The sequence below is a fragment of the Oncorhynchus clarkii genome, chromosome 17 (genome assembly GCF_045791955.1).
Source record: "Oncorhynchus clarkii lewisi isolate Uvic-CL-2024 chromosome 17, UVic_Ocla_1.0, whole genome shotgun sequence".
Classification (NCBI taxonomy): Eukaryota; Metazoa; Chordata; class Actinopteri; order Salmoniformes; family Salmonidae; genus Oncorhynchus; species Oncorhynchus clarkii.
This window is the reverse complement of record NC_092163.1, coordinates 9,692,720-9,830,219: the sequence shown is the minus strand read 5'-3', so window position 1 is coordinate 9,830,219 and position 137,500 is coordinate 9,692,720. Positions and strand designations below refer to the sequence as shown.

General features: G+C 46.2%; 6 protein-coding genes across 7 annotated transcripts; 1 reads left to right on the top strand and 5 right to left on the bottom strand.

The window, feature by feature from the left end:
- Window positions 1-31,535: 31,535 nt before the first annotated feature.
- LOC139370232 (dnaJ homolog subfamily B member 1-like) lies at window positions 31,536-36,148 on the bottom strand. The gene is made up of 4 exons (XM_071109585.1): window positions 35,929-36,148; window positions 33,972-34,306; window positions 33,568-33,837; window positions 31,536-33,347 (listed from the first exon to the last, which is right to left on the bottom strand). Exons 1-4 carry the CDS (start codon window positions 36,146-36,148, stop codon window positions 33,117-33,119), a joined length of 1,056 nt encoding a protein of 351 aa, XP_070965686.1. The 3' UTR covers window positions 31,536-33,116.
- Window positions 36,149-37,265: 1,117 nt separating this feature from the next.
- Window positions 37,266-64,659, top strand: LOC139370233 (very-long-chain enoyl-CoA reductase-like). 2 transcript variants are annotated; one of them, XM_071109588.1, is made up of 12 exons: window positions 37,266-37,319; window positions 54,666-54,716; window positions 56,484-56,535; window positions 57,897-57,941; window positions 59,061-59,164; window positions 60,719-60,834; window positions 61,096-61,201; window positions 61,895-61,967; window positions 62,993-63,039; window positions 63,162-63,219; window positions 63,345-63,433; window positions 64,025-64,658. In XM_071109588.1, the coding sequence occupies exons 1-12, from the start codon at window positions 37,305-37,307 to the stop codon at window positions 64,196-64,198; spliced, it is 930 nt and encodes a 309-aa protein (XP_070965689.1). In that variant the 5' UTR covers window positions 37,266-37,304; the 3' UTR covers window positions 64,199-64,658. The 2 variants fall into 2 exon arrangements, with proteins under 2 accessions (XP_070965689.1, XP_070965687.1); XM_071109586.1 differs by lacking the exon at window positions 37,266-37,319 and having other exon boundaries at window positions 54,125-54,716; window positions 64,025-64,659.
- Window positions 64,660-65,875: 1,216 nt separating this feature from the next.
- Window positions 65,876-69,688, bottom strand: LOC139369553 (NADH dehydrogenase [ubiquinone] 1 beta subcomplex subunit 7-like). The gene is made up of 3 exons (XM_071108798.1): window positions 69,417-69,688; window positions 68,393-68,561; window positions 65,876-66,041 (listed from the first exon to the last, which is right to left on the bottom strand). Exons 1-3 carry the CDS (start codon window positions 69,526-69,528, stop codon window positions 65,957-65,959), a joined length of 366 nt encoding a protein of 121 aa, XP_070964899.1. The 5' UTR covers window positions 69,529-69,688; the 3' UTR covers window positions 65,876-65,956.
- Window positions 69,689-72,597: 2,909 nt separating this feature from the next.
- On the bottom strand, window positions 72,598-95,007 carry LOC139370231 (transitional endoplasmic reticulum ATPase-like). The gene is made up of 19 exons (XM_071109584.1): window positions 94,482-95,007; window positions 93,256-93,367; window positions 90,872-91,044; window positions 90,359-90,501; window positions 89,703-89,833; window positions 88,945-89,076; window positions 87,572-87,674; window positions 87,099-87,232; window positions 83,639-83,774; window positions 83,400-83,512; window positions 82,254-82,418; window positions 81,798-81,920; window positions 80,094-80,172; window positions 79,850-79,983; window positions 79,193-79,371; window positions 76,916-77,045; window positions 74,243-74,401; window positions 73,474-73,625; window positions 72,598-73,328 (listed from the first exon to the last, which is right to left on the bottom strand). Exons 1-19 carry the CDS (start codon window positions 94,502-94,504, stop codon window positions 73,241-73,243), a joined length of 2,409 nt encoding a protein of 802 aa, XP_070965685.1. The 5' UTR covers window positions 94,505-95,007; the 3' UTR covers window positions 72,598-73,240.
- A 16,973-nt stretch (window positions 95,008-111,980) lies between these two features.
- On the bottom strand, window positions 111,981-125,984 carry LOC139370523 (sterile alpha motif domain-containing protein 1-like). Its single transcript, XM_071110055.1, has 6 exons — window positions 124,585-125,984; window positions 122,877-123,176; window positions 120,977-121,037; window positions 116,924-117,029; window positions 114,296-114,410; window positions 111,981-112,803 (listed from the first exon to the last, which is right to left on the bottom strand). Exons 1-6 carry the CDS (start codon window positions 125,863-125,865, stop codon window positions 112,663-112,665), a joined length of 2,004 nt encoding a protein of 667 aa, XP_070966156.1. The 5' UTR covers window positions 125,866-125,984; the 3' UTR covers window positions 111,981-112,662.
- A 721-nt stretch (window positions 125,985-126,705) lies between these two features.
- On the bottom strand, window positions 126,706-132,558 carry LOC139370228 (cAMP-dependent protein kinase catalytic subunit alpha-like; the record flags this gene model as incomplete). Its single annotated transcript, XM_071109582.1, is given in 2 exon segments — window positions 126,706-130,354; window positions 132,394-132,558. Coding segments are annotated over 2 exon segments (291 nt in total), but the record flags the coding sequence as incomplete, so codon positions are not given.
- Window positions 132,559-137,500: the final 4,942 nt, after the last annotated feature.

The window sequence follows — 137,500 nt, the reverse complement described above, 5'->3', positions numbered from 1 at the left end:
ATAGTACCTTCACTACTCCTTTCACAGTACCTTCACTACTCCTGTTACAGTACCTTCACTACACCCTACACTACTCCTTTCACAGTACCTTCACTACACCCTACATTACTCCTGTTACATTACCTTCACTACACCCTACACTATTCCTGTTACAGTACCTTCACTACACCCTACACTACTCCTGTCACAGTACCTTCACTACTCCTGTTACAGTATCTTCACTACACCCTTCGCTAGTCCTGTTACAGTACCTTCACTACACCATACACTACTCCTGTCACAGTACCTTCACTACACTACTCCTGTTACAGTACCTTCACTACACCATACACTACTCCTGTTACAGTACCTTCACTACACCCTATACTACTCCTGTTACAGTACCTTCACTACACTACTCCTGTCACAGTACCTTCACTACACTACTCCTGTTACAGTACCTTCACTACTCCATACACTACTCCTGTTACAGTACCTTCACTACACCCTACTCTACTCCCGTTACAGTACCTTCACTACACCCTACTCTACTCCTGTTACAGTACCTTCACTACACCCTACACTACTCCTGTTACAGTACCTTCACTACACCATACACTACTCCTGTTACAGTACCTTCACTACACCCTATACTACTCCCGTCACAGTACCTTCACTACACTACTCCTGTTACAGTACCTTCACTACACCCTACACTACTCCTGTTACAGTACCTTCACTACACCCTATACTACTCCTGTCACAGTACCTTCACTACACCCTACACTACTCCTGTTACAGTACCTTCACTCCACCCTACCATACTTCTGTTACAGTATCTTCACTACACCCTACACTACTCCTGTTACAGTACCTTCACTCCACCCTACTCTACTCCTGTCACAGTACCTTCACTACACCCTACACTACTCCTGTTACAGTACCTTCACTACACCATACACTACTCCTGTTACAGTACCTTCACTACACCCTATACCACTCCTGTCACAGTACCTTCACTACACTACTCCTGTTACAGTACCTTCACTACACCCTACACTACTCCTGTTACAGTACCTTCACTACACCCTATACTACTCCTGTTACAGTACCTTCACTACACCCTACACTACTCCTGTTACAGTACCTTCACTACACCCTACTCTACTCCTGTTACAGTACCTTCACTACACCCTACTACTCCTGTTACAGTACCTTCACTACACCCTACACTACTCCTGTTACAGTATCTTCACTACACCCTACACTACTCCTGTTACAGTACCTTCACTACACCCTACACTACTCCTGTCATAGTACCTTCACTACTCCTTTCACAGTACCTTCACTACTCCTGTTACAGTACCTTCACTACACCCTACACTACTCCTTTCACAGTACCTTCACTACACCCTACATTACTCCTGTTACATTACCTTCACTACACCCTACACTATTCCTGTTACAGTACCTTCACTACACCCTACACTACTCCTGTCACAGTACCTTCACTACTCCTGTTACAGTATCTTCACTACACCCTTCGCTAGTCCTGTTACAGTACCTTCACTACACCATACACTACTCCTGTCACAGTACCTTCACTACACTACTCCTGTTACAGTACCTTCACTACACCATACACTACTCCTGTTACAGTACCTTCACTACACCCTATACTACTCCTGTTACAGTACCTTCACTACACTACTCCTGTCACAGTACCTTCACTACACTACTCCTGTTACAGTACCTTCACTACTCCATACACTACTCCTGTTACAGTACCTTCACTACACCCTACTCTACTCCCGTTACAGTACCTTCACTACACCCTACTCTACTCCTGTTACAGTACCTTCACTACACCCTACACTACTCCTGTTACAGTATCTTCACTACACCCTACACTACTCCTGTTACAGTACCTTCACTACACCCTACACTACTCCTGTCACAGTACCTTCACTACTCCTTTCATAGTACCTTCACTACTCCTGTTACAGTACCTTCACTACACCCTACACTACTCCTTTCACAGTACCTTCACTACACCCTACATAACTCCTGTTACAGTACCTTCACTACACCCTACACTACTCCTGTTACAGTACCTTCACTACACCCTATACTACTCCTGTTACAGTACCTTCACTACACCCTACACTACTCCTGTTACAGTACCTTCACTACACCCTACTCTACTCCTGTTACAGTACCTTCACTACACCCTACACTACTCCTGTTACAGTACCTTCACTACACCCTACACTACTCCTGTTACAGTATCTTCACTCCACCCTACACTACTCCTGTTACAGTACCTTCACTACACCCTACACTACTCCTGTTACAGTACCTTCACTACACCCTACACTACTCCTGTCACAGTACCTTCACTACTCCTGTTACAGTACCTTCACTACACCCTACACTACTCCTTTCACAGTACCTTCACTACACCCTACATTACTCCTGTTACAGTACCTTCACTACACCCTACACTACTCCTGTCATAGTACCTTCACTACTCCTTTCACAGTACCTTCACTACTCCTGTTACAGTACCTTCACTACACCCTACACTACTCCTTTCACAGTACCTTCACTACACCCTACATTACTCCTGTTACAGTACCTTCACTACACCCTACACTACTCCTGTTACAGTACCTTCACTACACCCTACACTACTCCTGTCACAGTACCTTCACTACTCCTGTTACAGTACCTTCACTACACCCTTCGCTAGTCCTGTTACAGTACATTCACTACACCCTACACTACTCCTGTCACAGTACATTCACTACTCCTGTTACAGTACCTTCACTACACCCTTCGCTACTCCTGTTACAGTACCTTCACTACACCATACACTACTCCTGTTACAGTACCTTCACTACACCCTACACTACTCCTGTCACAGTACCTTCGCTACACTACTCCTGTTACAGTACCTTCACTACACCATACACTACTCCTGTTACAGTACCTTCACTACACCCTACTCTACTCCCGTTACAGTACCTTCACTACACCCTACACTACTCCTGTTACAGTACCTTCACTACACCCTACACTACTCCTGTTACAGTATCTTCACTACAGCCTACACTACTCCTGTTACAGTACCTTCACTACACCCTACACTACTCCTGTCACAGTACCTTCACTACTCCTTTCACAGTACCTTCACTACTCCTGTTACAGTACCTTCACTACACCCTACACTACTCCTTTCACAGTACCTTCACTACACCCTACATTACTCCTGTTACAGTACCTTCACTACACCCTACACTACTCCTGTTACAGTACCTTCACTACACCCTATACTACTCCTGTTACAGTAACTTCACTACACCCTACACTACTCCTGTTACAGTACCTTCACTACACCCTACTCTACTCCTGTTACAGTACCTTCACTACACCCTACACTACTCCTGTTACAGTACCTTCACTACACCCTACACTACTCCTGTTACAGTATCTTCACTCCAACCTACACTACTCCTGTTACAGTACCTTCACTACACCCTACACTACTCCTGTTACAGTACCTTCACTACACCCTACACTACTCCTGTCACAGTACCTTCACTACTCCTGTTACAGTACCTTCACTACACCCTACACTACTCCTTTCACAGTACCTTCACTACACCCTACATTACTCCTGTTACAGTACTTCACTACACCCTACACTACTCCTGTTACAGTACATTCACTACACCCTACACTACTCCTGTTACAGTACCTTCACTACACCCTATACTACTCCTGTTACAGTAACTTCACTACACCCTACACTACTCCTGTTACAGTACCTTCACTACACCCTACTCTACTCCTGTTACAGTACCTTCACTACACCCTACACTACTCCTGTTACAGTACCTTCACTACACCCTACACTACTCCTGTTACAGTATCTTCACTCCAACCTACACTACTCCTGTTACAGTACCTTCACTACACCCTACACTACTCCTGTTACAGTACCTTCACTACACCCTACACTACTCCTGTCATAGTACCTTCACTACTCCTTTCACAGTACCTTCACTACTCCTGTTACAGTACCTTCACTACACCCTACACTACTCCTTTCACAGTACCTTCACTACACCCTACATTACTCCTGTTACAGTACCTTCACTACACCCTACACTACTCCTGTTACAGTACCTTCACTACACCCTACACTACTCCTGTCACAGTACCTTCACTACTCCTGTTACAGTACCTTCACTACACCCTTCGCTAGTCCTGTTACAGTACATTCACTACACCCTACACTACTCCTGTCACAGTACATTCACTACTCCTGTTACAGTACCTTCACTACACCCTTCGCTACTCCTGTTACAGTACCTTCACTACACCATACACTACTCCTGTTACAGTACCTTCACTACACCCTACACTACTCCTGTCACAGTACCTTCGCTACACTACTCCTGTTACAGTACCTTCACTACACCATACACTACTCCTGTTACAGTACCTTCACTACACCCTACTCTACTCCCGTTACAGTACCTTCACTACACCCTACACTACTCCTGTTACAGTACCTTCACTACACCCTACACTACTCCTGTTACAGTATCTTCACTACAGCCTACACTACTCCTGTTACAGTACCTTCACTACACCCTACACTACTCCTGTCACAGTACCTTCACTACTCCTTTCACAGTACCTTCACTACTCCTGTTACAGTACCTTCACTACACCCTACACTACTCCTTTCACAGTACCTTCACTACACCCTACATTACTCCTGTTACAGTACCTTCACTACACCCTACACTACTCCTGTTACAGTACCTTCACTACACCCTATACTACTCCTGTTACAGTAACTTCACTACACCCTACACTACTCCTGTTACAGTACCTTCACTACACCCTACTCTACTCCTGTTACAGTACCTTCACTACACCCTACACTACTCCTGTTACAGTACCTTCACTACACCCTACACTACTCCTGTTACAGTATCTTCACTCCAACCTACACTACTCCTGTTACAGTACCTTCACTACACCCTACACTACTCCTGTTACAGTACCTTCACTACACCCTACACTACTCCTGTCACAGTACCTTCACTACTCCTGTTACAGTACCTTCACTACACCCTACACTACTCCTTTCACAGTACCTTCACTACACCCTACATTACTCCTGTTACAGTACTTCACTACACCCTACACTACTCCTGTTACAGTACATTCACTACACCCTACACTACTCCTGTTACAGTACCTTCACTACACCCTATACTACTCCTGTTACAGTAACTTCACTACACCCTACACTACTCCTGTTACAGTACCTTCACTACACCCTACTCTACTCCTGTTACAGTACCTTCACTACACCCTACACTACTCCTGTTACAGTACCTTCACTACACCCTACACTACTCCTGTTACAGTATCTTCACTCCAACCTACACTACTCCTGTTACAGTACCTTCACTACACCCTACACTACTCCTGTTACAGTACCTTCACTACACCCTACACTACTCCTGTCACAGTACCTTCACTACTCCTGTTACAGTACCTTCACTACACCCTACACTACTCCTTTCACAGTACCTTCACTACACCCTACATTACTCCTGTTACAGTACTTCACTACACCCTACACTACTCCTGTTACAGTACCTTCACTACACCCTACACTACTCCTGTCACTGTACCTTCACTACTCCTGTTACAGTACCTTCACTACACCCTTCGCTACTCCTGTTACAGTACATTCACTACACCCTACATTACTCCTGTTACAGTACCTTCACTACACCCTACACTACTCCTGTTACAGTACCTTCACTACACCCTACACTACTCCTGTCACAGTACCTTCACTACTCCTGTTGCAGTACCTTCACTACACCCTACACTACTCCTGTCACAGTACCTTCACTACACTACTCCTGTTACAGTACCTTCACTACACCCTACACTACTCCTGTTACAGTACCTTCACTACACCCTACTCTACTCCCATTACAGTACCTTCACTACACCCTACACTACTCCTGTTACAGTACCTTCACCACAGACTACACTACTCCTGTCACAGTACCTTCACTACTCCTGTTACAGTACCTTCACTACACCCTATACTACTCCTCTCACAGTACCTTCATTTCACCCTACACTACTCCTGTCACAGTACCTTCACTACTCCTGTTACAGTACCTTCACTACACCCTACACTACTCCTTTCACAGTACCTTCACTACACCCTACATTACTCCTGTTACAGTACCTTCACTACACCCTACACTACTCCTGTCATAGTACCTTCACTACTCCTTTCACAGTACCTTCACTACTCCTGTTACAGTACCTTCACTACACCCTACACTACTCCTTTCACAGTACCTTCACTACACCCTACATTACTCCTGTTACAGTACCTTCACTACACCCTACACTACTCCTGTTACAGTACCTTCACTACACCCTACACTACTCCTGTCACAGTACCTTCACTACTCCTGTTACAGTACCTTCACTACACCCTTCGCTAGTCCTGTTACAGTACATTCACTACACCCTACACTACTCCTGTCACAGTACCTTCACTACTCCTGTTACAGTACCTTCACTACACCCTTCGCTACTCCTGTTACAGTACCTTCACTACACCATACACTACTCCTGTTACAGTACCTTCACTACACCCTACACTACTCCTGTCACAGTACCTTCGCTACACTACTCCTGTTACAGTACCTTCACTACACCATACACTACTCCTGTTACAGTACCTTCACTACACCCTACTCTACTCCCGTTACAGTACCTTCACTACACCCTACACTACTCCTGTTACAGTACCTTCACTACACCCTACACTACTCCTGTTACAGTATCTTCACTACACCCTACACTACTCCTGTTACAGTACCTTCACTACACCCTACACTACTCCTGTCACAGTACCTTCACTACTCCTTTCACAGTACCTTCACTACTCCTGTTACAGTACCTTCACTACACCCTACACTACTCCTTTCACAGTACCTTCACTACACCCTACATTACTCCTGTTACAGTACCTTCACTACACCCTACACTACTCCTGTTACAGTACCTTCACTACACCCTATACTACTCCTGTTACAGTAACTTCACTACACCCTACACTACTCCTGTTACAGTACCTTCACTACACCCTACTCTACTCCTGTTACAGTACCTTCACTACACCCTACACTACTCCTGTTACAGTACCTTCACTACACCCTACACTACTCCTGTTACAGTATCTTCACTCCAACCTACACTACTCCTGTTACAGTACCTTCACTACACCCTACACTACTCCTGTTACAGTACCTTCACTACACCCTACACTACTCCTGTCACAGTACCTTCACTACTCCTGTTACAGTACCTTCACTACACCCTACACTACTCCTTTCACAGTACCTTCACTACACCCTACATTACTCCTGTTACAGTACTTCACTACACCCTACACTACTCCTGTTACAGTACATTCACTACACCCTACACTTCTCCTGTCACAATACCTTCACTACTCCTGTTACAGTACCTTCACTACACCCTACACTACTCCTGTCACTGTACCTTCACTACTCCTGTTACAGTACCTTCATTACACCCTTCGCTACTCCTGTTACAGTACATTCACTACACCCTACATTACTCCTGTTACAGTACCTTCACTACACCCTACACTACTCCTGTTACAGTACCTTCACTACACCCTACACTACTCCTGTCACAGTACCTTCACTACTCCTGTTGCAGTACCTTCACTACACCCTACACTACTCCTGTCACAGTACCTTCACTACACTACTCCTGTTACAGTACCTTCACTACACCCTACACTACTCCTGTTACAGTACCTTCACTACACCCTACTCCACTCCCATTACAGTACCTTCACTACACCCTACACTACTCCTGTTACAGTACCTTCACCACAGACTACACTACTCCTGTCACAGTACCTTCACTACTCCTGTTACAGTACCTTCACTACACCCTATACTACTCCTCTCACAGTACCTTCATTTCACCCTACACTACTCCTGTTACAGTACCTTCACTACACCCTAACCTTCTCCTGTTACAGTACCTTCCCTACACCCTACACTACTCCTGTTACAGTACCTTCACTACACCCTACACTACTCCTGTCACAGTACCTTCACTACACCCTACACTACTCCTGTTACAGTACCTTCACTCCACCCTACCATACTCCTGTTACAGTATCTTCACTACACCCTACACTACTTCTGTTACAGTACCTTCACTCCACCCTACTCTACTCCTGTCACAGTACCTTCACTACACCCTACACTACTTCTGTTACAGTACCTTCACTACACCATACACTACTCCTGTTACAGTACCTTCACTACACCCTATACTACTCCTGTCACAGTACCTTCACTACACTACTCCTGTTACAGTACCTTCACTACACCCTACACTACTCCTGTTACAGTACCTTCACTACACCCTATACTACTCCTGTCACAGTACCTTCACTACACCCTACACTACTCCTGTTACAGTACCTTCACTCCACCCTACCATACTTCTGTTACAGTATCTTCACTACACCCTACACTACTCCTGTTACAGTACCTTCACTCCACCCTACTCTACTCCTGTCACAGTACCTTCACTACACCCTACACTACTCCTGTTACAGTACCTTCACTACACCATACACTACTCCTGTTACAGTACCTTCACTACACCCTATACTACTCCTGTCACAGTACCTTCACTACACTACTCCTGTTACAGTACCTTCACTACACCCTACACTACTCCTGTTACAGTACCTTCACTACACCCTATACTACTCCTGTTACAGTACCTTCACTACACCCTACACTACTCCTGTTACAGTACCTTCACTACACCCTACTCTACTCCTGTTACAGTACCTTCACTACACCCTACTACTCCTGTTACAGTACCTTCACTACACCCTACACTACTCCTGTTACAGTATCTTCACTACACCCTACACTACTCCTGTTACAGTACCTTCACTACACCCTACACTACTCCTGTCATAGTACCTTCACTACTCCTTTCACAGTACCTTCACTACTCCTGTTACATTACCTTCACTACACCCTACACTACTCCTTTCACAGTACCTTCACTACACCCTACATTACTCCTGTTACATTACCTTCACTACACCCTACACTATTCCTGTTACAGTACCTTCACTACACCCTACACTACTCCTGTCACAGTACCTTCACTACTCCTGTTACAGTATCTTCACTACACCCTTCGCTAGTCCTGTTACAGTACCTTCACTACACCATACACTACTCCTGTCACAGTACCTTCACTACACTACTCCTGTTACAGTACCTTCACTACACCATACACTACTCCTGTTACAGTACCTTCACTACACCCTATACTACTCCTGTTACAGTACCTTCACTACACTACTCCTGTCACAGTACCTTCACTACACTACTCCTGTTACAGTACCTTCACTACTCCATACACTACTCCTGTTACAGTACCTTCACTACACCCTACTCTACTCCCGTTACAGTACCTTCACTACACCCTACACTACTCCTGTTACAGTACCTTCACTACACCCTACACTACTCCTGTTACAGTATCTTCACTACACCCTACACTACTCCTGTTACAGTACCTTCACTACACCCTACACTACTCCTGTCACAGTACCTTCACTACTCCTTTCACAGTACCTTCACTACTCCTGTTACAGTACCTTCACTACACCCTACACTACTCCTTTCACAGTACCTTCACTACACCCTACATAACTCCTGTTACAGTACCTTCACTACACCCTACACTACTCCTGTTACAGTACCTTCACTACACCCTACTCTACTCCTGTTACAGTACCTTCACTACACCCTACACTACTCCTGTTACAGTACCTTCACTACACCCTACACTACTCCTGTTACAGTACCTTCACTACACCCTACACTACTCCTGTTACAGTATCTTCACTCCACCCTACACTACTCCTGTTACAGTACCTTCACTCCACCCTACTCTACTCCTGTCACAGTACCTTCACTACACCCTACACTACTTCTGTTACAGTACCTTCACTACACCATACACTACTCCTGTTACAGTACCTTCACTACACCCTATACTACTCCTGTCACAGTACCTTCACTACACTACTCCTGTTACAGTACCTTCACTACACCCTACACTACTCCTGTTACAGTACCTTCACTACACCCTATACTACTCCTGTCACAGTACCTTCACTACACCCTACACTACTCCTGTTACAGTACCTTCACTCCACCCTACCATACTTCTGTTACAGTATCTTCACTACACCCTACACTACTCCTGTTACAGTACCTTCACTCCACCCTACTCTACTCCTGTCACAGTACCTTCACTACACCCTACACTACTCCTGTTACAGTACCTTCACTACACCATACACTACTCCTGTTACAGTACCTTCACTACACCCTATACTACTCCTGTCACAGTACCTTCACTACACTACTCCTGTTACAGTACCTTCACTACACCCTACACTACTCCTGTTACAGTACCTTCACTACACCCTATACTACTCCTGTTACAGTACCTTCACTACACCCTACACTACTCCTGTTACAGTACCTTCACTACACCCTACTCTACTCCTGTTACAGTACCTTCACTACACCCTACTACTCCTGTTACAGTACCTTCACTACACCCTACACTACTCCTGTTACAGTATCTTCACTACACCCTACACTACTCCTGTTACAGTACCTTCACTACACCCTACACTACTCCTGTCATAGTACCTTCACTACTCCTTTCACAGTACCTTCACTACTCCTGTTACATTACCTTCACTACACCCTACACTACTCCTTTCACAGTACCTTCACTACACCCTACATTACTCCTGTTACATTACCTTCACTACACCCTACACTATTCCTGTTACAGTACCTTCACTACACCCTACACTACTCCTGTCACAGTACCTTCACTACTCCTGTTACAGTATCTTCACTACACCCTTCGCTAGTCCTGTTACAGTACCTTCACTACACCATACACTACTCCTGTCACAGTACCTTCACTACACTACTCCTGTTACAGTACCTTCACTACACCATACACTACTCCTGTTACAGTACCTTCACTACACCCTATACTACTCCTGTTACAGTACCTTCACTACACTACTCCTGTCACAGTACCTTCACTACACTACTCCTGTTACAGTACCTTCACTACTCCATACACTAATCCTGTTACAGTACCTTCACTACACCCTACTCTACTCCCGTTACAGTACCTTCACTACACCCTACACTACTCCTGTTACAGTACCTTCACTACACCCTACACTACTCCTGTTACAGTATCTTCACTACACCCTACACTACTCCTGTTACAGTACCTTCACTACACCCTACACTACTCCTGTCACAGTACCTTCACTACTCCTTTCACAGTACCTTCACTACTCCTGTTACAGTACCTTCACTACACCCTACACTACTCCTTTCACACTACCTTCACTACACCCTACATAACTCCTGTTACAGTACCTTCACTACACCCTACACTACTCCTGTTACAGTACCTTCACTACACCCTACTCTACTCCTGTTACAGTACCTTCACTACACCCTACACTACTCCTGTTACAGTACCTTCACTACACCCTACACTACTCCTGTTACAGTATCTTCACTCCACCCTACACTACTCCTGTTACAGTACCTTCACTACACCCTACACTACTCCTGTTACAGTACCTTCACTACACCCTACACTACTCCTGTCACAGTACCTTCACTACTCCTGTTACAGTACCTTCACTACACCCTACACTACTCCTTTCACAGTACCTTCACTACACCCTACATTACTCCTGTTACAGTACCTTCACTACACCCTACACTACTCCTGTCATAGTACCTTCACTACTCCTTTCACAGTACCTTCACTACTCCTGTTACAGTACCTTCACTACACCCTACACTACTCCTTTCACAGTACCTTCACTACACCCTACATTATTCCTGTTACAGTACCTTCACTACACCCTACACTACTCCTTTCACAGTACCTTCACTACACCCTTCGCTAGTCCTGTTACAGTACATTCACTACACCCTACACTACTCCTGTCACAGTACCTTCACTACTCCTGTTACAGTACCTTCACTACACCCTTCGCTACTCCTGTTACAGTACCTTCACTACACCATACACTACTCCTGTTACAGTACCTTCACTACACCCTACACTACTCCTGTCACAGTACCTTCGCTACACTACTCCTGTTACAGTACCTTCACTACACCATACACTACTCCTGTTACAGTACCTTCACTACACCCTACTCTACTCCCGTTACAGTACCTTCACTACACCCTACACTACTCCTGTTACAGTACCTTCACTACACCCTACACTACTCCTGTTACAGTATCTTCACTACACCCTACACTACTCCTGTTACAGTACCTTCACTACACCCTACACTACTCCTGTCACAGTACCTTCACTACTCCTTTCACAGTACCTTCACTACTCCTGTTACAGTACCTTCACTACACCCTACACTACTCCTTTCACAGTACCTTCACTACACCCTACATTACTCCTGTTACAGTACCTTCACTACACCCTACACTACTCCTGTTACAGTACCTTCACTACACCCTATACTACTCCTGTTACAGTAACTTCACTACACCCTACACTACTCCTGTTACAGTACCTTCACTACACCCTACTCTACTCCTGTTACAGTACCTTCACTACACCCTACACTACTCCTGTTACAGTACCTTCACTACACCCTACACTACTCCTGTTACAGTATCTTCACTCCACCCTACACTACTCCTGTTACAGTACCTTCACTACACCCTACACTACTCCTGTTACAGTACCTTCACTACACCCTACACTACTCCTGTCACAGTACCTTCACTACTCCTGTTACAGTACCTTCACTACACCCTACACTACTCCTTTCATAGTACCTTCACTACACCCTACACTACTCCTGTTACAGTACATTCACTACACCCTACACTACTCCTGTCACAATACCTTCACTACTCCTGTTACAGTACCTTCACTACACCCTACACTACTCCTGTCACAGTACCTTCACTACTCCTGTTACAGTACCTTCACTACACCCTTCGCTACTCCTGTTACAGTACATTCACTACACCCTACATTACTCCTGTTACAGTACCTTCACTACACCCTACACTACTCCTGTTACAGTACCTTCACTACACCCTACACTACTCCTGTCACAGTACTTTCACTACTCCTGTTGCAGTACCTTCACTACACCCTACACTACTCCTGTCACAGTACCTTCACTACACTACTCCTGTTACAGTACCTTCACTACACCCTACACTACTCCTGTTACAGTACCTTCACTACACCCTACTCTACTCCCGTTACAGTACCTTCACTACACCCTACACTACTCCTGTTACAGTACCTTCACCACAGACTACACTACTCCTGTCACAGTACCTTCACTACTCCTGTTACAGTACCTTCACTACACCCTATACTACTCCTCTCACAGTACCTTCATTTCACCCTACACTACTCCTGTTACAGTACCTTCACTACACCCTAACCTTCTCCTGTTACAGTACCTTCCCTACACCCTACACTGCTCCTGTTACAGTACCTTCACTACACCCTATACTACTCCTGTCACAGTACCTTCACCTCACCCTACACTACTCCTGTTACAGTACCTTCACTACACCATACACTACTCCTGTTACAGTACCTTCACTACACCTTACACTGCTCCTGTTACAGTACCTTCACTACACCGTACAGTACTGCTGTCACACTACGAGTCTGCTCTCTCTGTGGTGTGTCAGTCAGGCGGTTCAAGTCTAGAAGACTCTTCCTCTTTCTTTACATGTGCACACACACACTGGCAGCGTAGCCTAGTGGCCTAGTGGGCGGCAGCGTAGCCTAGTGGTTAGAGCGTTGGACTAGTAACCGGAAGGTTGCGAGTTCAAACCCCCGAGCTGACAAGGTACAAATCTGTCGTTCTGCCCCTGAACAGGCAGTTAATCCACTGTTCCCAGGCCGTCATTGAAAATAAGAATTTGTTCTTAACTGACTTGCCTGGTTAAATAAAGGTTAAAAAAAAAAAAAAAAAAAAAAAAAAAAAAACACACACTACATACACACTACACACACACACACACACTGACAAACACACACTACACACACACACACACACACTTGACTATTTTGATGTTTTAATGAAATGCTTTAAAAGGCACAGTGTATATACATAGACAATAGATATGTAAATCTCAAAGGGACTATTATGGTATTACTGTCTTCATTATTATAACAGCCTAAATGAAGACAAGATTTGACAAACACATAGTTCATATTTACACAAATATTTACAATAATGTTGGTTGAATTTCACATCTGGAGATAAAAGTGATTTTAAAGCCAGATGTTCATATTTTACATACATTATATACAGTAAAACCACATGAGCTGTTTTAATACAATGTGTCAAGGAGGATTTGAAACAGGAAAGGGGTTGTTTTTTTAATGTCGTTCCAAGATGGCGGCTCTGTGGTGACAACCCTTCATCTCTCTACAGGGAGCTTCCCTTCCTCCCAGATGGCACCTTGTTCCCTATAGAGCACTGCCTTTATCCAGGGTCCATATGGGGGATAGATAATAGGGTGTCATTTGGGACACATTCCTTGTATATATTCTATAGTACTACATTATTTTGGGTAGCTGAGCTGTAGAGTAGATGGCGTCTTCTGGGGTGTCTTTAGAGAGGTGTACAGCAGGGTATCTTGTATATTCTACAGTATCTTTGGGTAGCTGGGCTGTAGAGTAGAGGGCATCTTCTGGAGTGTCTTTAGAGGTGCACAGCAGGGTATCTTGTAGATTCTACAGTATCTTTGGGTATCTGGGCTGTAGAGTAGATGGCGTCTTCTGGGGTGTCTTTAGAGAGGTGTACAGCAGGGTATCTTGCAGAATCTACAGTATCTTTGGGTAGCTGGGCTGTAGAGTAGAAGGCCTCTTCTGGAGTGTCTTTAGAGAGGTGCACAGCAGGGTATCTTGTAGAATCTACAGTATCTTTGGGTAGCTGGGCTGTAGAGTAGATGGCATCTTCTGGAGTGTCTTTAGAGAGGTGTACAGCAGGGTATCTTGTAGATTCTACAGTATCTTTGGGTAGCTGGGCTGTAGAGTAGATGGCGTCTTCTGGGGTGTCTTTAGAGAGGTGTACAGCAGGGTATCTTGTAGATTATACAGTATCGTTGGGTAGCTGGGCTGTAGAGTAGAGGGCATCTTCTGGAGTGTCTTTAGAGGTGCACAGCAGGGTATCTTGTAGATTCTACAGTATCTTTGGGTAGCTGGGCTGTAGAATAGATGGCATCTTCTGGAGTGTCTTTAGAGAGGTGTACAGCAGGGTATCTTGTAGATTATACAGTATCTTTGGGTAGCTGGGCTGTAGAGTAGAAGGCATCTTCTGGAGTGTCTTTAGAGGTGCACAGCAGGGTATCTTGTAGATTCTACAGTATCTTTGGGTAGCTGGGCTGTAGAGTAGAAGGCATCTTCTGGAGTGTCTTTAGAGGTGCACAGCAGGGTATCTTGTAGATTCTACAGTATCTTTGGGTAGCTGGGCTGTAGAATAGATGGCATCTTTTGGAGTGTCTTTAGAGAGGTGTACAGCAGGGTATCTTGTAGATTCTACAGTATCTTTGGGTAGCTGGGCTGTAGAATAGATGGAATCATCCTGGGTTCCACTGGCTGTTGGAGGACTTTTAGAGACTCTAGAATCTGTAGGTAGATCCACATTGGAGTAGATGAGAGAAGCTGGGTGATCTGCAGTAGAATAACATGGCAGGTTAGGATAATTAACGTGGGAGGTCAGTAGAAATAAAATAGCAGGTTAGGAAAATGTACATTGCCATTCAGGATAACTAACGTGGCAGGTTAGGAAAATCAGGTTAAGGTTAGGAAAAGAGGGTTAGCTAAAATGCTACAAGGAAGCAGCAAGCAGCCACTCAAACAGACATTAAGTGGCCAACAAACTGCCCAATTAGCTGTTAGGTTTCCATAGACCCATTTATGTTACTCCTCCCACTTATTTGTCAACGCCCACTTTCAAACACACTCCACCTATGCAGTTACACATGAATCTGTGGAATACCTGTGGCAGAGCTAGCAGGGTAGGTTGTAGAGGCTTGGTCAGCAGGGTAGGTTGTAGAGACTTGGCCAGCAGGGTAGGTTGTAGAGGAATGACCAGCAGGGTAGGTTGTAGAGGAATGACCAGCAGGGTAGGTTGTAGAGTTGGTAGGTGATTTGACAGTAGAGTAGACTACAGAGATGACCACAGGAAGTGTGTCTGTCTGTCTGTCTGCCTCTCTGATCTCCTCGTACACACAGACAACCTGCATAAAGAACCAATGACAATTACTACATACATACATGGTCAATATGGAAAAGAGTGGAGGGCCCTCAGCCAATGTGAGTCAAGGTTCAAACCAAAACATTTAAATGAAGAACTACATTGTTAATATGGCTGAATTTACACAGGCAGCCCTTTAATTGGCTAAATATCTCATCTGATTGGTCAAAAGACCAGTCAAAAGACCAATCATTAAGATCAGAATTGGGCTGCCTGTGTAAACGCAGCCTATGAGTCTGAGAATCCATCATGTGTTGAAACTGAGCTGTCTAATGAACAAGTGTTGTTTGTCGGAGGTTCTTCCTGTTGACAGATTGAGGAATGATAATAGACTACAGTAGAATCCCACTAGAGGCTGTAGACTCACACACTCAACCCTTAATGTTTAGTTGACCACCTCCCTGTCTATCACCTCTACACTACAAGTTATCATGGAGACACACACACACACACACACACACACACACACACACACACACACACACACACACACACACACACACACAGACCTTTGTATCTCTCACCTCTCCAGTAGGGTCAGGTTGTGTGTTGGAGGAGACTGGTGGTGGTGGTGGTGTTCTCCTGGTTCCTCTCCTCTGTCTGTAGAACAGGAGCAGGACCAGTCCTAACACTGTCAAATCAAATCAAATCAAATTTTATTTGATCATTTATTTGTCACCATGACTACCAGACCAGCACTGGCCCACACCATCATACCTGACCACAGACAGGAGGAGAGACTTTACAGAGTACTGTATATATATCATAGATACCATCAGACCTGACCACAGACAGGAGGAGAGACTTTACAGAGTACTGTATATATCATAGATACCATCAGACCTGACCACAGACAGGAGGAGAGACTTTACAGAGTACTGTATATATCATAGGACCTGACCACAGACAGGAGGAGAGACTTTACAGAGTACTGTATATATCATAGATACCATCAGACCTGACCACAGACAGGAGGAGAGACTTTACAGAGTACTGTATATATCATAGATACCATCAGACCTGACCACAGACAGACAGACAGACAGACAGACAGACAGACAGACAGACAGACAGACAGACAGACAAACAGACTGAGCAGTGAAAATAAAGGTGTGATAAAGGAAGAGACTTCACTATCTTGCTAATTATGGGATGATAAATATAAAGGAAGAGACGTCACTATCTTGCTAGTTATGGGATGACAAATATAAAGGAAGAGACTTCACTATCTTGTTAGTTATGGGATGAGAAATATAAAGGAAGAGACTTCACTATCTTGCTAGTTATGGGATGATAAATATAAAGGAAGAGACTTCACTATCTTGTTAGTTATGGGATGATAAATATAAAGCAAGAGACTTAAAACCTCTACTGACTCCCCATCCCGCATGCGGGAGCGTAATCATCGCCTGACACTAATTATCCTAACGCAACAGACATAAATATCCCTAGAAAATATTCCTATTCATGAAAATCACAAATGAAATATATTGAGACACAGCTTAGCCTTTTGTTAATTACCCTGTCATCTCAGATTTTATAAATATGCTTTACAGCCAAAGCTAGACAAGCATTTGTGTAAGTTTATCGATAGCCTAGCATAGCATTTTGTCCAGCTAGCAGCAGGTAACTTGGTCACGGAAATCAAATTAAATCGTTTACCTTTGAGCTTCGGATGTTTTCACTCACGAGACTCCCAGTTAGATAGCAAATGTTCCTTTTTTCCAAAAATATTATTTTTGTAGGCGAAATAGCTCCGTTTGTTCTTCACGTTTGGCTAAGAAATCGCCCGGAAATTGCAGTCACGAAATTAGCTCCATAATATCGACAGAAACATGGCAAACGTTATTTATTATCAATCCTCAAGGTGTTTTTCAAATATGTATTCGATAATATATCCATCGGGACAATTCGTTTCTCAGTAGGACCGATTGGAGTAATGGACGGCTATTCTTCAATATAAATGCGTAAAACTACGTCACAATGCTGTAGACACCTTGGGGAATACGTAGAAAGCATAAGCCGGCTCACAGCACATTCACAGCTCAATAGGGACTCATTGGAACGCAGGGCTTTCAAAATATGGGGCCCTTCCGGATTGGATTTCTCTCAGGCTTTCGCCTGCAACATCAGTTCTGTTATACTCACAGACAATATCTTTACAGTTTTGGAAACGTTAGAGTGTTTTCTATCCTAAGCTCTCAATTATATGCATATTCTAGCATCTTGTCCTGACAAAATATCCCGTTTAAAACGGGAACGTTTTTTTTCCAAAAATGAAAATACTCCCCCTAGAGTCGCAACTACATTGCTTTGGGATGACAAATATAAAGGAAGAGACTGAGTAAGATAGTGACCAGAGTAACCATAGCAACAGAGGTCATGGTGTCAGCAGCTGCTTTCCACAAAACCTCAAGTGTTACATCACTTCCTGCATCCCCATGACAACATTAGTCCCTGCTACCACATAATAGAACACCATTATATTTTAGGCACCACTGAAATCAGTATACATGAAACTTCACAGCACTCTGTCCTGCAAGAGAGTATTCCTATTGAGGAGAATCTAGATGAGAGAGAGAGAGAGAGAGAGAAACAGACAGAGAGAGGTGGGGTGTCAGAGAGAGAGAGAGAGAGAGGTGGGGTGTCAGAGAGAGAGAGAGAGAGAGAGAGGTGGGTGTCAGAGAGAGAGAGAGAGGTGGGGTGTCAGTGAGAGAGAGACAGAGAGAGAGAAGTAGTGACATTTGTCCAATGCTTGAACAGGAACAACTGATTTTCATCCAGCATTACAGCATTTCATATCACAACTTATTAGTTAATATCGAAGATGAGAGATTCATCATACCATCTCTTGATAGACGATCACTGACGTGGTTTGGGAGGGTTGAGGAGGTGTTTGGGGATGTTGTAGAGAGGTTTGGGATGGTTGAGGAGGTGTTTGGGGATGTTGGAGAGAGGTCTGGGAGGGTTGTGGAGAGATTAGAGGATGTTGTAGAGAGGTTTGGGAGGATTGTAGAGAGGTTTGGGAGGGTTGTGGAGACATGGCGTCGGGAGATGACAGTTGAGGTTGTAGAAGTGGGAGGAGCTGTGATTCAATAGAAAGTACAGATACACACCAATACTGAAACAACTTCATGTCAGGAAATAAGTCAGGAAGTGAATTACTAGATAACAATTCATCTGGAGTGTTATCTTACCATCTGTAACTGTGAGATAGACCTTTTGGAATGTGTCCTTTATAGATCTCTCCACTCCACACCAGTAGGTCCCAGAGTCTGACTTCATCAGGTTCTTGATGGTCACATAGAATACATCTCCCTTGTCTTCTATACTGTACCTATCTTGAGTTACAGTCTTGCTCCTCTTAGTTTCAACCAGAATGTCTCTACCAGAACATGTCCCCTTGCAGAAGTATTTGTTGTTGTTCCCTGCCAACGTGAACGAGCAGCCGAACATGACATGTCCTCCCACCACTTCCTTCACATTAATGACATCTGACTCCACACACAGAGCTGTCAAACAGAAACACACAGTACAAGCATAACTGATGACCTGTGAGATATACTTTAACCCTGCTCAAATCTAACTTTAACCCTGCTCAAATCTAACTTTAACCCTGCTCAAATCTAACTTTAACCCTGCTCAAATCTTACTTGAACCCTGCTCAAATCTAACGTTAACCCTGCTCAAATCTAACATTAACCCTAATCAAATCTAACTTAAAAAACACTCAAATCTTACTTTAACCCTGCTCTAATCATACTTGAACCCTGGATCAATCTTACTTTAACCCTGCTTAAATCCTACTTTAACCCTGCAGAAATCTAACTTTAACCGTGCAGAAATCTAACTTTAACCCTGGACAAATCTAACTTTAACCCTGGATAAATCCTACTTTAACCCTGCAGAAATCTTACTTTAACCATGCTTAAATCCTACTTTAACCTTGCAGAAATCTTACTTTAACCCTGCAGAAATCTTACTTTAACCCTGCTTAAATCCTACTTTAACCCTGCAGAAATCTTACTTTAACCCATACAGTAGGGAGGCTACATACAGTAGAGAATACATACAGTAGGGAGGCTATATACAGTAGGGAGGCTAAATACAGTAGGGAGGCTACATACAGTAGGGAAGCTACATACAGTAGGGAGGCTATATACAGTAGGGAGGCTATATACAGTAGGGAGGCTATATACAGTAGGGAGGCTACATACAGTAGGGAGGCTACATACAGTAGGGAGGCTACATACAGTAGGGAGGCTATATACAGTAGAGAGGCTACATACAGTAGAGCGGCTATATACAGTAGAGCGGCTATATACAGTAGAGAGGCTATATACGGTAGAGAGGCTATATACAGTAGGGAGGCTATATACAGTAGAGAGGCTATATACAGTAGAGGCTATATACAGTAGGGAGGCTATATACAGTAGAGGCTACATACAGTAGCGAGGCTACATACAGTAGGGAGGCTACATACAGTAGGGAGGCTACATACAGTAGAGGCTACATACAGTAGCGAGGCTACATACAGTAGGGAGGCTACATACAGTAGGGAGGCTACATACAGTAGGGAGACTACATACAGTAGGGAGGCTATATACAGTAGGGAGGCTACATACAGTAGAGGCTACATACAGTAGGGAGGCTACATACAGTAGGGAGGCTACATACAGTAGGGAGGCTACATACAGTAGGGAGGCTATATACAGTAGGGAGGCTACATACAGTAGGGAGGCTATATACAGTAGGGAGGCTACATACAGTAGGGAGGCTACATACAGTAGGGAGGCTATATACAGTAGGGAGGCTACATACAGTAGGGAGGCTACATACAGTAGGAAGGCTATATACAGTAGGGAGGCTACATACAGTAGGGAGGCTACATACAGTAGGGAGGCTACATACAGTAGGGAGGCTAAATACAGTAGGGAGGCTACATAAAGTAGGGAGGCTATATACAGTAGTGATGCTATATACAGTAGGGAGGCTACATACAATAGGGAGGCTACATACAGTAGGGAGGCTACATACAGTAGGGAGGCTACATACAGTAGAGGCTACATACAGTAGGGTGCGCTATATACAGTAGGGAGGCTATATACAGTAGGGAGGCTACATACAGTAGGGAGGCTACATACAGTAGGGAGGCTACATACAGTAGAGGCTACATACAGTAGGGTGGCTATATACAGTAGGGAGGCTATATACAGTAAGGAGGCTACATACAGTAGGAAGGCTACATACAGTAGGGAGGCTACATAAAGTAGGGAGGCTATATACAGTAGTGAGGCTACATACAGTAGGGAGGCTACATAAAGTAGGGAGGCTATATACAGTAGGGAGGCTACATACAGTAGGGAGGCTACATACAGTAGGGAGGCTACATAGAGTAGGGAGGCTATATACAGTAGGGAGGCTATATACAGTAGGGAGGCTATATACAGTAGGGAGAATATATACAGTAGGGAGGCTATATACAGTAGGGAGGCTATATACAGTAGGGAGGCTACATACAGTAGGGAGGCTATATACAGTAGGGAGGCTATATACAGTATGGAGGCTATATACAGTAGGGAGGCTATATACAGTAGGGAGGCTATATACAGTAGGGAGGCTATATACAGTAGGGAGGCTACATACAGTAGGGAGGCTATATACAGTAGGGAGGCTACATACAGTAGGGAGACTATATACAGTAGGGAGGCTATATACAGTAGGGAGGCTACATACAGTAGGAAGGCTATATACAGTAGGGATGCTATATACAGTAGGGAGGCTATATACAGTAGGGAGGCTATATACAGTAGGGAGGCTATATACAGTAGGGAGGCTACATACAGTAGGGAGGCTATGTACAGTAGGGAGGCTACATACAGTAGGGAGGCTACATACAGTAGGGAGGCTATATACAGTAGGGAGGCTATGTACAGTAGGGAGGCTACATACAGTAGGGAGGCTACATATAGTAGGGAGGCTATATACAGTAGGGAGGCTACATACAGTAGGGAGGCTATGTACAGTAGTGAGGCTATATACAGTAGGGAGGCTATATACAGTAGGGAGGCTACATACAGTAGGGAGGCTACATACAGTAGGGAGGCTATATACAGTAGGGAGGCTACATACAGACACCGGTTAGTCGGGCTGATTGAGGTAGTATGTACATGTAGATATGGTTAAAGTGACTATACATATATGATGAACAGGAAGTAGCAGTAGTGTCAAACATTCTAAGTTCAGTTCATTATCATGAGGTACATGTGGAAAACAATTTATCTGGCTCCTTATAGACAAATACATATCTTATTCCTTCTGTACTATATCATACAGACAGACAGACAGACAGACAGACAGACATCACCTGAGAGGAGACAGCAGGAGACAACATGGAGTATCTTCATTCTGGACAGTTACTCCTCAGTTACTATACTGTTAAAGTTACTTTACTACCACAGTTACTATACTGTTAAAGTTACTTTACTACCACAGTTACTATACTGTTAAAGTTACTTTACTACCACAGTTACTATACTGTTAAAGTTACTATACTGTTAAAGTTACTTTACTACCACAGTTACTATACTGTTAAAGTTACTTTACCCACAGTTACTATACTGTTACAGTTACTTTACTACCACAGTTACTATACTGTTAAAGTTACTTTACTACCACAGTTACTATACTGTTAAAGTTACTATACTGTTAAAGTTACTTTACTACCACAGTTACTATACTGTTAAAGTTACTTTACTACCAATGTTACTATACTGTTAAAGTTACTTTACCATCACAGTTACTATACTGTTAAAGTTACTTTACTACCACAGTTACTATACTGTTAAAGTTACTTTACTACCACAGTTACTATACTGTTAAAGTTACTTTACTACCACAGTTACTATACTGTTACAGTTATTTTACTATACTACCTGCTAGTCCAGTTCCACAACAGAGTCTCTGTCAGCTACACACTTGACAGCAGGGTGTTTCTGAAACGCTCCTACTTCCTTAATTGAAAGCTCCTCCCTCATCTGACACCCCAACCCCCTCCTCTGTCTCTCTCTGTCTTTAAATCAAATTAAATTCAAAGGGCTTTTAAAGTTTTTATTGGCTTGGGAAACATGCTTACATTGCCAAAGCAGAGAGTCTGTCTGTCTGTCTGTCTGTCTGTCTGTCTGTCTGTCTGTCTCTCTCTCTCTCTCTCTCTCTCTAAGGGCTTTATTGGCATGGGAAACATGCTTACATTGCCAAAGCAGAGAGTCTGTCTGTCTGTCTGTCTGTCTGTCTCTCTCTCTCTCTCTCTCTAAGGGCTTTATTGGCATGGGAAACATATGTGGTGGGCATTAGCCTACACATCCTGATGATTTCTCTGTAGTGACAGGTCTATATGTGCTGCAGAATGAAACTGGTTCAAACCGGCCGGAGTTTAGACTTCTAAACCACCAGAGAACTCAGCTATCTGTGGTGACTAAGTGTTGAAACTGTCAACTTCTCTGTTCTGAAGTTACCATGTTTGTTTCATCAGAGGAGGAACACAATGTTGAGATGATGACAATATAGTTAAAGTATACATCAATATATTTTATAACTTTTTTCTGACATTTAATTGATCCAAATACAGTCTTTGTAAGTTATAAACTCAACAGATGAGTTTCTGAACAGAAGAAACATCCCTCCTCTACAACCCAACTCCCCCTTAATGAATGACGTCATCACTTAACAGACAAGCTACTGAGATCTCAGTAAACCAACAGAACGACCTCCACATCGCCCCCTACAGAATGTTATCAGTACTGATGAATAAATCTACTATAATCTCCACCACCAGTCGTCTCTCCATTGATCCTGGGGGACGAGGTTACAGTCTAATAAACTACATGTTTCAACTCGGTCAATTCAGGAAGTGAAGTGACATTCCATTCATGGATTGAAAAGTCCACATGGAAAATGATGGTCATCAATGATAAATTGAATTGTGATTATTTTAATGAATTTAATTGAATTCTATTCAAGTGGACCCCAGCTCTGGTAATGATAACACTTCAGGTGACCTCTTCTCTTCATATCCAATAAATGTAAACCACTTCATGATTGTGTCCCACTTGTTGTTGATTCTTCACAAAAAAATACAGTTTTATATCTTTATGTTTGAAGCCTGAAATGTGGCAAAAGGTCGCAAAGTTCAAGGGGGCCGAATACTTTCGCAAGGCACTGTAATAGAACTGAATTCCTTAATAGAACTTCATTACATAAAAGAACTTCATTACATAATAGAACTGAATTCCTTAATAGAACTTCATTACATAATAGAACTGAATTCCTTAATAGAACTTCATTACATAATAGAACTGAATTCCTTAATAGAACTTCATTACATAATAGAACTGAATTCCTTAATAGAACTTCATTACATAATAGAACTGAATTCCTTAATAGAACTTCATTACATAATAGAACTGAATTCCTTAATAGAACTTCATTACATAATAGAACTGAATTCCTTAATAGAACTTCATTACATAATAGAACTGAATTCCTTAATAGAACTTCATTACATAATAGAACTGAATTCCTTAATAGAACTTCATTACATAATAGAACTGAATTCCTTAATAGAACTTCATTACATAATAGAACTGAATTCCTTAATAGAACTTCATTACATAATAGAACTGAATTCCTTAATAGAACTTCATTACATAATAGAACTGAATTCCTTAATAGAACTTCATTACATAATAGAACTGAATTCCTTAATAGAACTTCATTACATAATAGAACTGAACTGAATTCCTTAATAGAACTTCATTACATAATAGAACTGAATTCCTTAATAGAACTTCATTACATAATAGAACTGAATTCCTTAATAGAACTTCATTACATAATAGAACTGAATTCCTTAATAGAACTTCATTACATAATAGAACTGAATTCCTTAATAGAACTTCATTACATAATAGAACTGAATTCCTTAATAGAACTTCATTACATAATAGAACTGAATTCCTTAATAGAACTTCATTACATAATAGAACTGAATTCCTTAATAGAACTTCATTACATAATAGAACTGAATTCCTTAATAGAACTTCATTACATAATAGAACTGAATTCCTTAATAGAACTTCATTACATAATAGAACTGAATTCCTTAATAGAACTTCATTACATAATAGAACTGAATTCCTTAATAGAACTTCATTACATAATAGAACTGAATTCCTTAATAGAACTTCATTACATAATAGAACTGAATTCCTTAATAGAACTTCATTACATAATAGAACTGAATTCCTTAATAGAACTTCATTACATAATAGAACTGAATTCCTTAATAGAACTTCATTACATAATAGAACTGAATTCCTTAATAGAACTTCATTACATAATAGAACTGAATTCCTTAATAGAACTTCATTACATATTCAAATGTAATTCCAACGTTAGTCAGATTTTAATAGGATCTCTGTGCTACAGAGTCTATCAGGAGTCAGTAGTTGTGATATTGTTGAGGTTCTGGTCCAATGCTATAGGGTTGAGTGCTTAAAAGGCTGATTGGTCGAGGGCGGGGTCATGAGCAATGCATTCTGGGTCAGCGGTAGACACGGGCTGAGGGGCCACTGCATTGTGGGTGGAAGTTATATTTTCTTCATCCTTACCATCTAAACTCCAAGTACACCAACTGTAAACTCTAAAGTACACCAACTGTAAACTCTAGTACACATACTGTAAACTCTAGTACACATACTGTAAACTCTAAAGTACACCAACTGTAAACTCTAAAGTACACCTACTGTAAACTCTAAAGTACACCAACTGTAAACTCTAAAGTACACCTACTGTTACCACAATAGCAATCTCGTTTAACCCAGAAATAAAATGTTGTGTAATTTGTTGTGTAATTTCTCTCTCTCTTTCTCTCGTTATTTTCTGCCTCATCTGTTGTCACATACATATGCGCAGTAACAGACACACACACGCGCACACGCACACACACGCACACACACACACACACACACACACGAGCTAATTTAGAAAGGAGGTACCACTCTCACCTTCCTCACCACTCTCACCTGTTGTAGGACAGCAAGTAAAAGGGAGACCTCTTCTCCATTTCCTCCTTCAGGGTTGCCACAGCAACCACCAGCACAGAGTTGAACAACATGTATTTGTATTAGTGTTTATTATGGATCCTCATTGGGTTCCTGCCAAGGCAGCAGCTACTCTCCCTGGGGTTTATTATGGATCCTCATTGGGTTCCTGCCAAGGCAGCAGCTACTCTTCCTGGGGTTTATTATGGATCGTCATTAGTTCCTGCCTAGGCAGCAGCTACTCTTCCTGGGGTTTATTATGGATCCTCATTAGTTCCTGTCAAGGCAGCAGCTACTCTTCCTGGGGTTTATTATGGATCCTCATTAGTTCTTGCCAAGGCAGCAGCTACTCTTCCTGGGGTTTATTATGGATCCTCATTAGTTCCTGCCAAGGCAGCAGCTACTCTTCCTGGGGTTTATTATGGATCCTCATTAGTTCCTGCCAAGGCAGCAGCTACTCTTCCTGGGGTTTATTATGGATCCTCATTAGTTCCTGCCAAGGCAGCAGCTACTCTTCCTGGGGTTTATTATGGATCCTCATTAGTTCCTGCCAAGGCAGCAGCTACTCTTCCTGGGGTTTATTATGGATCCTCATTAGTTCCTGCCAAGGCAGCAGCTACTCTTCCTGGGGTTTATTATGGATCCTCATTAGTTCCTGCCAAGGCAGCAGCTACTCTTCCTGGGGTTTATTATGGATCCTCATTCGTTCCTGCCAAGGCAGCAGCTACTCTTCCTGGGGTTTATTATGGATCCTCATTCGTTCCTGCCAAGGCAGCAGCTACTCTCCCTGGGGTTTATTATGGATCCTCATTCGTTCCTGCCAAGGCAGCAGCTACTCTCCCTGGGGTTTATTATGGAACCTCATTAGTTCCTGCCAAGGCAGCAGCTACTCTCCCTGGGGTTTATTATGGATCCTCATTAGTTCCTGCCAAGGCAGCAGCTACTCTCCCTGGGGTTTATTATGGATCATCATTAGTTCCTGCCAAGGCAGCAGCTACTCTCCCTGGGGTTTATTATGGATCCTCATTAGTTCCTGCCAAGGCAGCAGCTACTCTTCCTGGGGTTTATTATGGATCCTCATTAGTTCCTGCCAAGGCAGCAGCTACACTTCCTGGGGTTTATTATGGATCCTCATTAGTTCCTGCCAAGGCAGCAGCTACTCTTCCTGGGGTTTATTATGGATCCTCATTAGTTCCTGCCAAGGCAGCAGCTACTCTTCCTGGGGTTTATTATGGATCCTCATTAGTTCCTGCTAAGGCAGCAGCTACTCTCCCTGGGGTTTATTATGGATCCTCATTAGTTCCTGCCAAGGCAGCAGCTACTCTTCCTGGGGTTTATTATGGATCCTCATTAGTTCCTGCCAAGGCAGCAGCTACTCTCCCTGGGGTTTATTATGGATCCTCATTCGTTCCTGCCAAGGCAGCAGCTACTCTTCCTGGGGTTTATTATGGATCCTCATTAGTTCCTGCCAAGGCAGCAGCTACTCTTCCTGGGGTTTATTATGGATCCTCATCAGTTCCTGCCAAGGCAGCAGCTACACTTCCTGGGGTTTATTATGGATCCTCATTAGTTCCTGCCAAGGCAGCAGCTACTCTTCCTGGGGTTTATTATGGATCCTCATTAGTTCCTGCCAAGGCAGCAGCTACTCTTCCTGGGGTTTATTATTGATCCTCATTAGTTCCTGCCAAGGCAGCAGCTACTCTTCCTGGTGTTTATTATGGATCCTCATTAGTTCCTGCCAAGGCAGCAGCTACTCTTCCTGGGGTTTATTATGGATCCTCATTAGTTCCTGCCAAGGCAGCAGCTACTCTTCCTGGGGTTTATTATGGATCCTCATTAGTTCCTGCCAAGGCAGCAGCTACTCTTCCTGGGGTTTATTATGGATCCTCATTAGTTCCTGCCAAGGCAGCAGCTACACTTCCTGGGGTTTATTATGGATCCTCATTAGTTCCTGCCAAGGCAGCAGCTACTCTTCCTGGGGTCCAGCAACATTAAGGAAGTTATATGCAATTCTAAAAACATTACATTTCACAACACAGTGTGTTCCCTTAGGCCACTACTCTACTACCACATATCTACAACACAATATCCATGTGTACTGTACGTGTGTGTATGTTATCATGTGTGTGTATGCATATGTGTGTCTCTTCACAGCCCCTGCTGTTCCATAAGGTGTAGTTTTGTCTAGGTTTTAAATCTGATTTTACTGCTTGCATCAGTTACTTAATGTGGAATAGAGTTCCATGTAGTCATGGCTCTATGTAGTACTGTGGAATAGAGTTCCATGTAGTCATGGCTCTATGTAGTACTGTGGAATAGAGTTCCATGTAGTCATGGCTCTATGTAGTACTGTGGAATAGAGTTCCATGTAGTCATGGCTCTATGTAGTACTGTGGAATAGAGTTCCATGTAGTCATGGCTCTATGTAGTACTGTGGAATAGAGTTCCATGTAGTCATGGCTCTATGTAGTACTGTGCGCCTCCCATAGTCTCTTCTGGACCTCTGGTGGCATGTCTTGTGGGGTATGTATGGGTGTCTGAGCTGTGTGCTAGTAGTTTAAACAGACAGCTTGCTGCATTCAACAATACTTTTCACAAATACAAGTATTGATGAAGTCAATCCCTCCTCCACTTTGAGCCGTGAGAGATTGACATGCATAGTATTAAGGTTGGCTCTCGGTGTACATTTAAGAGCCAGCCAGCCAGCCAGCTGTGCAACACATAGACACAGGCAGCGAAGAGGCCCCGGCGCGTCTCCAGCCAGGAGACGTCTTCATACCAGATTACACTGTCATAACACGTTCATTACATCTTTCTACAGAGACAAACAGGGATCCGTTTATCTAGAAGAAAACATACTTTATTTACCTAGGAAAGTTTAATCACGTAGAAAATACATTCTGTGTATAGCAAACTGTTCAGAAATATAACACACACATGACAAATGTATAGCAAACTAAGTCTGGTTGCAGTTGTAGAAGATTCTGTCCAGGGTTAACGTTTTTCTTAAAAGTATTCCTTGAATATAAAACGACATGATTTAAACATAAAACTAGTTCCTGTTGTGAAGGAGAAATAATGGTCCCTATATTGAGGTGAGTGATCTTCCATTTAAATGGATAAATAATTACAAAGCTAAAGTTAATATTCTTTGCTCAATAAAACAGCTTTATATCAGGTTCTGGACAGTTTTCACTTACTGCATCAACAACAGGTAGCACCGATACATGTTGTGTATAATATTGAGTAAAGAGGAGTACTATGGGTTTAACATGAAAGCCTATATCTCCCATGGTTACTGTGCTAACATCCTATCTCATGATAGTAGCCAATCCAACAGTTACACCATACATAGCCCAGATCCTACAGCAAGTCATACGTTCCAAACCATTTCTGTACAAAAAGTTCACCTAGTTAGCTAACTCATACACACTAGCTGAAACACACACCTCTCACTCACACTTCCCTCCACCCTGTCACTGTAGGCATCCTGGAAAAGTAAAAGACCATTCAAGCATAGAAATGGAATCAGCATTGACTTGAATGGGAAGGTCCGTTCTATAGATTATATTTCTATACATTCAAATAGCGTTGTTTCTCTTCTAAACCGATGACTACTGGTAGTATCACACTATGGGCATTATCACACTATGGGCATTATCACACTACGGGCATTATCACACTACGGGCATTATCACACTACGGGCATTATCACACTATGGGCATTATCACACTATGGGCATTATCACACTATGGGCATTGATCAGTGGCAATACTTTCTATTGATTTGATCAGAATCCAAAACCATGAAAACAACCCATGATACCTAAACCCCTAGAATAGATACATGAAAACAACCCATGATACCTAAACACTAGAATAGATACATGAAACCAACCCATGATACCTAAACACTAGAATAGATACATGAAAACAACCCATGATACCTAAACACTAGAATAGATACATGAAAACAACCCATGATACCTAAACACTAGAATAGATACATGAAAACAACCCATGATACCTAAACACTAGAATAGATACATGAAACCAACCCATGATACCTAAACACTAGAATAGATACATGAAAACAACCCATGATACCTAAACCCTAGAATAGATACATGAAAACAACCCATGATACCTAAACACTAGAATAGATACATGAAAACAACCCATGATACCTAAACACTAGAATAGATACATGAAACCAACCCATGATACCTAAACACTAGAATAGATACATGAAACCAACCCATGATACCTAAACACTAGAATAGATACATGAAAGCAACCCATGATACCTAAACCCCTAGAATAGATACATGAAAACAACCCATGATACCTAAACACTAGAATAGATACATGAAACCAACCCATGATACCTAAACACTAGAATAGATACATGAAACCAACCCATGATACCTAAACCCCTAGAATAGATACATGAAAACAACCCATGATCCCTAAACCCCTAGAATAGATACATGAAAAGATGCCATCTGCAAAGACATGCCACCAAGAGATACAAATCTAATCCCCCAAAACAGGAGTTTTCAGACCTCTCCTGGGGGACCCGCAGACGAATGGATTTCATCTGCTCAAGAGCTAGAACACCTGATTACATTAGTCAACCAATCATCAAGCCCTCGACAAGATGAATCTCTTACTCCAATAGTCTCTCTGGCACTAAATGTCTTGGAGAGGGAGTCAAATAGAATCCATTCATTCTCACCCTAATCTCTCTCTCTCATATCAACTAATCATCAAGCCCTTGACTAGGTGAACCAGGTGAGCCAGTTCAAGCCCTTGACTAGGTGAACCAGGTGAGCCAGTTCAAGCCCTTGACTAGGTGAACCAGGTGAGCCAGTTCAAGCCCTTGACTAGGTGAACCAGGTGAGCCAGTTCAAGCCCTTGACTAGGTGAACCGGGTGAGCCAGTTCAAGCCCTTGACTAGGTGAACCGGGTGAGCCAGTTCAAGCCCTTGACTAGGTGAACCGGGTGAGCCAGTTCAAGCCCTTGACTAGGTGAACCAGTTCAAGCCCTTGACTAGGTGAACCAGGTGAGCCAGTTCAGGGCTACAACAATGTTGTGTTAAATGTCTGAGGGTCCCAGAGGAGAGGTTTGGGAACCACTGCTAACAAGCCAATGGCTCTAGTCTGTACATGGCAACATTCCCCAGTGGGGAAGTACAGCTAAAAAGAGGCTCATACTAAAGGAAGCCAAACAACATTTATTTGATGGTCTCTGGTTCTACAGTGCAGTAGTGCTGATCTGGGATCAGGTGCCCCACTGTCCATGTAGTCACATGTATTATTATCTAAAAGGCTACACTGATCCTAGATCAGCATAACTACTCTAAGATGCTTTTTGAATAATATGGGTTGCAAGTTTTCCTCAGTTCACTAGTGGTTCTGAACTGGACTCACGAGGTCCAGAGTGACAGTTTCCTCAGTTCACTAGTGGTTCTGAAGTGGACTCACGAGGTCCAGAGTGACAGTTTCCTCAGTTCACTAGTGGTTCTGAAGTGGACTCACGAGGTCCAAAGTGACAGTTTCCTCAGTTCACTAGTGGTTCTGAAGTTGACTCACGAGGTCCAGAGTGACAGTTTCCTCAGTTCACTAGTGGTTCTGAAGTGGACTCACGAGGTCCAGAGTGACAGTTTCCTCAGTTCACTAGTGGTTCTGAAGTGGACTCACGAGGTCCAGAGTGACAGTTTCCTCAGTTCACTAGTGGTTCTGAAGTGGACTCACGAGGTCCAAAGTGACAGTTTCCTCAGTTCACTAGTGGTTCTGAAGTGGACTCACGAGGTCCAGAGTGACAGTTTCCTCAGTTCACTAGTGGTTCTGAAGTGGACTCACGAGGTCCAAAGTGACAGTTTCCTCAGTTCACTAGTGGTTCTGAAGTGGACTCACGAGGTCCAGAGTGACAGTTTCCTCAGTTCACTAGTGGTTCTGAAGTGGACTCACGAGGTCCAGAGTGACAGTTTCCTCAGTTCACTAGTGGTTCTGAAGTGGACTCACGAGGTCCAAAGTGACAGTTTCCTCAGTTCACTAGTGGTTCTGAAGGGGACTCACGAGGTCCAGAGTGACAGTTTCCTCAGTTCACTAGTGGTTCTGAAGTGGACTCACGAGGTCCAAAGTGACAGTTTCCTCAGTTCACTAGTGGTTCTGAAGTGGACTCACGAGGTCCAGAGTGACAGTTTCCTCAGTTCACTAGTGGTTCTGAAGTGGACTCACGAGGTCCAGAGTGACAGTTTCCTCAACTAAAGGACAAGAGACACCGTAACGAAAGTTGGCCGTGCGCAGTAGGTCACCTGATGGGTGTCGACGAACGATGGCGATTCAACACTCAGAATCGTCTGGAAAGGAACAGAAAATGGCGGCGATAAATGTTCTTTGGTCAGAGGCGATAGGGAGGAGAGCCACATGTTGCTTTTCACTGTTCGTCTGCTCCGTCCGTTTTGTCCTGAAGACGTTCATAGTTTATAGCCATCAGGACTAGGGTGGAAGCACCTGTGCGATGGTCTCCTTGGCACTCTGACTCAGTCTCTCCGGAAACGCAACCTCGTACTCCACCAGCAGGTCACCGCGGCGATCGGGCCGCTTGGGCAGAGGAAGCCCCTCCCCCGTGATGCGGCGTTTCATCCCCGGCCGCACCACGTCCCCTGTCGTCACGGTTACTGTCCTGCCGTCCAACGTGGGGACGATGACCGTGCATCCGCACAGCGCCTGAAGAGGAAGGAGAGAGAGAGAGAGAGAGAGAGAGAGAGAGAGCGAGAGCGAGAGAGAGATTACACTTCATCACTCTAGTCTACATACAAACAGTTGTCTGTAGGTTCAAGAATGAGTCATTCTAAGTACTATCAATTTGTTTAGCGAGCACTTGGAGAGGATCGTGTAAAAACAAAGTATATTTAGTTTAGTTAAAGTTCAGATCACTCTGCCTTACCTCTCTGAGGGAGACCTTGGCGGGGTAAATGATGTCAGAGCCGTCTCGCCGGAATACCGGGTGTGGCTTATCCTTGACCACGAACACCACGTCTGCCGGGATGTTAGTCGGCGTCTCGTCCCCCTCTTTAGGGAAGGTGACCTTCGTCCCCTCCTTCCATCCCCTCTTTATCTCCACCTCCAGGATCTTGTCCTCCATCCGGAGGGTCCGTCTGTCTGCGTTCAGCCGCTTGTGGGATATCTTCATTCTCTTAGTGCAGCCTGAGAGCACCTTTAAAAAAGACCACGATGGAAACGAGGCATCGACTTTATGGTGTTATCCTACACAACTTTTTAAAATTGTATGATGTGCTGTGTGCATATGGATACCTTGAATGGTCAAATAACATAAGTCAACCAACCAACCTCCTCTAAGGTCACCCTGAGGTCGTGGAGCACGGGTGGGTCCTGGTGCTTCTCAACCATCTGCCCCCCCATCCCCCCTCCTCCCATCCCTGTGCTGAAGGAACGGGGGAACCCCCCCATGCCACCGCCCCCCATCCCAAAACGGGCGAAGGGATCGTCAGTGTCCATGTTGTCCCCATCTGGGCCCCCACCGTTTCGGGGGAAGAACTGGTCGAAGGGGCTCCGGCCCCCGAAGAACTCGGCGAAGATGGCGTGGGGGTCGCCTTGGAAGGAGTAGCTGAAACTAGGGCCCCCGGGAACACCCCCTCCTCCTGGGGGGCCTCCTCCTTTCAACCCTGGAGAGGAGAAGGAGGAAGGAAGGGAGGGAGGGGGGGGGGTGGGAGGGGAGAGAGAGAGAGGGAGAGTTAAACATTTGTGGCTCTGGTCCAGACTTCTTTCAATATAAGTTGTGTAAACATTTCCTATCTGCAGTGGCACCCATGGTTGTGGAAACAATGAGTCTGTGTGGAGGGCTAGATGGGAGGAACGCTCTATGTGGAGGGCTAGATGGGAGGAACGCTCTGTGTGTAGGGCTAGAAGGGAGGAACGCTCTGTGTGTAGGGCTAGAAGGGAGGAACGCTCTGTGTGTAGGGCTAGAAGGGAGGAACGCTCTGTGTGTAGGGCTAGAAGGGAGGAACGCTCTGTGTGTAGGGCTAGAAGGGAGGAACGCTCTGTGTGTAGAGATAGAAGGGAGGCTGACTCATAATAATGGACAGAACAGAGCAAATGGAACACAGACACCTGGAAACAATGTGTCTGATGTATTTGATACCATTCCACCACTTCCGCTCCAGTCATAACCATGAGCCCATCCTCCCCAATTAAGGTGCCACCAACCTCCTGTGGTCTACAGTGTCTGTTGCTATACATGGAATAATGCAGCTTGACCGTTGAGTTATCTAGACTAGTCTTTAAAGACAACTGATAAGAACACAGCAGCACCGTTGTAACCTAGTGTAACAGTATAATTTTAGTCCGTCCCCTCGCCCCTACCGGGCTCGAACCAGGGACCCTCTGCACACATCAACAGTCACCACAAAGCATCGTTACCCATCACTCCACAAAAGCCGCGGCCCTTGCAGAGCAAGGAACCACTACTACAAGGTCTCAAAGCGAGTGACGTCACCAATTGAAACGCAATTAGCGCGCACCACCGCTAACTAGCTAGCCATTTCACATACTAAGGAGTACACAGCCACACTATCTGTCGTTTGAGAAACTTGCTGACAGGCTAGCGCCAAACTGTCAAAGTCTCCGCCCCGCTGTGACGTTAGCGCCCGAACCTTCCAGTAGTGGGCGCGCACCTCTCCCTCGCCGCTCCGCTCTTGGCGTGCAGTGTTATTGTATCTATCAGTTTTTTTCCCCTTCTTCATTCTTATGATTGTGCTGCAAGGGATTCTTGTTGGAACTCGCGAATCTCTTGCAGCACAATCATAAGAATGGAGAACGGGGGAAAACTGATAGATGCGATAAGCCTGCTGTGTCCTGCCCTTTCTCGTTATAAAATATAGCTCACATAGGCTAAGAAATGTAGACTAATAAACTGTTGCTCACACAGTCCAAGAAGGGAAGGCTTATGAGCTATTGCTTGGTTTGTTATAAGCATATAGCGTTTGTTTTTGGAACTTCTGTGGCCCAAAGCGTTAGAACACTAGAAATACAACGATTTCAGCAACACTGAAGAATAGTAGATTATCAGAGGAAAAGAGGCAGGTTCTTGAGACAGATCTTGAAATGCCTTTTCGACTTAATACGCATCCAAATATCCAGCGACAATAATTCAGCTTTACATCTTTATAATCGCAGCTTTGAAATCGTTTCCGATAGGCCTACCTAACTAAAGTACTTCGGAAAACAACGTGTATTTATTCATCACTTTTAATAATAACATGCTGTGTCTGGTCAATAGAACACGTACCTTCTTCGCCGAATCGGTCGTAAACGTCTTTTTTCTTTGGGTCGCTCAGAACGTCATAAGCTTCAGCTATTTCTTTAAACTTGTCCTCGGCTTTGGGAGACTTGTTTTTATCCGGGTGGTAACGCAGAGCCTGCTTGCGATAAGCCTTCTTGATCTCGTCCTCCGTCGCCCCTTTCTGTATGCCCAGAACATTATAGTAGTCTTTACCCATTTTGACCATTTAGCTCTCGGTGTGTTAATACCGAATAGCTGCGAGAATCAAATTCACACAAGGTAGACGGGTAGTTCTCTTTAAATGCGCTGGTCCGGTTGCAGGCAGTCTGTCTATGGAATGGTAAATAAACGTATTAAAGCCTAACCTGAACTGTACACTTACTGTTGAAGAACGCTACCGTTGTCAGCTCCGCTTGGGACCCATTCTAGTTTATACCCGCGCAGAAAGTTCGAGAATTTTCTAGCAGCATCAGGAAGAGTCTGAACGCAGTTCAACTCCTGTCGGACGAAAGTTCATGGGACCGATCACGCCTAACAGAGCGTCACTGAGTTTGACAGGACACGCCTCTGTAGTCGAGCCGAAACTCAACCACGCCTTCCTTGTAGAAATCTCACCCATTGTGTGTGTGTGTGTGTGTGTGTGTCAGATACAGTGTTGACTCACTGGATGTATCAAAAGTACTAAGAATCGTGTTAGTGAACAGAATGTTTCACAATGTGTCTGCAAACTGCGCAGAGGAAAACCTATATGGATCCCCTGAACAAAACGGATTCCCTCAGAATGTGGTTTGTCTGTCGCGTTTGTTGGGACTATAGGTTTAGTCCTCGCTATGCTTCAGGTTTATTGGTACTATGCGTTAGGTTGAGCCCTGTCTTTTCTCAATTTAAATAATTACGTTATTTCAACTTTTACTAGCCTCTTCTTGGTCAAATGCCCACAGAGAGGTCCAGGCCTGTCCTTGGCAAACAGCCTTGCTGCTTTTGAAAACCACCGCTGACACATTACGCCCAATATAACAGTCAGTAATCTACGAACTAAAACTGCTGATCTGTAAAGTCAGTATGTAGCTTGCCCTGGTGTTGATAACATAAGATTTACTAACATAATCACCCGCTAATACAATTTACCCCGCATCTCCATTTGTCCAAACGAATCACTCCATTTTTTAATCTACTCCCCCATTGGCTACAGTACGGGAAGTACGGCATATCTACTTAGCTTTCCGACACATTGATTGGACGTGATAGTAAAGAGGTAACCATTGGACTTCCCAATCATTGGACCAATTGGGGACCTGAAAGCCATCAATGCGTCCTCTTGCTCTGATTGGAAGGCACGACCCGTCGCTCACCTTGGATGAGCGCGAGCACAAACTGCCAAGATGAAGCATTACGAGGTAAGATAGTATCCGCTGTAACTCGAAACCTTTAATCGGGATTCTGTACATTATATTTCTAGCTGTTTCATTACCGGTGTTGTAAGATTGTCAGTCAGTTTCCCGACGGTCAGATTTAGGATGGTAGGACACGCTGGAGAACAGAGACGAGCTAACTCGGATGTCAAAGCCTCCAGCCCGGGTGGTGTGCTTGTTTGACTCTCTGGTATAAGTTGTAGTCTACTTGCCTGCAATTCACATATCATGGACATAGCCTATCACTTCTACTTTCACAATAAACAGCAATCCAACCAACCAAACAGATAGGTTACTAGTTTATGTATCTATTTACCAGTCGTTGTTTCCTCACAACGCATACACTAGGCTGCGCCACCGCTGGTGGATTGGAACGCTGAAGAGTTCTTATCTCGGCATTGTTGCTTCACTGCAGGGCAGCGAGACTATCATTGCAGGTGAACAGTCAAGTGCGCATCAAATCTAACCTTGTGGGGAGTGTCGTGTCGTACAATAATGTAGCCTCTCGGGTAGAAATGTTGACCGTTACACTACTTTACTGTATGAACATAAGAGGCCACTGCGTCTCATATCAGACTGATTTGACAGTCTGTTGATTTGTTGATCTGCATATAGGAGAGTAAAGTGATGACACAACTAGGCCTAGCTTAAATCTAAACTCCTATTGCACATAGCCTCGTCGACTTAGGTTTTTCAATCACAAATACGAGACAAAGTTATATGGTGAGCAGGAAAGGCTGCATGCAAGGATGTATATGTAATCATATCAAACCCCACTGGCTACTGTGTTAAATTCATAGCAAACAGGCAATAATGGTAGTTACTATGTCCTCTGAAACACATGACCACCTTCACTCTGATGGCTGTATAGGGAGACAGACCCATAGACATTTACCTCTACATGTGTTGTCCTTGTGGCTCTCTCAGACCCAATACACACAGATCTAGGACCAGATTAACCCCCACTAAACCTAACCTTAGCCATTTGGGGGTAATCGCATACAAACTGATCTTATATCAGTGTCTAGAGAGGAGTTAATCCTCCTACAGTCAGATTTTAAAACCGCTTTCTAGACTGCAGGCGAGCTAGCTACAGCAGGTGTTGTCATGGCTACCAGGACTGAAGCTACAGCAGGTGTTGTCATGGCTACCAGGACTGAAGCTACAGCATGTGTGCCGACCAAACCCAATCGACAGGATGTGAAGGAGCCAGTTTGGGGAGTTGTGTAGAGTTAGAAGTGCCCCGACCAGTGGGTTCCCGCCCCTCCCCAATGTCTCCTCCTCCTCCTCGTACAAGATATTTGAACTCGATCCAATACTGTGAGAGTTTGCCCTCTAGCCTATCTAGAGTTGTAGATGGGTTAACGTTTGCAGCTATTGGACTATTCCATTGGTCTGTGTTAAAGCCAGGGAAAGATCAATCAAGCAAATTATGCATTTCAAATAGTACTTCAACCCAGGTCTGTCTGATGCCTCTATGCACTGGGAGGTTTTCATTCCAAGAGCGTTTTCTCTTTCTAATGTAGTAACTGAGGGACAGAACAGCTATAGAGGAGCTGGGACCCGCTCGCCTGCTACAATGTAACCTAGTGTTCTGCCGGAAAGGTCCAGAACTCTTGGAGGCTGTAGTAAAGCTAACATACCAGCAGGCTACAGTAATATCTAGATTAGTCTGCAGGAAGTCCAATATAGACATGTTATTGCACTGGTAAGATGTGCATTTGACTATAGAATAAATGTTGGGCCCGTATCAATGCGTCATTGGCCATCAGGGAAGGATTGCTAACAATCAACCAGATTACTGTCTGCATTACTGTCTGCGTTGCTGTCTGCGTCGCTGTCTGCGTCACTGTCTGCATCGCTGTCTGCATGACTGTCTGCATTCATCTTGAATCCAAATGATCTCCAATGAATACATTCATCACAACAGAAAATCACTGCTGATGTAGTTATAACACATATCCACAAGGTGGAGCCAAAGCCCTGTACTAGTAAATATAGACCTAGGCATGACACCTGCTGCCTCGCTGCACTGACAACACACAGGTGAAGATGGACACTCAATCCACCATACTGATCTAGGATCAGATTACCATATGCACAATGCTAATATTAACCATTTGGGTGGTAGAATATACCTGACTGTAGATCAGTTGCTAGTCCACTACATCATCATCAGGTCTGTCCGTAGAGAACGTTGTGCTAAGCTCACAGTGCATTTCTGTGCTTAAACAACCAGTAAATAACATTAATAATTAACACTGACCTGTGTGTCAGTGAGAAGAATGGTGTGGAGATGCCAGAGTCCAGTAGACTAGAGATACACCGTCTGTCAACCTGTAGAGAGGGAGGGAACCTATTAGTGCACTATAATGAGCTGGAGTGTTCTACAAATCCCTCTGTGTTTCTGTCAACCTGTAGAGAGGGAGGGAACCTATTAGTGCACTATAATGAGCTGGAGTGTTCTACGAATCCCCCTGTCTTCCCCACTCAGTCATGGCAGCACTCCTCCAACCTGCACTACTACCCGAGTCTTGAATTTATCTAGTTCCAATGCTGTCCTACTCTAGAGCTCCACGTTTTACCCCATGTTTTACCCCATCCCGACCCGAACACATCCCTACCCTTAACACTACCCCATCCCTACCATAACACTACCCCATCCCTACCATAACACTACCCCATCCCTACCATAACACTACCCCATCCCTACCATAACACTACCCCATCCCTACCATAACACTACCCCATCCCTACCATAACACTACCCCATCCCTACCATAACACTACCCCATCCCTACCACAACACTACCCTACCCTTAACACTACCCCTACCCTACCATAACACTACCCAGCCCTACCATAACACTACCCCATCCCTACCATAACACTACCCCATCCCTACCATAACACTACCCCATCCCTACCATAACACTACCCCATCCCTACCATAACACTACCCCATCCCTACCATAACACTACCCCATCCCTACCATAACACTACCCCATCCCTACCATAACACTACCCCATCCCTACCATAACACTACCCCAGCCCTACCACAACACTACCCTACCCTTAACACTACCCCTACCCTACCATAACACTACCCAGCCCTACCATAACACTACCCCAGCACTACCATAACACTACCCCAGCCCTACCATAACACTACCCCAGCCCTACCATAACACTACCCCAGCCCTACCATAACACTACCCCAGCCCTACCATAACACTACCCCAGCCCTACCATAACACTACCATAACACTACCCCAGCCCTACCATAACACTACCATAACACTACCCCAGCCCTACCATAACACTACCCCAGCCCTACCATAACACTGCCCGAGCCCTACCATAACACTACCCCAGCCCTACCATAACACTACCCCAGCCCTACCATAGCACTACCCAGCCCTACCATAACACTACCCCAGCACTACCATAACACTACCCCAGCCCTACCATAACACTACCCTACCATAACACTACCCCAGCCTTACCACAACACTACCCTACCATAACACTACCCCAGCCCTACCACAACACTACCCTACCATAACACTACCCCAGCCCTACCACAACACTACCCTACCATAACACTACCCCATCCCTACCATAGCACTACCCCAGCCCTACCCATAACACTACCCCAGCCCTACCCTTAACACTACCCCAGCCCTACCATAACACTACCATACCATAACACTACCCCAGCCCTACCATAACACTACCCCAGCCCTACCATAACACTACCATACCATAACACTACCCCAGCCCTACCATAACACTACCCCAGCCCTACCATAACACTACCCCAGCCCTACCCTTAACACTACCCCAGCCCTACCATAACACTACCATACCATAGCACTACCCCAGCCCTACCATAGCACTACCCCAGCCCTACCATAACACTACCCCAGCCCTACCATAACACTACCCCAGCCCTACCATAACACTACCCCATCCCTACCATAGCACTACCCTACCATAACACTACCCTACCATAACACTACCCCAGCCTTACCACAACACTACCCTACCATAACACTACCCCAGCCCTACCATAACACTACCCCAGCCCTACCACAACACTACCCTACCATAACACTACCCTACCATAACACTACCCCAGCCCTACCATAACACTACCCTACCATAACACTACCCCAGCCTTACCACAACACTACCCTACCATAACACTACCCCAGCCCTACCATAACACTACCCCAGCCCTACCACAACACTACCCTACCATAACACTACCCCAGCCCTACCACAACACTACCCTACCATAACACTACCCTACCATAACACTACCCCAGCCCTACCACAACACTACCCTACCATAACACTACCCCAGCCCTACCACAACACTACCCTACCATAACACTACCCTACCATAACACTACCCCAGCCCTACCATAACACTACCCCATCTCTACCATAACGCTACCCTAACATTGGGGCGGCAGAGTAGCCTAGTGGTTAGAGCGTTGGACTAGTAACCGGAAGGTTGCGAGTTCAAACCCCCGAGCTGACAAGGTACAAATCTGTCGTTCTGCCCCTGAACAGGCAGTTAACCCACTGTTCCCAGGCCGTCATTGAAAATAAGAATTTGTTCTTAACTGACTTGCCTGGCTAAATAAAGGTTAAAAAAAAAAAAAAAAAAAAAAAAAAACATAACACTACCCCAGCCCTACCATAACACTACCCCATCTCTACCATAACGCTACCCTAACATAACACTACCCTACCATAACACTACCCCATCTCTACCATAACGCTACCCTAACATAACACTACCCTACCATAACACTACCCCAGCCCTACCATAACACTACCCTACCATAACGCTACCCTACCATAACACTACCCTACCATAACACTACCCCAGCTATGACAGTTGTCTATCCAGTACTGCTTTAGACCCCCAGCACAAGGAACGGCTGTTATCCCAGGGGGGTCTTTTATTAGACTGGGGTAGATGGAATGGGGGGGGGGGTTAAATAGCTAGAGAAATCCTAGCTATGCCTGGCTTGCTGTGTGTGTGGACTACAAAGCATCATTTTATGGGCAGTTCTACAGTAATGGAATTGCGTAGACTCAGATTTTTCACTTTAAAATGTATATCAAACAAAAAGCATTGATTTCACAGTTTATAAAACCATACAACTCTACAGTGCCTTGCAAAAGTATTCACCCCCTTGGCGTTTTTCCTATTTTGTTGCCTTACAACCTGTAATTTAAATATATTTTTATTTGGATTTCATGTAATGGACATAGTCCAAATTGGTGAAGTGAAATGAAAAAATTACTTGTTTAAACAATATTTTAAAAAAATGTAAAAGTGATGCGTGTGTATATATTCACCCCCTTTACTATGGAGCCCCTCAATAAGACCTGGTGTCACTGATTACCTTCAGAAGTCACATCATTAGTTTAATCAAGTCCACCTTTACTATGGAGCCCCTCAATAAGATCTGGTGTCACTGATTACCTTCAGAAGTCACATCATTAGTTTAATCAAGTCTACCTTTACTATGGAGCCCCTCAATAAGATCTGGTGTCACTGATTACCTTCAGAAGTCACATCATTAGTTTAATCAAGTCTACCTTTACTATGGAGCCCCTCAATAAGATCTGGTGTCACTGATTACCTTCAGAAGTCACATCATTAGTTTAATCAAGTCTACCTTTACTATGGAGCCCCTCAATAAGATCTGGTGTCACTGATTACCTTCAGAAGTCACATCATTAGTTTAATCAAGTCTACCTTTACTATGGAGCCCCTCAATAAGATCTGGTGTCACTGATTACCTTCAGAAGTCACATACTTAGATTAATCAAGTCTACCTTTACTATGGAGCCCCTCAATAAGATCTGGTGTCACTGATTACCTTCAGAAGTCACATACTTAGATTAATCAAGTCTACCTTTACTATGGAGCCCCTCAATAAGACCTGGTGTCACTGATCACCTTCAGAAGTCACATACTTAGATTAATCAAGTCTACCTTTACTATGGAGCCCCTCAATAAGATCTGGTGCCACTGATTACCTTCAGAAGTCACATCATTAGTTTAATCAAGTCTACCTTTACTATGGAGCCCCTCAATAAGATCTGGTGTCACTGATTACCTTCAGAAGTCACATCATTAGTTTAATCAAGTCTACCTTTACTATGGAGCCCCTCAATAAGATCTGGTGTCACTGATTACCTTCAGAAGTCACATACTTAGATTAATCAAGTCTACCTTTACTATGGAGCCCCTCAATAAGATCTGGTGTCACTGATTACCTTCAGAAGTCACATACTTAGTTTAATCAAGTCTACCTTTACTATGGAGCCCCTCAATAAGACCTGGTGTCACTGATTACCTTCAGAAGTCACATACTTAGTTTAATCAAGTCTACCTTTACTATGGAGCCCCTCAATAAGACCTGGTGTCACTGATTACCTTCAGAAGTCACATACTTAGTTTAATCAAGTCTACCTTTACTATGGAGCCCCTCAATAAGACCTGGTGTCACTGATTACCTTCAGAAGTCACATCATTAGTTTAATCAAGTCTACCTTTACTATGGAGCCCCTCAATAAGACCTGGTGTCACTGATTACCTTCAGAAGTCACATACTTAGTTTAATCAAGTCTACCTTTACTATGGAGCCCCTCAATAAGATCTGGTGTCACTGATTACCTTCAGAAGTCACATACTTAGATTAATCAAGTCTACCTTTACTATGGAGCCCCTCAATAAGATCTGGTGTCACTGATTACCTTCAGAAGTCACATACTTAGTTTAATCAAGTCTACCTTTACTATGGAGCCCCTCAATAAGACCTGGTGTCACTGATTACCTTCAGAAGTCACATACTTAGTTTAATCAAGTCTACCTTTACTATGGAGCCCCTCAATAAGACCTGGTGTCACTGATTACCTTCAGAAGTCACATACTTAGTTTAATCAAGTCTACCTTTACTATGGAGCCCCTCAATAAGACCTGGTGTCACTGATTACCTTCAGAAGTCACATCATTAGTTTAATCAAGTCTACCTTTACTATGGAGCCCCTCAATAAGACCTGGTGTCACTGATTACCTTCAGAAGTCACATACTTAGTTTAATCAAGTCTACCTTTACTATGGAGCCCCTCAATAAGACCTGGTGTCACTGATTACCTTCAGAAGTCACATACTTAGATTAATCAAGTCTACCTTTACTATGGAGCCCCTCAATAAGACCTGGTGTCACTGATTACCTTCAGAAGTCACATACTTAGATTAATCAAGTCTACCTTTACTATGGAGCCCCTCAATAAGACCTGGTGTCACTGATTACCTTCAGAAGTCACATACTTAGATTAATCAAGTCTACCTTTACTATGGAGCCCCTCAATAAGACCTGGTGTCACTGATTACCTTCAGAAGTCACATCATTAGTTTAATCAAGTCTACCTTTACTATGAAGCCCCTCAATAAGATCTGGTGTCACTGATTACCTTCAGAAGTCACATACTTAGATTAATCAAGTCTACCTTTACTATGGAGCCCCTCAATAAGATCTGGTGTCACTGATTACCTTCAGAAGTCACATACTTAGTTTAATCAAGTCTACCTTTACTATGGAGCCCCTCAATAAGACCTGGTGTCACTGATTACCTTCAGAAGTCACATACTTAGTTTAATCAAGTCTACCTTTACTATGGAGCCCCTCAATAAGACCTGGTGTCACTGATTACCTTCAGAAGTCACATACTTAGTTTAATCAAGTCTACCTTTACTATGGAGCCCCTCAATAAGACCTGGTGTCACTGATTACCTTCAGAAGTCACATCATTAGTTTAATCAAGTCTACCTTTACTATGGAGCCCCTCAATAAGACCTGGTGTCACTGATTACCTTCAGAAGTCACATACTTAGTTTAATCAAGTCTACCTTTACTATGGAGCCCCTCAATAAGACCTGGTGTCACTGATTACCTTCAGAAGTCACATACTTAGATTAATCAAGTCTACCTTTACTATGGAGCCCCTCAATAAGACCTGGTGTCACTGATTACCTTCAGAAGTCACATACTTAGATTAATCAAGTCTACCTTTACTATGGAGCCCCTCAATAAGACCTGGTGTCACTGATTACCTTCAGAAGTCACATACTTAGATTAATCAAGTCTACCTTTACTATGGAGCCCCTCAATAAGACCTGGTGTCACTGATTACCTTCAGAAGTCACATACTTAGATTAATCAAGTCTACCTTTACTATGGAGCCCCTCAATAAGACCTGGTGCCACTGATTACCTTCAGAAGTCACATACTTAGATTAATCAAGTCTACCTTTACTATGGAGCCCCTCAATAAGACCTGGTGTCACTGATTACCTTCAGAAGTCACATACTTAGATTAATCAAGTCTACCTTTACTATGGAGCCCCTCAATAAGACCTGGTGTCACTGATTACCTTCAGAAGTCACATACTTAGATTAATCAAGTCTACCTTTACTATGGAGCCCCTCAATAAGACCTGGTGTCACTGATTACCTTCAGAAGTCACATACTTAGATTAATCAAGTCTACCTTTACTATGGAGCCCCTCAATAAGACCTGGTGCCACTGATTACCTTCAGAAGTCACATACTTAGATTAATCAAGTCTACCTTTACTATGGAGCCCCTCAATAAGACCTGGTGTCACTGATTACCTTCAGAAGTCACATACTTAGATTAATCAAGTCTACCTTTACTATGGAGCCCCTCAATAAGACCTGGTGTCACTGATTACCTTCAGAAGTCACATACTTAGATTAATCAAGTCTACCTTTACTATGGAGCCCCTCAATAAGACCTGGTGTCACTGATTACCTTCAGAAGTCACATACTTAGTTTAATCAAGTCTACCTTTACTATGGAGCCCCTCAATAAGACCTGGTGTCACTGATCACCTTCAGAAGTCACATACTTAGTTTAATCAAGTCTACCTTTACTATGGAGCCCCTCAATAAGACCTGGTGTCACTGATCACCTTCAGAAGTCACATACTTAGTTTAATCAAGTCTACCTTTACTATGGAGCCCCTCAATAAGACCTGGTGTCACTGATCACCTTCAGAAGTCACATACTTAGTTTAATCAAGTCTACCTTTACTATGGAGCCCCTCAATAAGACCTGGTGTCACTGATCACCTTCAGAAGTCACATACTTAGTTTAATCAAGTCTACCTTTACTATGAAGCCCCTCAATAAGACCTGGTGTCACTGATCACCTTCAGAAGTCACATACTTAGTTTAATCAAGTCTACCTTTACTATGGAGCCCCTCAATAAGACCTGGTGTCACTGATCACCTTCAGAAGTCACATACTTAGTTTAATCAAGTCTACCTTTACTATGGAGCCCCTCAATAAGACCTGGTGTCACTGATCACCTTCAGAAGTCACATACTTAGTTTAATCAAGTCTACCTTTACTATGGAGCCCCTCAATAAGACTTGGTGTCACTGATCACCTTCAGAAGTCACATACTTAGTTTAATCAAGTCCACCTTTACTATGGAGCCCCTCAATAAGACCTGGTGTCACTGATCACCTTCAGAAGTCACATACTTAGTTTAATCAAGTCTACCTTTACTATGGAGCCCCTCAATAAGATCTGGTGTCACTGATCACCTTCAGAAGTCACATACTTAGTTTAATCAAGTCTACCTTTACTATGGAGCCCCTCAATAAGATCTGGTGTCACTGATCACCTTCAGAAGTCACATACTTAGTTTAATCAAGTCTACCTTTACTATGGAGCCCCTCAATAAGACCTGGTGCCACTGATCACCTTCAGAAGTCACATACTTAGTTTAATCAAGTCTACCTTTACTATGGAGCCCCTCAATAAGACCTGGTGCCACTGATCACCTTCAGAAGTCACATACTTAGTTTAATCAAGTCTACCTTTACTATGGAGCCCCTCAATAAGACCTGGTGCCACTGATCACCTTCAGAAGTCACATACTTAGTTTAATCAAGTCTACCTTTACTATGGAGCCCCTCAATAAGACCTGGTGTCACTGATTACCTTCAGAAGTCACATACTTAGATTAATCAAGTCTACCTTTACTATGGAGCCCCTCAATAAGACCTGGTGTCACTGATTACCTTCAGAAGTCACATACTTAGATTAATCAAGTCTACCTTTACTATGGAGCCCCTCAATAAGACCTGGTGCCACTGATTACCTTCAGAAGTCACATACTTAGATTAATCAAGTCTACCTTTACTATGGAGCCCCTCAATAAGACCTGGTGTCACTGATTACCTTCAGAAGTCACATACTTAGATTAATCAAGTCTACCTTTACTATGGAGCCCCTCAATAAGACCTGGTGTCACTGATTACCTTCAGAAGTCACATACTTAGATTAATCAAGTCTACCTTTACTATGGAGCCCCTCAATAAGACCTGGTGTCACTGATTACCTTCAGAAGTCACATACTTAGTTTAATCAAGTCTACCTTTACTATGGAGCCCCTCAATAAGACCTGGTGTCACTGATCACCTTCAGAAGTCACATACTTAGTTTAATCAAGTCTACCTTTACTATGGAGCCCCTCAATAAGACCTGGTGTCACTGATCACCTTCAGAAGTCACATACTTAGTTTAATCAAGTCTACCTTTACTATGGAGCCCCTCAATAAGACCTGGTGTCACTGATCACCTTCAGAAGTCACATACTTAGTTTAATCAAGTCTACCTTTACTATGGAGCCCCTCAATAAGACCTGGTGTCACTGATCACCTTCAGAAGTCACATACTTAGTTTAATCAAGTCTACCTTTACTATGGAGCCCCTCAATAAGACCTGGTGTCACTGATCACCTTCAGAAGTCACATACTTAGTTTAATCAAGTCTACCTTTACTATGGAGCCCCTCAATAAGACCTGGTGTCACTGATCACCTTCAGAAGTCACATACTTAGTTTAATCAAGTCTACCTTTACTATGGAGCCCCTCAATAAGACCTGGTGTCACTGATCACCTTCAGAAGTCACATACTTAGTTTAATCAAGTCTACCTTTACTATGGAGCCCCTCAATAAGACCTGGTGTCACTGATCACCTTCAGAAGTCACATACTTAGTTTAATCAAGTCCACCTTTACTATGGAGCCCCTCAATAAGACCTGGTGTCACTGATCACCTTCAGAAGTCACATACTTAGTTTAATCAAGTCTACCTTTACTATGGAGCCCCTCAATAAGATCTGGTGTCACTGATCACCTTCAGAAGTCACATACTTAGTTTAATCAAGTCTACCTTTACTATGGAGCCCCTCAATAAGATCTGGTGTCACTGATCACCTTCAGAAGTCACATACTTAGTTTAATCAAGTCTACCTTTACTATGGAGCCCCTCAATAAGACCTGGTGCCACTGATCACCTTCAGAAGTCACATACTTAGTTTAATCAAGTCTACCTTTACTATGGAGCCCCTCAATAAGACCTGGTGCCACTGATCACCTTCAGAAGTCACATACTTAGTTTAATCAAGTCTACCTTTACTATGGAGCCCCTCAATAAGACCTGGTGCCACTGATCACCTTCAGAAGTCACATACTTAGTTTAATCAAGTCTACCTTTACTATGGAGCCCCTCAATAAGACCTGGTGCCACTGATCACCTTCAGAAGTCACATACTTAGTTTAATCAAGTCTACCTTTACTATGGAGCCCCTCAATAAGACCTGGTGTCACTGATTACCTTCAGAAGTCACATCATTAGTTTAATCAAGTCTACCTTTACTATGGAGCCCCTCAATAAGACCTGGTGCCACTGATCACCTTCAGAAGTCACATACTTAGTTTAATCAAGTCTACCTTTACTATGGAGCCCCTCAATAAGACCTGGTGTCACTGATTACCTTCAGAAGTCACATCATTAGTTTAATCAAGTCTACCTTTACTATGGAGCCCCTCAATAAGACCTGGTGCCACTGATCACCTTCAGAAGTCACATACTTAGTTTAATCAAGTCTACCTTTACTATGGAGCCCCTCAATAAGACCTGGTGCCACTGATCACCTTCAGAAGTCACATCATTAGTTTAATCAAGTCTACCTTTACTATGGAGCCCCTCAATAAGACCTGGTGCCACTGATCACCTTCAGAAGTCACATCATTAGTTTAATCAAGTCTACCTTTACTATGGAGCCCCTCAATAAGACCTGGTGCCACTGATCACCTTCAGAAGTCACATACTTAGTTTAATCAAGTCTACCTTTACTATGGAGCCCCTCAATAAGACCTGGTGCCACTGATCACCTTCAGAAGTCACATACTTAGTTTAATCAAGTCTACCTTTACTATGGAGCCCCTCAATAAGACCTGGTGCCACTGATCACCTTCAGAAGTCACATCATTAGTTTAATCAAGTCCACCTTTACTATGGAGCCCCTCAATAAGACCTGGTGCCACTGATCACCTTCAGAAGTCACATACTTAGTTTAATCAAGTCCACCTTTACTATGAAGCCCCTCAATAAGACCTGGTGTCACTGATCACCTTCAGAAGTCACATACTTAGTTTAATCAAGTCTACCTTTACTATGGAGCCCCTCAATAAGACCTGGTGCCACTGATTACCTTCAGAAGTCACATACTTAGTTTAATCAAGTCTACCTTTACTATGAAGCCCCTCAATAAGACCTGGTGTCACTGATTACCTTCAGAAGTCACATCATTAGTTTAATCAAGTCTACCTTTACTATGGAGCCCCTCAATAAGACCTGGTGTCACTGATTACCTTCAGAAGTCACATACTTAGTTTAATCAAGTCTACCTTTACTATGGAGCCCCTCAATAAGACCTGGTGCCACTGATCACCTTCAGAAGTCACATCATTAGTTTAATCAAGTCTACCTTTACTATGGAGCCCCTCAATAAGACCTGGTGTCACTGATTACCTTCAGAAGTCACATACTTAGTTTAATCAAGTCCACCTTTACTATGGAGCCCCTCAATAAGACCTGGTGCCACTGATTACCTTCAGAAGTCACATACTTAGTTTAATCAAGTCTACCTTTACTATGAAGCCCCTCAATAAGACCTGGTGTCACTGATCACCTTCAGAAGTCACATACTTAGTTTAATCAAGTCTACCTTTACTATGGAGCCCCTCAATAAGACCTGGTGTCACTGATTACCTTCAGAAGTCACATACTTAGTTTAATCAAGTCTACCTTTACTATGGAGCCCCTCAATAAGACCTGGTGTCACTGATCACCTTCAGAAGTCACATCATTAGTTTAATCAAGTCTACCTTTACTATGGAGCCCCTCAATAAGACCTGGTGTCACTGATCACCTTCAGAAGTCACATCATTAGTTTAATCAAGTCTACCTTTACTATGGAGCCCCTCAATAAGACCTGGTGCCACTGATTACCTTCAGAAGTCACATACTTAGATTAATCAAGTCCACTATGAAGCCCCTAAATAAGATCTGGTGCCACTGATTACCTTCAGAAGTCACATACTTAGTTTAATCAAGTCTACCTTTACTATGGAGCCCCTCAATAAGACCTGGTGTCACTGATTACCTTCAGAAGTCACATACTTAGTTTAATCAAGTCCACCTTTACTATGGAGCCCCTCAATAAGACCTGGTGCCACTGATTACCTTCAGAAGTCACATCATTAGTTTAATCAAGTCTACCTTTACTATGGAGCCCCTCAATAAGACCTGGTGCCACTGATTACCTTCAGAAGTCACATCATTAGTTTAATCAAGTCTACCTTTACTATGGAGCCCCTCAATAAGACCTGGTGCCACTGATTACCTTCAGAAGTCACATCATTAGTTTAATCAAGTCTACCTTTACTATGGAGCCCCTCAATAAGACCTGGTGCCACTGATTACCTTCAGAAGTCACATCATTAGTTTAATCAAGTCTACCTTTACTATGGAGCCCCTCAATAAGACCTGGTGCCACTGATTACCTTCAGAAGTCACATCATTAGTTTAATCAAGTCTACCTTTACTATGGAGCCCCTCAATAAGACCTGGTGTCACTGATTACCTTCAGAAGTCACATCATTAGTTTAATCAAGTCTACCTTTACTATGGAGCCCCTCAATAAGACCTGGTGCCACTGATTACCTTCAGAAGTCACATCATTAGTTTAATCAAGTCTACCTTTACTATGAAGCCCCTCAATAAGACCTGGTGCCACTGATTACCTTCAGAAGTCACATCATTAGTTTAATCAAGTCTACCTTTACTATGGAGCCCCTCAATAAGACCTGGTGCCACTGATTACCTTCAGAAGTCACATCATTAGTTTAATCAAGTCTACCTTTACTATGGAGCCCCTCAATAAGACCTGGTGTCACTGATTACCTTCAGAAGTCACATCATTAGTTTAATCAAGTCTACCTTTACTATGGAGCCCCTCAATAAGACCTGGTGCCACTGATTACCTTCAGAAGTCACATCATTAGTTTAATCAAGTCTACCTTTACTATGGAGCCCCTCAATAAGACCTGGTGCCACTGATTACCTTCAGAAGTCACATCATTAGTTTAATCAAGTCTACCTTTACTATGGAGCCCCTCAATAAGACCTGGTGCCACTGATTACCTTCAGAAGTCACATCATTAGTTTAATCAAGTCTACCTTTACTATGGAGCCCCTCAATAAGACCTGGTGTCACTGATTACCTTCAGAAGTCACATACTTAGTTTAATCAAGTCCACCTTTACTATGAAGCCCCTCAATAAGACCTGGTGTCACTGATTACCTTCAGAAGTCACATACTTAGTTTAATCAAGTCTACCTTTACTATGGAGCCCCTCAATAAGACCTGGTGTCACTGATTACCTTCAGAAGTCACATACTTAGTTTAATCAAGTCCCCCTTTACTATGAAGCGCCTCAATAAGACCTGGTGCCACTGATTACCTTCAGAAGTCACATCATTAGTTTAATCAAGTCTACCTGTGTGCAATCTAAGTGTCACATGATCTCAGTGTGTGTATATATATCTGTTCTGAAAGGCCCCAGAGTCTGCAACACCACTAAGGAACGGCACCATGAAGACCAAGGAGCTCTCCAAACAGCTCAGGGACAAAGTGGTTTAGAAGTACAGATCAGGGTTGGGTTCTAAAAAAAAATATCCAAAACTTTGAACATCCCACGGAGCAACATTTTAAATTCGTTATGAAAGAATATGGCACCACAACAAACCTGCCAAGAGAGGGCCACCCTCCAAAACTCACGGACCAGGCAAGGAGGGCATTAACCAGAGAGGCAACAAAGAGACCAAAGATAACCCTGAAGGAGCTGCAAAGCCCCACAGCAGAGATTGTAGTATCTGTCCGTAGCACCACTTTAAACTGTACACCCCACAGAGAGGGGCTTCATGGAAGAGTGGCCAGAAGAAAATAAGCAACATGTTTGACCCTCCCCAAAAAGCATGTGGGAGACTCCCCAAAGATATGGAAGAAGGTACTCTGGTCAGATGAAACTAAATGGAGCTTTTTGGCCATCAAGGAGAACGCTATGTCTGGTGCAAACCCAGCGCCTCTCGTCACCCCGAGAACACATACTTTCACAAGGCACTGTGTGCACAAGGACTACTTTGACTAATTCACACAGTAAATAAAATAAGTATTTGCTGGAAAAACTGTACATATGCAAAACACTGTATCTGCACAGTTCTTCCTGTAAAGGGGTTCTGTAACATCTGCACAGTTCTTCCTGTAAAGGGGTTCTGTAACATCTGCACAGTTCTTCCTGTAAAGGGGTTCTGTAACATCTGCACAGTTCTTCCTGTAAAGGGGTTCTGTAACATCTGCACAGTTCTTCCTGTAAAGGGGTTCTGTAACATCTGCACAGTTCTTCCTGTAAAGGGGTTCTGTAACATCTGCACAGTTCTTCCTGTAAAGGGGTTCTGTAACATCTGCACAGTTCTTCCTGTAAAGGGGTTCTGTAACATCTGCACAGTTCTTCCTGTAAAGGGGTTCTGTAACATCTGCACAGTTCTTCCTGTAAAGGGGTTCTGTAACATCTGCACAGTTCTTCCTGTAAAGGGGTTCTGTAACATCTGCACAGTTCTTCCTGTAAAGGGGTTCTGTAACATCTGCACAGTTCTTCCTGTAAAGGGGTTCTGTAACATCTGCACAGTTCTTCCTGTAAAGGGGTTCTGTAACATCTGCACAGTTCTTCCTGTAAAGGGGTTCTGTAACATCTGCACAGTTCTTCCTGTAAAGGGGTTCTGTAACATCTGCACAGTTCTTCCTGTAAAGGGGTTCTGTAACATCTGCACAGTTCTTCCTGTAAAGGGGTTCTGTAACATCTGCACAGTTCTTCCTGTAAAGGGGTTCTGTAACATCTGCACAGTTCTTCCTGTAAAGGGGTTCTGTAACATCTGCACAGTTCTTCCTGTAAAGGGGTTCTGTAACATCTGCACAGTTCTTCCTGTAAAGGGGTTCTGTAACATCTGCACAGTTCTTCCTGTAAAGGGGTAACAGTGGTCCTTTGTGCATCGTGTTCTACAGTTTGTTATCTTTGAGATCGATGGGTTTTGTTTGGATGTGAGGGTTCAGGGTATAGGGTGATGTTTCCAGACATTATGAGAAATCCCCTAACTAAACCGGGAGGGGAGGGGGGTAGGGAAGGTGGAGGGTGTGGCCGGAGGAGAAATCCCCTAACTAAGCCGGGGGGGGGGAGTAGAGGTGTTGAGGGCAGAGAGAGGGTTGCTTACGCATAACTTTTTATTTAGCTGTGGGGGGGGGACTGATGACACATACTTCCTTCTAGACTGGGGAGGGGGGTGCTCGGGTATCTTAGTGGGGGGGGGGGGGGGGGTTCAAAATCAACTCAACACAAGAATGCATCAACTTTTCTTACTGTTCTATAAACTTTGCTCCCTGCTGTACATGACTTCACAGGGGAGCAGGGCTTTGTGGGGGTGGGGTTAAATAAAGCAGCCAGTGTGCCAGGGAAGAAGGAATGAGAGGGGGGGTGACAGAATGATAGAAAGGAAGGAGGGAGGGATGGAAAACGACAGAGCGAACGAGGGGGAGAGATTTATTTCCACAGCTGAAACCAGGCGCCCCCGTTCTCCTCTCTTTGCTCAAACTGAGGGACTTGAGAAAACAACTGTATTTTTTCAGACAAAGGGATTAAATAGAGAGGCTAGTGGTGGTGGAGTGTGCATATGGATACCGTAGTACTAGAGGGGGCTACCCACAAAAAGGCTGGTCCGGGGAGTGTCCCAGGGGTGCCAGCACCCCCCGTTAAACGGCCCAAAGCTAAGAAGGCTAAGAAAGCTGTGGTTTTCTTTGAGGTGGAGATTCTGGATGCCAAGACCAAGGACAAACTCTGCTTCCTGGACAAGGTAAGACCTCTTCACAAATACTGTGTGTGTGTGTGGGGGGGCACACGTCTATATCTGTGTGTGTACGTCTATCTGTGTGTGTCTCTGTGTTAAATGGTGCAACAGGTGCAGGCTAGATAGGACTATTAGTCTAATGTAGGACGTTCCACTGTACTCGGGTCAGAAGTGCTGTCTGTCTGAGCCCAGTCAGTCTGTATAGTGCTGTCTGTCTGTCTGTCTGAGCCCAGTCAGTCTGTATAGTGCTGTGTAGCTCCAGATACAACCTGAAGTAGTTAAGCCTTGTCTGAACAAGAACAGCCCAGAGTGATCAGTACTACCTAGGACTGGAGTGAACTATCGTTCTTATGGCTTAGAGGTTAAAACTCCTGTCTATTATCATGGTGTTATAGTCTGATGGTTAGATGACAGGTGTAACACCTAGCTAGGTTTATCATGGTGTTACAGACTGTGACAGGTGTAACACCTAGCTAGGTTTATCATGGTGTTATAGTCTGATGGGTAAATGACAGGTGTAACACCTAGCTAGGTTTATCATGGTGTTATAGTTTTAATAGCACTGTATTAGGTTCTGTATGGTGTTAGTGTGATATTAGTAGGGCATACAGGAGCTGCAAGTTGAAGAGTTGAATAGAGTTATTCTAATCTAATTCTAATCTAATGTTGTCAAGTAAATTATCTGGAATGTCTGGGGTGAAGTCATAAAGAGACTAGAATGTCTGGGAGAAACCTGTGATGTCACAAGTAGACAATAATCTCTTGAAGACCTCACCTCTGTGATGTCATAAAGATTAAATATCTGGAGAATACTTGTGATTTAAAAAGAGTAGACTCTCTGGGAAAGACCTCTGATGTCATGAAGACACTAGAATATCTTGGAGACCTGCAATGTCATAAATAGAATCTCTGTGATGTCATGAGAGTAGAATATCTGGGGAAGACCTGTGATGTCATGAGAGTAGAATATCTGGGGAAGACCTGTGATGTCATGAGAGTAGAATATCTGCGGAAGACCTGTGATGTCATAAGTAGACTAGAATGTCTGGAGAGGAACTCGGTGATGTCATAAAGAGAATAGAATGTCTGAGGGAAGACCTCTGTGATGTCACAGACCAATACAGTAGTAGTAGAATGTCTGGTGAATGTTGTCAGGATGCCAAAAAGAATGGATCAGCCTCGTGGGGAGTCCAGTGTTTAGGACCTTTCAGTTTGAATGTTGTGACCCACCTTCAATACAGTCTTTGTACAAACACCTAGACCTTATCAACGAGCCAGTAAGGACTGTCCGTTGTTCCTCTGCCCGGCGATTAGTATTGGCTATAGTGGCCCATGGCTGGGCAGAACCATCCAGTCCTTGCTGACTGGAGTTAGGGGGGTATGTCAGGGCTAAGCCCCCAGGATGAGGCAGTCTGGCTGGGGGAACAGGGTTCAGCGCAAGCCCCTCAACCTCCAGACTTGGCATCAATCTGGGAGTGGCCGCTGTTAAATGGTTGTGTGTGCGTCTTTTGTCAGTTTGTCTTTGTGGGATTGTTGTTGCCGTGTGGCTATGACTGTGTGTGTGTGTGTGTTTTGGCGCTGTATGTGTCTGTTATATTTATGCCGTGTGGTGTGTGTGTGTGGTGATAATGCCAGCTGTTTGATACTCAGTACCCAGGGGGTGTGGCCAGAGCTAGAGCTAAATTTACTGGTAAAATCACATGAAAGGGCAATGAGGAGGGGGGAGGGGGGAGGGGGGAGGGGTGTATCACACTCATCTCTCTTGATTTGCAGGTTGAGCCAAATGCCACTATTGGGGAGATCAAGTCTATGTTCCACAAAAGCCGTGAGTACAACCTTAGATTGACATTACACAGCAAGCACATTCTACTACAATTAAATTCACTTCAATATACAGTATTTCAATTAGATAAAGCTAAAGAGTTTAACCCCCCCCCCCCTGTTGTCTGTGTGTCTGTCTTCTTTCTCTGTCTGTCCCTCTACCTGTCTGTCCCTCCCTCTACCTGTCTGTCCCTCCCTCTACCTGTCTGTCCCTCCCTCTACCTGTCTGTCCCTCCCTCTACCTGTCTTGTCTCCCTCTACCTGTCTGTCCCTCCCTCTACCTGTCTGTCCCTCCCTCTACCTGTCTGTCCCTCCCTCTACCTGTCTGTCCCTCCCTCTACCTGTCTGTCCCTCTACCTGTCTGGTCTCCCTCTACCTGTCTGTCCCTCCCTCTACCTGTCTGTCCCTCCCTCTACCTGTCTGTCCCTCCCTCTACCTGTCTGTCCCTCCCTCTACCTGTCTGGTCTCCCTCTACCTGTCTGTCCCTCCCTCTACCTGTCTGTCCCTCCCTCTACCTGTCTGTCCCTCCCTCTACCTGTCTGTCCCTCCCTCTACCTGTCTGTCCCTCCCTCTACCTGTCTGTCCCTCCCTCTACCTGTCTGTCCCTCCCTCTACCTGTCTGTCCCTCCCTCTACCTGGCTGGTCTCCCTCTACCTGTCTGTCCCTCCCTCTACCTGTCTGTCCCTCCCTCTACCTGTCTGTCCCTCCCTCTACCTGTCTGTCCCTCCCTCTACCTGTCTGGTCTCCCTCTCTCTACCTGTCTGGTCTCCCTCTACCTGTCTGTCCCTCCCTCTACCTGTCTGTCCCTCCCTCTACCTGTCTGTCCCTCCCTCTACCTGTCTGTCCCTCCCTCTACCTGTCTGTCCCTCCCTCTACCTGTCTGTCCCTCCCTCTACCTGTCTGTCCCTCCCTCTACCTGTCTGTCCCTCCCTCTACCTGTCTTGTCTCCCTCTACCTGTCTGTGTCTCCCTCTACCTGTCTGTCCCTCCCTCTACCTGTCTGTCCCTCCCTCTACCTGTCTGTCCCTCCCTCTACCTGTCTGGTCTCCCTCTACCTGTCTGTCCCTCCCTCTACCTGTCTGTCCCTCCCTCTACCTGTCTGTCCCTCCCTCTACCTGTCTGTCCCTCCCTCTACCTGTCTGTCCCTCCCTCTACCTGTCTGTCCCTCCCTCTACCTGTCTGGTCTCCCTCTACCTGTCTGTCCCTCCCTCTACCTGTCTGTCCCTCCCTCTACCTGTCTGGTCTCCCTCTACCTGTCTGGTCTCCCTCTACCTGTCTGTCCCTCCCTCTACCTGTCTGTCCCTCCCTCTACCTGTCTGGTCTACCTGTCTGGTCTACCTGTCTGGCCCTTGTCCGTCTGTCTCAGATCCTCAATGGTACGCAGCCAGACAGTCCATCCGTCTAGACCCAAGTAAGTCTAACTCCAAACCAGTCTTCTGCTGTTCAGTCTGTATGAAGACAGTGTTGATATCTATAGTATAGTAGTGATGGTAGCAGGCTGGTACAGGACAGTGTTGATATCTATAGTATAGTAGTGAGGGTAGCAGGCTGGTACAGGACAGTGTTGATATCTATAGTAGTGATGTTAGCAGGCTGGTACAGGACAGTGTTGATATCTATAGTATAGTAGTGATGGTAGCAGGCTGGTACAGGACAGTGTTGATATCTATAGTATAGTAGTGATGGTAGCAGGCTGGTACAGGACAGTGTTGATATCTATAGTATAGTAGTGATGGTAGCAGGCTGGTACAGGACAGTGTTGATATCTATAGTAGTGATGTTAGCAGGCTGGTACAGGACAGTGTTGATATCTATAGTATAGTAGTGATGGTAGCAGGCTGGTACAGGACAGTGTTGATATCTATAGTATAGTAGTGATGGTAGCAGGCTGGTACAGGACAGTGTTGATATCTATAGTATAGTAGTGATGGTAGCAGGCTGGTACAGGACAGTGTTGATATCTATAGTATAGTAGTGATGGTAGCAGGCTGGTACAGGACAGTGTTGATATCTATAGTATAGTAGTGATGGTAGCAGGCTGGTACAGGACAGTGTTGATATCTATAGTAGTGATGTTAGCAGGCTGGTACAGGACAGTGTTGATATCTATAGTATAGTAGTGATGGTAGCAGGCTGGTACAGGACAGTTGATATCTATAGTATAGTAGTGATGGTAGCAGGCTGGTACAGGACAGTGTTGATATCTATAGTAGTGATGGTAGCAGGCTGGTACAGGACAGTGTTGATATCTATAGTATAGTAGTGATGGTAGCAGGCTGGTACAGGACAGTTGATATCTATAGTATAGTAGTGATGGTAGCAGGCTGGTACAGGACAGTGTTGATATCTATAGTAGTGATGGTAGCAGGCTGGTACAGGACAGTGTTGATATCTATAGTATAGTAGTGATGGTAGCAGGCTGGTACAGGACAGTTGATATCTATAGTATAGTAGTGAGGGTAAGGACTGATCATGCAACTTGTTTGTGGGGCTGTTATTAATCAGAATTATCTTCTTCTCTCTCTATCAGAGGGTAAGTCTCTAAAGGATGAGGATGTTCTGCAGCATCTTCCTGTGGGAACCACGGCAACCTTCTACTTCCGAGACCTGGGAGCTCAAATCAGCTGGGTGACCGTGAGTACACACAGGCACACACATACCACACACACAGGCACACGCATACCACACACACAGGCACACGCATACCACACACACAGGCACACGCATACCACACACACAGGCACACGCATACCACACACACAGGCTCACACATACCACACACACAGGCACACGCATACCACACACACAGGCACACGCATACCACACACACAGGCACACGCATACCACACACACAGGCACACGCATACCACACACACAGGCACACGCATACCACACACACAGGCACACACATACCACACACACAGGCACACACATACCACACACACACGTGTGTGCACACTAACTTGTGGCTATTAGTTTCCTCCTGACCTCGGTGTATATTAGTTTCCTCCTGACCTTGGTGTATATTAGTTTCCTCCTGACCTTGGTGTATGTTAGTTTCCTCCTGACCTTGGTGTATATTAGTTTCCTCCTGACCTTGGTGTATATTAGTTTCCTCCTGACCTTGGTGTATGTTAGTTTCCTCCTGACCTTGGTGTATATTAGTTTCCTCCTGACCTTGGTGTATATTAGTTTCCTCCTGACCTTGGTGTATATTTGTTTCCTCCTGACCTTGGTGTATATTAGTTTCCTCCTGACCTTGGTGTATATTAGTTTTTGTTGAGAATCACTATTAAAGTCCCTGTCACATTAACTGGGGGAGGGAGAGACGTGTGGGGAAGGGAGAGACGTGTGGGGGAGGGAGAGACGTGTGGGGGAGGGAGAGACGTGTGGGGGAGGGAGAGACGTGTGGGGGAGGGAGAGACGTGTGGGGGAGGGAGAGACGTGTGGGGGAGGGAGAGACGTGAGGGAGAGACGTGAAGGGGGAGGGAGGGACGTGAGGGGGAGGGAGAGACGTGAAGGGGGAGGGAGGGACGTGAGGGGGAGGGAGGGGTAACTGTCGGTTAGGCAGGAACAGGTGTGGAAAACAGAGCGATAAATTTATCCTGGCTGGCTGACTGGCTGACTGGCTGACTGGCTGGCTGGCTGGCTGGCTGGCTGGACATCTGTTAGTCCAACACGTAAACACCAGTGTTCCACTAGGAGGAGGAGAGCTGGGCAGACTAGAGGGAGGGAGAAAAGTTAAGTTATGTTTTGTAAGTAACACAGTAGCAACAGTTTTTAAAATGGCTTTGTCCTTTGCTGCTCAGACAAGAGTTGATGAATGATCCGGAGCTCTGACACAACAGGGTTGATGAATGATCCGGAGCTCTGACACAACAGGGTTGATGAATGATCCGGAGCTCTGACACAACAGGGTTGATGAATGATCCGGAGCTCTGACACAACAGGGTTGATGAATGATCCGGAGCTCTGACACAACAGGGTTGATGAATGATCCGGAGCTCTGACACAACAGGGTTGATGAATGATCCGGAGCTCTGACACAACAGGGTTGATGAATGATCCGGAGCTGGACTATATTATGCTGAACAAAAAATATAAATGCAACAATTTCAAAGATTTTCCTGAGTTACAGTTGACATGAGGAAGTCAGTCAATTGAAATAGGTCTCTGATTGTCTCTCAGGTGTTTCTGACAGAGTATGGTGGTCCTCTCCTCCTCTACCTAATGTTCTACTTCCGTGTTCCCTTCATCTACGCCCCCAAATATGACTTCACCACCAGCAAGCACTGGGTCGTACAGTGAGTCTCTCTCTCTCTCTCTCTCTCTCTCACACACACACACACACACACACTGGGTCATGCAGACGACTGTAGTCAGACGACTGTATATCTGAGTCGAACTGCAATGAGCCGCTTGTTAGATGTGAATCATATTTGTCTGCTAGTTGAACTCTTGTTCATCAAACTACAAATGGCAGGAATAAGGAGAACCATTGTCTTTGGTTTCTATGGTGAGTATCCTGGTGCATGTTGGGTAATGTAGTTTGTGTGTGATCCCAGTCTAGCCTGTATGTGTCACTCCTTCCATTACCTGAAGAGACTCCTGGAGACCCTGTTTGTCCATCGCTTCTCCCACGGGACCATGCCGTTACGCAACATCTTCAAGGTGACACACACACTGACGCATGCACACACACACACACTGACGCATGCACACACACACATTCATAACACACACACACACACTGACGCATGCACACACACACACGCATTCATAACACACACTGACTAATGCACACACACACGCATTCATAACACACACACACACTGACGCATGCACACACACACACACGCATTCATAACACACACACACACTGACTCATGCACACACACACACGCATTCATAACACACACACTGACACGCCCACACATACACTGACGCATGCACACACACTGATGGTACACGCATTCATAACACACACTCACTGTGTCTCTTTCTCTCTCTGACACACACCACAGCCTTAGTTGCCCTCTTACCTCATCGTGATGGTGTATCACCTTACACATACCTCATCTAGGGAACCCTAGCCTGTCTCTTCAACCCAGGGTGACCTTTGAACCTGCTGAGAGATTCTGGGGTCATCTGACACTGTGGTCCGCATCCTAATTGGCTCCCTATTTCCTATGTAATGCGCTACTTTTGACCAGGGCCCATATGACTCTGGTCAAAAGTAGTGCACTATATAGTGGATAGGGTAATGGGCCCTGGTTAAAAGGTAGTGCAGTATATAGGGAATTGGGTGCAATTCGGAATGAAGCCTGTGTGTGATAAAGTGTGTTCTGTATTCCTGTGTTCCAGAACTGCACCTACTACTGGGGCTTTGCTGCCTGGATGGCCTACTATATTAACCACCCTCTATATACACCCCCTAGTGAGTACGCTACTATATTAACCACCCACTATATACACCACCTAGTGAGTATGCTACTATATTAACCACCCTCTATATACACCACCTAGTGAGTACGCTACTATATTAACCACCCCCTAGTGAGTACACTACTATATTAACCACCCTCTATATACACCACCTAGTGAGTACGCTACTATATTAACCACCCTCTATATACACCACCTAGTGAGTACGCTACTATATTAACCACCCTCTATATACACCACTTAGTGAGTACGCTACTATATTAACCACCCTCTATATACACCACTTAGTGAGTACGCTACTATATTAACCACCCTCTATATACACCGCCTAGTGAGTACGCTACTATATTAACCACCCCCTATATACACCACCTAGTGAGTACACTACTATATTAACCTCCCTCTATATACACCACCTAGTGAGTACGCTACTATATTAACCACCCACTATATACACCACCTAGTGAGTACGCTACTATATTAACCACCCACTATATACACCACCTAGTGAGTACGCTACTATATTAACCACCCTCTATATACACCACCTAGTGAGTACGCTACTATATTAACCACCCTCTATATACACCACCCCCTAGTGAGTACGCTACTATATTAACCACCCTCTATATACACCACCTAGTGAGTACGCTACTATATTAACCACCCACTATATACACCACCTAGTGAGTACGCTACTATATTAACCACCCTCTATATACACCACCTAGTGAGTACACTACTATATTAACCACCACCTAGTGAGTACGCTACTATATTAACCACCACCTAGTGAGTACACTACTATATTAACCACCCTCTATATACACCACCCCCTAGTGAGTACGCTACTATATTAACCACCACCTAGTGAGTACGCTACTATATTAACCACCACCTAGTGAGTACACTACTATATTAACCACCCTCCATATACACCACCCCCTAGTGAGTACGCTACTATATTAACCACCCCTAGTGAGTACGGTACTATATTAACCACCCTTGTCTTTTCAGCAATCTATGGTGAGCAGCAGGTCAGGATTGCCCTCATAATCTTTCTGGTAAGACTCTACTGTTCTATACTCTACTATAATGTACTCTACTATAATGTACTCATCCTGTATACTATAGTAATAGAACAATATCATAGTAAATGGTTATTTAGTAGATGCCATCTTCTCAGTTCTGTCAGGTTGGTAACTTCTCCATCCATATCGCCCTGCGGAACCTCCGCCCACCAGGTACACACTCCTATTGAATATGCAAACATTAGAACACATCAATCAGTTCAACATGCACTGTTTTCTCTGTGTGCTACAAAACAGTAGCCCACAATAATCTCTCTCCCTCTGTCTGTCTCCATCAGGATCTAAGACCAGGAAGATCCCCTACCCCACTAAGAACCCCTTCACCTGGATCTTCCTGCTGGTCTCCTGTCCCAACTACACCTATGAGGTGAGTCTTATTTATTTATTTTACCTTTATTTAACTCGGCAAGTCAGTTAAGAACAGATTCTTATTTTCAATGACGGCCTAGGAACAGCGGGTTAACTGCCTTGTTCAGGGGCAGAACGACAGATTTTTACCTTGTCAGCTCGGGGGGTTTCAACTTGCAACCTTCCGGTTACTAGTCCAACGCTCTAACCACAGATCTAGGATCAGCTTCCCCTCCACCAATCTTAACCATTAGTGTGGAAAATGCAAAGATCAACGTCTAGGGGCGACATCACCCTGTATTTAGTCCAGGGTGACGCTGCCCTCTGCCTCTCACTGTAGTAGTTAGGCTCATGGCCACCTAGTGGTAGAAGTTTGCAGTGAAATTTTTGTGTATAGGAAACGGGTTTGGATACCTGGTCAGTTATATAACTAAATGTATTCCACATTTAACCCAGCCCCTCTGAATCAGAGGTGCGAGGGGCTGCCTTATTCAACATCCACATTATGATGTGTGTGTGTGTGTGTGACACCATTGTTCTCTTTCTCCTATGTAGTGTGTGTGTGTGTGTGTCATATAAAAGTATGTGTGTAACACCATCTCTCCTGTAGCTGGGCTCGTGGTTCGGCTTCACCCTGATGACTCAGTGTCTGCCGGTGGCGTTCTTCACGGCGGTGGGCTTCATCCAGATGACGGTGTGGGCCAAGGGGAAGCACCGCAGCTACCTGAAAGAGTTCCGGGACTACCCTCCCCTTCGCTCGCCCATCCTCCCCTTCGTTCTCTAGAGAAGACTGGAGACCCACCCAAACCTACACTGGACTGACCTGGAATGAGAACCCTGCCCCCTTGATTACCCCCCCCCTCCAATTAATAACACTTACCCCCCCCAAAAAAAAAAAAACATTGAGGAGACTGTCTTATACTATGCTTTCCCACACAGAAGTTTCTGCCTAACAACGCTCCTCAACCCACGTGATTGGCTATTGTTATTTTTCTTATCTGAGTGTTTAATAACCTGACTGACAGTCTGGTGTCTCAAATGGTACACTACTACAGGGCCCTCTGGTCAAAAGTAGTGCACTACATAGGGGCTAGGGAGCCATTTGGGATGCGACCAGTATATAACAAGGTGTAGGTCTATCTGCTCTGGGTTACTTTAGTTGTTTTTTACTCATGTGAAGAAGTATAACAATACCAAAGTCTGATCAGACATGGGGAAATAAACCATGAGCTTTTGGTCGTTCTGTTGGAACTTTCATTAGAAGACATTCAGTTTAAAAAACATCTCATCTAGACTACTGTTACTAGACTGGAGACTAATACACACCACTGTTACCACACTGGAGATAGAACACATCTAAGGCTGCGTTTACACAGGCAGACCAATTGTGATCCCACCCCACAAATTGGTCTTTTGACCAATCTCAGATCTGATTGCTCAAATCACAAATGAGTGAGAAATCAGAATTGGGCTGCCTGTCTAAACCCAGCCTGTGATAGGGACGGAATGCGAAACTAAATTAATCAGTTGATGGATCTAGATTGCAGAGGGAAAGATGTCATCCTGAATGACCAGACAAAGTTGATCTAGGATCAGCTCCCCTCTTATCATTATGAAATAAAAGGCTAACCTGATCCTAGATCAGTAGTTCTGCTCAGCCCTGGACTAGCTTTTCATCCCGTTGAACGTAGCACAGGCAGGACTAGTGATAAAGAAACAAACTAATCTTGATTCACTCAGATCAGCATTAACTGGTGACAGCTGATGTCTGGGCGGAGTCAGAGCGGTCAAATCCCCAAGCAGCTCCGTGTGATAAGACCGGTTCTCACGGACAAGGCCATTGGATAAGACAAAATCCCATTCAGCCGTGTTAAAGTTCAAACACTTGAATTAGACTTGGTAGGCAGAAAACCCCCATTCAAATGAAAACATACAATAGCCTAACATCAACATCATTTGAGATAGTCATTATCCCTGACCCTACACTCTTTTGAACTTCTAACACAGCACAGATAAGGGGTTTGTCAATAGCAGCCTATCTGATTCGTCAGCTCCTACTGCAGCTACACCTCCAACACCGTGGAAACATCAGCTATGTGGATCCGGCCAACGCTGGTTGACACGCGATCTGATTGGAATCCAGGCCTAAATGTTAGACCGCGGGTTGTTGACAATGCCGCTTTTAAAGACTATTTTCCGATAGAGCCGACATGTTCACCGTGAATGAGATCTCTACTACAAACACGGGAACATCGCCTTTTAAAAACTGCATTGTCGACAACCCCACTGTCGGATAGCTGGCTCAGACCCTGCTCTGATGCACACCCCTCCTGCTACCTGGGGTGTATTCAACAAAAACAAGCATTTCTATTGGACAAATTGGGGTCGGTCTCTCCACGTTGGTTCCTGTGTGGTTCCCAGGCTCGTAACGTACCAGGAAACAAACAAAGAGACAGATGGCTAGAGTCGTGGAGCTCTTTATTGTGGAGAGCAGCAGGTATGTACACAGAGGGGTTAGAGGTCATGATGACGATGATGATGCTCAAGCTGCCTGGGCTTCCTCCACCCTCTTCTTCCTCATCTGCAGCCGTCGCTCCCGCTCATACTCCTTCATACGCATCACGTAGCTGCACACACACACACACAGAGAGAGAGAGAAGAGAGGGGCTTTAATCGAAAGCCACATGACAACTGTCAAGCCAACTTCCTGTTCCCTCTAAGCTGTGCGCGGCCACTCACCACCTCCAGGACAGCAGAGCAGAAGAAATGGCAGCCTGCACAGACTCAAGAGATTGGACTTCACACCCATTAGTTTGCACTATATAGATCAACGTTTCTGTCTCTGATTGAATCAACTTATCAGACCCTTTTCAATGCAAGATTGAGTCTGATTTTGTTGAAGGCAGAGCCAGTCTCATGGAATGTAGGCCTGCATTGAACCCCACCTATAGGTTACAGTAGGCCTGCATTGAACCCCACCTATAGGTTACTGTAGGCCTGCATTGAACCCCACCTATAGGTTACTGTAGGCCTGCATTGAACACCACCTATAGGTTACTGTAGGCCTGCATTGAACCCCACCTATAGGTTACTGTAGGCCTGCATTGAACCCCACCTATAGGTTACTGTAGGCCTGCATTGAACCCCACCTATAGGTTACTGTAGGCCTGCATTGAACACCACCTATAGGTTACTGTAGGCCTGCATTGAACCCCACCTATAGGTTACAGTAGGCCTGCATTGAACCCCACCTATAGGTTACTGTAGGCCTGCATTGAACCCCACCTATAGGTTACTGTAGGCCTGCATTGAACCCCACCTATAGGTTACAGTAGGCCTGCATTGAACCCCACCTATAGGTTACTGTAGGCCTGCATTGAACCCCACCTATAGGTTACTGTAGGCCTGCATTGAACCGCACCTATAGGTTACATGATAGAAATCAAAGGCTATTTCCATGTGAAAATGTTCTGGGATTTTCTCTATTGGTAGGCCACTCTGATAGGAGTACATTATGCCAAATAGCCTACTGTCTAAAACTGATGGTACAGCCTATTGGTTACTGTCTAAAACTGATGGTACAGCCTATTGGTTACGGTCTAAAACTGATGGTACAGCCTATTGGTTACTGTCTAAAACTGATGGTACAGCCTATTGGTTACTGTCTAAAACTGATGGTACAGCCTATTGGTTACTGTCTAAAACTGATGGTACAGCCTATTGGTTACGGTCTAAAACTGATGGTACAGCCTATTGGTTACTGTCTAAAACTGATGGTACAGCCTATTGGTTACTGTCTAAAACTGATGGTACAGCCTATTGGTTACTGTCTAAAACAGATGGTACAGCCTATTGGTTACTGTCTAAAACTGATGGTACAGCCTATTGGTTACTGTCTAAAACTGATGGTATAGCCTATTGGTTACTGTCTAAAACTGATGGTACAGCCTATTGGTTACTGTCTAAAACTGATGGTACAGCCTATTGGTTACGGTCTAAAACTGATGGCACAGCCTATTGGTTACAGTCTAAAACTGATGGTACAGCCTCAGTGTTCACTGTAAACAGGAAGTTGCACAGAAAGTTCAAGTTTCTGCTCACAAGACCTGACTTGCTCAGTGGACATGACCCCAATGGGATTTAAACAGGGAACATTGGACATGACCCCAGTGGGATTTAAACAGGGAACATTGGACATGACCCCAGTGGGATTTAAACAGGGAACATTGGACATGACCCCAGTGGGATTTAAACAGGGAACATTGGACATGACCCCAGTGGGATTTAAACAGGGAACATTGGACATGACCCCAGTGGGATTTAAACAGGGAACATTGGACATGGCCCCAATGGGATTTAAACAGGGAACATTGGACATGACCCCAGTGGGATTTAAACAGGGTACATTGGACATGACCCCAGTGGGATTTAAACAGGGAACATTGGACATGACCCCAGTGGGATTTAAACAGGGTACATTGGACATGACCCCAGTGGGATTTAAACAGGGAACATTGGACATGGCCCCAATGGGATTTAAACAGGGAACATTGGACATGACCCCAGTGGGATTTAAACAGGGAACATTGGACATGACCCCAGTGGGATTTAAACAGGGAACATTGGACATGACCCCAGTGGGATTTAAACAGGGAACATTGGACATGACCCCAGTGGGATTTAAACAGGGAACATTGGACATGACCCCAGTGGGATTTAAACAGGGAACATTGGACATGACCCCGGTGGGATTTAAACTCAAAACCCTGGCTGGGATGCAACCATAAAATGTGTCCAGGAAACAAACTCCATGTGCTGCTAAACCTCGACCTACACCTAGAACCAGGCAGATACCTGCACCTAGAACCAGGCAGATACCTACACCTAGAACCAGGCAGATACCTGCACCTAGAACCAGGCAGATACCTGCACCTAGAACCAGGCAGATACCTGCACCTAGAACCATGCAGATACTTACTCCTGGTGCTCGCAGTAGTCCCAGTCGTGTCTCTCGTGTTTACAGGCCAGGAAGTTGGGCCAGTTGTCCCTCTTACACTTCATGAGCTTGATGAGGTGGTGGGCGCAGTAGTCCCTCTGGAGTACAGGGACCTGGGCCAGGTTCATCTGAGCCTGGGAGGCCACCATCTCTACCAGGGGGACAACATGTTACACCAGGGGTTAATGGGGGAGGCCACCATCTCTACCAGGGGGACAAGATAACATGTTAGACCATCTCTACCAGGGGGACAAGATAACATGTTACACCAGGAGTTAATGGGGGAGGCCACCATCTCTACCAGGGGGACAAGATAACATGTTACACCATCTCTACCAGGGGGACAAGATAACATGTTACACCATCTCTACCAGGGGGACAAGATAACATGTTACACCAGGGGTTAATGGGGGGGGGCAATCATCTCTACCAGGGGGACAAGATAACATGTTACACCATCTCTACCAGGCGGGGAGCCATCATCTCTACTACTGGGGACACACACAAAATTAAAATTGTCAACAAAGAAAGGAGTAGGCTATGTCTGAGATGTGTATAAGTGTAGCCTTGCATGTTCCGTAATGCATTATATGTATGCAAGGAACGCGTGTACTGTTGGCAAGCAACTACTCTTTCACAGAGTAAGGAAAGGAGACGAGGAGAGTTAAACATTGGATTATTGAGATGCACCCGGGAACTGAATTTGACAGGACGGGGAATATCTGTTCACAACCATTTTGCTGTCTGAACTGACAGTTTTATTAATTAAAATATAAACACTTTACACGAATGGAAAGGGGGCGAAATACTCAAGTTATATTTAATAGGGAACATATCATGCTAGCCAAATTTGGGTAACGTTAGCTAGCCACTACTAGTTGCAGTTAGCTTGCTAGCGGACTTTACTTTCCATGGACATGACATGAGTCCACCAGCAGACACTTTGCAAGCATACTCCTCCTGTACGGTCACACGATCAGACCAAAACAGTCTCAACAATACACACCTCTCTCTTTCCTCTCGCCGAATCCGAATTCGGGGTCAAAGCCAAACGGTTTCGCAGGGTCAGGCTCGGTCTCCGTCTCGGTGATATACCGCCGCGCGAGGTGAGCTCCCATGGTGCTAACGGTATTTTTTCACAATGAAAATAAAATAATCGGTGTTTCCTACGACCCTGGGAGAGAACTAATTCAAGATTGACAGAATAAATCTGCCATTCGGTCACCTCCACAAGACCCAACGAGCTACTTCCTTTCTGCAACGGAAATAAACAAGTCGAGACGTACTAGAGTGAAACACCTCCCCGGTCACAGCACCATGCGTGAAATTGGTTCCACTAAGCACTCTTCTTCTTCTTCTTCTTCTTCGATGGCGGTTGGCATCCATACTCACACGAATCCTCTCAGTATCCTTCCCCTTCAACCCATCTGCCTCAGCTGTGGTGTATTTTCATATATGCCAAGGGATGTCAGGCTTCCCTAAATATTTGACCCAAAAATGTTCAACAATTATAAAATAATTTCTCTCTGTGTTTTCATAATTTCCATTCAATTCTTAAGTGGCTGAGTCTCACCGGAGAAATCATAAGAGCGAGGGAAACAGTGCCCCTCTGTCTCAGTATGTGTAGTCCATGTATCTGATGCTGTTTGGACCAAACGAGTATGACATGTTGCCGCCGTAGCAGTTGATTGATTGATGCCAGCAAGCGTTTTGCCTTCCTTGAAACATGTTTTTTAAAGAAACTGTGTGTTGTCCTAGCAGCAAAACGCACCCCAAGGGAGGCCAGTTTGGATTTGGTTTCACACCTATCAAATCACATCCAAAGCAAAACATTTTTTTATTTATTTGCTAAATCTGCCCTTTCCTAAAGCCATGGATGGAGATAAGGATTTGGACTAGTGGTTTTGACTTAATTCTCTGTACAGGCCAATGATTATGATGGCGACTCTTATCTAACCATAAATGCATATATTGTGCCACTGGGCTGATATGATTGTTGCCCATGCGGGGAAGTCAAGCTAGCAAGCATTTTAGCTAGGTAGCCTATGGAAACAAAAACTAAAATCATACAGTATGACAGAGCCATAGGCAGTTTTTCCAAGTTGAAAGAGAGGAAGATGGCATTGGTGTTCAACTAATTATTTATTTTTCTACTTGCATGCACACACAGACCGAAATCAGTCCCATGGACAGCTACATGGGCGGCAGGGTAGCCTAGTGGTTAGAGCGTTGGACTAGTGACCGGAAGGTTGCAAGTTCAAATCCCCGAGCTGACAAGGTACAAATCTGTCGTTCTGCCCCTGAACAGGCAGTTAACCAACTAGGCCGTTGTAGAAAATAAGAATTTGGTCTTAACTGACCTGCCTAGTAAAATAAAAATGTAGCAACATTGATTGGACTAAATTGTTTTGGTATCTTAAAGTTTGTTTTCACTGTATTAAGCCTAGTTGATTTGATGATGTTTCAATGTTTAAGTTGAAATGGTGCTGGAATAGCAGCTGTTGTTGTCTTTGTGCTGACTTGATGTAACTTCATGGTTCTAAATCAGTAGTTGTTCAGTAAACGGTAGAAAACATTAACTTGCTGGACCGTGCTGTATGTTATGTAACTGTTTTGTAACATGCAATATTTGCTTTCCCTCCCTCACTCTCTTCCCTCCCTCACCCTCTTCCCTCCCTCACCCTCTTCCCTCCCTCACTCTCTTCCCTCCCTCACTCCCTTCCCTCCCTCACTCTCTTCCCTCCCTCACCCTCTTCCCTCCCTCACTCTCTTCCCTCCCTCACCCTCTTCCCTCCCTCACCCTTTTCCATCCCTCACTCTCTTCCCTCCCTCATTCTCTTCCCTCCCTCACCCTCTTCCCTCCCTCACTCTCTTCCTTCCCTCACCCTCTTCCCTCCCTCACTCTCTTCCCTCCCTCACCCTCTTCCCTCCCTCTTCCCTCCCTCACCCTCTTCCCTCCCTCACTCTCTTCCCTCCCTCACTCTCTTCCCTCCCTCACCCTCTTCCCTCCCTCACTCTCTTCCCTCCCTCACCCTTTTCCATCCCTCACTCTCTTCCCTCCCTCACTCTCTTCCCTCCCTCACTCTCTTCCCTCCCTCACCCTCTTCCCTCCCTCACTCTCTTTCCTCCCTCACCCTCTTCCCTCCCTCACTCTCTTCCCTCCCTCACCCTCTTCCCTCCCTCACTCTCTTCCCTCCCTCACCCTCTTCCCTCCCTCCCTCACCCTCTTCCCTCCCTCCCTCACTCTCTTCCCTCCCTCACCCTCTTCCCTCCCTCACCCTCTTCCCTCCCTCACTCTCTTCCCTCCCTCACTCTCTTCCCTCCCTCACTCTCTTCCCTCCCTCACCCTCTTCCCTCCCTCACTCTCTTCCCTCCCTCACCCTCTTCCCTCCCTCCCTCACCCTCTTCCCTCCCTCCCTCACTCTCTTCCCTCCCTCACCCTCTTCCCTCCCTCACCCTCTTCCTTCCCTCACTCTCTTCCCTCCCTCACCCTCTTCCCTCCCTCCCTCACCCTCTTCCCTCCCTCCCTCACTCTCTTCCCTCCCTCACCCTCTTCCCTCCTTCACCCTCTTCCCTCCCTCACTCTCTTCCCACCCTCACTCTCTTCCCTCCCTCACCCTCTTCCCTCCCTCACCCTCTTCCACCTCCCTCAGCCTCTTCCCTCCCTCACCCTCTTCCCTCCCTCACTCTCTTCCCACCCTCACTCTCTTCCCTCCCTCACTCTCTTCCTACCCTCTCACTCTCTTCCCACCCTCACTCTCTTCCACCTCCCTCAGCCTCTTCCCTCCCTCCCTCACCCTCTTCCCTCCCTCACCCTCTTCCCACCCTCACTCTCTTCCCTCCCTCACCCTCTTCCCTCCCTCACTCTCTTCCCTCCCTCACCCTCTTCCCTCCCTCACCCTCTTCCACCTCCCTCACTCTCTTCCCACCCTCACTCTCTTCCCTCCTTCACCCTCTTCCCACCCTCACTCTCTTCCCTCCCTCACCCTCTTCCCACCCTCACCCTCTTCCACCTCCTCCGCCTCTCTTTTTCCCTCCATTAATTTCCTCTTCCGTATTCCAAGTATACGTCTCCTTATGATAATATTTGACTCGTTCTTGCCCTCTCAAGGGACGCCCCCCCCCAGTAACCTAGTCTACTGTTTACAGTAGCTTCTTCTATTAACAATGAACATTGAGGGATATTATTATGTGACAGGAGTTTTATTAGTAAAACACAAACAAACAAGGAAAACACTCAGTTTATTACATTTCAGATTTGAATCAGCATTCCTTCCATGATGACCAGCTCAAACACGACAAGAACAACAATCATCATTCAGTTATATTCATTGTACTTTGACCATCCAGATTTTACAAATGATTCAATGAGCCAATTTTTCAGTTTTTGATTTGTTAAAAAAGTTTGAAATATCCAATAAATGTCATTCCACTTCATGATTGTGTCCCACTTGTTGTTGATTCTTCACAAAAAAATACAGTTTTATATCTTTATGTTTGAAGCCTGAAATGTGGCAAAAGGTCGCAAAGTTCAAGGGGGCCGAATACTTTCGCAAGGCACTGTACCAGTTGTTATGATGTATCAGTTGTTATGATGTATCAGTTGTTATGATGTATCAGTTGTTATGATGTATCAGTTACTATGATGTATCAGTTATTATGATGTATCAGTTATTATGAGAAACATCTAAGACTACACCGATAAGCTGAGAAGCACAAACGTTATGTGCTGTTAAAAGTTATTCTGTCCGTATTTGATTCCCACAACAGTCTAATTGATCCAGAGTTCCACATCATATGCAGGCAGGTGTGGTAGAGGTGATAGTCTTCTCACTGGTAGAGGTCGTCCTCTACCTCGTCTCTGAACTGCCCCCCTGACCCCGACCCTTGACCTCCGGACTGAGAGCCAGAGGGGAACCTGAGGAGAGAGAGAGGTCAGTGTACGAGAAGTGTGCCTGTGTTTGTGTGTGTGTGTGCATACTTGCATATGAAAGTGTAAGCATACAGTATGTGTGTGTGTGTGTGTTTGTGTGTATGTGTGTGTGTCCCGGTCCAGTACATACCTGAAGTTCCCAAAGCCTCTGCTCTGCTGTAGTGTCTGGGCGAACATCTCATACTTCCTGATATCGTTGTCGCTGACGGAGCGCCGGGCGAACCTCATGGCCTCTTCAAAGTGATCCTTCCTGATCTCTGGAACAGGGTCACAGTCCTCATCCTGGACAGAGGAGGAGAGGGGAGAGTGGGGGGGGGCAGAAAGAGAGAGAGAGTGGGGGGGCAGAAAGAGAGAGAGGGGGAAGGGGAGACAGAGAGAGTGAGGGCAGGAGAGAGGTTGGGTGGGTGTACAGTTACATAATATTGGTGTATTGGTTGGGTGTGTGTGTGCTTTGTGTATACAAGGTTTAATGTGTGAGGTAGACAGTGTGTGAAACACAGTGTGTGATGTACTGTATGTGAGATGCAGTGTTGGTTGTGTAACAGCTGGGGGACTTGGCTGTCGATCTGTCTGTCTATCTGTCCCTCTCTCTGTCTGTCTCTATGTGTACCTGTCTGTCTCTCTGTCCGTCTCTCTGTCCGTCTCTCTGTCCGTCTGTCTCTATGTCTGTCTGTCTCTATGTCTGTCTGTCTGTGTGTCTGTCAGTTAGATATATGGTATTGCAGTGTTAATGGTGTAACGTCCGTCCGTCCATCCGTCCGTCTGTCTGTCTGTCTGTCTATCTGACCATCTCTATAGTGTGTGTGAGCTGCAGTGTTGGTGGTGTAACAGCAAAAGAAAGAAAGGAAGAAAGGAAGACTGTCAGTCCGTCCGTCCGTCGGTCCGTCCGTCCATCTCACCATGGCGGTGCCTGGGTGGGTCTGTCTCTGGCGCTCTGCTTTGATCTCAGCCTCTATGGCCTCTCTGATGGCCAGCTTACAGGCCCTCTGGCAGATCTCTGTCAGGTCTGCCCCACTGAAACCCTGGGTGATACCAGACAGGTAGGCCAGGTCTACATCCTGGTGTGTGTTGTTGTGAGAGGAGAGGGGTGGGGGAGAGAGAGAGGAGAGGGGAGGGGGGAGAGAGAGGAGAGGGGAGAGAGAGAGGAGAGGGGTGGGGGAGAGAGAGAGGAGAGGGGAGGGGGGAGAGAGAGGAGAGGGAGTAGAGAGAGGAGAGGGGGGAGAGAGGAGGGGGGGGGAGATAGGAGAGGGGTGAGAGAGAGAAGGGGGGAGAGAGAGGAGAGGGAGTAGAGAGAGATAGGAGAGGGGGGAGAGAGAGAGGAGAGGGGAGGGTGAGAGAGAGGAGAGGGGAGGGGGAGAGAGAGGAGAGGGGAGGGGAGAGAGAGAGGAGAGGGGAGGGGAGAGAGAGAGGAGAGGGGAGGGGAGAGAGAGGAGAGAGGGGGAGAGAGAGGAGAGGGGAGGGGGAGAGAGAGAGGAGAGGGGGAGAGAGAGGAGAGGGGATGGGGGAGAGAGAGGAGAGGGGAGGGGAGAGAGAGAGGAGAGGGGAGGGGAGAGAGAGGAGAGAGGGGGGAGAGAGAGGATAGGGGATAGAGAGAGAGGATAGGGGAGAGAGAGAGGAGAGGGGGAGAGAGAGGAGAGGGGGAGAGAGAGGAAGAAAGGAGAAAGAGAGAAAGGAAGAAAGGGGAGAGAGAGATGATAGGGGGGAGAGAGAGGATAGGGAGTAGAGAGAGATAGGAGAGGGGGGAGAGAGAGAGGAGAGGGGAGGGGGAGAGAGAGGAGAGGGGAGGGGGGAGAGAGAGGAGAGGGGAGGGGAGAGAGAGAGGAGAGGGGAGGGGAGAGAGAGAGGAAGAAAGGGGAGAGAGAGAGGAAGAAAGGGGAGAGAGAAAGGAAGAAAGGGGAGAGAGAGAGGATAGGGGGGAGAGAGAGGAGAGGGAGTAGAGAGAGATAGGAGAGGGGGGAGAGAGAGAGGAGAGGGGAGGGGAGGGGGAGAGAGAGGAGAGGGGAGGGGGAGAGAGAGGAGAGGGGAGGGGAGAGAGAGAGGAGAGGGGAGGGGAGAGAGAGGAGAGAGGGGGAGAGAGAGGAGAGGGGAGGGGGAGAGAGAGAGGGGATGGGGGAGAGAGAGGAGAGGGGAGGGGAGAGAGAGAGGAGAGGGGAGGGGAGAGAGAGGAGAGAGGGGGGAGAGAGAGGATAGGGGAGAGAGAGAGGAGAGGGGGAGAGAGAGGAGAGGGGGAGAGAGAGGAAGAAAGGGGAGAGAGAGAAAGGAAGAAAGGGGAGAGAGGGAGGAAGAAAGGGGAGAGAGAGAGGAAGAAAGGGGAGAGAGAGAGGAAGAAAGGGGAGAGAGGGAGGAAGAAAGGGGAGAGAGAGAGGAAGAAAGGGGAGAGAGGGAGGAAGAAAGGGGAGAGAGGGAGGAAGAAAGGGGAGAGAGAGAGGAAGAAAGGGGAGAGAGAGAGGAAGAAAGGGGATAGAGAGGAAGAAAGGGGAGAGAGAGAGTAAGAAAGGGGAGAGAGAGAGGAAGAAAGGGGAGAGAGAGAGGGAGAAAGGGGAGAGAGAGAGGAAGAAAGGGGAGAGAGAGAGGAAGAAAGGGGAGAGAGAGAGGAAGAAAGGGGAGAGAGAGAGGAAGAAAGGGGAGAGAGAGAGGAAGAAAGGGGAGAGAGAGAGGAAGAAAGGGGAGAGAGAGAGGAAGAAAGGGGAGAGAGAGAGGAAGAAAGGGGAGAGAGAGAGGAAGAAAGGGGAGAGCGGGAGGAAGAAAGGGGAGAGAGGGAGGAAGAAAGGGGAGAGAGGGCGGGAGACAAAAATAGTTCATTATTATTATCATCATCATTATTATCGTGTGTCTGTGTGTCTGTGTGTCTACCCTGTCTTTCTTGTAGTATTAAATCATGTTTGTTGGTTAGGAAGGGGTTATATGGCATGGACCTAGGAAGAAAGGAATGTATGTGGAGATAAGAGAGGACAGGGAGAGCTCCTCCAGGGTTATGGTGTCTGGGGGAGCCTGGAACGGTCAGTTGAGGGGTTATAAACTGTGGTTAGACTCATGTGAAAATCCCTGTTGGTGTGTATGTGTGTGCGTAGTTTAGGATGATATAAGAATGAATGGACTTGTGAAAACTTAAGAGCTCTCGCAAATACATTGGGACCTGATCAATTCAGTTATTATGATGTCATAATACACACATCACAATCATTTAAGACCAGAACTTTACAACCTCTGGGTCTCAGACAGATGAAGATAATTGGAATTTATGAAGACGGATTAAATAATTACTTGACAGTGTCTATGTGTCTTTGTGTGTATGTCTATGTGTCTTTGTGTGTGTCTGTGTCTGTGTGTGTCTATGTGTCTTTGTGTGTATGTCTTTGTGTGTCTATGTGTGTGTGTGTCTAAGTGTGTCTATGTGTGTGTGTGTCTATGTGTGTGTATGTCTATGTGTGTGTATGTCTATGTGTGTCTATGTGTGTGTGTGTGTGTGTGTGTGTGTCTATGTGTGTGCGCATGTCTCTGTCTGTGAGTGTCTATGTGTGTCTGTGTCTGTGTGTGTGCGAGTCCATGTGTGAGTGTGTGTGTGTACTGACTCTGGCGATGGGGGACTTGCGTAGGTTTGCGTTGAGGATGGCGGTACGGGAGGCTGTGTCTGGTAGAGGGATGTAGATGAGCTGATCCAGCCTCCCTGGACGGAGGATAGCAGAGTCTATTATATCAGGTCTGGAGGGGGGAGGATAGCAGAGTCTATTATATCAGGTCTGGAGGGGGGAGGATAGCAGAGTCTATTATATCAGGTCTGGAGGGGGGAGAATAGCAGAGTCTATTATATCAGGTCTGGAGGGGGGAGGATAGCAGAGTCTATTATATCAGGTCTGGAGGATAGCAGAGTCTATTATATCAGGTCTGGAGGATAGCAGAGTCTATTATATCAGGTCTGGAGGATAACAGAGTCTATTATATCAGGTCTGGAGGGGGGAGGATAGCAGAGTCTATTATATCAGGTCTGGAAGGGGGAGGATAGCAGAGTATATTATATCAGGTCTGGAGGGTGAGGATAGCAGAGTCTATTATATCAGGTCTGGAGGGGGAGGATAGCAGAGTCTATTATATAAGGGCTGGAGGACAACAGAGTCTATTATATCAGGTCTGGAGGGGGGAGGATAGCAGAGTCTATTATATCAGGTCTGGAGGGGGAGGATAGCAGAGTATATTATATCAGGTCTGGAGGGGGAGGATAGCAGAGTCTATTATATCAGGTCTGGAGGATAGCAGAGTCTATTATATCAGGTCTGGAGGATAACAGAGTCTATTATATCAGGTCTGGAGGGGGGAGGATAGCAGAGTCTATTATATCAGGTCTGGAGGGGGAGGATAGCAGAGTCTATTATATCAGGTCTGGAGGGGGGAGGATAGCAGAGTCTATTATATCAGGTCTGGAGGGGGAGGATAGCAGAGTATATTATATCAGGTCTGGAGGGGGAGGATAGCAGAGTCTATTATATAAGGGCTGGAGGACAACAGAGTCTATTATATCAGGTCTGGAGGATAGCAGAGTCTATTATATCAGGTCTGGAGGATAACAGAGTCTATTATATCAGGTCTGGAGGGGGGAGGATAGCAGAGTCTATTATATCAGGTCTGGAGGGGGAGGATAGCAGAGTCTATTATATCAGGTCTGGAGGGGGGAGGATAGCAGAGTCTATTATATCAGGTCTGGAGGGGGAGGATAGCAGAGTATATTATATCAGGTCTGGAGGGGGAGGATAACAGAGTCTATTATATCAGGTCTGGAGGGTGAGGATAGCAGAGTCTATTATATCAGGTCTGGAGGGGGAGGATAGCAGAGTCTATTATATCAGGTCTGGAGGATAACAGAGTCTATTATATCAGGTCTGGAGGGGGGAGGATAGCAGAGTCTATTATATCAGGTCTGGAGGGGGAGGATAGCAGAGTATATTATATCAGGTCTGGAGGGGGGAGGATAGCAGAGTCTATTATATCAGGTCTGGAGGGGGAGGATAGCAGAGTCTATTATATCAGGTCTGGAGGGGGAGGATAGCAGAGTCTATTATATCAGGTCTGGAGGGGGGAGGATAGCAGAGTCTATTATATCAGGTCTGGAGGGGGAGGATAGCAGAGTCTATTATATAAGGGCTGGAGGACAACAGAGTCTATTATATCAGGTCTGGAGGGTGAGGATAGCAGAGTCTATTATATCAGGTCTGGAGGATAGCAGAGTCTATTATATCAGGTCTGGAGGGGGAGGATAGCAGAGTCTATTATATAAGGGCTGGAGGACAACAGAGTCTATTATATCAGGTCTGGAGGGGGGAGGATAGCAGAGTCTATTATATAAGGGCTGGAGGACAACAGAGTCTATTATATCAGGTCTGGAGGGGGGAGGATAGCAGAGTCTATTATATCAGGTCTGGAGGGGGAGGATAGCAGAGTCTATTATATCAGGTCTGGAGAGGGGAGGGTAACAGAGTCTATTATATCAGGTCTGGAGGATAACAGAGTCTATTATATCAGGTCTGGAGGATAACAGAGTCTATTATATCAGGTCTGGAGGGGGGAGGATAGCAGAGTCTATTATATCAGGTCTGGAAGGGGGAGGAGGGATTAAAGAGGGAGGGAGTGGAGTGGTAGCTCCTATAATAAAGACCCCCCCCCCCACATCCCTCCACCTGTTGTTAGCTCCTGTAATAAAGACCCACCCATATCCCTCTACCTGTTGTTAGCTCCTATAATAAAGACCCACCCATATCCCTCTACTTGTTGGTAGCTCCTATAATAATGACCCCCCCCCACATCCCTCTAACTGTTGGTAGCTCCTATAATAAAGACCCCCCCCCATATCCCTCTACCTGTTGGTAGCTCCTATAATAAAGACGTTCTTCTTGTTGGACATTCCGTCCATCTCCGTGAGAATCTGGTTGATGACCCTGTCGGCCGCGCCCCCTGCGTCCCCGGCTCCGCCCCCTCTGGACTTGGCAATGGAGTCCAGCTCGTCAAAGAACAGGATGCAGGGGGCCGCCTGTCTGGCCTGGGGTTAGAGGTCAGAGTTCAGGGAATAGGAGGTTAGGAAAGAACAGGATGCAGGATGCCACCTGTCTGGCAGGAGGTCAGATGATAGAGGTCAGAGGTCAGGAATGTATTTGTCTAGAAGATCTATGTCACTATTATGTCAGTCTACATAATCGTCGATGATGTCCTTGATGTTGGTTTCTGTCTCTCCAAACCACATGGCTATGTCACTGCTACGTCAGGCTATGTCACTGCTATGTCAGGCTATGTCACTGCTACGTCAGGCTATGTCACTGCTACGTCAGGCTATGTCACTGCTATGTCACTGCTATGTCAGGCTATGTCACTGCTATGTCAGGCTATGTCACTGCTATGTCAGGCTATGTCACTGCTACGTCAGGCTATGTCACTGCTACGTCAGGCTATGTCACTGCTATGTCACTGCTATGTCAGGCTATGTCACTGCTATGTCAGGCTATGCCACTGTTATGTGGTACCTTGTCGAAGACGTCCCTGACATTAGCCTCTGACTCGCCGAACCACATGGTGAGCAGCTCAGGTCCCTTGATGGAGATGAAGTTGGCCTGGCACTCGTTAGCAATCGCCTTGGCTAGCAGGGTCTTTCCACAGCCTGGGAAGAGAGAGAGACAGGGTGTGCGTGTGTGTGTGTGTGTGTGTGTGTGTGTGTGTGTGTGTGTGTGTGTGTGTGTGTGTGTGTGTGTACTGCATGTGTGCTCTGACCTGGGGGTCCATAGAATAACACTCCTCGTGACGGGGTCATACCGAACTTCAGGAACTTATCTGGGTACTCCACTGGGTACTGGGAGAGAGGGGGGAGGGAGGGAGGAGAGGGAGGGAGGAAGGGAGGGGGGAGGGAGGGAGGAGAGGGGGAGGAGAGGGAGGGAGGGAGAGAGGGGGGAGGGAGGGAGCGAGGGGGGAGGAGAGAGAGGGGAGGAGAGAGGGGGGGGGGAGGTGGGGAGGAGAGAGAGGGGGGAGGGAGGGAGGGAGGGAGGGAGAGAAGGGGAGGAGAGAGAGGGAGGGAGAGAGGGGGGAGGAGAGGGAGGGAGAGAGGAGGGAGGGAGGGAGGGAGGGAGGGAGGGAGGGAGAGAGAGAGAGAGAGAGAGAGAGAGAGAGAGAGAGAGAGAGAGAGGGAGGGAGGGAGGGAGGGAGGGAGAGAGGGGGGGAGGGAGGGAGGGAGGGGGAGAGGGGAGGGAGGGGGGAGAGGAGGGAGGGAGGGAGGGAGAGAGGAGGGAGGGTCAAGAAAAGCACTTAAACAAAACTGACCAATAGAGACAACTTCATTCTATTCCACACCCACAACACCTAGGTCTATGTGGCTGGTATTTGACCTCTGACCACAATATCAGCCATGTCCTGTTGAATCAGAACTGCTGTTTTCAGCCACTAGTCTTTACTGTCTTTACTCAGCTGTTAAGGCTATAGAGGTGTGTGTGTGTGTTACTGTTGAGATAGAGGTGTGTGTGTGTGTTACCTGTTGAGATACAGGTGTGTGTGTGTGTCTTACCTGTTGAGATACAGGTGTGTGTGTGTCTTACCTGTTGAGATACAGGTGTGTGTTACCTGTTGAGATACAGGTGTGTGTGTGTGTTACCTGTTGAGATACAGGTGTGTGTGTGTTACCTGTTGAGATACAGGTGTGTGTGTGTGTGTTACCTGTTGAGATACAGGTGTGTGTGTGTGTGTGTCTTACCTGTTGAGATACAGGTGTGTGTGTGTCTTACCTGTTGAGATACAGGTGTGTGTGTGTGTTACCTGTTGATATGCAAGTGTGTGTGTGTGTGTGTGTGTGTGTTACTTGTTGAGATACAGGTGTGTGTGTTACCTGTTGAGATACAGGTTTGTGTGTGTTACCTGTTGAGATACAGGTTTGTGTGTGTTACCTGTTGAGATACAGGTGTGTGTGTTACCTTTTGAGATACAGGTGTGTGTGTGTTACCTGTTGAGATACAGGTGAGTGTGTGTGTGTGTTACCTTTTGAGATACAGGTGTGTGTGTGTTACCTGTTGAGATACAAATGTGTGTGTTACCTGTTGAGATACAGGTGTGTGTGTGTTACCTGTTGAGATACAGGTGTGTGTGTGTGTTACCTGTTGAGATACAGGAGTGTGTGTATTGCCTGTTGAGATACAGGTGTGTGTGTATTACCTATTGAGATACAGGTGTGTGTGTGTTACCTGTTGAGATACAGGTGTGTGTGTGTGTTACCTGTTGAGATACAGGTGTGTGTGTGTTACCTGTTGAGATACAGGTGTGTGTGTGTTACCTGTTGAGATACAGGTGTGTGTGTGTGTGTGTTACCTGTTGAGATACAGGTGTGTGTGTGTGTTACCTGTTGATATACAGGTGTGTGTGTGTGTTACCTGTTGAGATACAGGTGTGTGTGTGTGTTACCTGTTGAGATACAGGTGTGTGTGTGTGTGTTACCTGTACTAGTTCCTGCAGTTCTCTCTTGACCTCTCCCAGTCCTCCTATATCCTCCCAGTTAACATTAGGAACCTCCACTACTGTCTCCCTCAGAGCTGACGGGTTACTCTGCCCCAACGCCCACTGGAGGGAGGGAGGGAGGGAGGGAGGGAGGGAGGGAGGGAGGGAGGGAGGGATGGAGGGAGGGAGGGAGGGAGGTAGGAAGAGAGGGAGAGAGGGAGAGAGGGAGAGAGGGAGAAGGGAGGGAGGGAGGGAGGGAGGTAGGAAGGAAGGAAGGGAGGGAGGGAGGGAGGTAGGAAGGAAGGAAGGAAGGAAGGAAGGAAGGAAGGAAGGAAGGAAGGAAGGAAGGAAGGAAGGAAGGAGGGGAGAGGGAGATGGAGATGGAGATGGACAATGAGATGAGCAGGTCTATATTGTGTGTGTGGTTGAGTGTGTGTCTGTGCTGCTGCCACTAACCCTGAAGTCATCGTTGGTAACTGCCAGTGAGTTGAGCAGTTCAGCATCAATGGTGTCGTCCTCCAGATCAATCAGGGTCATCTTCTTCCTGATGGCCTGCAGAGCCGCCTCAGAACACAGAGCTGCCAGGTCTGACCCCACATGGCCATGCGCATCCATGGAAACCTACCAGGAAGCACAGTACAATGAGTAGAACTTTATTGTCCCAACTTCACTGGCACAAAACATTCCCCAGTCATGGCACCCTATTCCCTACATAGTGCACTACTTTAGACCAGAGCCCTATTCCCTATATAGTGCACTACTTTAGACCAGAGCCCTATTCCCTACATAGTGCACTACTTTAGACTAGAGCCCTATTCTCTACATAGTGCACTACTTTAGACTAGAGCCCTATTCCCTATATAGTGCACTACATTAGACCAGAGCCCTAGTCCCTATATAGTGCACTACTTTAGACTAGAGCCCTATTCCCTATATAGTGCACTACTTTAGACCAGAGCCCTAGTCCCTATATAGTGCACTACTTTAGACTAGAGCCCTATTCCCTATATAGTCCACTACTTTAGACTAGAGCCCTATTCCCTATATAGTACACAGCTTTAGACTAGAGCCCTATTCCCTATATAGTGCACTACTTTTGACCTCCCATCTCTCCCCCCTCCTCCACCTTCCCAATCTCTCCCCCCTCCTCACCCTGCCCCCCCACCCACCATCTCTCCCCTCTCCTCCTCATCTCTCCTCTCTCCCCTCTCCTCACCCTCCTCATCTCTCCATCTCTCCCCTGTCCTCCTCCTCCTCATCTCTCCTCCTCCTCCATCTCTCCCCTCTCCTCCTCATCTCTCCTCCATCTCTCCCCTCTCCTCATCTCTCCTCCATCTCTCCCCTCTCCTCCATCTCTCCCCTCTCCTCCTCCTCCTCATCTCTCCTCTCTCCTCCATCTCTCCCCTCTCCTCCTCCTCCTCATCTCTCCCCTCTCCTCCATCTCTCCCCTCTCCTCCTCCTCCTCATCTCTCCCCCCTCCCCTCCCCTCCTCCCCCACCCCCCCACCCCTCCCCTCTCCTCATCCTCTCCAGGTCCTCTCCCCCCCCCACCCCTCCCCTCTCCCCTCCCCCCCCACCCCCCCCACCCCTCCCCTCTCCTCACCCTCTCCAGGTCCACGTCGTCAGATAGCTTCATGTTCTTGGTGTGAATCTGCAGTATCTCCAGTCTACCAGTGGAGTCTGGGATGCCGATGTCGATCTCTTTGTCAAACCTGCCTGAGTTACACAGAGACAGGTGTTAACTAACTAGTGTGTGTGTGTGTGTGTGTGTGTGTGTGTGTGTGTGTGTGTGTGTGTGTGTGTGTGTGTGTGTGTGTGTGAGTGAGTGTGTGTCTCTCTAACCGAAGCGTCTCAGGGCAGGGTCGATGCTGTTGGGTCTGTTGGTGGCTGCCATGACAATAACGTGAGTTCTCTGCTTCAGTCCATCCATCAGGGTGAGGAGCTGTGATACGATACGCCTCTCCACCTCCCCATGGGTCTGACCAGACACACACACACACACACACACACACACACACACACACACACACACACACACACACACACACACACACCCACACACAGTTATCACACACACAATCATGTATGCAAGCACGCACAGTTGTCACACACACACACACACAAAGTTATCACACACACAATCATGTATGCAAGCACACACAGTTGTCACACACACATAAACACACAGTAGTGGAAAGTACTTCAGTAAAAATATTTTAAAGTACTACTTCAGTACTTTACTTTACTATTTATATTTTTTCCAACTTTTACTTCACTACATTCCTAAAGAAAAGTATGTACTATTTAAGACATACATTTCCCGACGCCCAAAAGTACACGTTACGTTTTGAATGCCTAGCAAGACAGGAAAATGGTCCAATTCACACACTTATCAAGAGAACATCTCATCCCTACTGACTCTGATCTGGAGGACTCACTAAACAGAGAACATCCCTGGTCATCCCTACTGACTCTGATCTGGAGGACTCACTAAACAGAGAACATCCCTACTGCCTCTGATCTGGTGGACTCACTAAACAGAGAACATCCCTACTGCCTCTGATCTGGTGGACTCACTAAACAGAGAACATCCCTGGTCATCCCTACTGCCTCTGATCTGGAGGACTCACTAAACAGAGAACCTCCCTGTTCATCCCTACTGCCTCTGATCTGGTGGACTCACTAAACAGAGAACATCCCTACTGCCTCTGATCTGGTGGACTCACTAAACAGAGAACATCCCTACTGCCTCTGATCTGGTGGACTCACTAAACAGAGAACATCCCTACTGCCTCTGATCTGGTGGACTCACTAAACAGAGAACATCCCTACTGACTCTGATCTGGTGGACTCATTAAACAGAGAACATCCCTGGTCATCCCTACTGCCTCTGATCTGGTGGACTCACTAAACAGAGAACATCCCTGGTCATCCCTACTGCCTCTGATCTGGTGGACTCACTAAACAGAGAACATCCCTGATTATCCCTACTGACTCTGATCTGGTGGACTCACTAAACAGAGAACATCCCTACTGACTCTGATCTGGTGGACTCACTAAACAGAGAACATCCCTGGTCATCCCTACTGCCTCTGATCTGGTGGACTCACTAAACAGAGAACATCCCTGGTCATCCCTACTGCCTCTGATCTGGTGGACTCACTAAACAGAGAACATCCCTGATTATCCCTACTGACTCTGATCTGGTGGACTCACTAAACAGAGAACATCCCTACTGACTCTGATCTGGTGGACTCACTAAACAGAGAACATCCCTGGTCATCCCTACTGACTCTGATCTGGTGGACTCACTAAACAGAGAACATCCCTGGTCATCCCTACTGCCTCTGATCTGGTGGACTCACTAAACAGAGAACATCCCTGGTCATCCCTACTGCCTCTGATCTGGTGGACTCACTAAACAGAGAACATCCCTGATTATCCCTACTGACTCTGATCTGGTGGACTCACTAAACAGAGAACATCCCTACTGACTCTGATCTGGTGGACTCACTAAACAGAGAACATCCCTGGTCATCCCTACTGCCTCTGATCTGGTGGACTCACTAAACAGAGAACATCCCTGATTATCCCTACTGACTCTGATCTGGAGGACTCACTAAACAGAGAACATCCCTGGTCATCCCTACTGCCTCTGATCTGGTGGACTCACTAAACACATGCTTGGTTATTAAATTATGTCTGAATGTTGGAGCGTGACCCTGGCTGTCCGTAAATAAAATAAAACAAGAAAATCTTGGCGTCTGGATTAATAAGGAAGATGAAATGGTTTATACTTTTACTTTTGATACTTAAGTACATTTTAGCCATTTACTTAAGTATATTTAAAGTATATTTTAATTAAGTATATTTAAAGTATATTTTAATTAAGTATATTTAAAACCTTTTATTTTTTTACATTTTTTTAACTTTTACTGATCTAGTATTTTACTGGGTGACTTTCACTTTTACTGGAGTCATTTTCTGTTAAGGTATCTTTACTTTTACTACAGTATGACAATTGAATACTTTTTCCACCACTGCATTAGATCAGACACAGTTATAACACACACACACACACACACACACACACACACACACACACACACACACACACACACACACACACACACACACACACACACACTCTACTCCTGTCCCTCCCTCCTCACCTTCTCTCTGCTCCTGTCCCTCCCTCCTCACCTTCTCTCTACCCCTTTCCCTCCCTCCTCACCTTCTCTCTGCCCCTTTCCCTCGCTCCTCACCTTCTCTCTACTCCTTTCCCTCCCTCCTCACCTTCTCTCTACCCCTTTCCCTACCTCCTCACCTTCTTTCTGCTCCTTTCCCTCGCCTCTTTCACTCCCTCATCACCTTCTCTCTGCTCCTTTCCCTTTCCCTCGCTCTTCACCTTCTCTCTGCTTCTTTCCCTCGCTCCTCACCTTCTCTCTGCCCCTTTCCCTCGCTCCTCACCTTCTCTCTGCCTCTTTCCCTCGCTCCTCACCTTCTCTCTGCTCCTGTCCCTCCCTCCTCACCTTCTCTCTGCTCCTTTCCCTTTCCCTCGCTCTTCACCTTCTCTCTGCTTCTTTCCCTCGCTCCTCACCTTCTCTCTGCCCCTTTCCCTCGCTCCTCACCTTCTCTCTGCCTCTTTCCCTCGCTCCTCACCTTCTCTCTGCTCCTTTCCCTTGCTCCTCACCTTCTCTCTGCCTCTTTCCCTCCCTCCTCACCTTCTCTCTACTCCTGTCCCTCCCTCCTCACCTTCTCTCTGCCCCTTTCCCTCCCTCCTCACCTTCTCTCTGCTCCTTTCCCTCGCTCCTCACCTTCTCTCTGCCCCTTTCCCTCCCTCCTCACCTTCTCTCTGCCCCTTTCCCTCCCTCCTCACCTTCTCTCTGCCCCTTTCCCTACCTCCTCATCTTCTCTCTGCTCCTTTCCCTTGCTCCTCACCTTCTCTCTGCTCCTGTCCCTCCCTCCTCACCTTCTCTCTGCCCCTTTCCCTCGCTCCTCACCTTCTCTCTGCCCCTTTCCCTCCCTCCTCACCTTCTCTCTGCCCCTTTCCCTCCCTCCTCACCTTCTCTCTGCCCCTTTCCCTCCCTCCTCACCTTCTCTCTGCCCTTTCCCTCCCTCCTCACCTTCTCTCTGCTCCTTTCCCTCCCTCCTAACCTTCTCTCTTAGGAGCGATAGAATCCAATCTTCCCCTCCCTCCTCACCTTCTCTCTCTTAGGAGCGATAGAATCCAATCTTTCCCTCCCTCCTCACTTTCTCTCTCTTAGGAGCGATAGAATCCAATCTTTCCCTCCCTCCTCACCTTCTCTCTCTTAGGAGCGATAGAATCCAGTTCGTCTATGAAAATAATGGCGGGAGAGTTTTTCTCTGCCTCCTCGAAGGCTTTCCTCAGGTTGCTCTCTGACTCCCCGGCCATCTTACTCATGATCTCAGGACCTGGGGACACAATACAGCGTAACACACAGGAAACAGAATAGACAGAATGAAGATAGTCCCCCGAACCAAAATGTGTTTTCCCTCCTACCTAACCGCAAGACTGGGAGAGGGAGTTAGAATACGTTATGACCTATGAATAGGTGTATGGGGATACTGGGGGGACTGGAATGGCCGTAACACACAGGAAATAGATGACCGGATGCCCCTCATTGCTGAATCAGAAGAATGCTCCAGTATTGTTAGGTTGGGGGTTAGATGGGTTAGAGGTTAGAGGTCAGGAGTTAGAAGTAAAGGGTTAGAGGGTTTAGGAGGTCAGGGGTTGGAGGTCAGAGGTCTCACCATTGATGAGGAAGAAGAATGCTCCAGTCTCGTTGGCGACGGCCCGGGCGACCAGTGTCTTCCCTGTACCTGGAGGTCCATACAGCAGAATACCCCTGGGAGGCTAGGGAGGAGGAGAGGAGAGGGGAGGGGAGGGGAGAGGAGAGGAGAGGAGAGGAGAGGAGAGGAGAGGAGAGGAGAGGAGAGGAGAGGAGAGGAGGCTGAATGAATGAATTGAAAAAAGCATTTTTTTACTTAACTAGGCAAGTCAGTTAAGAACAAATTCTTATTTTAAAATGACATCCTACCCCAGCCAAACCCCCCCCTAACCCGACGGCGCTGGGCCAATCCCTCCCCTAACCCGACGGCGCTGGGCCAAACCCTCCCCTAACCCGACGGCGCTGGGCCAAACCCTCCCCTAACCCGACGGCGCTGGGCCAAACCCTCCCCTAACCCGACGGCGCTGGGCCAAACCCCCCCCTAACCCGACGGCGCTGGGCCAAACCCTCCCCTAACCCGACGGCGCTGGGCCAAACCCTCCCCTAACCCGACGGCGCTGGGCCAAACCCTCCCCTAACCCGACGGCGCTGGGCCAAACCCCCCCCTAACCCGACGGCGCTGGGCCAAACCCTCCCCTAACCCGACGGCGCTGGGCCAAACCCTCCCCTAACCCGACGGCGCTGGGCCAAACCCTCCCCTAACCCGACGGCGCTGGGCCAAACCCTCCCCTAACCCGACGGCGCTGGGCCAAACCCTCCCCTAACCCGACGGCGCTGGGCCAAACCCTCCCCTAACCCGACGGCGCTGGGCCAAACCCTCCCCTAACCCGACGGCGCTGGGCCAAACCCCCCCCTAACCCGACGGCGCTGGGCCAAACCCTCCCCTAACCCGACGGCGCTGGGCCAAACCCTCCCCTAACCCGACGGCGCTGGGCCAAACCCCCCCCTAACCCGACGGCGCTGGGCCAAACCCTCCCCTAACCCGACGGCACTGGGCCAAACCCCCCCCTAACCCGACGGCGCTGGGCCAAACCCTCCCCTAACCCGACGGCGCTGGGCCAAACCCTCCCCTAACCCAGACGGCGCTGGGCCAAACCCTCCCCTAACCCGACGGCGCTTGGCCAAACCCTCCCCTAACCCGACGGCGCTGGGCCAAACCCTCCCCTAACCCGACGGCGCTGGGCCAATTGCGCGCCGCTCTATGGGACTCCATATCACGGCCGGTTGTAAAACAGCCCGGGATCGAACCAGGGTCTGTAGTGACGCCTCTAGCACTGAGATGCAGTGCCTTAGACCGCTGCGCCACTCGGGAGCTTTGAAATGGGATGGGTGAATGGACGGACAGAACAGACAGATAGAGGTATAAATAGAGGGATGGATGAATAGATATATCACCTTGACTCCTATAGCCTTGAATAGTCCAGGATGTCTGAGGGGAAGCTCCACCATTTCTTTGATTTGAGCTAACTGTTTACGACAACCTCCAATGTCATCATAGCCTACGTCAGTCAGACTCTCCTCCTCGTCCTATCAGGGGCAGGGGAAAGACAATGTGAGACCCTCACAGGTACAACATTCTGTCAATCATTCAGACTTTCCTCCTCGACCCATCGGGGGCAGGGGGAGGGGCAAGGGAAGACAAGATGAGACCCTCACAGGTAGAACATTCTGTCAATCATTCAGACTTTCCTCCTCGACCCATCGGGGGCAGGGGGAGGGGCAAGGGAAGACAATATGAGACCCTCACAGGTACAACATTCTGTCAATCATTCAGACTTTCCTCCTCGACCCACCGGGGGCAGGGGGAGGGGCAAGGGAAGACAATAGGAGACCCTCACAGGTACAACATGCTGCCAATCATTCAGTCAGACATTCAGCTTGGGAAATGTTAACAACATTTTAGAGCAGGGTTGTCAAACTCAATTCCTGTAAGATCGTGTGTCTGTGCCAGTAGATTTTCTCTCCTCCCTTGTACTTGATCCCTTGTGCTTGTAATGAATTAGTTAGGAACTCTCCTCACCTAGGTGTCTAGGTCTTAAAAGATGACACCAAAACCAGCCGATACTGGGCCCTCCATGGAATGAGTTGGACTCCCCTGTTGTAGAGTTTGTTTTGGCCCAATTCAATAAAAAAGTGTGATTTTACAAAGAGACCTCTCTGTTGATTGGCTGTCCCTCGCAGTGGATGACGGTGTCCGGGGCGACGATGCAGTGGGGGGCGGGGTCTGTCTCCACCACCTTGAACTCCACAGCCCGCATGCCCCCTCGCACCAGGAAGATGTCGCCTAGCAACACAACAATAATGACAGTTACTCAACAACTAACAACTAAACAGCTACTTACAAATAGTGAACTGCTAGTTGAATTACAGTGTTGTAATTCATTATCAGCTGTAGGACTACAAGTCTTGTTGCCAGTTTATAGAATGTCAGAAATGTTAGAAAAAGTTAGAACCACTTGATGGAATGTCAGAAGTTATATAATAAGTTATACGTTATATAAACAATTCATAGACAAAGGTTATGAGTACCTTTGTGTAAGGGCCAGTAGGGTCGGTCTACCTTTTTGTACAACAGTCATGAGTACCTTTGTGTAAGGGCCAGTAGGGTCGGTCTACCTTTTTGTACAACAGTCATGAGTACCTCTGTGTAAGGGCCAGTAGGGTCGGTCTACCTGTTTGTACAACAGTTATGAGTACCTCTGTGTAAGGGCCAGTAGGGTCGGTCTACCTATTTGTACAACAGTTACGAGTACCTCTGTGTAAGGGCCAGTAGGGTTGGTCTACCTTTTTGTACAACAGTCATGAGTACCTTTGTGTACAGGTCGATAGGCTTCCAAGAAATAGGGTTTCAGGAAGACGTCGAACAGGTTTCCCGTTAACCCTTCGATGGTGTCATCTATCGGCAGGACATGGATACGCACGCCGTACTTCACATCTGGGCATGCATGGACACTACACACACACACACACACACACACACACACACACACACACACATATAATCTTCATTGAAAGTGCTTTTTAGGTCAAAAATAGGCTCAATTTGTGACGGACTAAAATGTGAATGTAATCCGGTTCAGAGTGATCAGACATTTGACTCTTTAGTCATTTAGCAGACGCTCTTATCCAGAGTGACTAACAGGAGGAATCAGGGTTAAGTGCCTTGCTCAAAGGCACATCAGCATTCAATGTGATTTTTGTAGCCTACCTGATGACATCACACAGGTGATCAGTACAGTAGTCTACCCGATGACATCACACAGGTGATCAGTACAGTAGTCTACCCGATGACATCACACAGGTGATCAGTACAGTAGCCTACCTGATGACATCACCGAGGCGTACCCTCAGGTTGTTGCGTGTGACGCGGTTCATGCGGACGCGTTCGTCTGGACAGGTGTCGTCTGTCAACACGATACACACCGTCTCACGCCGCTTCCTCCCCCGCAGGACCACCGTGTCGCCACGGAACAACTGCAGCTCCTCTGTCTTCGCCTGGGAGACACAGGAAGTAATACACGCGCTGGAGACTGGAGGTACAGGAAGTAATACACACGCTGGAGACTGGAGACACAGGAAGTAATACACACGCTGGAGACTGGAGACACAGGAAGTAATACACACGCTGGAGACTGGAGACACAGGAAGTAATACACACGCTGGAGACTGGAGACACAGGAAGTAATACACACGCTGGAGACTGGAGAGACAGGAAGTAATACACACGCTGGAGACTGGAGACACAGGAAGTAATACACACGCTGGAGACTGGAGACACAGGAAGTAATACACACGCTGGAGACTGGAGACACAGGAAGTAATACACACGCTGGAGACACAGTGCCTTGACCTATTCCACACTTTGTTGTGTTGCAGCCTGAATTCAAAATGGATTAAATAGCATTTTTTCTCACCCATCTACACACATTACCCCATTATGACAAAAAAGTGTGGTGCTTGCAAAATTAATGAAAATGAAATACAGAATTATCTAATTTTCTGAAATATTCACACCCCTGAGTCAATACTTTGTAGAAGCACCTTTGGCAGCGATTACAGCTGTGAGTCTTTCTGGGTAAATCTCTAAGAGATTTCCACACCTGGATTGTGCAACATTTGCACATTATTATTTTCAAAATTCTTCAAGCTCTGTCAAATTGGTTGTTGTTCATTGCTATACAACCATTTTCACGTCTTGCCATATATTTTCAATGCGATTTAAATCAAAATTGTAACTCTGCCACTCTTGGTGAGCAACTCCAGTGTAGATTTGATCTTGTGTTTTAGGTTATTGTCCTGCTGAAAGGTGAATTAATATCCCAGTGTCTGGTGGAAAGCAGGCTGAACCCGGTTTTCCTCTAGGATGTTGCCTGTGCTTTGCTCCATTCCGTTGATTTTTCTATCCTGAAAAATTCCCCAGTCTTTAATGATTACAAGCATACCCATAACATGATGCAGTCACCACTATGCAGAGTGGTACTCAGTGATGTGTTGTGTAGCATAACACTTTGTATAACAGGACAAAAAGTGAATTGCTTTGCCACATATTTTGCCGTATTACTTCAGTACTTTGTTGCAAACAGAATGCATATTTTGGAATCTTTTTATTCTGTACAGACTAACTAAAATGTTGTTGATCCATCCTCAGTTTTCTCCTATCACAGCCATTAAACTCTGTAACTGTTTTAAAGTCACCATTGGTGAAAAACCCTGAGCGGTTTCCTTCCTCTCCGGCAACTGAGTTGGGAAGGACGCCTGTATCTTTGTGGTGACTGGATGTATTGATACATTATCCAAAGTGTAATTAATAACTTCACCGTGTTGAAAGGGACTTTCAATGTTGGCTTTTTGAAATGCTTACCCATCTACCAATATGTGCTCTTCTTTGCAAGGCATTGGAAAACCTTCCTGGTCTTTGTGGTTGAATCTGTGTTTGAAATTCACTGCTCGACTGTGGTACCTTACAGATAACAGCATGTGTGGGGTGAGGTAGTCATTCAAAAATAGGCTTGCCATAACAAAGGGGTTGAACACTTATTGACTCAAGATATTTCATCTTTCATTTTGAATGAATTAGTAAACATTTAGAAAAACGATTCCACTTTGACAGGATGGGGTATTGTGTGTAGTCCAGTGACCCCCCCCCCCCAAAAAAAAATATGTCATACATTTTAAATTATGGTAACACACAGACACACCTGAGACTGGTAATACACACACCTGAGACTGGTAATACACACACCTGAGACTGGTAATACACACACCTGAGACTGGCAACACACACACCTGAGACTGGCAACACACACACCTGAGACTGGTAACACACACACCTGAGACTGGTAACACACACACCTGAGACTGGCAACACACACACCTGAGACTGGTAACACACACACCTGAGACTGGCAACACACACACCTGAGACTGGTAACACACACACAACAGAAACTGATAACACACACACCTGAGACTGGTAACACACACACCTGAGACTGGCAACAGTCACACTTGAGACTGGCAACACACACATCTGAGACTGGTAACACACACACAACTGAAACTGGTAACACACACACCTGAGACTGGTAAAACACACACAACTGAAACTGGTAACACACACACCTGAGACTGGTAACACACACAGCTGAAACTGGTAACACACACAGCTGAAACTGGTAACACACACAGCTGATACCTGCAACACACCTGTGAGAGGCTGACGATGCTGTTGTCTTCATTGTGGGCTTCATCCACCACCAGTCTATTGGGTCTGTGTTTCTGCTTCAGGATAGCAGTGGAGAAATCCTCCCCCTTAGGACTACCAACACACATACAGTTACACACACACACACACACACACACACACACACACACACACACACACACACACACACACACACACACACACACACACACACACACACACACACACACACACACACACACACACACACACTTGCCCCACATAGCTCCTGTTTCTCCATGTGACGATGATCTGAATTTAGCCCAGTCTACAGCTCTGTTTACAAAGAGTAGAGGACAGACCTGTCCTGGCCTCATCTCAGCCCTTATTGCTTCATGGATATAATAAGACCAAGTGCAGAATGGAAACGTGGGTCATAGTCATTAGTGCACAACTTAGCAAAACATTTTGAAATGAAAAACAAATGTGAGTGTTTCTTATTGGTCAAGTTCGGGTAGTGCCAGTCCGTTTGATACCTAATGAATGTTACCCTGGTGATTTAGTTAAGCTAGTTATACCACAGTTGTAGTACTCTGTTACCCTGGTGATTTAGTTAAGCTAGTTATAACACAGTTGTAGTACTCTGTTACCCTGGTGATTTAGTTAAGCTAGTTATAACACAGTTGTAGTACTCTGTTACCCTGGTGATTTAGTTAAGCTAGTTATAACACAGTTGTAGTACTCTGTTACCCTGGTGATTTAGTTAAGCTAGTTATAACACTGTTATAGTACTCTGTTACCCTGGTGATTTAGTTAAGCTAGTTATAACACTGTTATAGTACTCTGTTACCCTGGTGATTTAGTTCAACTAGTTATAACACTGTTGTAGTACTCTGTTACCCTGGTGATTTAGTTAAGCTAGTTATAACACTGTTGTAGTACTCTGTTACCCTGGTGATTTAGTTAAGCTAGTTATAACACTGTTGTAGTACTCTGTTTCCCTGGTGATTTAGTTAAGCTAGTTATAACACTGTTGTAGTACTCTGTTACCCTGGTGATTTAGTTCAACTAGTTATAACACTGTTATAGTAGTACTCTGTTACCCTGGTGATTTAGTTCAACTAGTTATAACACTGTTATAGTACTCTGTTACCCTGGTGATTTAGTTCAACTAGTTATAACACTGTTATAGTACTCTGTTACCCTGGTGATTTAGTTAAGCTAGTTATAACACTGGTGTATTACTCACTCTGTTCCTCCAGGGGCAGGCATGGCTGGGTATGGAGAGTTCCTGTGTAACAGAACCCGCTCCTAGATCCTTTATGGGTCAGAGTACCCTGGTCTCTCCCTGGTTCTGGGGTTGGATGTCTGGGTCTAGTCCTGGGTCTGGGTGTTGGGTTTGGGTCAGAGTCCTGGGCCTAGTTAAAGAGCCCTGGGTCCTAGGTGTTGGGTCCTGGATTCGGGGTCTAGTCCTGAGTCTGGGTGTTGGGTTTGGGTCAGAGTCCTGGGCCTAGTTAAAGAGCCCTGGGTCCTAGGTGTTGGGTCCTGGATTCTGGGTCTAGTCCTGAGTCTTTAGTTCTGGTCTCTCCTGGATATCTCTGAGGTAGAGCTCAGTAGTTTGGTCTTCTCTCTCTGCAGACGGTGTTCTCTGTGGCTGGGGGTCAGGTCTGTCTAGGGAAAGTCCCTCTCTCTGCCTCCCTCCCCCTTGTTGAGCGTCTCTCCTCCCTCCCTCCCCGTCCCACCTCGACCCCAACCCTTCACATACTCTGGAAAGTGGCCCAGTGCTGAACAGATATCATGCTATATGCCCCCACCCTCCTCTCCTCCAGGCCAGACACTCCCTGTTACTCCCTAACACAACACACACACACACACACACACACACACACACACACACACACACACACACACACACACACACACACACACACACACACACACACACACACACTACCATACTTATACCATGTTCTGATATTGGTAATGGACAGTACCATGTTCTGATATTGGTAATGGACAGGTTAGTACCATGTTCTGATATTGGTAATGGACAGGTTAGTACCATGTTCTGATATTGGTAATGGACAGGTTAGTACCATGTTCTGATATTGGTAATAGACAGGTTAGTACCATGTTCTGATATTGGTAATGGACAGGTTAGTACCATGTTCTGATATTGGTAATAGACAGGTTAGTACCATGTTCTGATATTGGTAATGGACAGGTTAGTACCATGTTCTGACATTGGTAATAGACAGGTTAGTACCATGTTCTAATATTGGTAATGGACAGGTTAGTACCATGTTCTGATATTGGTAATGGACAGGTTAGTACCATGTTCTGACATTGGTAATGGACAGTTTAGTACCATGTTCTGATATTGGTAATGGACAGGTTAGTACCATGTTCTGATATTGGTAATGGACAGTTTAGTACCATGTTCTAATATTGGTAATGGACAGTTTAGTACCATGTTCTGATATTGGTAATGGACAGGTTAGTACCATGTTCTGATATTGGTAATGGACAGTACAATGTTCTGATATTGGTAATGGACAGTACAATGTTCTGATATTGGTAATGGACAGGTTAGTACCATGTTCTGATATTGGTAATGGACAGGTTAGTACCATGTTCTTCTATTGGTAATAGACAGGTTAGTACCATGTTCTGATATTGGTAATGGATAGGTTAGTACCATGTTCTGATATTGGTCATGGACAGGTTAGTACAATGTTCTGCTATTGGTAATGGACAGGTTAGTACCATGTTCTGATATTGGTCATGGACAGGTTAGTACAATGTTCTGATATTGGTAATGGACAGGTTAGTACCATGTTCTGATATTGGTAATAGACAGGTTAGTACCATGTTCTGATATTGGTCATGGACAGGTTAGTACAATGTTCTGATATTGGTAATGGACAGGTTAGTACCATGTTCTGACATTGATAATGGACAGGTTAGTACCATGTTCTGATATTGGTAATAGACAGGTTAGTACCATGTTCTGATATTGGTAATGGACAGGTTAGTACCACGTTCTGATATTGGTAATGGACAGGTTAGTACCATGTTCTGATATTGGTAATGGACAGGTTAGTACCATGTTCTGATATTGGTAATGGACAGGTTAGTACCATGTTCTGATATTGGTAATGGACAGTACCAATGTTCTGATATTGGTAATGGACAGGTTAGTACCATGTTCTGATATTGGAAATATACAGGTTAGTACCATGTTCTGATATTGGTAATGGACAGGTTAGTACCATGTTCTGATATTGGTAATGGACAGGTTAGTACCATGTTCTGATATTGGTCATGGACAGGTTAGTACCATGTTCTGATATTGGTAATGGACAGGTTAGTACAATGTTCTGATATTGGTAATGGACAGTACCATGTTCTGATATTGGTAATAGACAGGTTAGTACCATGTTCTGATATTGGTAATGGACAGTACCATGTTCTGATATTGGTCATGGACAGGTTAGTACCATGTTCTGATATTGGTAATAGACAGTACCATGTTCTGATACTGGTAATGGACAGTACCATGTTCTGATATTGGTAATAGACAGGTTAGTACCGTGTTCTGATATTGGTAATGGACAGGTTAGTACCATGTTCTAATATTGGTAATAGACAGGTTAGTACCATGTTCTGATATTGGTAATGGACAGTACAATGTTCTGATATTGGTAATGGACAGGTTAGTACCATGTTCTGATATTGGTAATGGACAGTTTAGTACCATGTTCTGATATTGGTAATGGACAGGTTAGTACCATGTTCTGATATTGGTAATGGACAGGTTAGTACCATGTTCTGATATTGGTAATGGACAGTACCCATGTTCTGATATTGGTAATAGACAGGTTAGTACCATGTTCTGATATTGGTAATGGACAGTACAATGTTCTGATATTGGTAATGGACAGGTTAGTACCATGTTCTGATATTGGTAATGGACAGTACCATGTTCTGATACTGGTAATGGACAGTACCCATGTTCTGATATTGGTAATGGACAGGTTAGTACCATGTTCTGATATTGGTAATAGACAGGTCAGTACCATGTTCTGATATTGGTAATGGACAGGTTAGTACCATGTTCTGATATTGGTAATGGACAGGTTAGTACCATGTTCTGATATTGGTAATGGACAGGTTAGTACCATGTTCTGATATTGGTAATGGACAGGTTAGTACCATGTTCTGATATTGGTAATGGACAGGTTAGTACCATGTTCTGATATTGGTAATGGACAGGTTAGTAACATGTTCTGATATTGGTAATGGACAGGTTAGTACCATGTTCTGATATTGGTAATGGACAGGTTAGTACCATGTTCTGATATTGGTAATGGACAGGTTAGTACCATGTTCTGATATTGGTAATGGACAGGTTAGTACCATGTTCTGATATTGGTAATGGACAGTTTAGTACCATGTTCTGACATTGGTAATGGACAGGTTAGTACCATGTTCTGATATTGGTAATGGACAGGTTAGTACCATGTTCTGATATTGGTCATGTACAGGTTAGTACCATGTTCTGATATTGGTAATGGACAGGTTAGAACCATGTTCTGACATTGGTAATGGACAGGTTAGTACCATGTTCTGATATTGGTAATGGACAGGTTAGTACCATGTTCTGATATTGGTAATGGACAGGTTAGTACCATGTTCAGATATTGGTAATGGACAGTACAATGTTCTGATATTGGTAATGGACAGTACCATGTTCTGATATTGGTAATGGACAGGTTAGTACCATGTTCTGATATTGGTAATGGACAGTACCATGTTCTTATATTGGTAATGGACAGTACCATGTTCTGATATTGGTAATGGACAGTTTAGTACCATGTTCTGATATTGGTAATGGACAGGTTAGTACCATGTTCTGATATTGGTAATGAACAGGTTAGTACCATGTTCTGATATTGTTAATGGACAGGTTAGTACCATGTTCTGATATTGGTAATGGACAGTTTAGTACCATGTTCTGATATTGGTAATGGACAGGTTAGTACCATGCTCTAATATTGGTAATGGACAGGTTAGTACCATGTTCTGATATTGGTAATGGACAGGTTAGTACCATGTTCTGATATTGGTAATGGACAGGTTAGTACCATGTTCTGATATTGGTAATGGACAGGTTAGTACCATGTTCTGATATTGGTCATGGACAGGTTAGTACCATGTTCTGATATTGGTAATGGACAGGTTAGTACCATGTTCTGACATTGGTAATGGACAGGTTAGTACCATGTTCTGATATTGGTAATGGACAGGTTAGTACCATGTTCTGATATTGGTAATGGACAGGTTAGTACCATGTTCTGATATTGGTAATGGGCAGTACAATGTTCTGATATTGGTAATGGACAGGTTAGTACCATGTTCTGATATTGGTAATGGACAGTACCATGTTCTGATATTGGTAATGGACAGGTTAGTACCATGTTCTGATATTGGTAATGGACAGGTTAGTACCATGTTCTGATATTGGTAATGGACAGTTTAGTACCATGTTCTGATATTCTTAATGGACAGGTTAGTACCATGTTCTGATATTGGTAATGGACAGGTTAGTACCATGTTCTGATATTGGTAATGGACAGGTTAGTACCATGTTCTGATATTGGTAATGGACAGGTTAGTACCATGTTCTGATATTGGTAATGGACAGGTTAGTACCATGTTCTAATATTGGTAATGGACAGGTTAGTACCATGTTCTGATATTGGTAATTGACAGGTTAGTACCATGTTCTGATATTGGTAATGGACAGGTTAGTACCATGTTCTGATATTGGTAATGGACAGGTTAGTACCATGTTCTGATATTGGTAATGGACAGTACCATGTTCTGATATTGGTAATGGACAGTACAATGTTCTGATATTGGTAATGGACAGTACAATGTTCTGATATTGGTAATGGACAGGTTAGTACCATGTTCTAATATTGGTAATGGACAGGTTAGTACCATGTTCTGATATTGGTAATGGACAGGTTAGTACCACGTTCTTATATTGGTAATAGACAGGTTAGTACCATGTTCTGATATTGGTAATAGACAGGTTAGTAACATGTTCTGATATTGGTAATGGACAGTACATTGTTCTGATATTGGTAATGGACAGGTTAGTACCCATGTTCTGATATTGGTAATGGACAGTACCATGTTCTGATATTGGTAATGGACAGGTTAGTAACATGTTCTGATATTGGTAATGGACAGTACAATGTTCTGATATTGGTAATGGACAGGTTAGTACCCATGTTCTGATATTGGTAATGGACAGGTTAGTACCCATGTTCTGATATTGGTAATGGACAGGTTAGTACCATGTTCTGATATTGGTAATGGACAGTTTAGTACCATGTTCTGATATTGGTAATGGACAGGTTAGTACCATGTTCTAATATTGGTAATGGACAGGTTAGTACCATGTTCTGATATTGGTAATGGACAGGTTAGTACCATGTTCTGATATTGGTAATGGACAGGTTAGTACCATGTTCTGATATTGGTCATGGACAGGTTAGTACCATGTTCTGATATTGGTAATGGACAGGTTAGTACCATGTTCTGATATTGGTAATGGACAGGTTAGTACCATGTTCTGATATTGGTAATGGACAGTACCATGTTCTGATATTGGTAATGGGCAGGTTAGTACCATGTTCTGATATTGGTAATGGACTGGTTAGTACCATGTTCTGATATTGGTAATGGACAGTTTAGTACCATGTTCTGATATTGGTAATGGACAGGTTAGTACCATGTTCTGATATTGGTAATGGACAGGTTAGTACCATGTTCTGATATTGGTAATGGACAGGTTAGTACCATGTTCTGATATTGGTAATGGACAGTTTAGTACCATGTTCTGATATTGGTAATGGACAGGTTAGTACCATGTTCTAATATTGGTAATGGACAGGTTAGTACCATGTTCTGATATTGGTAATGGACAGGTTAGTACCATGTTCTGATATTGGTAATGGACAGGTTAGTACCATGTTCTGATATTGGTAATGGACAGGTTAGTACCATGTTCTGATATTGGTAATGTACAGTACCATGTTCTGATATTGGTAATGGACAGTACAATGTTCTGATATTGGTAATGGACAGTACAATGTCCTGATATTGGTAATGGACAGGTTAGTACCATGTTCTGATATTGGTAATGGACAGTTTAGTACCATGTTCTGATATTGGTAATGGACAGGTTAGTACCATGTTCTAATATTGGTAATGGACAGGTTAGTACCACGTTCTGATATTGGTAATAGACAGGTTAGTACCATGTTCTGATATTGGTAATGGACAGGTTAGTACCCATGTTCTGATATTGGTAATGGACAGTACCATGTTCTGATATTGGTAATGGACAGGTTAGTACCCATGTTCTGATATTGGTAATGGACAGGTTAGTACCCATGTTCTGATATTGGTAATGGACAGGTTAGTACCCATGTTCTGATATTGGTAATGGACAGGTTAGTACCATGTTCTGATATTGGTAATGGACAGTACAATGTTCTGATATTGGTAATGGACAGGTTAGTACCCATGTTCTGATTGGTAATGGACAGGTTAGTACCATGTTCTGATATTGGTAATGGACAGGTTAGTACCATGTTCTGATATTGGTAATGGACAGGTTAGTACCATGTTCTGATATTGGTAATAGACAGGTTAGTACCATGTTCTGATATTGGTAATGGACAGGTTAGTACCATGTTCTGATATTGGTAATAGACAGGTTAGTACCATGTTCTGATATTGGTAATGGACAGGTTAGTACCATGTTCTGATATTGGTAATGGACAGGTTAATACCATGTTCTGACATTGGTAATGGACAGGTTAGTACCATGTTCTGATATTGGTAATGGACAGGTTAGTACCATGTTCTGATATTGGTCATGGACAGGTTAGTACCATGTTCTGATATTGGTAATGGACAGGTTAGTACCATGTTCTGACATTGGTAATGGACAGGTTAGTACCATGTTCTGATATTGGTAATGGACAGGTTAGTACCATGTTCTGATATTGGTAATGGACAGTACAATGTTCTGATATTGGTAATGGACAGGTTAGTACCATGTTCTGATATTGGTAATGGACAGTACCATGTTCTGATATTGGTAATGGACAGGTTAGTACCATGTTCTGATATTGGTAATGGACAGGTTAGTACCATGTTCTGATATTGGTAATGGACAGTTTAGTACCATGTTCTGATATTGGTAATGGACAGGTTAGTACCATGTTCTGATATTGGTAATGGACAGGTTAGTACCATGTTCTGATATTGTTAATGGACAGGTTAGTACCATGTTCTGATATTGGTAATGGACAGTTTAGTACCATGTTCTGATATTGGTAATGGACAGGTTAGTACCATGTTCTAATATTGGTAATGGACAGGTTAGTACCATGTTCTGATATTGGTAATGGACAGGTTAGTACCATGTTCTGATATTGGTAATGGACAGGTTAGTACCATGTTCTGATATTGGTAATGGACAGGTTAGTACCATGTTCTTATATTGGTAATAGACAGTACCCATGTTCTGATATTGGTAATGGACAGGTTAGTACCATGTTCTGATATTGGTAATGGACAGGCTAGTACCATGTTCTGATATTGGTAATGGACAGGTTAGTACCATGTTCTGATATTGGTAATGGACAGTACCATGTTCTGATATTGGTAATGGACAATACAATGTTCTGATATTGGTAATGGACAGTACAATGTTCTGATATTGGTAATGGACAGGTTAGTACCATGTTCTGATATTGGTAATGGACAGTTTAGTACCATGTTCTGATATTGGTAATGGACAGGTTAGTACCATGTTCTAATATTGGTAATGGACAGGTTAGTACCATGTTCTGATATTGGTAATGGACAGGTTAGCACCACGTTCTGATATTGGTAATAGACAGGTTAGTACCATGTTCTGATATTGGTAATAGACAGGTTAGTAACATGTTCTGATATTGATAATGGACAGTACATTGTTCTGATATTGGTAATGGACAGGTTAGTACCCATGTTCTGATATTGGTAATGGACAGTACCATGTTCTGATATTGGTAATGGACAGGTTAGTAACATGTTCTGATATTGGTAATGGACAGTACAATGTTCTGATATTGGTAATGGACAGGTTAGTACCCATGTTCTGATATTGGTAATGGACAGGTTAGTACCCATGTTCTTATATTGGTAATGGACAGGTTAGTACCATGTTCTGATATTGGTAATGGACAGTACCATGTTCTGATATTGGTAATGGACAGGTTAGTACCCATGTTCTGATATTGGTAATGGACAGGTTAGTACCCATGTTCTGATATTGGTAATGGACAGGTTAGTACCCATGTTCTGATATTGGTAATGGACAGGTTAGTACCATGTTCTGATATTGGTAATGGACAGTACAATGTTCTGATATTGGTAATGGACAGGTTAGTACCCATGTTCTGATTGGTAATGGACAGGTTAGTACCATGTTCTGATATTGGTAATGGACAGGTTAGTACCCATGTTCTGATATTGGTAATGGACAGGTTAGTACCATGTTCTGATATTGGTAATGGACAGGTTAGTACCATGTTCTGATATTGGTAATGGACAGGTTAGTACCCATGTTCTGATATTGGTAATGGACAGGTTAGTACCATGTTCTGATATTGGTAATGGACAGGTTAGTACCCATGTTCTGATATTGGTAATGGACAGGTTAGTACCATGTTCTGATATTGGTAATAGACAGGTTAGTACCATGTTCTGATATTGGTAATGGACAGGTTAGTACCATGTTCTGATATTGGTAATAGACAGTACCCATGTTCTGATATTGGTAATGGACAGGTTAGTACCATGTTCTGATATTGGTAATGGACAGGTTAGTACCATGTTCTGATATTGGTAATGGACAGGTTAGTACCATGTTCTGATATTGGTAATAGACAGGTTAGTACCATGTTCTGATATTGGTAATGGACAGTACCATGTTCTGATATTGGTAATGGACAGGTTAGTACCATGTTCTGATATTGGTAATGGACAGTACAATGTTCTGATATTGGTAATGGACAGGTTAGTACCATGTTCTGATATTGGTAATAGACAGGTTAGTACCATGTTCTGATATTGGTAATGGACAGTTTAGTACCATGTTCTGATATTGGTAATGGACAGTTTGGTACCATGTTCTGATATTGGTAATGGACAGGTTAGTACCATGTTCTGATATTGGTAATGGACAGTACAATGTTCTGATATTGGTAATGGACAGTACAATGTTCTGATATTGGTAATGGTCTAGTTAGTACCACGTTCTGATATTGGTAATGGACAGTACCCATGTTCTGATATTGGTAATGGACAGTTTAGTACCATGTTCTGATATTGGTAATGAACAGGTTAGTACAATGTTCTGATATTGGTAATGGACAGGTTAGTACCATGTTCTGATATTGGTAATGGACAGGTTAGTACCATGTTCTGACATTGGTAATGGACAGGTTAGTACCATGTTCTGATATTGGTAATAGACAGGTTAGTACCATGTTCTGATTTGGTAATAGACAGGTTAGTACCATGTTCTGACATTGGTAATGGACAGGTTAGTACCATGTTCTGACATTGGTAATGGACAGTTTAGTACCATGTTCTGATATTGGTCATGGACAGGTTAGTACCATGTTCTGATATTGGTAATGGACAGTTCGAGATGTGCGACCGGCAGCAGAGTCAAGACATTCACACACAGCGGTACAGAGTCACACAGCGGTACAGAGTCACACACAGCGGTACAGAGTCCCACAGCGGTACAGAGTCCCACAGCGGTACAGAGTCACACAGCGGTACAGAGTCCCACAGCGGTACAGAGTCCCACAGCGGTACAGAGTCACACACAGCGGTACAGAGTCCCACAGCGGTACAGAGTCACACAGCGGTACAGAGTCACACAGCGGTACAGAGTCCCACAGCGGTACAGAGTCCCACAGCGGTACAGAGTCCCACAGCGGTACAGAGTCACACAGCGGTACAGAGTCCCACAGCGGTACAGAGTCCCACAGCGGTACAGAGTCCCACAGCGGTACAGAGTCCTACAGCGGTACAGAGTCCCACAGCGGTACAGAGTCCCACAGCGGTACAGAGTCCCACAGCGGTACAGAGTCACACAGCGGTACAGCTGTAGCTAACTGGAATGTTTTCCTTTAGACTTTTATTCCAAAAGCATCTCATTGTTTACAATAGAAAACATAAAACGAGCAACCAGGGGATTTTATTTTACAGACAGAATAGTACTCCCAGAATGGTGTGGAGACCCGCTAGGACAGTCAGAACAGAGACCTGCAAGGACAGTCAGAACAGAGACCCGCTAGGACAGTCAGAACAGAGACCCGCTAGGACAGTCAGAACAGAGACCTGCTAGGACAGTCAGAACAGAGACCCGCTAGGACAGTCAGAACAGAGACCCGCTAGGACAGTCAGAACATAGACCCGCTAGGACAGTCAGAACAGAGACCTGCAAGGACAGTCAGAACAGAGACCTGCAAGGACAGTCAGAACAGAGACCCGCTAGGACAGTCAGAACAGAGACCTGCAAGGACAGTCAGAACAGAGACCCGCTAGGACAGACAGAACAGAGATCTGCAAGGACAGACAGAACAGAGACCTGCAAGGACAGTCAGAACAGAGACCTGCAAGGACAGTCAGAACAGAGACCCGCTAGGACAGTCAGAACAGAGACCCGCTAGGACAGTCAGAACAGAGACCTGCAAGGACAGTCAGAACAGAGACCTGCAAGGACAGACAGAACAGAGACCTGCAAGGACAGTCAGAACAGAGACCTGCTAGACAGTCAGAACAGAGACCTGCTAGGACAGTCAGAACAGAGACCTGCTAAGACAGTCAGAACAGAGACCTGCTAAGACAGTCTGACACAGTGACAGACAGAACAGAGACAAAATAGGACAGTCTGAACAGAGACCTGCTAAGACAGTCAGAACAGAGACCTGCTAGGACAGTCTGACACAGTGACAGACAGAACAGAGACATGCTAAGACAGTCTGACACAGTGACAGACAGAACAGAGACCTGCAAGGACAGTCAGAACAGAGACCTAATAGGACAGTCTGACACAGTAACAGCTGACGTCAATTTACAACAAATAACTCAATGGGAACAATTGACACAGTGTGAGATGAAAGCCCACAACTGCCAAACTCATCCAATGAGAGCCCAGAACTGCAAAACGTATCCAATCACAACACAGCTGTGAAACACGGAGACGTGAACTCAGTCCTGTAGTAAATGCTGGTGGTGAGTGATTGATTAATTTGACAGGGGTAATACCCTGTGGTGAAATGCATTACATTCGCTTCAATGGGCTTTACATTTATTCCAATGTGTGTTTACATTTCATATATATTATTTACATATACACTGAGTGTACAAAACATTATGAACACCTGTTCTTTCAATGACATTTATTTCTCCTTTATCTAACTAGGCAAGTCAGTTAAGAACAAATTCTTATGTTCAATGACGGCCTAGGAACAGCGGGTTAACTGCCTTGTTCAGGGGCAGAAGGACAGATTTTGACCTTGTCAGCTCGGGGATTCAATCTTGCAACCTTTTGGTTACTAGTCCAATGCTCTAACCACTAGGCTCCCTGCCGCCCCTGACCAGGTGAAAGCTATGATCCCTTATTGACGTCTCTTGTTAAGTCCATTTCAATCAGTGTATTGATTGCAAAGTCCCTCTTTGCCATGCAAATGAACTGAATCCCCCCAAAAAACATTTCCACTGCATTTCTTCCCTGCCACAAAAGCACCAGCTGACATCATGTCAGTGATTCTCTTGTTAACACAGGTGTGAGTGTTGACGAGGACACGGCTGGAGATCACTCTGTCATGCTGATTGAGTTCGCATAACAGACTGGAAGCTTCCAAATGAGGGTGGTGCTTGGAATCATTGTTCTTCCTCTGTCAGCCATGGTTACCTGCAAGGAAACACGTGCCGTCATCATTGCTTTGCACAAAAAGGGCTTCACAGGCAAGGATGTTGCTGCCAGTAAGATTGCACCTAAATCAACCATTTATAGGATCATCAAGAACTTCAAGGAGAGCGGTTCAATTGTTGTGAAGAAGGCTTCAGGGCGCCCAAGAAAGACCAGCAAGCGCCAGGACCGTCTCCTAAAGTTGATTCAGCTGCGGGATCGGGGCACCACCATTACAGAGCTTGCTCAGGAATGGCAGCAGGCAGGTGTGAGTGCATCTGCACGTACAGTGAGGCGAAGTCTTTTGGAGGATGGCCTGGTGTCAAGAAGGGCAGCAAAGAAGCCACTTCTCTCCAGAAAAATCATCAGGGACAGACTGATATTCTTCAAAAGGTACAGGGATTGGACCGCTGAGGACTGGGGTAAAGTCATTTTCTCTGATGAATCCCCTTTCTGATTGTTTGGGGCATCATGAAAAAAGCTTGTCCGGAGAAGACAAGGTGAGCGCTACCATCAGTCCTGTGTCATGCCAACAGTAAAGCATCCTGAGACCATTCATGTGTGGGGTTGCTTCTCAGCCACAGGAGCGGGCTCACTCACAATTTTGCCTAAAAACACAGGCATGAATAAAGAATGGTACCAACACATCCTCCGAGAGCAACTTCTCCCAACCATCCAGGAACGGTTTGGTGACGAACAATGCCCTTTCCAGCATGATGGAGCACCTTGCCATAAGGCAAAAGTGGCACAAAACATCAATATTTTGGGTCCATGGCCAGGAAACTCCCCAGACCTTAATCCCATTGAGAACTTGTGGTCAATCCTCAAGAGGCGGGTGGACAAATAAAACCCCACAAATTCTGACAAACTCCAAGCATTGATTATGCAAGAATGGGCTGCCATCAGTCAGGATGTGGCCCAGAAGTGAATTGACAGCATGCCAGGGCGGATTGCAGAGGTCTTGAAAAAGAAGGGTCAACACTGCAAATATTGACTCTTTGCATCAACTTCATGCAATTGTCAATAAAAGCCTTTGACACTTATAAAATGCTTGTAATTATACTTCAGTATTCCATAGTAATATCTGACAAAAATATCTAAAGACACTGAAGCAGCAAACTTTGTGAAAATGAATATTTGTGTCATTCTCAAAACTTTTGTCCACGACTGTAGATGAAGGGGAGAAGACAGGTTAAAGAAGGATTTTTTTAAGCCTTGAGACAATTGAGACATGGATTGTGTATGTGTGACATTCAGAGGGTGAATGGGCAAGACAAAATGAAGTGTCTTTGAATGGGGTATGGTAGTGGGTATGGTAGTAGGTAGTGGGTATGGTAGTAGGTAGTGGGTATGGTAGTAGGTATGGTAGTGGGTATGGTAGTAGGTAGTGGGTATGGTAGTAGGTAGTGGGTATGGTAGTAGGTATGGTAGTGGGTATGGTAGTAGGTACGGTAGTAGGTAGTGGGTATGGTAGTAGGTATGGTAGTAGGTATGGTAGTAGGTATGGTAGGGTGTGTGGTAGTGGGTATGGTATGGGGTATGGTAGTGGGTATGGTAGTGGGTATGGTAGCAGGTATGGTAGTGGGTATGGTAGTGGGTATGGTAGGGGGTATGGTAGTGGGTATGGTAGTGGGTACGGTAGTGGGTATATTAGTGGGTACGGTAGTGGGTATATTAGTGGGTACGGTAGTGGGTATATTAGTGGGTACGGTAGTGGGTATGGTAGGGGGTATGGTAGTGGGTACGGTAGTGGGTATGTAGTGGGTATGGTAGTAGGTGACAGGTGCACCGTTGTGTCAAGAACTGCAACGCTGCTGGGTTTTTCACGCTCAACAGTTTCCCGTGTGTATCAAGAATTTTTAACCACCCAAAGGACATCCAGCCGACTTGAAACAATTGTGGAAAGCGTTGGAGTCAACCTGGGCCAGCATCCCTGTGGAACGCTTTCAACACCTTGTAGAGTCCATACCCCGACACATTGAGGCTGTTCTGAGGGGGAAAGGGGGGAGGGGTGCAAGTCAATATTAGGAAGGTGTTCTTAATGTTTGGTCCACTCATTGTATGTCATTCAGTTTACGACGTTGACTCCTATTTTCTCCCCGGTTCTCTGGTGATTTAGTCATCACATTTCTCCTGTTATTTTCCCAGACCTGTCAGGAATAGGTTCGACCAGCTGAATTGAAGGTAGCGGCTGGGCAGGGCTGGGTATATCCTGTCAGGAATAGGTTCGACCAGCTGAATTGAAGGTAGCGGCTGGGCTGGGTATATCCTGTCAGGAATAGGTTCGACCAGCTGAATTGAGGGTAGCGGCAGGGCTGGGTATATCCTGTCAGGAATAGGTTCGACCAGCTGAATTGGGGGTAGCGGCAGGGCAGTGCTGGGTATATCCTGTCAGGAATAGGTTCGACCAGCTGAATTGGGGGTAGCGGCAGGGCAGGGCTGGGTATATCCTGTCAGGAATAGGTTAGACCAGCTGAATTGAGGGTAGCGGCTGGGCAGGGCTGGGTATATCCTGTCAGGAATAGGTTCGACCAGCTGAATTGAGGGTAGCGGCAGGGCTGGGTATATCCTGTCAGGAATAGGTTCGACCAGCTGAATTGGGGGTAGCGGCTGGGCAGGGCTGGGTATATCCTGTCAGGAATAGGTTTGACCAGCTGAATTGAAGGTAGCGGCTGGGCTGGGTATATCCTGTCAGGAATAGGTTAGACCAGCTGAATTGAGGGTAGCGGCAGGGCAGGGCTGGGTATATCCTGTCAGGAATAGGTTTGACCAGCTGAATTGAAGGTAGCGGCTGGGCTGGGTATATCCTGTCAGGAATAGGTTTGACCAGCTGAATTGAAGGTAGCGGCTGGGCTGGGTATATCCTGTCAGGAATAGGTTTGACCAGCTGAATTGAAGGTAGCGGCAGGGCTGGGTATATCCTGTCAGGAATAGGTTTGACCAGCTGAATTGAAGGTAGCGGCAGGGCTGGGTATATCCTGTCAGGAATAGGTTTGACCAGCTGAATTGAAGGTAGCGGCTGGGCTGGGTATATCCTGTCAGGAATAGGTTAGACCAGCTGAATTGAGGGTAGCGGCAGGGCAGGGCTGGGTATATCCTGTCAGGAATAGGTTAGACCAGCTGAATTGAGGGTAGCGGCTGGGCAGGGCTGGGTATATCCTGTCAGGAATAGGTTAGACCAGCTGAATTGAGGGTAGCGGCAGGGCTGGGTATATCCTGTCAGGAATAGGTTCGACCAGCAGAATTGGGGGTAGCTGCTGGGCAGGGCTGGGTATATCCTGTCAGGAATAGGTTTGACCAGCTGAATTGAAGGTAGCGGCTGGGCTGGGTATATCCTGTCAGGAATAGGTTAGACCAGCTGAATTGAGGGTAGCGGCAGGGCTGGGTATATCCTGTCAGGAATAGGTTAGACCAGCTGAATTGAGGGTAGCGGCTGGGCAGGGCTGGGTATATCCTGTCAGGAATAGGTTAGACCAGCTGAATTGAGGGTAGCGGCTGGGCAGGGCTGGGTATATCCTGTCAGGAATAGGTTAGACCAGCTGAATTGGGGGTAGCGGCTGGGCAGGGCTGGGTATATCCTGTCAGGAATAGGTTAGGCCAGCTGAAGTGAGGGTAGCGGCTGGGAAGGGCTGGGTATATCCTGTCAGGAATAGGTTAGACCAGCTGAAGTGAGGGTAGAGGCTGGGCAGGGCTGGGTATATCCTGTCAGGAATAGGTTCGACCAGCTGAAGTGATGGTAGAGGCTGGGCAGGGCTGGGTATATCCTGTCAGGAATAGGTTCGACCAGCTGAAGAGAGGGTAGAGGCTGGGCAGGGCTGGGTATATCCTGTCAGGAATAGGTTCGACCAGCTGAAGTGAGGGTAGCGGCTGGGCAGGGCTGGGTATATCCTGTCAGGAATAGGTTCGACCAGCTGAAGTGAGGGTAGAGGCTGGGCAGGGCTGGGTATATGTTTGGGATTGGGAGGCCTTAGGCGCAGGGGACAAGGGGTTTTGGGTACACAGGTACTGCTCACTGACTTCCTGTCTGTGAGGTTACACAGGTGCTGCTCAGTGACTTCCTGTCTGTGAGGTTACGCAGGTGCTGCTCACTGACTTCCTGTCTGTGAGGTTACGCAGGTGCTGCTCACTGTCTTCCTGTCTGTGAGGTTACACAGGTGCTGCTCACTGACTTCCTGTCTGTGAGGTTACACAGGTGCTGCTCACTGACTTCCTGTCTGTGAGGTTACACAGGTGCTGCTCACTGACTTCCTGTCTGTGAGGTTACACAGGTGCTGCTCACTGTCGACACTCCTGAACACTGCCCTGCATCCTAGTAGGTGACTCAGACTGTGTCCCAAATGCACCCTATTTCCTAGTGCACTACTTTTGACCAGGACCGTGCACTGAGTCCTATAGGCCCTGGTCAGAAGCAGTGCACTGAGTCATATAGGTCCTGGTCAGAAGCAGTACACTGAGTCCTATAGGCCCTGGTCAGAAGCAGTGCACTGAGTCCTATAGGCCCTGGTCAGAAGCAGTGCACTGAGTCCTATAGGCCCTGGTCAGAAGCAGTGCACTGAGTCCTATAGGCCCTGGTCAGAAGCAGTGCACTGAGTCCTTATAGGCCCTGGTCAGAAGCAGTGCACTGAGTCCTATAGGCCCTGGTCAGAAGCAGTGCACTGAGTCCTATAGGCCCTGGTCAGAAGCAGTGCACTGAGTCCTATAGGCCCTGGTCAGGAGCAGTGCACTGAGTCCTATAGGCCCTGGTCAGAAGCAGTGCACTGAGTCCTATAGGCCCTGGTCAGAAGCAGTGCACTGAGTCCTATAGGCCCTGGTCAGAAGCAGTGCACTGAGTCCTATAGGCCCTGGTCAGAAGCAGTGCACTATAAAGGGTGCCAGTTGGGACACTCAGAGGAGGATGAAGTTTTCCTTAAACAATCAAAGGGAACCATTTGATGTGGGGACCAGTTTATGTCGTTGTCTTTAGACACTGATCTATGATCAGTTTTGCTTGTAAAACCCCTATTGGAAATGGGGAGGATAAGCTGATCCTGGATCTGTGATCTGAGTGAGGAGGATCCCTTCAGCCAGGTGGACACAGTGGCCACCATATACTGAAACCATTACATGCCTTTTAAATCCACCAGGGGTTAAATGTACACACGTCAAGAGAATTGGAATGAAGCCAATGTTTCACTGACAGCCACTGATCAGGTGATTGGTTGATTGTTCAGGAGTCTAAAGCAGCGGCTAATGTCCTTCAAAAAGGTTCAAAGGTCAAAGCAGAACTTTACCTCAAATAAACACATGCCAGACCAAAGCCTGTCAAACACATTCAATAGCAACATCTTCTCTTCTTCTCTTCTTTCTCTTTCCCTATTTCCTTATTTCTTCTTCGTCTCTGTTTGGTGGTCTGTCCTTCAAAACATCCTCAGGGGAAAAATCCAAGGATTCTCTATTCCATTGTCTTCTCTCTCTCTCTCTCTCTCTCTCTATGTGTTCTCTCCCAAAGAGTTGAGTCCAGGAGAGGGGGATGTGAGAGGAGAGATGTGGCTTGGAGAGGGGGATGTGAGAGGAGAGATGGATGAAGGAGGAGAGGAGAGTCCAGGAGAGGGGGATGTGAGAGGAGAGATGTGGCTTGGAGAGGGGGATGTGAGAGGAGAGATGGATGAAGGAGAGAGGAGAGGAGAGTCCAGGAGAGGGGGATGTGAGAGGAGAGATGGATGAAGGAGGAGAGGAGAGGAGAGTCCAGGAGAGGGGGATGTGAGAGGAGAGATGGATGAAGGAGGAGAGGAGAGTCCAGGAGAGGGGGATGTGAGAGGAGAGATGGATGAAGGAGGAGAGGAGAGAAGAGTCCAGGAGAGGGGGATGTGAGAGGAGAGATGGATGAAGGAGGAGAGGAGAGTCCAGGAGAGGGGGATGTGAGAGGAGAGATGGATGAAGGAGGAGAGGAGAGTCCAGGAGAGGGGGATGTGAGAGGAGAGATGGATGAAGGTGGAGAGGAGAGTTGAGTCCAGGAGATGGGGGATGTGAGAGGAGAGATGGATGAAGGAGGAGAGGAGAGTTGTGGCTTTGAGAGGGGGATGTGAGAGGAGAGATGGATGAAGGAGGAGAGGAGAGTTGTGGCTTGGAGAGGGGGATGTGAGAGGAGAGATGGATGAAGGAGGAGAGGAGAGTTGTGGCTTGGAGAGGGGGATGTGAGAGGAGAGTTGGATGAAGAGGAGAGGAGAGTTGAGTCCAGGAGAGGGGGATGTGAGAGGAGAGTTGAGTCCAGGAGAGGGTTGGTCAGTTTAGAGTTCAGGGGTCAGGGTTTGGGGATTGGAATGTTCCGTAGTTAAAGTTGAGAGAGGAGGAGGAGGGGTGTGTGTGTGTCTCTCTCCAGGTAAAGTCATCAGTCGTCCTCTTCAAAGTGTGTTCTCTGCAGAACCTTCACATGGCGCTCATAGATCTTCAGGGCGGGGCCTAATCTGATTGAGAGGCCTGTCAGGACATCGTTACGCTGCATCAGGAGGAGGGACTTCCCATCTATCTCCTGATTGGGTGGAGAGAGAGAGAGAAAGAGAGAGAGAGAGAGAGAGAGAGAGAGAGAGAGAATATATTTAGTTATAAAGTTATAATATAGTAGGTACACAAAGTAGTTACATAGTAAGTAGTTCTAGATAAGACACATAGTAGTTACCCAATACAGTAACGACACAGTAAATACAACAATGTCACACTGCTAAAGGGTTGTCAGGTGTGATTGCTGAATCTCTGATGATCCCTGATGATCTGGAACCCTGCTGTCTGTCTCATCTCACCTGAATCCTGAAGGCCTGTTCTGGAACATTGCTGTCTGTCTCATCTCACCTGAATCCTGAAGGCCTGTTCTGGAACCCTGCTGTCTGTCTCATCTCACCTGAGTCCTGAAGGCTAAGGCCTGTTCTGGAACCCTGCTGTCTGTCTCATCTCACCTGAGTCCTGAAGGCCTGTTCTGGAACATTGTTGTCTGTCTCATCTCACCTGAGTCCTGAAGGCCTGTTCTGGAACCCTGCTGTCTGTCTCATCTCACCTGAGTCCTGAAGGCTAAGGCCTGTTCTGGAACCCTGCTGTCTGTCTCATCACACCTGAGTCCTGAAGGCTAAGGCCTGTCTCATCTCACCTGAGTCCTGTAAGGCCTGTCTCATCTCACCTGAGTCCTGAAGGCTAAGGCCTGTCTCATCTCACCTGAGTCCTGAAGGCTAAGGCCTGTCTCATCTCACCTGAGTCCTGAAGGCTAAGGCCTGTCTCATCTCACCTGAGTCCTGAAGGCTAAGGCCTGTCTCATCTCACCTGAGTCCTGAAGGCTAAGGCCTGTCTCATCTCACCTGAATCCTGAAGGCCTGTTCTGGAACCCTGCTGTCTGTCTCATCTCACCTGAGTCCTGAAGGCTAAGGCCTGTCTCATCTCACCTGAGTCCTGAAGGCTAAGGCCTGTCTCATCTCACCTGAATCCTGAAGGCCTGTCTCTGTGTCTCATCTCACCTGAAGTCCTGATCTCACCTGAGTCCTGAAGGCTAAGGCCTGTCTCATCTCACCTGAATCCTGAAGGCTAAGGCCTGTCTCATCTCACCTGAGTCCTGAAGGCTAAGGCCTGTCTCATCTCACCTGCGTCCTGAAGGCTAAGGCCTGTCTCATCTCACCTGAGTCCTGAAGGCTAAGGCCTGTCTCATCTCACCTGAGTCCTGAAGGCTAAGGCCTGTCTCATCTCACCTGAGTCCTGAAGGCTAAGGCCTGTCTCATCTCACCTGAATCCTGAAGGCCTGTTCTGGAACCCTGCTGTCTGTCTCATCTCACCTGAGTCCTGAAGGCTAAGGCCTGTCTCATCTCACCTGAGTCCTGAAGGCTAAGGCCTGTCTCATCTCACCTGAATCCTGAAGGCTAAGGCCTGTCTCATCTCACCTGAGTCCTGAAGGCTAAGGCCTGTCTCATCTCACCTGAATCCTGAAGGCTAAGGCCTGTCTCATCTCACCTGAGTCCTGAAGGCTAAGGCCTGTCTCATCTCACCTGAGTCCTGAAGGCTAAGGCCTGTTCTGGAAACCCTGCTGTCGTGAAATAACAGACCACATCAGACACTGTCCAGTTGACTGGGTTTAGACTGCCCAGCTCAGACTTCACAAACCTAGAAAAAGAGAGGGGGGGGGGGGGGGGATTTAAGTGTTTGCAACTTGTAACTGTAATTTAGTTAAAGGGACTAGACTATACTTTCATGTTTCACACACACTGCAACTCCTCCCTCCCTCATCCCATACACTCATCTGCTCCTCCCTCCCTCATCCCATACACTCATCTGCTCCTCCCTCCCTCATCCCATACATTCATCTGCTCCTCCCTCCCTTCCTCCCTCATCCCATACACTCATCTGCTCCTCCCTCCCTCCCTCATCCCATACACTCATCTGCTCCTCCCTCCCTCATCCCATACATTCATCTGCTCCTCCCTCCCTCCCTCATCCCATACACTCATCTGCTCCTCCCTCCCTCCCTCATCCCATACACTCATCTGCTCCTCCCTCCCTCCCTCATCCCATACACTCATCTGCTACTCCCTCCCTCATCCCATACATTCATCTGCTCCTCCCTCCCTTCCTCCCTCATCCCATACACTCATCTGCTCCTCCCTCATCCCATACACTCATCTGCTCCTCCCTCCCTCCCTCATCCCATACACTCATCTGCTCCTCCCTCCCTCCCTCATCCCATACACTCATCTGCTCCTCCCTCCCTCCTTCATCCCATACACTCATCTGCTCCTCCCTCCCTCCTTCATCCCATACACTCATCTGCTCCTCCCTCCCTCCCTCATCCCATACACTCATCTGCTCCTCCCTCCCTCAGCCCATACACTCATCTGCTCCTCCCTCCCTCATCCCATACATTCATCTGCTCCTCCCTCCCTTCCTCCCTCATCCCATACACTCATCTGCTCCTCCCTCCCTCCCTCATCCCATACACTCATCTGCTCCTCCCTCCCTCATCCCATACACTCATCTGCTCCTCCCTCCCTCCTTCATCCCATACACTCATCTGCTCCTCCCTTCCTCCCTCATCCCATACATTCATCTGCTCCTCCCTCCCTTCCTCCCTCATCCCATACACTCATCTGCTCCTCCCTCCCTCCCTCATCCCATACACTCATCTGCTCCTCCCTCCCTCCCTCATCCCATACACTCATCTGCTCCTCCCTCCCTCCCTCATCCCATACACTCATCTGCTCCTCCCTCCCTCCCTCATCCCATACACTCATCTGCTCCTCCCTCCCTTCCTCATCCCATACACTCATCTGCTCCTCCCTTCCTCCTTCATCCCATACACTCATCTGCTCCTCCCTCCCTCCTTCATCCCATACACTAATCTTCTCCTCCCTCATCCTATACAATCATCTGCTCCTCCCTCCCTCCCTCATCCCATACATTCATCTGCTCCTCCCTCCCTTCCTCCCTCATCCCATACACTCACCTGCTCCTCCCTCACTCCTTCATCCCATACACTCACCTGCTCCTCCCTCCCTCCTTCATCCCATACACTCACCTGCTCCTCCCTCCCTCCCTCATCCCATACACTCATCTGCTCCTCCCTCCCTCCCTCATCCCATACACTCACCTGCTCCTCCCTCCCTCCTTCATCCCATACACTCATCTTCTCCTCCCTCCCTCCCTCCCTCCCTTCATCCCCTCAACTCATCTGCTCCTCCCTCCATCCCATACACTCATCTTCTCCTCCCTCCCTCCTCCCATACACTCATCTGCTCCTCCCTCCCTCCTTCATCCCATACACTCATCTGCTCCTCCCTCCCTCCCTCATCCCATACACTCATCTGCTCCTCCCTCCTTCATCCCATACACTCACCTGCTCCTCCCTCCCTCCCTCATCCCATACACTCATCTGCTCCTCCCTCATCCCATACACTCACCTGCTCCTCCCTCCCTCCTTCATCCCATACACTCATCTTCTCCTCCCTCCCTCTCTCCCTCCCTTCATCCCCTCAACTCATCTGCTCCTCCCTCCCTCCCTCCCTCCATCCCATACACTCATCTTCTCCTCCCTCCCTCCTCCCATACACTCATCTGCTCCTCCCTCCCTCCTTCATCCCATACACTCATCTGCTCCTCCCTCCCTCCTTCATCCCATACACTCATCTGCTCCTCCCTCCTTCATCCCATACACTCATCTTCTCCCTCCCTCCTTCCTTCCCTCCCTCCCTCCCTCCCTCCCTCCCTCCCTCCCTCCCTCCCTCCCTCCCTCCCTCCCTCCCTCCCTCCCTCCCTTTAACTCATCTGCTCCTCCCTCCCTCCCTCCTCCCATTCACTCATCTTCTCCTCCCTCCCTCATCCCATACACTCATCTTCTCCTCCCTCCTCTTCCCATACACTCATCTGCTCCTCCCTCCCTCCCTCCATCCCATACACTCATCTGCTCCTCCCTCCCTCATCCCATACACTCATCTGCTCCTCCCTCATCCCTCTTTCCTCCAGCTCACTCAGACTTCCTCATTTACTCATCTCTCATTCATGTGAAATATATTGACTCTCCTTGCTTCATTCATCCCCTCTGTCTCTCATCTGCTCCTCCCTTCTCTCTCTCCTCCTAAATCCTTCCAACCTCTCTCTCTCTCTCTCTCTGAGGTGATACTCACACTCCTCCGTTCATCCCTCTCTCCTCTGCCAGGCCAGAGTCTCTAGGTGAGGCGGTGGGGGTGAGGAGACAGGAGGACACACCCACCTCTGTCTTACAGGCCGAACCTGCTGGAACGGAAGAGAGGGGTTAGCACTGCACACACACAGAGGGGTTAGCACTGCACACACACAGAGGGGTTAGCACTTCACACACACAGAGGGGTTAGCACTGCACACACACAGAGGGGTTAGCACTGCACACACACAGAGGGGTTAGCACTGCACACACACAGAGGAGTTAGCACTGCACACACACAGAGGAGTTAGCACTGCACACACACAGAGGGGTTAGCACTGCACACACACAGAGGGGTTAGCACTGCACACACACAGAAGGGTTAGCACTGCACACACACAGAGGGGTTAGGAATACACACACACAGAGGGGTTAGCACTGCACACACACAGAGGGGTTAGCACTGCACACACACAGAGGGGTTAGCACTGCACACACACAGAGGGGTTAGCACTGCACACACACAGAGGGGTTAGCGCTGCACACACACAGAGGGGTTAGCACTGCACACACACAGAGGGGTTAGCACTGCACACACACAGAGGGGTTAGCACTGCACACACACAGAGGGGTTAGCACTGCACACACACACACACAGAGGGGTTAGCGCTGCACACACACAGAGGGGTTAGCACTGCACACACACAGAGGGGTTAGCACTGCACACACACAGAGGGGTTAACACTGCACACACACAGAGGGGTTAGCACTGCACACACACAGAGGGGTTAGCACCGCACACACACAGAGGGGTTAACACTGCACACACACAGAGGGGTTAGCACTGCACACACACAGAGGGGTTAGCACTGCACACACACACACACACACAAACACAGAGGGGTTAGCACCGCACACACACAGAGGGGTTAACACTGCACACACACAGAGGGGATAGCACTGCACACACAGAGGGGTTAGCACCGCACACACACAGAGGGGTTAGCACTGCACACACACAGAGGGATTAGCACTGCACACACACAGAGGGGTTAGGAATACACACACAGAGAGGGGTTAACACTGCACACACACAGAGGGGTTAACACTGCACACACACAGAGGGGTTAGCACTGCACACACACAGAGGGGTTAACACTGCACACACACACACAAAGGGGTTAACACTGCACACACACACACAGAGGGATTAGCACTGCACACACACAGAGGGGTTAGCACTGCACACACACAGAGGGGTTAGCACTGCACACACAAAGAGGGGTTAACACTGCACACACACAGAGGGGTTAACACTGCACACACACACACAGAGGGGTTAGCACTGCACACACACAGAGGGGGTTAGCACTGCACACACACAGAGGGGTTAACACTGCATACACACACAGAGGGGTTAACACTGCACACACACACACAGAGGGGTTAGCACTGCACACACACAGAGGGGTTAGCACTGCACACACAGAGGGGTTAGCACTGCACACACACATAGGGGTTAACACTGCACACACACACACAGAGGGGTTAACACTGCACACACACACACGGAAGGGTTAGCACTGCACACACACAGAGGGGTTAACACTGCACACACACACACAGAGGGGTTAGCACTGCACACACACACACAGAGGGGTTAGCACTGCACACACAGAGGGGTTAGCACTGCACACACACAGAGGGATTAGCACTGCACACACACAGAGGGGTTAGGAATACACACACAGAGAGGGGTTAACACTGCACACACACAGAGGGGTTAACACTGCACACACACAGAGGGGTTAGCACTGCACACACACAGAGGGGTTAACACTGCACACACACACACAAAGGGGTTAACACTGCACACACACACACAGAGGGATTAGCACTGCACACACACAGAGGGGTTAGCACTGCACACACACACAGAGGGGTTAGCACTGCACACACACAGAGGGGTTAGCACTGCACACACACAGAGGGGTTAACACTGCACACACACACACAGAGGGGTTAGCACTGCACACACACAGAGGGGTTAGCACTGCACACACACAGAGGGGTTAACACTGCATACACACACACAGAGGGGTTAACACTGCACACACACACACAGAGGGATTAGCACTGCACACACACAGAGGGGTTAGCACTGCACACACACACAGAGGGGTTAGCACTGCACACACACAGAGGGGTTAGCACTGCACACACACAGAGGGGTTAACACTGCACACACACACACAGAGGGGTTAGCACTGCACACACACAGAGGGGTTAGCGCTGCACACACACAGAGGGGTTAGCACTGCACACACACAGAGGGGTTAGCACTGCACACACACAGAGGGGTTAACACTGCACACACACAGAGGGGTTAGCACTGCACACACACAGAGGGGTTAGCACCGCACACACACAGAGGGGTTAACACTGCACACACACAGAGGGGTTAGCACTGCACACACACAGAGGGGTTAGCACTGCACACACACACACACACACAAACACAGAGGGGTTAGCACCGCACACACACAGAGGGGTTAACACTGCACACACACAGAGGGGATAGCACTGCACACACAGAGGGGTTAGCACCGCACACACACAGAGGGGTTAGCACTGCACACACACAGAGGGATTAGCACTGCACACACACAGAGGGGTTAGGAATACACACACAGAGAGGGGTTAACACTGCACACACACAGAGGGGTTAACACTGCACACACACAGAGGGGTTAGCACTGCACACACACAGAGGGGTTAACACTGCACACACACACACAAAGGGGTTAACACTGCACACACACACACAGAGGGATTAGCACTGCACACACACAGAGGGGTTAGCACTGCACACACACAGAGGGGTTAGCACTGCACACACAAAGAGGGGTTAACACTGCACACACACAGAGGGGTTAACACTGCACACACACACACAGAGGGGTTAGCACTGCACACACACAGAGGGGGTTAGCACTGCACACACACAGAGGGGTTAACACTGCATACACACACAGAGGGGTTAACACTGCACACACACACACAGAGGGGTTAGCACTGCACACACACAGAGGGGTTAGCACTGCACACACAGAGGGGTTAGCACTGCACACACACATAGGGGTTAACACTGCACACACACACACAGAGGGGTTAACACTGCACACACACACACGGAAGGGTTAGCACTGCACACACACAGAGGGGTTAACACTGCACACACACACACAGAGGGGTTAGCACTGCACACACACACACAGAGGGGTTAGCACTGCACACACAGAGGGGTTAGCACTGCACACACACAGAGGGATTAGCACTGCACACACACAGAGGGGTTAGGAATACACACACAGAGAGGGGTTAACACTGCACACACACAGAGGGGTTAACACTGCACACACACAGAGGGGTTAGCACTGCACACACACAGAGGGGTTAACACTGCACACACACACACAAAGGGGTTAACACTGCACACACACACACAGAGGGATTAGCACTGCACACACACAGAGGGGTTAGCACTGCACACACACACAGAGGGGTTAGCACTGCACACACACAGAGGGGTTAGCACTGCACACACACAGAGGGGTTAACACTGCACACACACACACAGAGGGGTTAGCACTGCACACACACAGAGGGGTTAGCACTGCACACACACAGAGGGGTTAACACTGCATACACACACACAGAGGGGTTAACACTGCACACACACACACAGAGGGGTTAGCACTGCACACACACAGAGGGGTTAGCACTGCACACACACATAGGGGTTAGCACTGCACACACACATAGGGGTTAACACTGCACACACACACACCGAGGGGTTAACACTGCACACACACACACAGAGGGGTTAGCACTGCACACACACAGAGGGGTTAACACTGCACACACACACACAGAGGGGTTAGCACTACACACACACAGAGGGGTTAACACTGCACACACACACACAGAGGGGTTAGCGCTGCACACGTATGAACATGCACTCCCACACACTCAGGCGTTGTAAAGCAGAACTCACAGTTGTGGTTGTGGACAGAGGAAGTGTGGCTCTCTCTCTCTGACTGTACCACATTCTGATCCTGAGAGAGAGAGAGAGAGAGAGAGAGAGAGAGAGAGAGAGAGAGAGAGAGAGACTAACTATTTGCACATTGTTACAACACTGTATATAGTCATAATGACATTTGAAATATCTTTATTCATTTGGAACTTTTGTGAGTGTAATGTTTACTGTTCATTTGTTATTGTTTATTTCACTTTTGTTTATTATCTATTTAACTTGCTTTGGCAATGTTAACATATGTTTCCTATCCCAATAAAGCCCTTGAATTGAGAGAGACAGACAGAGAGAGACAGGCAGAGGGAGACAGACAGAGAGAGGGAGACAGAGGGAGACAGACAGACAGAGACAGACAGAGACAGACAGAGGGAGACAGAGAGACAGACAGACAGAGAGAGGGAGACAGAGAGAGACAGAGGGAGACAGACAAAGAGAGAGAGACAGAGGGAGACAGAGGGAGACAGACAGAGAGAGACAGACAGAGAGAGACAGACAGAGGGAGACAGACAGAGGGAGACAGACAGAGGGAGACAGACAGAGAGAGACAGACAGAGAGAGACAGACAGAGGGAGACAGACAGAGGGAGACAGACAGAGGGAGACAGACAGCGGGAGGGAGACAGAGAGAGAGAGACAGAGGGAGGGAGACAGACAGAGGGAGACAGACAGAGGGAGACAGACAGACGGAGACAGATAGAGGGAGACAGATAGAGGGAGACAGAGGGAGACAGACAGAGGCAGACAGACAGAGGGAGACAGAGAGAGGGAGACAGAGGGAGACAGACAGAGGGAGACAGGCAGAGGCAGACAGACAGAGGGAGACAGACAGAGGGAGACAGACAGAGGGAGATATACAGAGGCAGACAGACAGAGGGAGACAGACAGAGGGAGACAGACAGAGGGAGACAGACAGAGGGAGACAGACAGAGGGAGACAGACAGCGGGAGACAGACAGAGGGAGACAGACAGAGGGAGACAGACAGAGGGAGACAGACAGCGGGAGACAGACAGAGGGAGACAGACAGAGGGAGACAGACAGAGGGAGACAGACAGCGGGAGACAGACAGAGGGAGACAGACAGAGGGAGACAGACAGAGGGAGACAGACAGAGGGAGACAGTAAAAGGCAGACAGAGAGAGGCAGACAGACAGAGGGAGACATACAGAGGGAGACAGACAGAGGGAGACAGACAGAGGGAGACAGACAGAGGGAGACAGACAGAGGGAGACAGAGGGAGACAGACAGAGGGAGACAGACAGAGGCAGACAGACAGAGGGAGACAGACAGAGGGAGACAGACAGAGGCAGACAGACAGAGGGAGACAGACAGAGGGAGACAGACAGCGGGAGACAGACAGAGTGAGACAGACAGAGGGAGCCAGACAGAGGGAGACAGACAGAGGGAGACAGAGAAAGGCAGACAGAGAGAGGCAGACAGACAGAGGCAGACAGACAGAGGGAGACAGACAGAGGGAGACAGACAGAGGCAGACAGACAGAGGGAGACAGACAGAGGGAGACAGACAGAGGCAGACAGACAGAGGGAGACAGACAGAGGGAGACAGACAGCGGGAGACAGACAGAGGGAGACAGACAGAGGGAGACAGACAGAGGGAGACAGACAGAGGGAGACAGACAGAGGGAGACAGACAGAGGGAGACAGAGAAAGGCAGACAGACAGAGGCAGACAGACAGAGGCAGACAGACAGAGGCAGACAGACAGAGGGAGACAGACAGAGGGAGACAGACAGAGGGAGACAGACAGAGTGATTTTCCCAGGAAAATGGGATGAAAAAGGGAAATCAAAAGCAAGAAACAGACACAGAGACAAATACATAGAGAGATGTGAAGGGGAAGCCTGTACCTGTGTGTCTGTGTGTATCTGGTCTGGAGAGACCGTATTGGTTGTGTGTTCCGGTTGTTTGTCCTCCTGCTTCACCCCCGCCTGTCCCTCAGAACCTCCAGTGATGTCATCACCATTCCTGGGTTCCGTTTCCATGGGAACCGGGGCAGGGCAAGTCCCCCCCTTAGAACCCTCCTCACCCCCTGAGGTTTGGGTGTCACTCTGCCCCCCATCCTCAGCATCCCCTGTTCCCTTCTCCTCTTCATCCTCCTCCTCCTCCTCTCCACTCTCTGTCTCCATTGGCTCCTCCTCTTTCACCTCCTAGGAAGACAGAGAGAGGGGTGGGAGGGTTCAGAGAGAGAAAGAATTCAGTTGCGGGTTTTACAGTTTCAGCATAGTAAGAATGAACAGATCAGAGTTAACAGAGTAAGAAAGGAATATGTGAAATACAGTCAGGCATGTCTTTATTTTCAGGAAACAGGCTACATAACTAGGTAGGCAACAGTCGCTCACTCGTTTAACGTATAGCGGCGAAATAGGCTGAATCATACTTTGGCGCGCGCATGTTTGTTCCTCTCTCTCCCTCCCTACATTACTGCGACCTCTTTTGTCCACTGGTTCATTATAGACAGGCAGCGCGGCTCGAGTTAGGCGCAGACGGCGCGTCCTTTGTAATGACCCAGGCAGCAACCGGCTGCATCGACAGCGCTAGACCCGCCACAACAGTCCCGTGTTCGGCTTAAATACACGCACTGCCCGCTCGGTTTTACAATCAATATAACATTTCATGAGAGAATCAGTGCGTCTTGCTTGGTGACTGGGTGTGCATATGGCTACAGTTACATCACCGAGAGAGAGACAGAGAGAGAGAGAGAGCATGCGTTTGTTCCGTTAAAAAAGGTAGCCGCCTAGAAAGGGCGTAATGAGGAACGAAACATGAGAGATAGAGGCGGGGATAGAGGGAGAGAGAAAAGAACGGAACTAAGAAGATTATAACGGGGGGGGACAAGCTGCTGTGATGCGAATACAGCCTTGGCGCAGACAGACTTTCCGACGTGGAAAGTATGCTTTCATTTTCACAAACTATTCCACCGAATTAACCACGTAACGCCCCCGTCCGTACGTATGTCTGCATAATTTACAGCCAGCTAGACACAGTCTATGATATAGGGACGGTAGCCTATAGCCGAACTTTCACCGCGTCAAACACAGAGAAACCACTACAGCGCATTATGGTCGCCCTCTCTCGACGTGCTCCTGTGTGTGCGGTGAGTCTGGAACAAGAGAAGCGAGCGGACGAGAGAGCGCTGTTGAAAGCCCGCACCTTTTGTGCTGCCTGGATGGCAGTGGAGCCCTACAGGAAACAGCGAGCAGGCAGCAAGACACAGTTGCGTGTCGAGGACAAAAAAATCAGGATGTCTGTTCTGCAAGCGCACTGGTTCACGTTACCATTGGCTACCGTTCACACAAAACACACCAGCCCAGAAACGTCATTTTAAACCCAAGATTAATTTAGGGCAAATGATAGATTTGCCTTCAGAATAGTTTTTACATGCGATTTAGCCGAGTTAGGCTGAATGAGAGAGAATCAGGGATTACATCCAGGGAGAAAAGAGAAAGACGTCTGATATCTTGATCATTAATTCATAAGCAGACAGGGTGTAGTGAGTCTGTTCTGCTCTTCCTCTCTCTGTGTAGTCTATAGGACGTGTTGGAAATATTAAGTTACCTTTTTCCCAATGTGCTTATCCTGCAGTGCGCTCTTCAGCAGTCTGTTAGCGGGGCCGGGTGGCTTCGCTGGGGTTGGCGCTGCCTCTACTCCCCTCACCGGGAGAGTGATGTTCCCACACCGGGTCCTCCGCAGCCGACCTCTCGCCACCTCTCTCTCCAGAACCACCTTGACCCTGTTGCGGGTCAGCTTACCCTCAGATGAGAGGCCGTCTTGGCTGGTCAGGTAACCCAGGATCTCCTTCAGTCCCAGTGGCTTGTGGCCCCCGCGGGTCTCCCCTCTTAACGCGGAGGCTCGGTTCTGCTCGGCTAGTCTGCGGACGGAGGCGATCAGTCTTTCGCCCAAATCCGAGCTGGTTTGCCCGCTGCCCCCGAACCCCGGATTCCCCTCACCTCGTCCGGCCCGGAGTTTGGGTTTGACAGGTGGCGATTCTGGCTGAAGCTGTTTCGGCCGCAGGAGGTGGCTGTTGCTGCTGGAACTTGAACTGGCGCTTCCCTGGCTCATTTTATTTTCCGTTTCAGCAGCAACACCGACGCAGCTACTGCTGCCCTCCTGCCCCGTCGTCTCCACACCCCCTCCTCCACCCCAGACCCCCTTTGCTTTGCTCGGAGCGCCGCTCCCATCTTGGCCCGGTTTTGTTTCGTGGTTGCCGGCCAAAGCGCTGCTGCCACCCCCCTCCTGACCTCCTCCTCCTCCTCTTTCTCCTAATCTCTTGTCTTTTGACGCACTTGCTTTCCCACTGCAGCCTCTCCCGGCAGCACAGCCCGTTTCGCCACAACCCGGGCAGTAGCCAGGGCCGTTTCCGCTATTCAGTGGAAAAAGCTTTTGTTTTTTCTCGGAGGTGATACCCGGGGTTTCGGGCCGGGGGTCAGGGCACTCACTCGGCTCGGAGACAGAATCCTCCTCTCGGTCCCGGCTCTCTACCTCCTCTAGGTCGGTAAAGCTGTGCGCGCTGTCCCCGTTGTTGTTCAAACTGGAGTGTTTGGCTTGCTCTCCCTCCACCTCCCTACCGCCGCCGCTACCCGGCGTGAAGTCACTCTTCTTTCGACTCTTTCTCTGCACCTTCGCCGCATTCCTGTAGGATATGGAGCCCTTGTAGCTAACTTTGAGCACTGTTTGCTCCTGGATCAGTTTCTCCAGTTCCTCTCGGGTTCTGTCTGGATCCGAGCCGTGTCTTCTCCGGACCATTCGACATATTCTCTCAAGGTCCGGTCGGGCTTTCCGTGAGCGTAGAGAGTCGATGGTCTCGAGGATCCAGTCCCGGTACTTGGATTCGGACATTGTTGTTGTTGTTGTTTTCCCGGCGGTTGAGTTTGGGTTTGGCCGAGTGCGTCTTTTCTCTCTTGTTGTTTCTGAAGTGACGCTGTAAGTCGCTCTCCTATACCGACCCAGCGCGAGCAGAGAGCGAGCCCGGCAGAGCGGAGAATGAACAACGGAAGGCTCGATGTGCGCCTGCGTTGGCCACATTGTGCGCTTAAGGTGGACCGACGAAGATGGCGTCCCCTTCAGTTCACCCACAGCAGACATACGCGGACGGCAGTTTATTTAAGGTAGAGTTTTTCTTTTTTCTGCGCATCTCAAGCACATCGCTCTTTGTTCACATTCCCGCTGCTTTTGGAAACGCGAACACGCTTTATTGGTTGTAATACATACACAGATTTGGAAATTGTATTATTTTGGATTTCTGCATATGAACACGTCTTAGGTGGGTCTCTCCAGAGTCCAGACTAAAGAACCAACAGTTGTCTGCATGACTGCATTGGGAGACGATGCCTCTAGGCTAAACGGTCTTACAGGAAACGCGTCTCATAGACCTACACAGAGTCTGTTCGTCTCTAATTAAATATACAAGATGGATTGAATAGGTATACAGGTGTGTGTGTGTGTGTCAGTCCCCAATAGTTTTAAAGTGAGTTTAGGCTATGTCAGTGGTTTTCAAACCTCTCCTCAGGGAGCCCCAGTCAGTCCACATATTTGATCTGTTCTACAGTTAGCGTACCAAGGTCAACTAGTTCAGGGCTTCAACAAAGTGGTGAAATGTCTGGGGGTCCACAACGAGAGGTTTGGGAGAAAAAAAACTGGTGCTGTATCACGCAAACAAACAGCACACACAATCCCTTGTGTTGGTCATTTTAACAAGTAAAACTTTATTGTACCGATACTCAAGTTGCAAAATATGACACTTTGTGTTTTCCTGTTTTTCTTTTCATGTGGTGGTATTAGACAGTGTCTTTAAACACCTCCCTTTGCAGTGCTGAGGATCCTATTGGGCTGCTACAGTCCCGAACTTTCCACAAATTCTCAGTTTTCCCAGAAATCCTGGTGGAAGGAGTCCCGGAGTTCCTGCTTATTCCCCTCATATTTCCAGGAATCTTCCAGCCAGGATTTGTGTAAAACCAGGGGAATTTAGAATTGTGCGACTCCAGTCATATGGTTTAAAAAGACTACAGGCCTTACGTATTTTCTTAGAAAGTGCAACAGTATGTATATAGTACATATATATATATACACCAGCATTGTGCCTGTCCACGGCTGAGAGGAGGATGACCTAGAAATACATTGAGGAGACGGTGATGGAGGGGATAAACAGCTGTCCACGGGTACGTCCCAAATGGAACACTGTGCCCTACTTAGTGCACTACTCTTGACCAGAGAGCTCTATAGGCCTGGGTCAAAAGTAGTGCACTAAGTAGGGAATATGGTATCATTTGGGACGTGCCCTGTGATTATTAGGCGACGGAACACGACATTAAAGAGTAGAAGAGAATCTGGAATTGTATTCAAAGGAGAAGAGTGTCAAGACAATGTCATTATAATAACAATAGTAATAATGACAATATAATGTTATTTTCAAACCTGGACAACGGAGTCAGAGAATGTAATGACACCTTTCTAATACAAGATGTTAAATGAGTTGAGACGTGTTTAACGTGAGAATGAGTAAACTACGAGGCCTGATTTGACAGAAGGAATGAGTTGAGATGTGTTTAACGGGTGAATGAGTAAACTACGAGGCCTGATTTGACAGAAGGAATGAGTTGAGATGTGTTTAACGTGAGAATGAGTAAACTACGAGGCCTGATTTGACAGAAGGAATGAGTTGAGATGTGTTTAACGTGAGAATGAGTAAACTACGAGGCCTGATTTGACAAAAGGAATGAGTTGAGATGTGTTTAACGGGTGAATGAGTAAACTACGAGGCCTGATTTGACAGAAGGAATGAGTTGAGACGTGTTTAACGGGTGAATGAGTAAACTACGAGGCCTGATTTGACAGAAGGAATGAGTTGAGACGTGTTTAACGTGAGAATGAGTAAACTACGAGGCCTGATTTGACAGAAGGAATGAGTTGAGACGTGTTTAACGTGAGAATGAGTAAACTACGAGGCCTGATTTGACAAAAGGAATGAGTTGAGATGTGTTTAACGGGTGAATGAGTAAACTACGAGGCCTGATTTGACAGAAGGAATGAGTTGAGATGTGTTTAACGTGAGAATGAGTAAACTACGAGGCTGGATTTGACAGAAGGAATGAGTTGAGACGTGTTTAACGTGAGAATGAGTAAACTACGAGGCCTGATTTGACAGAAGGAATGAGTTGAGATGTGTTTAACGTGAGAATGAGTAAACTACGAGGCCTGATTTGAGAAAAGGAATGAGTTGAGACGTGTTTAACGTGAGAATGAGTAAACTACGAGGCCTGATTTGACAGAAGGAATGAGTTGAGATGTGTTTAATGTGAGAATGAGTAAACTACGAGGCCTGATTTGAGAAAAGGAATGCAGGTCATTAAGAAGGCAGAACATGAACTGGTTCCACGACGCTCCGTTGATAAGAGCATCACGACACGAGAGGTTCAATTCCCGCTGGGCACACCCAGACAACAGAACCCCTGACCGTCGCTTTGGAAAGAAGCATCTGCTATGTGCCTTATTATTATTATTATTAATCTGAACGGAACGAGTGTCAAGACAGAAGTGTACAGTTGAGTGTATGTATTAACACAAGGACAGGAAGAACACACCAGACTGGAAACAATAACATCAAGACCTTCTGTAGCTTCCTCGAGCTTGGTCCACCGGGGGGGGGCGACGACGACGACACACGCCAAGGGGGGGAGGTGAGTGCAGAGTATTGTGGGTTTGTCCCAAATGGCACCCTATTCCCTTTAGAGTGCACTACTTTTGACCAGAGCCCATAGGGTTCTGGTAAAAAGTAGTGCACTATTTAGGGAACAGGGGGCCATTCAGAACAAATACCAGTATGTGTGGAGCAATATGCTAGCCTAGTACATAGGAGACAGTTGTTACAGAGACAGGTGCCTGTCCCAATATGGTAGTTAGGAGACAGTTGTTACAGAGAATGGCCCTGTCCCAATATGGTAGTTAGGAGACAGTTGTTACAGAGAATGACCCTGTCCCAATATGGTAGTTAGGAGACAGTTGTTACAGAGAATGACCCTGTCCCAATATGGTAGTCAGGAGACAGTTGTTACAGAGACAGGTGCCTGTCCCAATATGGTAGTTAGGAGACAGTTGTTACAGAGAATGGCTCTGTCCCAATATGGTAGTTAGGAGACAGTTGTTACAGAGAATGACCCTGTCCCAATATGGTAGTCAGGAGACAGTTGTTAGAGAGACAGGTGCCTGTCCCAATATGGTAGTTAGGAGACAGTTGTTACAGAGAATGGCCCTGTCCCAATATGGTACTTAGGAGACAGTTGTTACAGAGAATTCCCTGTCCCAATATGGTAGTTAGGAGACAGTTGTTACAGAGACAGGTGCCTGTCCCTATATGGTAGTTAGGAGACAGTTGTTACAGAGACAGGTGCTGTCCCAATATGGTAGTTAGGAGACAGTTGTTACAGAGACAGGTGCCTGTCCCAATATGGTAGTTAGGAGACCGTTGTTACAGAGAATGGCCCTGTCCCAATATGGTAGTTAGGAGACAGTTGTTACAGAGAATGGCCCTGTCCCAATATGGTAGTTAGGAGACAGTTGTTACAGAGACAGGTGCCTGTCCCAATATGGTAGCTAGGAGACAGTTGTTACAGAGACATGTGCCTGTCCCAATATGGTAGCTAGGAGACAGTTGTTACAGAGAATGGCATGTCCCAATATGGTAGTTAGGAGACAGTTGTTACAGAGACAGGTGCCTGTCCCAATATGGTAGCTAGGAGACAGTTGTTACAGAGACAGGTCCCACTCCAACACTCCATAAAGGATGAAACATAAAAAGAGACTAAATAATAAATAACAGTAGAAAAAACACAAATGGGACAGAAAAGGCAACACTGCTGGTTACTCTCCTCTCTCTTCTTCTCTCCGCATCTTCTTCTCTCTGCATCTTCCTCTTCTTCTCTCCCTCTCTTCTTCTCTCCCTCTCTTCTTCTCTCCGTCTCTTCTTCTCTCCCTCTCTTCTTCTCTCCCTCTCTTCTTCTCTCCCTCTCTTCTTCTCTCCCTCTCGTAGCTGGTGCTTGTGATTCAACAGGAGACAGTACTCCAGTCTACCTTCCGTCTCTCTCTCTCCCTCCCTCCCATCTCTCCTTCCTTCCTTCGCCATCTCTCTCTCCTTCCTTCCATCTCCCACTCCTTTCTCCCTCTCCCCTCTATCTTCTTCCTTCAATCCCTCTCTCTCTGGTTGGGTCTAGAAGTCAGTGAACTCCTTGGCACACTGTTCACTGATGGAGACTCTGATCTCCTCCTCTTCGTACTCCTCAAAGTTGCTGGTGTCACCTGGGCCTTTGAACTTAGGAACGAACGGGGCCTCCACCTACACACACACACACACACACACACACACACACACACAGGAAGAGGAAAAATCTATCAAACAATCACATTTTACTAAACCAGATTCCTGTATAATTATTATATTCAAACTTAACAAAACATTTGTTGACATGACATTCAGTTAGCTCTTACCCAGAGTGCCTTACGCGAGAAATGAGGGTTAAGGGCCTTGATCAAAGGGGATTTCTGTCATTTTGAGAAAGTTACCTGGAATTGTACTGTACACTACATATCAGTTAGACCCCTCACCTTTATCTGGTATACTGTACACTACATATCAGTTAGACCCCTCCTCTCACCTTTCTCTGGTATACTGTACCCTACATATCAGTTAGACCTCTCACCTTTATCTGGTATACTGTACACTACATATCAGTTAGACCTCTCACCTTTATCTGGTATACTGTACCCTACATATCAGTTAGACCTCTCACCTTTATCTGGTATACTGTACCCTACATATCAGTTAGACCTCTCACCTTTATCTGGTATACTGTACCCTACATATCAGTTAGACCTCTCACCTTTATCTGGTATACTGTACCCTACATACCAGTTAGACCCCACCTCTCACCTTTATCTGGTATACTGTACCCTACATATCAGTTAGACCCCTCACCTTTCTCTGGTATACTGTACCCTACATATCAGTTAGACCCCTCACCTTTCTCTGGTATACTGTACCCTACATATCAGTTAGACCTCTCACCTTTCTCTGGTATACTGTACCCTACATATCAGTTAGACCTCTCACCTTTCTCTGGTATACTGTACCCTACATATCAGTTAGACCTCTCACCTTTATCTGGTATACTGTACCCTACATATCAGTTAGACCCCACCTCTCACCTTTCTCTGGTATACTGTACCCTACATCTCAGTTAGACCTCTCACCTTTATCTGGTATACTGTACCCTACATATCAGTTAGACCCCACCTCTCACCTTTCTCTGGTATACTGTACCCTACATATCAGTTAGACCTCTCACCTTTCTCTGGTATACTGTACCCTACATATCAGTTAGACCTCTCACCTTTATCTGGTATACTGTACACTACATATCAGTTAGACCTGTCACCTTTATCTGGTATACTGTACCCTACATATCAGTTAGACCCCACCTCTCACCTTTCTCTGGTATACTGTACCCTACATATCAGTTAGACCTCTCACCTTTATCTGGTATAATGTACCCTACATATCAGTTAGACCCCTCACCTTTCTCTGGTATACTGTACCCTACATATCAGTTAGACCTCTCACCTTTCTCTGGTATACTGTACCCTACATATCAGTTAGACCTCTCACCTTTCTCTGGTATACTGTACCCTACATATCAGTTAGACCTGTCACCTTTATCTGGTATACTGTACCCTACATATCAGTTAGACCCCACCTCTCACCTTTCTCTGGTATACTGTACCCTACATATCAGTTAGACCTCTCACTTTTCTCTGGTATACTGTACCCTACATATCAGTTAGACTTCTCACCTTTATCTGGTATACTGTACACTACATATCAGTTAGACCTGTCACCTTTATCTGGTATACTGTAGCCTACATATCAGTTAGACCCCACCTCTCACCTTTCTCTGGTATACTGTACCCTACATATCAGTTAGACCTCTCACCTTTATCTGGTATACTGTACCCTACATATCAGTTAGACCTCTCACCTTTATCTGGTATAATGTACCCTACATATCAGTTAGACCCCTCACCTTTATCTGGTATACTGTACCCTACATATCAGTTAGACCCCACCTCTCACCTTTATCTGGTATAATGTACCCTACATATCAGTTAGACCCCACCTCTCACCTTTATCTGGTATAATGTACCCAACATATCAGTTAGACCCCACCTCTCACCTTTCTCTGGTATACTGTACCCTACATATCAGTTAGACCCCACCTCTCACCTTTCTCTGGTATACTGTACCCTACATATCAGTTAGACCTCTCACCTTTCTCTGGTATACTGTACCCTACATATCAGTTAGACCCCACCTCTCACCTTTCTCTGGTATACGGCGATCCAATCAGTGGTGGCGAACCACTTGTGTCCCTTGATGTCGTTGACGCCGTTCTTCAGGTTGCCATAGCGCTTGGTCAGGTCCACCTGTAGTAGATTCCTCAACAGATCCTTCAGGTCAGAGCTAAAGTGGGAGGGGAAACGCACCTGGGGGAGGAGAGGAGAGGGGGAGGAGGAGTGGTGGTGTGGGAGAGTAGAGAAGGAGATGGGGGAGGAGAGGAGAGGGGGAGGAGGAGGGGTGGTGTGGGGGAGTAGAGAAGGAGATGGGGGAGGAGAGGAGAGGGGGAGGAGGAGTGGTGGTGTGGGAGAGTAGAGAAGGAGATGGGGGAGGAGAGGAGAGGGGGAGGAGGAGGGGTGGTGTGGGAGAGTAGAGAAGGAGATGGGGGAGGAGAGGAGAGGGGGAGGAGGAGTGGTGGTGTGGGAGAGTAGAGAAGGAGATGGGGAGGAGAGGAGAGGGGGAGGAGAGGAGGGAAGAGAGGAGAGTTGGTGTAGGAGAGTAGAGAAGGAGAGGGGGAGGAGAGGAGGGGTGAGGGGGTGTGGAGAGGAGAAGATGGGGGAGGAAAGGAGGGCAGAGGAGAGGAGGTGGAGGAGGGTGAGGAGGAGAGGGGAGGAGGAGGAGAGGGTGGAGGATGGAGAGGGGGTGGACAGGGGAAGGAGAGGAGGGAGTGTAGAGAGGGGAGGAGAAGAGGGAGGGTGGAGAGATGTTAGAAGGAAGAGTCAAACCAGGTTCTCATCTCAGTGCTGATCTAAAATTAATAGACAGGCAAATATACATATATATACATACACACACTACCGTTCAACAGTTTGGGGTCACTTAGACATGTTCTTGTTTTTGAAACAAAAGCACATTTTTTGTCCATTCATTTGGGGTCACTTAGACCCCATTTGGGGTCACTTAGACATATTTCTCTAAGGTGTATGTAAACTTCTGACTTTGACTGTGTATATACAGTGCCTTGCGAAAGTATTCGGCCCCCTTGAACTTTGCAACCTTTTGCCACATTTCAGGCTTCAAACATAAAGATATAAAACTGTATTTTTTGTGAAGAATCAACAACAAGTGGGACACAATCATGAAGTGGAACGACATTTATTGGATATTTCAAACTTTTTTAACAAATCAAAAACTGAAAAATTTGGCGTCTGGAGACGCCGTGGAGAACGTTCTGCTGCCTGCAACATCCTCCAGCATGACCGGTTTGGCGGTGGGTCAGTCATGGTGTGGGGTGGCATTTCTTTGGAGGGCCTCACAGCCCTCCATGTGCTCGCCAGAGGTAGCCTGACTGCCATTAGGTACCGAGATGATATCCTCAGACCCCTTGTGAGACCATATGCTGGTGCGGTTGGCCCTGGGTTCCTCCTAATGCAAGACAATGCTAGACCTCATGTGGCTGGAGTGTGTCAGCAGTTCCTGCAAGAGGAAAGCATTGATGCTATGGACTGGCCCGCCCGTTCCCCAGACCTGAATCCAATTGAGCACATCTGGGACATCATGTCTCGCTCCATCCACCAACGCCACGTTGCACCACAGACGGTCCAGGAGTTGGCTGATGCTTTAGTCCAGGTCTGGGAGGAGATCCCTCAGGAGACCATCCACCACCTCATCAGGAGCATGCCCAGGCGTTGTAGGGAGGTCATACAGGCACGTGGAGGCCACACACACTACTGAGCCTCATTTTGACTTGTTTTAAGGACATTACATCAAAGTTGGATCAGCCTGTAGTGTGTTTTTCCACTTTAATTTTGAGTGTGACTCCAATCCAGACCTCCATGGGTTGATACATTTGATTTCCATTGATCATTTTTGTGTGATTTTGTTGTATTTAAAAAGTATTTAATAATAATATTTCATTCATTCAGATCTAGGATGTGTTATTTTAGTGTTCCCTTTATTTTTTTTGAGGAGTGTACATATATTATTTCTATATACTGTATTTCTGATGAATTTGATGTTATTTTAATGGACAACAAATGTGCTTTTCTTTCAACAAAAAAAAGGAAGATATTTCTAAGTGACCCCAAACTCTTGAACGGTAGCACATATAGACATATATATATAACTTGGGTCAAACGTTTCAGGTAGCCACAAGCTTCCCACAATAGGTTGGGTGAATTTTGGCCCATTCCTCCTGACAAGAGCTGGTGTAACTGAGTCAGGTTTGTAGGCCTCCTTGCTCTCGCACGCTTTTGCAGTTCTGCCCACAAATGTTCTATAGGATTGAGGTCAGGGCTTTGTGATGGCCACTCCAATACCTGGACTTTGTTGTCCTTCAGCCATTTTGCCACAACTTTGGAAGTATGCTTGGGGTCATTGTCGATTTGCGACCAAGCTTTAACTTCCTGACTGATGTCTTGAGATGTTGCTTCAATATATCCACATCATTTTCCTTCCTCATGAAGCCATCTATTTTGTGAAGTGCACCAGTCCCTCCTGCAGAAAAGCACCCCCACAACATTCTGCCACCCCCGTGCTTCACGGTTGGGATGGTGTTCTTTGGCTTGCAAGCCTCCCCCTTTTCCTCCAAACATAACGATGGTCATTATGGCCAAACAGTTCTATTTTTGTTTCATCAGACCAGAGGACATTTCTCCAAAAAGTATGATCTTTGTCCCCATGTGCAGTTGCAAACCGTAGTCTGGCTTTTTTATGGCGGTTTTGGAGCAGTGGCTTCTTCCTTGCTGAGCGGCCTTTCAGGTTATGTCGATATAGGACTCGTTTTACTGTGGATATAGATACTTTTGTACCTGTTTCCTCCAGCATCTTCCCATTGATTTGCACTTTTCGCATGTTCATCTCTAGGAGACAGAACGAGTCTCCTTCCTGAGCGGTATGATGGTTGCGTGGTCCCATGGTGTTTATACTTGCGTACTAATGTTTGTACAGATGATCGTGGCACCTTCAGGTGTTTGGAAATTGCTCCCAAGGATGAACCAGACTTGTGGAGGTCTACAATTTTTTTCTGAGGTCTTGACTGATTTCTTTTGATTTTCCCATGATGTCAAGCAAAGAGGAACTAAGTTTGAAGGTAGGCCTTGAAATACATCCACAGGTACACCTCCAATTGACTCAATTTATGTCAATTAGCCTATCAGAAGCTTCTAAAGCCATGACATCATTTTCCTGGAATTTTCCAAGCTGTTTAAAGGCACAGTCAACTTAGTGTATGTAAACTTCTGACCCACTGGAATTGTGATACAGTGAATTATAAGTGAAATCATCTGTCTGTAAACAATTGTTGGAAAGATGACTTGTGTCATGCATAAAGTAGATGTCTTAACCGACTTGGCAAAACTATAGTTTGTTAAAAATACATTTGTGGAGTGGTTGAAAATGACTTCAACTATATATATATATATATAGATAGTGTAGGGTAGGTAGAAGTCCCAAATGGTATCCTATGCCCTAAATATGTATCCTAGTAGTGCACTACATTTGAACAGGGCCCCATAGGGATCCATCCTAGGAGTGTCAGAACACTGAAGCACTGAGTCCAAAGAGAGACTACCCAGGGATGCAAACGGGGTCACTTTTAGGCGACACTCAGCGTCTCTATAGAAGAGGTGTGAACAGATCCTCTCCCTGTGTGACCCGACCTTCTCTGACAGCGGTGTCATCACTCCACGCAACACACTTTGTTCCCGACTGGGACGTTTGGAATGCAACTCGAGTTGCGTTTCTGAAATAATGCTATGATTATAGTTGATATATTATAGTTGCATGTATGTTTCAATAGCGCAGGGTATTACACACAAAGTTATTAAAGTTAGCTAGCTATGATCTCAGCTCAGCAATGTCACGCCAATGGGCCCTGGTCAAAAGTAGTTCATAAAGGGAAACGGGTGATATGGCCCTGGTCAAAAGTAGTTCACACGGGGAAACGGGTGATATGGCCCTGGTCAAAAGTAGTTCACACAGGGAAATGGGTGATATGGCCCTGGTCAAAAGTAGTTCACACAGGGAAACGGGTGATATGGCCCTGGTCAAAAGTAGTTCATAAAGGGAAACGGGTGATATGGCCCTGGTCAAAAGTAGTTCACACAGGGAAACGGGTGATATGGCCCTGGTCAAACATAGTTCATAAAGGGAAACGGGTGATATGGCCCTGGTCAAAAGTCTTCATAAAGGGAAACGGGTGATATGGCCCTGGTCAAAAGTATTCATAAAGGGAAACGGGTGATATGGCCCTGGTCAAAAGTAGTTCACACAGGGAAACGGGTGATATGGCCCTGGTCAAAAGTAGTTCATAAAGGGAAACGGGTGATATGGCCCTGGTCAAAAGTAGTTCACACAGGGAAACGGGTGATATGGCCCTGGTCAAACATAGTTCATAAAGGGAAACGGGTGATATGGCCCTGGTCAAAAGTCTTCATAAAGGGAAACGGGTGATATGGCCCTGGTCAAAAGTATTCATAAAGGGAAACGGGTGATATGGCCCTGGTCAAAAGTAGTTCACACAGGGAAACGGGTGATATGGCCCTGGCCAAAAGTATTTCACACAGGGAAACGGGTGATATGGCCCTGGCCAAAAGTAGTTCACACAGGGAAACGGGTGATGTGGCCCTGGTCAAAAGTCTTCATAAAGGGAAACGGGTGATATGGCCCTGGTCAAAAGTATTCATAAAGGGAAACGGGTGATGTGGCCCTGGTCAAAAGTCTTCATAAAGGGAAACGGGTGATGTGGCCCTGGTCAAAAGTAGTTCCCACAGGGAAACGGGTGATATAGCCCTGGTCAAAAGTAGTTCACACGGGGAAACGGGTGATATGGCCCTGGTCAAAAGTATTCATAAAGGGAAACGGGTGATATGGCCCTGGTCAAAAGTAGTTCACACGGGGAAACGGGTGATATGGCCCTGGCCAAAAGTAGTTCACACAGGGAAACGGGTGATATGGCCCTGGTCAAAAGTAGTTCACACAGGGAAACGGGTGATATGGCCCTGGTCAAAAGTAGTTCACACGGGGAAACGGGTGATATGGCCCTGGTCAAAAGTAGTTCACACAGGGAAACGGGTGATATGGCCCTGGTCAAAAGTAGTTCACACGGGGAAACGGGTGATATGGCCCTGGCCAAAAGTAGTTCACACAGGG

What these genes read in the sequence shown, in the direction of transcription:
- LOC139370232 (XM_071109585.1), bottom strand. Translation starts at nt 36,148, where the DNA reads ATGGTCAAAATGGGTAAAGACTACTATAATGTTCTGGGCATACAGAAA. An exon ending in CGACCGATTCGGCGAAGAAG is followed by an intron (nt 34,307 to 35,928) that starts GTACGTGTTCTA and finishes TCTCCTCTCCAG; the next exon opens with GGTTGAAAGGAGGAGGCCCC. An exon ending in CCAAGGTCTCCCTCAGAGAG is followed by an intron (nt 33,348 to 33,567) that starts GTAAGGCAGAGT and finishes CTTCCTCTTCAG; the next exon opens with GCGCTGTGCGGATGCACGGT.
- LOC139370233 (XM_071109586.1), top strand. Translation starts at nt 54,537, where the DNA reads ATGGATACCGTAGTACTAGAGGGGGCTACCCACAAAAAGGCTGGTCCG. An exon ending in GTCCATCCGTCTAGACCCAA is followed by an intron (nt 57,942 to 59,060) that starts GTAAGTCTAACT and finishes TCTCTCTATCAG; the next exon opens with AGGGTAAGTCTCTAAAGGAT. An exon ending in CTCAAATCAGCTGGGTGACC is followed by an intron (nt 59,165 to 60,718) that starts GTGAGTACACAC and finishes ATTGTCTCTCAG; the next exon opens with GTGTTTCTGACAGAGTATGG.
- LOC139369553 (XM_071108798.1), bottom strand. Translation starts at nt 69,528, where the DNA reads ATGGGAGCTCACCTCGCGCGGCGGTATATCACCGAGACGGAGACCGAG. An exon ending in CGGCGAGAGGAAAGAGAGAG is followed by an intron (nt 68,562 to 69,416) that starts GTGTGTATTGTT and finishes TCCCCCTGGTAG; the next exon opens with AGATGGTGGCCTCCCAGGCT. An exon ending in GACTACTGCGAGCACCAGGA is followed by an intron (nt 66,042 to 68,392) that starts GTAAGTATCTGC and finishes GTGTGTGTGCAG; the next exon opens with CTACGTGATGCGTATGAAGG.
- LOC139370231 (XM_071109584.1), bottom strand. Translation starts at nt 94,504, where the DNA reads ATGCCTGCCCCTGGAGGAACAGA. An exon ending in TCAAGGCTATAGGAGTCAAG is followed by an intron (nt 87,675 to 88,944) that starts GTGATATATCTA and finishes CCTCCTCCCTAG; the next exon opens with CCTCCCAGGGGTATTCTGCT. An exon ending in ACGACGTGGACCTGGAGAGG is followed by an intron (nt 82,419 to 83,399) that starts GTGAGGAGAGGG and finishes GCTTCCTGGTAG; the next exon opens with GTTTCCATGGATGCGCATGG.
- LOC139370523 (XM_071110055.1), bottom strand. Translation starts at nt 125,865, where the DNA reads ATGTCCGAATCCAAGTACCGGGACTGGATCCTCGAGACCATCGACTCT. An exon ending in CTCTGTCCACAACCACAACT is followed by an intron (nt 117,030 to 120,976) that starts GTGAGTTCTGCT and finishes CCGTTCCAGCAG; the next exon opens with GTTCGGCCTGTAAGACAGAG. An exon ending in CCTTAGCCTTCAGGACTCAG is followed by an intron (nt 112,804 to 114,295) that starts GTGAGATGAGAC and finishes CCACCCAATCAG; the next exon opens with GAGATAGATGGGAAGTCCCT.